The sequence below is a fragment of the Peromyscus leucopus genome, chromosome 1 (assembly GCF_004664715.2).
Source record: "Peromyscus leucopus breed LL Stock chromosome 1, UCI_PerLeu_2.1, whole genome shotgun sequence".
Taxonomy (NCBI): Eukaryota; Metazoa; Chordata; class Mammalia; order Rodentia; family Cricetidae; genus Peromyscus; species Peromyscus leucopus.
Window position 1 is genome coordinate 26374132 of NC_051063.1, and position 144179 is coordinate 26518310.

General features: G+C 42.4%; 2 protein-coding genes across 3 annotated transcripts in view; both read left to right on the top strand.

The window, feature by feature from the left end:
- Nucleotides 1–15776: 15776 nt before the first annotated feature.
- On the top strand, nt 15777–88029 carry Cacul1 (CDK2 associated cullin domain 1). 2 transcript variants are annotated; one of them, XM_028881014.2, is made up of 9 exons: nt 15790–16589; nt 36336–36462; nt 37800–37902; nt 67654–67749; nt 69632–69734; nt 75126–75215; nt 79318–79456; nt 83575–83618; nt 83972–88029. In XM_028881014.2, the coding sequence occupies exons 1-9, from the start codon at nt 16229–16231 to the stop codon at nt 84010–84012; spliced, it is 1104 nt and encodes a 367-aa protein (XP_028736847.1). In that variant the 5' UTR covers nt 15790–16228; the 3' UTR covers nt 84013–88029. The 2 variants fall into 2 exon arrangements, with proteins under 2 accessions (XP_028736848.1, XP_028736847.1); XM_028881015.2 differs by lacking the exon at nt 75126–75215 and having other exon boundaries at nt 15777–16589.
- A 51940-nt stretch (nt 88030–139969) lies between these two features.
- Nucleotides 139970–144179, top strand: part of Prlhr (prolactin releasing hormone receptor) — a 4771-nt gene continuing 561 nt past the window's right edge. The window contains exon 1 of the mRNA XM_037205674.1: nt 139970–144179. This exon is cut by the window's right edge and continues 561 nt beyond it. Within this exon, the coding sequence (XP_037061569.1) occupies nt 140153–141265 (1113 nt within the window). The 5' untranslated portion in view covers nt 139970–140152 and the 3' untranslated portion in view covers nt 141266–144179.

Below are 144179 nucleotides of genomic sequence, written 5' to 3' on the forward strand. Positions count from 1 at the left end.
ACTGACTGCTCTTCCAGAGGACCAGGGTTCAATTCTCAGCACCCACATGGCAGCTCACAACTGTCTGTAACTTCAGTTCCAGGGGCTCTAACATCTTCACATAGGCATACACATAGGCAAAACACCAACGAACATAAAATAATTTTTTAAAGAAACAAGAAAGCAGTTATACTTTTCCAGTCCTTTAATATTCTAGTTGACACCCATGGGTGACTGAGAATCCTCTTATCTACCCACCAAAGAAAGCTATGAATGTATGCCTACACATCTGCATACACATCTACACGCAAAATAAATAATAATATCACTCTCTTTCTCCACATAAAAGCACCAAGGGCCAGGGAGGACATAGGAAGGAGTGGTCTGTCATGGACCACTTCCTAAGTGGCCCCCAGTTTTAACCATGACAGTTAAACACGTCATTTGTTCTTGCTTGCTGGTTCAATGCCCCTCCTAGAGGACTTTGGCCTTAGTCTTGTGATTTGCTGTGACCAATGAAATAAAACTATTATGCAAGCAGAGGCTTGGAGGGTACTTAGGCATTGGAGACCACCTTACTGTGGAACCTCTTGACATCTGGTGTCAGACAACACAGCTCCTTGGAGGTTGAGAGCCTTGTGGCAAGATAACTGCATATATCTATACTGGGGCCTGGGGCTTATCTATGAGGCCATCCTCCACCACCAGCTGTAAACAGCATCACCCAGTCCACAACAACTACCCAGATCACACAAAGAGTCAGGAGAAAGTAGAAGCATGTGTTGCTCCAAGTCACTATATTTGGGGTGCTTTGCTTTGCTTACTCAGAAAAACTGAGGCATACAGGTCTAGCCTGAGATCTTCAGCCCAGGTTGAATGCTGTGAGGCTCACACAATGCATGGTTTGCAAATATGAGGATCTTCAATATTGCTTCCAACTTTTTTTCCTATGCATCCTCAGAGACTAGCTGACAGATGTATCCAACCTATTGCCCACAGGCCGCCACATGAGGCTGAAGACAACTATGAATTCAGTTCAAGCAAAATCATAAACATATTTAAAATACTATGTGGTTTTTTTTTGTGTGTACATGATTTTTTTTTGTGGGGTGGGGGCAGTCATCTCAAGAATGATCTATGTAGGTGATATATTGTCATGCTAAAAGGTTGGACATGTCTGGATGTTTATTCTATCACATAGTGAAGGCTTAAAAATATTTTTGAGGTAGTGAATGAAGATGAGTCCCAGAAGACATACATTAAATATTTTTAAGTGCATTGCATGAATTATTTTACTTAATCTTTGTCTCACATATGCAGTAAGTTCTTTTTCATGTCCATTTTAAAATAGGGCATTTAAGGCTTAGAGAATGCAATATAAGTTGCTTTCCCAAGATCAGACCACTAGAACAGCCAAATAGGGATGAAATCTCTCCCATCCACCTGGTTTCAAGCAGCTTTAGAAGTATTGCGCATATTACCAGAGATTCCAGCCCATCCATCATTCCACATGGAATGTGCTTTTATCTGTCGAAGCTAGAAATAGCATGCTCATCCTCTCTCTCTGTTGCTTAAGCTGTCCTTAGTCACCAGGTCCTTAGGGCACACAGTGAAGGTTGACACCTGATCACTTTGCCCTGGAACCAGGTTGCTTATGATGGTGACAGCTGTGTGCATGGTGGGTCTACAATGGGGTCACTGACAGAGGTCATCAGGAGTAAAAGACACCCAGCCAGGATCTGGCTGCTTCCAAAGCCAGTAGCTGGGAGAGGAGCCAGGGTGCTGTTCCAGCTTGGGCTTAGAACTAATTGATGCCAGATGCAATCCCTGGGACCCAGGTGGTGCCCATTATGTGAAAAACTAAAACCAGCTTCAGTGGGGGGTCTATGCCAGGCAGGAATGGCCAATCACTATGCTGGAACAGTCTATGTAAAGCCCTCTGTCTGCCAATCTTACTTTCCACCAGGCTTGGAAGGACAGAAACAGCACAGATTGGAGAGCTAGGTAGTCTGTGCACAAGCTACATGCTGGGCTACTGGGCTTTGGTAATGGTAACCTCCAGTCCTTGCTGACTGCTTCCAGAAGACTCTCTGGTAACTGGTGGTTCCCAGATTCCTTTCTGCTGTCTGCTTCAGCATGCTCTGTCCCTTGATCTATCTTGTCTACACTTGTAACTCAGGACCTCACACATGCGAGGAACTCTGTCCTGGAGCTACATACCCAGGTCCTGTTTATGTGCTTTCTTCACCATCTCTCCCCACTAACCTTGAGTTCCACGAAAGTAAAAGTTTTACTTGTCTTTTTCTCCATCCTATCTTCAACAACGTGTCACAAAGATAGTAGCTGTGAAGTGAAAAATTTCTTGGATTGGGCTGGAGAGATGGCTTAGAGGTTAAGAGCACTCACTGCTCTTGTAGAGGACCTGAGTTTGGGCCCCTCGGTGCTGGGTACCTCACAGTAACTCCAGATCCAGGAGCTACAATGTCTTCTGTCCTCTTGTACATTTGTACTCATGAGCACCCACACCCAACACACACTCTTAAAATATTTTAAAAATTGCTAGAGGACCTGGATTTGTAATTACAGTACTTGGGAGGTTGAAGCAGGAGAATCATCAATTCTAAGCCAGCTTGGCCAACATAGGAAGACCCTATCACAGAAATAAGAAAAAAAACAGTTTAGTATTTTGGGAGACAGGATCTCTGGCATTGCCTAGGCCTGCTGAAAAATTATGATCCTCATGTTTCTGACTCCTAAGTTCTGGGATTTCAGGTATGCACTCCCACATCAGGCAAGGTCAGTTCTTGAAGATAGGCATTGTTATTGTTATTGTTATTACTATTATTTGTGTGTGTGTGTGTGTGTGTGTGTGTGTGTGTGTGTGTGTGTGTGTAATACATGGGTACAGGGAACTGAACTCTGGTCCTTTGGAAGAAAAGCAAGCACTCCTAACCACTGAGCTATCTTTCCAATCCCTCTTTTCACTATTTCAATGAAACAGGATAATGAAGTTAGAAACATTGGTGACTTGCTCAAGTTCAAAGAGATAGCAAGTCTAACATATTCTTACCAATTCAATTGACTTGAAACCTGTGAAGACCATTCTTCAAGGGTTAATTAAGCTGGTGCCCCAGGTGGGTAAGAGGGAGATCATGCCTTATGCACAAACCCTTTTAAAGAAAAACAATAAGGTCCCAAACACCATTTCCTCTCCAGACAACTTTTCAATCTAATAATCTAAGAAATTATTTTTCCAAGGAAGAGAGGCTTCAGACTCAGAATTAGACTCTCATGGTTAGATTTGGCAATAAGAAGCAGAAAACCTGAGAAGTCATGTGAATGAGACAGAGATCAGCAGTCAAGGATTATAAAGGCAACTAATTCCCTCTTTGTCAGGAATTGGGATTCCTACTCCTTGATCTGGCACTCAGTCTAGATGACAGTCTAAGCTGCTGCACTTCCAGCCATCACATTTACCTTCTTGCCATCAGAAAGAGGGAAGTCTTCACCACTTTAGGGAGCACTTCCTATAAATTAAATGCAATGACTCAGTTTCTTCTCCTTCTACTTGAAGGCTTAATGAAAAAAAGGGAAAAAAAGGAAGCAATGATTTTGTTCCATTCCTGTGTTTGAAGCCACTTATGACATATATGGCTCACTGCCCATGACAGAGCCTCTGAGCTGGCAGCTTTGATGAGAAGATCAAGGAAGGCTTCATTTAAGGACAAGCTATAAAGTGAGACTTACCTGTGACCTGGGTCTTGGGCTGATGAGGACAGAAAGTTATTCTATGTGTGCCTCATTGGAGAGGGGGAGTTTATTTCCCTCCCCAAGGTGTGTGTATAAGCTGCTGTACCTTGGATTGCATTGAGGCCCAGTAAAGAGGGAATGTTGGTAAAGAATTACTGGTAGGAATTATTGGGGTGCTGCCAAGGTGAGGGCAAGGGACTGTCACTGCAGGCTGATCAGATAGGGCTCAGGCCCTGGATGCGCCAATCTCTTGTTGCCCCATTAAGCAGGGGGAATAGGGCTGGCAAAAAGCTTAGGGAGCAGGTTCTATGATGCTCCATTAAGCTGGCAAGACCCGAAGCCCAGTCGTATGAGCCCTCTGTGCATTCAAGTGCATGGAAGGAACAGCTGCCTTCAGGGGAAAAGCCCACTAGCTCTGGACAGCTGTGGATATAACTCAGGTTCCACCTGCTAGCTGGTGAAGCTCTGGGAGGGTGGTAGAATGGAACCAGGGTGCTCAAAAGAGGGGTGGAAGAAGGGACCATGCCCTATGGGTCCATGCAAATGTGTGTCTGCATCTGATAAACCACCAGCATCTGGAAGGCATGATAAGCAGCCCTCCCCACACACATAGGGAACACACAGCCACACTAAGATACCCTACCCCCAAGATGCTGGAGGAATGGGGGATGCTCCCCAAGGTAGACCATGCCCCTTCATGTCTTCTCAGAGAGGAGGAAGGAGATCCCCAAGGTATGGTTAGGTAAGTCCTCACCAGACATACCCCCACCACAAGAACTAAGGCCCCCTTGCCCAGGTCTCTACCCTTGTCAGAGAAAGGCTACAGAATAAACAAGTCAGGGCTGGCAGTGCAAAAAGCTGTCAGTGACCACAATGGGACACCAGAGACAGCTACTTGTTCAAGGAGGGGACATGGAGCAAGGTTTGCACCTGAAAGGAGTCCCTGTGTCTGTCTAAGGAAAACCTCCACAGGATGAGGCTGGTGCTTTTTCCCCGTTGTCCTGGGCAGGTGGCCCTGCAGGGTTGGTGGGGTGTCCCTGAAGAGGAGTCATTTGATTTCCTGGAATTTAGATTTTGAAGTGTGGTGATAGGGAAAGAGACTTTTCCTTAAAAAAAAAATGATAAAAGTCTAAGAACTACTGAGAGCTCACACTGAGTCTCAATTTCCTACACACACACACACACACACACACACACACACACACACACACACACACACACATGATGCTGATGTCACCAGTGCGCCATTTTACTCATTTTATAGTAAGCATAGGCTCAGAGATGTAAAATAACTTTCTTGAAGGCAGAAGGTACCACATAGTGGATCCAGGTCCTTCATCTGTCCTGGAGTGATTTAGATACCTAGGAGGTAGTTTAGGCACACATTCCAAAGGAAGCCAGCCACACAGGGCAATGAGTTCCAGGTGATGAGTAGGTGTGGACCATACTCAATAGGAGAGGAAGGCAGATAATATCTGCATATTCTAGTTGATGGTCTGGACCATTCAGAGTGGTTAGCAAGCTCAGCAGGAAGAAACTCATAGAAGACAGCAGTTAGACATAGTGTGGGATAGAAGCCTAGGAGGAAACAGAGGGCAGAGACCACATAGACCTGCCTGAATGATAGTTGGTAGCTTTGAGTCCCTGTGGCTGGACATCAGGATCCTTACCAAGGGTCAGAGACAAGGAAATGGAGCTGGGCCCCAGGTTTGCCTAGAAATAAATACTGAATATACAGCAAACTGGAGGTTTCAATGTCAGCCTATTTAAAGATGTCAGCTCAATGAAAACTTAGGTGGTTGGGGATGTGGTACAGTAGGTAGAATGCTTACCTAGTGTGCATGAAGTCCTGGGTTTGATTATAAACACTGCACAAACTGGGCATGGTGGTTTATGCACACAATCCCAGCACTTGAGAAGTGGAGGCAGGTGGATCAGCACTCAAGGACAGCCTGGGCTACATGAGACCCTGCCTGGAAAGGAAGGAAGGAAGGAAGGAAGGAAGGGAAGAAGGAAGGAAGGAAAGAAGGAAAGAAGGAAAGAAGGAAAGAAGGGAAACAAAGAACTTTGCCATATATCTGATAGCTTTTAGGAGTCTCAGATGCATATTGTATTCTGTCTCCAAAGTTCACTGGTCTCAGCAGTCTTCTGGTCAAGTGTGTTTCATTTGGTTTGGTTATTTCTGCTTACTGAAACCCACAAATCCTTCCTGGATGAGAAGTGATGGACATTGGAGATGTGCAAGAGAAGAACTATACTGAACTCTACCAGGAAACTGGGCATTCAGAGTGAGAACTTCAGCAGTGCATTAGTTGACAGAGTTGCTACGATAGATAAAGCTTGGACTTCCATGGCCTCAGCTGCTTGTTTATGCCCCAATGAGTGGCTATTCCTGCTGTGGATATCTGTATGCTGTGAATGTGTTGCTCTGATTGGTTAATAAATAAAGTGCTGATTGGCCAGTAGCCAGGAAGGAATCATAGGTGGGACAAAGAAGAGAATTCTGGGAACAGGAGGGCTGAGTCAGGAGACACTGCCAGCCGCTGCCACGAGAAGCAAGATGTGAAGGCAGAACTGAGAAAAGGTACCAAGCCATGTGGCTAAACATAAATAAAAATTAAAGGTTAATTTTAGTGTAAGAGCTAGTCAGTAATAAGCTGGAGCAAATGACCATATAGTTCATAAATAATATAAGCCTCTGTGTGTTTACTTGGGCCCCAGTGGCTGCGGGACTGGTGGGTGAGAGAGATTTGTCTTGACTACCGGCAGGCTGGGACACAGGAAAACTTTAGCTATATATTCCCGGTTGGTTAGGCTTCACTCATAGACTGGATCTTGTGGCTCTTCCCTTTTGTGAATCCTTGGAATCTTCGGCAGTCAGTCTAAAGTGGACTGCTCTTATGGTAGTGTTCTCAACCTTCCTAATGCTTTGACCCTTTAAAACAGTTCCTCATGTTGTGGTTGTAAGTAAATTGATTGCAACTCAGTGGGCTTGGTCCCAGGTTTCAGCACCAAAAATGTAAGTAAATTGGTTGCAACAACTCTGCGGAAAGGTGTCCTGACTACCTGGGGAGTCAGGCAACACCTCGAGCTGCTTAGAACAACAGCTCTGCCCTGAAGGTGTCCCAGACACCTGGAGCTGTTTAGCCCAGCTCTGATGGCTGGAAATGCAAGGAGGCAGTTCAGCCCTGGAGGGCTAGGTATACTGGACACCTTGAGCTGCTCAGAAAAACAGCTCTGCCCTGAAGGTGTCCCAGACACCTGGAGCTGTTTAGCATAGCTCTAACAGCTGGAACCACAAAGAAGCAGCCCAAGGATGGAAAAGAAATTTTTCTGACTTCTCGGGAAAGTCTGGCCTGGAACTGCTTCAGCAGGGAAGGGTATCCTGACTATTAGGGAAAGTCAGGGTATACCTGGTATGATGGGGAATGGTCTCCCCACAGGATATTGCAATCTTGCTCCTCTCCTGGAGATCCGCTACAGCTGAGCTTTGCTCAGCCCCCACTTAAGGGGGCTTCCTAGCAGAGTTCTGCTTCTTCACACTCCCTCTCCGGCCTAAGATGTTGCTTCTTTTGCTTCACTCTGCAAAACGGAAAAAACTCTGCAGAAATGTAGCAATCTCCTCTGGCTCGAGAAAAGTGTTACTTTTTCATCTCTCTCTTGCTCTGTTCTCTGAGGGATGCCTCAGAAAAGATCTTCTGTTCAGCTCTTCCTTGCTTTGCTCTTTCAGCTCTCCCTTGTTTTGTCCACTGAGGGAATCTCAGCAAGGATCTTCTCTATGCACTCTTTTGAGAAAGAGATTTATTTGGGAAGGAGGAGTCCAGGAGAGTAGCTACCTCTTCTAGGGTAGAGAGAACAGCCTTTTTTTTCTAACTGACCAGGCAGGATGGTTTACACAGGAAGTCTTAGGGTGGAGTCAACCAGGGGTTAACTTGGGGCCCAGGGTTCTACTGTCCTGCTCTGTTATTGGTTGGTTTCACAAGTTAGTTGGCTAGGGACAGAGATGGCTCTGATCTGACTGAGCCAAACTATGTTTCTTTCTGCTCTGATCTGAGCCATCTTTCTCTAGTTCTGGGCTCCAGGGTCAGGGTGGGTTTCTTTAGTCAGCTCCTTTTCCCTACATTGGAGATCCCCAACCAGAAAATATTTTAGTTGCTACTTCATAACTGTGATTTTGCTACAGTTATGAATCTTAATTATCTTTTCTAATGGTCTCAGGCAAACCCCGTGAAAGCACCTTGTTTGACCCCAAAGGGGTTGTGACCCACAGGCTGAGAGCTGCTGTCTTATGGGGAAGCATTCTTGCCCAGGTGTAACAAAGATCTCTGCCACTCACAAGAAGAAGTCACTGAACTTCACTAAAATGCAAGCAGCTGATGTTTCTGGAAGCAACATACCTTGTCTGCAGACAGTTAAAACAGGCCAGATGTCATTCACTCCTGTAAACTCAACATGGCTTGATGAAAGTGTTCTAAAACTTGGGTAGGGAGCAACTGAGTGACACTGTGAATGAACTACATACTATAGGACAGGGTACCTTACAATAAATGTTGTGTTATGTATAGTCATCTATATTTTAAAAAACACAAGGGGGCTGAGAAATGTAATTCCTGGCTAGGAAGCTGCTGTGTGCTTCCTGATGCAAACACCATACTCTAGAAGGGGCACATGCGTCTTTGGTGAGTAGTCAATGTTTGTGTTTACATTTATGCTATTTCCTCATGTTTGAACATATATGTTCATTATTCGTGCCCTGTGCATATGCACACAAGTTCTGTCTTGAAACAGAGGGGGAGGGGGAAGGGAAGGTAATACAAGAAAAGAAAATACATGGATTACCGATAATGAATCTATTCATTAAGGGGTTATATGGGGTATCAACTCACTGATACGGGATATGGCAATTTCAGTGGCAGAGTCCCTGGAAGGCTGAAAACCAGTCTCATGCTGTTTCATGCTGCCTGGCCTGGTCTTCACCATCCAAGAGCTTGTGAGAGAAGGGGACTGTGTACATGCTCCTCAGTCCTCAAGTCTTAAGCTAGCCAAGAGGTCATAACCTAGGGGCTGGTACCCCAAGGTCATAGGTGGAATGAATACCCACTACAGGAAGGCAGAAGGGAAAAGGAAAGGGAGGAGAGGGAGAGAGGAGATGAGATGAGAGGAGTCGGGGGAGAACAGGTGTGTGCAGCTACACATGTATGTTGAGGCCCAAGGTTGATATTAGTTGTCCTCTTCAGTCTCTACCTTAATGTTGAGGCCAGGTCTCTTCCTGAACCTGGAGCTCACTGACTAGCTAGGTTGGCTGGCCAGTAAGCCCTGGAGAGCCTCCTATCTTCCTGGCACTTGGATTACAGGTGAATGGCACTGTGCCCAGGTTTTCTGTGGGACTTAAGGATCAGTTTCAGGTCCACAACCTTCTGAGCAAGCACTTCACCACCTCCCCATCTTCCTCTCTCCCTCTTGAAGTGAATGGGCAGTGCACTCCAGGCTGAGAGTGTGGCTTCTTTTTTAATGATGTAAACAAACTTCCAGGTAAAGTTCGATACACAGAGGTTTAGCAGTATACAGAGGCACTGGCCTGGATAGCTGAGATTTTGCTTGGCAGGTATGGAGTAGATGACTGGGAAACCTTCTTTAGAACCACCTCTGATTCTGAGAAGGGCTCTTAGGTCCACTGCACCTTATACCTCTGACATCACTCTAGGAGATTTCTTCTTGCTAAGCATCTCTGGAGTCACATACAAAGTGAGTTTGGGAGAGTTTGCCCTAGTCAGAGGTACACAGAATTCATAAACTGGCTTTCTGCCTGTGCAGGTCCCCTCACCCACCCAAGTTGTTTAATGCTTGAACAGTCAAAATCTTTGCTACTTTGAGCTCATCAATTTCCTGGCAATAAGATGCCCTAAAAAATGTCATAGGCTAGGCCAGGCATGGTGGTACATGCCTTTAATCCCAGCACTCAGGAAGAATTGGCACGCAAGCTCTAAGTTTGAGGTCATCCAGGACAACAGTGAGACCCTATGTAAAAAAATAAAAAAGCGCAGGCTTCTTACTAGACACAAAACAATATTTACTGCATAATTTTAGTTATGTGATATTCATGAATAGGCTGAAAGGGGTTTGGGAGGTGCTTAGGCACTACAGTGCTTATTGAATAAGTATGAAGACCTGAGATTTCCAAAACCCACATGAAATATCTAGGTGTTATGACATGCTCTGAGATGAGGACAAATAGATCTCTGGAGTTGGCTGGCCACTACTCTAGCTGAATGGGCAACTTCCAGGCCAGGGAAGAACCCCATGTCAGAAAACAACATGGATAAAGCATCCTAAGGAATAATATCTGAGGTTGACCTTTGGCCTCAGCACACAGGTGCACCTACAAGTACACACACACACACACACACACACACACACACACACACACACACACACCTGCACGTGTGCACCTCCATGAACATGTAAACACACATATGAACAGACAAAACTAAGTGATGATGATCCTTTGTGTAATGCCATATGCTGTCTCCAAAAGAGTCTCTTTGATTTGGAATCTGATAGATGAGAAGACAGAGAGAATCAGAGGGGCTAGGGCACTTGCTTCAAGTCACACAGCTATTCACAGCAGAGACAGGACTCAAACCCAGGACTCCCACTTTGCAGGCCAGGCACCTCTCACCCCCTACTCCAGGAGGAAGCAGTAGGAAAAACTAGATAGCAAATGCAGCTTCTCCTTTCTGTGATTTTAACTAGCATATATGAAATATACTGCCAGTCTAATTTAATTATGATTAGGTAACCAGAAGGCTGATTATGCTATAAATTTAGATTAAGGGGCTGTTGTTTTCAATTAGGCTTGATAGGAAACTGCTCTGACAGTTTTCCTGGCCTCTGAGAATGTTCCACATTTCATTTTGTCTACAGGTCTGGGATGTTCTTGGGCACCCTCAGTCTGGTCCAGATTTGGACCTGGCATGTATCCTGTTGGTGGCAAAGGCTTTCTTAGTAATGAGGACCCAATTGGAATTGGCTCAGACCCTAAGGGGGCTTAAATCTCATGTAGTAAGATGCCGAGAGATATGTCAGTTTCAGGGTTGGCTGGCCCACTTTTGAAACATCTGTGACTCAAACACATTCCATCTTTTTGTGCAGCAAACTTACTAAGTGCTGGTTTCCAATCTCAGGCTTGACCCTATTATGTTGTTTGATGGTTGGTCCTGGCCCAAGATTTTCTCTCAAAGGGGAACATTCCTGCCTTATATCTCTTCATATGTATTGTTGGCTTCCACAGACCTCTCTAGACTCTGGTCAAAATTGCAGCACCAGCTTGTTCTTGAGTCAACCCTTAGTGATATATTCAACCTTGAGTTCATCTTGGAGATCATAGTTTCCTGAGGTCTATGGCAGATGGTAGGGACTAAAAGTTGAAAGGTAGAAAGTTACTAGTATTGAGTGTGGTGGTGGTGCATGCTCTTTAATCCTGGCACTTGGTAGGCAGGGACAAGTGGATCTCTGTGAGTTCTAGGCCAGCATGGTCTATATAGTGAATTCCAAAACAGCCAGAGCTACATAGTGAGAGAAAAACATTAGTGTAAATGTATCCAGTTTTCCATTTTCTATTTATTTTTCTAAAGCAATGAGGAGTTGGAAAGATCTTTCTGGAAAGATCACTCAGCAGTTAAAGCATGTAGCTCTTGCAGAGAATTAGAGTTTTAATCCCACCTCCCACATCAGGTAGCTCACAACTGTCTAACTCCAGCTTCAGGGAATCTGACACTCTCTTCTGAACTCTGCAGGCACCAGCACACACGGCACATAACACACACACACACACACACACACACACACACACACACACACATGCTGGTATACCCTCATATACATAAATAAAAATCAAATTAAAAGAACAAGGAGAGAAAACATGGAATTTTCATCTATATGTACTAGTGACAGTAGTATATGACAGGGATGCTTCCAATGCTGAGCTGCATGCTGGCAGGGACAGTATTGCACCAAAGTTGGAAATGTCTGGGGTTAGAGTACAGGAGGCTATTTTAAGTAGTATATGTGAAGGCACTGACTGAAATAAATAGAAACTGGGGTTCATTTGTATGGGCCTCCTCTTCCATATGACAAGATAGAAACAACTCCTCCCAGATCATCAGCATGTCTATAAAAGGAACCCTGACCTCCACCTAGTGTTAATCCCTGGGGAGTGTTGGAGCCAAGTTTACAAAGCATTTTGGTCCAAACACCTGGGATGCTGATGAGAATTGCCTGAACTGACTGGCCATGAAAAGTCAGGTGTCTTGTGCTCATTGGTGCCAATCATGGACACTGTAGCACCTGCTGTGCTGGCTGATGGTAGAAAACCAGTCTTGCATTTCAATTCCATCAGATCTAGCAGGCCACAGCCGAGCTGCATTTAGTCTGGGTACCCTCTTCCACTGAAATGCCACTGGGAATAGGCACGCTGTATCACTCCAGTATTTCATCACCAGAATTTCAGTGACCCTGAAAACATTTCTCATCTCCAAACTTTCCTGTAATCCTCTGATGCAAGTTTTCATTCTTTTTCTCTTGCATGCTCCTTCCCTTTCATTATGACTTCTAGAACTATTGCTCCATAGTCAGCCTACTTTATTTTTTAAAAAATATTTTATGTGTATGGGTGTGGTGATATTGTGTTCCCCAAAATATTGTGCACCCTAATAAACTTATCTGGGGTCAGAGAACAGAACAGCCACTAGATATAGAGGCCAGAAAATGGTGGCACACACATCTTTAATCCTAGCATTCCAGAGGCAGAGATCCATCTGGATCTCTGTGAGTTCAAGGCCACACTGGAAACAGCCAGGTGTGGTAACAAGAGCCTTTAATCCCAGGAAGTGATAGTAGAAAGCAGAAAGGTACAAAAGGCATGAAAACCAGGAACTAGGCTGGTTAAGCTTTTAGGCTTTTGAGCAGCAGTTCAGCTGAGATCCATTCAGATGAGGACACAGAGGCTTCCAATTCGAGGATACAGGATCAGCTGAGAAGTTGGCAAGACCTTTTAAGATTTGTGCTACATATGGGTGTTATGCCTGCATGTATAGTTGAGCACTATGTATGTGCAATTCCCACAGAGTCTAGAAGAGAGTGTCAGATCCTCTGGAACCAGAGCCACAGATGTGAGCTGCCATGTAGGTGCTCTGTGAGAGTAACAAGTGCTCTTAGTTGATGATACATCTCCCCAGTCCTCCCACCCATTATTATGGATTTTTTGTTGTTGTTGTTCAATTACTTTTCCCAGGTCCCTTGTCTTACCTTGAATTTAACAATCCTTTGAGTATTGCCTCCCTTGTTACCTCCTGAAGGCATACTGTATTCTCCCAAAAAGGAAGGTCTGATGATGGCGTCCTTGCTGCCATTCCATTCTTTCTGTTTCTTTCCTAAAGCGTAAACTACAGGGGTGTTCCACCCTGCCTCCTCAGAGTGATGTCACCTGATTTTGCAGTCATACCCTCTCCCTAGCTCTTCAAAATGTCCATCTCCTGGTCTTGAGGTCATGGCCCCCTTCTCATTTTTTTCCTGGATCACCATTGTCTCTACACAAGCTCTTGAAGGAAGCTCCAGCACTCAATGCATAGCCCCTCTCTTTCTCTGGTCTCTTCCCAGGCCCATTGCTAATAACTGCACAACAATTACCATGGAGGCTCATCCGTGTGGCTGAATATTTGGGTGTTAAACATTCAGTCAACAAACTGTTAAATAATACAGGTCTCATTTTCCTCCCTTGATAAATACTTTTATGACAAAATAAAAATAGGTGTAAAATATATGGTAAGATATTATTACTGGCTGTAACTTAAGGAGCACATCTGATGTTTTTGATAGGCCAGGTAAGTAAGTCAAAGAGTCATACATAATGTATTTATGTCAAGAGTTAATTTTCTTGCCATAAGTGAATTACTAATTATTTTGAAATCAAGACTTTCACTAACTGATGTTTAGAGTAAGGACAAATTAGGCCTCTATCTGGGGAGACTGGTTCTTTGGATGATTTTCACTAATTCCAAAATAGAGAAACTATATTTTTCTGACATCAGAGCAAATGGAATTTTGAATTCAGTTGTTAAAGCAATGCTTAGATCAGAAATGTACCATGTATTTAACATAAATTTCCTTTTTTGAAAGCAATACAAACATTTTAAATTTATCCTAATTTATAGTTTTTAAATGGTTTTATTTGTTAATCATTAAGGCTTTAAACATTTTTCTGTCTATAAAAATAGTGTTTTATGGGGTTCCCTATAAATGTCATGGCAGGCAGGGAAATGAACCACGAAGAGGTGAGATTGAAAACTAGGTTCAGCCTGACTTAGTAGGTCTGAATCAAACTTATAGAGTCCGATGCCAGGTAGTTTATTGCCAGTATATTTAAATTATTTAAAGTAGAATTTGGAAAAAACATTTCCAGGCATCAATCATTCCAATTTCAGATGCACAATAAAGTTTAAGGCATGATTACATAGAAACTCCTTTGCAAAGTACATGTGGCCAAGAAGATGGGTTCTTTAGCTCAAGGCCTAAAATCTGGTTGTGGCATAGAGATCAGTAGGCCATAAAGTACATGTGACATCCCCCCTAAGGATGGGTTCTATTAATTGGGAGCTAAAGATAAAGGTCTAGGGAGGGAAACTCTGGGATAATCACTCTGGGGGATTTGAGTAAAGTCAGGCTCTACAGATAGCAAAAGGTCACTAGGTTGTTAACAACATCCACTCCCAGTTTTCTGGGTGAAATGCAGGTATTTTATTTCCTTCATTGAGGAGGCATCCCTGTGTGTTTAACATTCCTGGTTTTCCTAGTTCTCAGTGGGCACAAGGACCTTTGTCCCCTCAACAGTGGATATTTTAAATTGGTGTTCTCTCTAAGTATATAAACTTACAAATATATTTTACAGCTATATTTTTACTGTTTTAATAAAACTCACATCTTAGTAGGAAACAGAAACAAACAGAAAAACCAAACAAAGAGGTTAACTTCTGGGACTATGGAAGAGTATAGTAATTATTAATCTGGGCCCATCGTTGGGTCAGTGTTCCTATAATTGTTGTATCTGTCTCTAAATATTGAACAAACCAGCAGTGGTTTTAAGTTAATAACTACTAATGCATAATATACCTTAAAGTATAATTTAACAATGGCTCACAAAGTTCTAAGTAAGAGTCAACCAGTTATCACAGGCCCATTCGATTTTCCTTTAACGTTTCTTACCCATGACCACCTATAGATCCTATGATTTCTTTGGTCCAGCCTGTTTCTAGGTTTTTCCATAATGATGTTTAACCAATGAAAGCATTTTATATATTGAGTATCTTAACAAAATATACATGAAGAGTTCAGTATTTACTAGTGTGCTGGGAAAAACTCCTTGAGCAGGGCCTTACTAGAAAAGTTTATCACGATTGTACCGATCTCATCAGTTCTAAAAGTTTTATGACTTTCGGATCCATGAGTTGATCAAAAGAATAATGCAATGGGGACTCACTCGTTATTGTTCAGTTAATGGTTTCTAACCGCACTGGGATCAGAGAATGTGGTTGCTATGATGTCAGTCCTCAGACATGCAGAGATACTTGCTTCGGGACACAGCATATTTATCTTTCGTAAATGTTTCACATATTCTTGGAAGGAATGTGTATTGTGCAATTCTTGAAGCAATATTCCGTACTTCTCAGTTTTGGGTCCCAAGGGCTAGGACAGGCACATACCAGCAGTTCATCCCATTTAGTCTGCACCCTGGGCCTGCTGCGACCCTCTTTTCTGTCCCCAAGCAAAGGCTGAGGCTGTGAGGCCAAGGCCTGGGTGGCAAAAAGCAAGTGTCGGTGGTAGTGGGGGAACTCCACTACGGAAAGGTTAGCCAGCACAGGGTATGGTACATAACCGCTGCGGCCCGCCGTTTTCACGCATTCCCGGGCACACCCAGATTCCCAGATGTTCCGGCAACAAGTTAGAGAATGCGCGTGCGTAGACCAGTCCTTTATCACGTAATGCCGGACATGGGCGGGGCGGTGAATGCTGGTCTAGACACCTGGCCTAAGCAGAGCCCGGGGGTGGGGAGTGGCAGCTGGATCCTGTCGTGCGTGGAGGTGACTCATAATCCCGCCCCTTTTCGTCCAGCTCTTTCTGGGCCGGTCCTCGCACCACGTGCCTTCCTGGCCGCTCCCCCAGGGCCCTTTCCAGACGCCTGTTGAAGCTGCTGTAAAATGTCGTGAGGACGTCGCCGCTTTGCGGCTGCTGTTCAGAACCAGATCCCGGGAGTGCCCACCGCAGTCAGCGGTTCCTCCAGCGGAGTCCTCCCGAGGGAGGGCGAAAGCACTCGGGCGCGCCACTGGCCTCTCCGCCGCGCCCGCGAGGGCTCTGGGCGATGTGAACTCGAGGCGACTGCTGTGCTCCTGGGCCCGGGGGCTGAGGTGGGCGGCAGGTGCCTGGGAGGCCGCCGGGGGCCGGCAGGATGGAGGAGAGCATGGAGGAAGAGGAGATGCTCACCTACGAGGCAATGATGGACGACCAGAACCACAACAACTGGGAGGCCGCTGCAGACAACTTCCGGCAGCCTCCGCCGCCGCCCTCGTCGTCCATCCCGGATCCTGGCCGAGAACCCCCGGGGGGCCAGCTGCTGGCTGTGCCCTCGGGCTCCGTGGACAGGAAGGGCCCTAAGGAGGGGCTCCCGATGGGGCCTCCGCCCTTGCCAGAGCCCAGCGGGGTGATCATGATGTTGAAGAGCTGCGACGCGGCCGCCGCGGTGGCCAAAGCGGCCCCCGCCCCCACCCCGAGCTCCACCATCAACATCAACACCTCCACTTCCAAGTTCCGTGAGTCTGGCCTTTTCCCCATAGCCTCGGCTGCTTCTCCACATCAGCTCGCCGAATCCCCCCGCCCTGGGCGTGCTCCACTTCCTTTGTTCCAGGCCTCGGTCTCTCTCTTCCCTCTTACCCTTTTACCCTCGCTCAGTGTGTGCAGCCCGTGTCTGGCCGACCAGCCCAGGCTGCTCTTTACCTGCGCACTATGCTTCAGACAGGGTCTTTATTATGCCTGATCATCTCTCAACATTAGTAAGCCCTTTTCTCATGCGTCCTCTTTAAAGTTTCACCTTACAAGGCGAGGGGGGGAAATCAAGGCAGTCTTGAATTTCCTTAGCAATAGGTCTTTTTTTGCAGCCAGAGAGCAAAGAAATTTGACAACTTGTCTTCTTGTGTACTTAGCCGCTGTACTTTAAGCAAATCAGGAATCTGAACGTTGGCCTACATCAACACTTTTCTCTGCTTTGTACATTTTGCATCCTGTCACAGAATTCTGAGTTCTTTATGCAGTGGGAACTGCTACAACTATTTTGAAGTTGATGTATAAAATCACTTTTCAGAGAAGCAATTCAAGCAGCCATATGCAGGGCCCTGCCCCATGTTGAACTTTTTAGCGATCTTCCTTAACATTCACTTGCGGGCTGAAGGCAAAAAGTAGTTCAAAAATGTCAGGTGATGTGCTTCCATAGCTAGGAAAAGAATGGGGTAGTGGTTTTTAGGCCCGGGAGGTGGTGTGGTAAAAGGAACATGATCACTAGCGGTGGCCAGGTCCTTGTTAACTGCAAATTTAAAATGACATCTGGTAATGCAACTGGAGATTTTATTTCTAGTTACCAATTTTATTAAGCTATAACAGTAATTGCCCACCTAATTGTGAAGAGAAAATTATTTGTCCTGGTACAGATGTGTAGTCACAACCTTAGAAAAAAATTTTATGGGAATAGCACACAACCTTACATGCCTTCAAGATACTGCTTTAGGCAAAGACTTTTGTGTGGGTGTGGATAGGAAGGTTTGTGACTATCGTTTATTTGATATAGTTTGTATGTTGAAAGTTATGTTGTGAAAATGGACCTTACAGTGCCAGTGTGATCTACCTTAAACAGTGAAGGAAGTTTGGATTAATGTTTAAGTAAACTTTCTTTGATTCATTAGGAAGTGAGCATAAAGAGTAGAAGTCATCAGTCAAACTAAGAGCAAAAGGATTTGCCAAACCAAAAGATTATCCCTAGAAAAAATGAATAAGTTTGGGGTGTTAGGAATGCGGCTGGATTGATAGAGTGCTAGCCTAGTGTGCAGGAAGCCCTGAGTTTGATCCTAGTACCTTATAAAACCTGACATAGTGACTCACAACTGTAATCCCAGCATTCTGGAGGTAGAAACATGAGAACCGAGAATTTCATTTTCCTCAGCTTTATATCCTGTTGAAGGCCAGCTTGTGAAACATGAGATCTTGTTGTAAAACAAAGCGAAAAGGTTAGTAAGCTATGCAGACCTGTTAAAGATTGCTCCAGGAGAAAAACTGCAAATGAAAATAAAAATAGAACATTAGATTTTAAAAAGCTACTATATGGTAATAAATTTGAAAAGGTAGTTGAAATACATGATTGTCAGGAACTAGTAACTCAAAACAGTTATCAGTAGAAAGCTTGGACTAAGCTTAGACTTGTAGTAGTAATGATGAGGACTTTCTTTTTCAAATCTCTTGGTCCAGATACTCATGCATACAAACTGTCAGATTTAAATAACCCTTCCTTTTTATAAACTCCGGAACATAGGGCATAAAAGCAAGACAAAGCCAAAATTTCAAGACCATTTTATGGGGTTAGTGAAATCTTGACTCTAAAACTAGATAAGGTTATATATAGGCATATTACACCTATTAGTTCAAGTAGTCTGTGAGGTTGGATCATCTTAGCTAGCCATCTCAAAATTGTCCTGAGTAGTTTGTAGTCCAAAGCTGATCTTTGGGTGATGTTTGTCAGCTTAGTGGTATTATCATTGTCTTTTACACCTATTAGCGTAGAAATGAAAATCCTGTATACTATTAGCTCATCAGATTTAACCATGTCAAAAGAATCATGATTCAACAGTTTGTCCTATTTTTTTTTCAATATTGATATATTAGTGTAATTTATCTCAATAGATTGGAAAAGCATGATTTAATGATTTTTTAGAAAATGCTAATCAGCCAGCACCAGTTTATGATGAAAACTTAGTAAGGCAAAGAGTGCAGGATAACTATATAAAAGTCATCACCAAAGACCTGTAGCTAATAGTAGTAATAATGGAGAAATTTTCAGTATATTCACTATAAGATGGTAACCAGCCATAGATGCTCCCTATTTCTGTAGTGCTATATTGTATACCCTAATAAACATGCCTAGGGATCAGAGGACAGAGCCAGCCACAAGATTAGATATAGAGGCCAGACAGTGGTGGCACACACCTTTAATCCTATTACTCGGGAGGCAGAGATCTGACTGGATCTCTGTGAGTTCAAGGCCACACTGGAAAAGAGCCAGGCAGTGGTGGCACACACCTTCAACCCCAGTACTAGGGAACACAGCACTTTTAATCCTAGGAAGTGACATGGCTGGGTGGAGAAAGGCATATAAAGTGGAAAAAGGTATATAAGGCGTGAGGAAACAGGAACTAAGACAGTTCAATTGAGTTGTCTAGATAAGGTTGGCTGTGGCTTGCTCTGCTTCTCTGATCTTTTAGCTTTCACCCCAATATCTGGCTCTGGGTTTTTTTTTTAGTAAAAGATCATCTAAGATTTGAACAACAATTTCTATTACTGTTTAACATGTTAAGAAAAATCCTGGTTGCTGGCTTGATGGTGGTGGCTCACATCTTTAATCCCCCTGAGGGGGGACAGATCTTTATGAGTTCCAGGTCAGCCAAGGTGATATAGTGTGAGGCCCTGTCTCAAAAAACAAAACAAAAGAAGCTCTTTAGAATTTGGCAATAATATCATTTATCGAACCAATGAAATCACGAAAGAAACTCAGTGTAGATGGATTGTGAGGTTTAAGACCAGCCTGGGAGTTAATATTTATACTAGTAGCAATAAATCAAAAATGGATACCTATTAATAGTAGCAAAATTATGGTGTCTATAGGTAAAATAATGCAAGAACACACAAGTCTTTTAAGAAGAGACAGTAAAACTTTACTAAGGAACTAAGGAGGACTCTAGTAAGTGGTTCAAGTTTCCACGTTCTTGAGTCAAATTATTATAAGAATGCCTTTTCTCCATTTTAATCTAGAAATTCAGTTTAAATACCACCAACATTATGTTTGGATTGTTTGACAAACTCAGTAACCTAAACTAAATTTATGTGTTAGTGCCTGTTGCTGCAGTACTTCTAGACAGTGCTGGCTGGTCTCCAGCAGCTCCATATTGTCAGTTGTAAAGTTTATCCTGACAGAGGTGGGCAGTATTAGGTTTTGCTGTGTCTTTTATTTGCACGTGCCTTTGGCTTTTTCAGGTGGTTTCTGGTCTTTCTTGCAGTTGTGTGAGACTGTTTAGATCTGCTACTCATTTTTTGGGTTGTTTTGTGAACTTTGAGTGCATGTTTTGTCAGATAACAGGCATTCTGAATGTTCTCTCCCCTGACTTGTCTTTTTCTTAGTGTTTTCTGAAGAGTGGTTTTTAGTTTTGATGTTAACTGATTTTTATCAGTTTTTTCTTTTTTCTTTTTGTATCCTGAGAATATTTGTGTTATCCAGAGTCAGGAAGAATTTCTCCCAGAAGTTTTGTGGGCTTAGCTTCTAATCCGTGGTCTGAATTATGAGTTGATATATGTGTATAGTATGAGATTGACATTCTCTTTTCCCCATATACGTGTCCAGTTGTGTCAGCAATATTTGTTGAAAAACTACTCTTGCTATTTTGGCAGTTTTGTAAGAAAGTAACAGACTGTGTATGTATAGATTTCAGTTCTGTGCATTAATCCTTTTATATGGTATATCATTTTTGAGATTGCTGTGTCATGGACTGTGGATGTTTTACCATGATGGGATGCCTGTCTTTACCCCTGGTAGTGTCTGGTATATGAGATGTTCACGTTCATTGTATGCTGTGCCGTTTCTAGTTCATTTGTTTGTAACGTAAAAGTGCATTTCTTGTGTACAACATGTGGTTGGATCTTGCTTTTTTAAAAATTTATTTGTGGCAACTTCTGTCTACCCTTCCTTTCTTTTTTTTTCTTTTGCTTCCCTCCCCTCCTATCTCCTTCCCCTCCCCTTGCTCCCCCCTCCCCCTTCTATTTCCTTCCTTTCCTTTCTTTCCTTCTTTTTTTTTGAGACAGTTTTTCTTTGTTCCCCTGGCTGTCCTAGAACTCATAGACCTTGAACTCAGAGATCTGCCTTCCTCTGCCTTTGAGATGAAAGTCATGGGCCCTTAGCCTCTAAGCCCTGTTGAAAGCTCTTCACATTTACTATAAGGCTGAAGTCCATTGTCTATTTTAGTTATCTATCTATCTATCTATCTATCTATCTCTATATCAAAATCCTTTTTTTTTTTTAAAGGCCTTGACTGGCATTAAATTTAACCCTAGCTGTGTAGCTGAGAATGACCTTGAATTACTGATACTCCAGTCCCAGAAAGGAGTGTATCTTAAGTGTTTTGATGGGTGATGTCATTCTGTATGCTGTGAATATGTGTTGCTCTGATTGGTTGATAAATATCTGTGTGCTGTGAATGTATTGCTCTGATACATTTGGTTGGCAAATAAAATGCTGATTGGCCAATGGTGAGGCAGCTTAGAGGCAGGCAGGAAATCCAAACAGATAGACAGGAAGAGAAAGGAGAGGCAAAGAGATGCCATTGAGCCACTCAAGAAGCAACATGTAACGGGATGCAGGTAAAGCCACAGAACATATGGCGATACATAGATTAATAGTTATGGGCTAATTTAAGCTATAAGAGCTAGCTAGCGAAAAGCTTGAGCCATGACCATGCAGTTATAATTAATATAAGTCTCTGTGTGTTTACTTGGGGGATGTGAGTGGGAGAGATTTGTCCTGACCACCAGCAGGCCAGGACACAGGAAATCTTCTGACTATATGTTCCAGCTCCTGGAATTCCCCAGTCTGTTTTATGTCTTTGTGCTTATCTATTCTAGAATTATAAGATAAAATTTGTTTTTTTAAATAATCAAAAATTAGTGTGGTTTGAATAAAAATGGCTCCTATAGGCTCATATATTTGAATGTTTAGTCATTAGGAAGTAGCACTTTGAGGTTTAGGATTAGGAGGTGTGTCCTTGTTAGAGTAGATGTGGCCTTGTTAGAATTAGTGTGTCAGCGGCAAAAGCCTATGTCCAGTCTCTGTCTCTGCCAGTGGATTAGAATGTAGGTCTCACCTGTAGCTTAAGTTTTCCTGCCTTGCCCACAGTCAGGACAAATCTCTCTCACCCGCCAGTCCCACAACCACTCAGACCCAACCAAGTAAACACAGAGGCTTATATTGCTTCAAACTGTATGGCCGTGGCAGGCTTCTTGCTAACTGTTCTTATAGCTTAAATTAGTCTATTTCTATAAATCTATACCTTGCCACGTGGCTCGTGGCTTACCGGCATTTTCACATGCTGCTTGTCCTGGTGGCAGCTGGCAGTGACTCCTTCTGCCTTCCTGTTCTTTTATTTCTCCTCTCTCTTAGTCCTGCCTATACTTCCTGCCTAGCCACGGCCAATCAGGTTTTATTTATTGACCAATCAGAGCAACATATTTGCTATACAGCCCATCCCCCAGCACAGCCAAGTACAGACCATCTCAGACACCTGCACTCCTCAGGCCTGTGGTCCTAATCATCCTCTATGTGGACCTGCTGGGTAAAGCCACGAGGAACCCGAGAACGGGCTCCCACAGGACATACAGAACATCCCACAGCACTCACCTAATTCTCCAGTGCCATGCCTGCAGCCATGCTCTCCACTATGGTGATAATGGACTAAGCCTCGGAAACTGTAAACAAGCCCTCAGTTAAATGCTTTCCTTTCTAAGAGTTGCTTTGATCAGGGAGTCACTTTACAGCAGTAGAACAATGAATAAGACAACTGGGAAAGAAATCTTTTTATATTATCCTTTGTGTTTCTGTTCTTCAGTTCTGGGCTTCCATAAAAATTTTTGTTTTTGGATATGTTTTTCAAGACAGGGTTTTTCTGTGTAGCCCTGGACATCCTGGTACTTGCTTTGTAGATCAGGCTGGCCTCAAACTCAGAGTTTCTCCTGTATCTGCCTCCCGAGTGCTGGGATTAACTACTGACTGGCTTGTTAAAGTTTTTTTAAATGTGGTTCTGTTGACTTGGACTTAGTCAGCTTTTGTCTGTAGAAGTCTTTATTTTCTAAGAATATTTTTTATTGGATATAGAATTCTATATGCACAACTTCCCCAATTATAATTTTAAAAGATGTCTTTCCATTTTCTATTGACCTTCATTGTTTCTTTAAAAGCAATTTTTATTCTTTGAAAATTTCATACATGCATACAATGTATTTTGATCATATTCACCTCCTACTCCTTCCTCCTAACTACTTCCAGATTCACTTCCGTATCTCCACCTCCTACCAACTTAATGTGTACCTTTTTTCATAACCCATCTGTACTGTGCTACTCTAAGCATAGTGTCACCACCCATAGGAGAGCATTATCAGCCTACTAGAGTTCACACCCTCAAAGAAAACTGACTTTTTCAATAGCTTCTACTAAGGGTGTGGGGGTCATGAGCACCCTCCCTCCAGTAAGTAGTCTGTGTTTTTTTCTTGAATGTCTGAATAGTCTTTGTTCCTCTCTTTGTGATACTTCCCTTTTTTTTCTGGCTACTTTTAATTTTTTTTAATCTATCATCCATCCACCTATCCACCCACCTATCCACCCACCCATTCACTCATCCATTCTCTATCCTAACAGGGTCTCTTTTGGCCCACCCTGTCTTTATACTCATTTTGTAACTGAGGATGACCTTGAACATCTCATGCCCCTGCCTCCACCCTGGGAGGGCTGGAGTTGTGCCCAGTTTATGCCAGCTGATTATCCAGTCCAGGGCTTTTTGAAGCACTCTGCAAACTAAACCACCACATTCCTAGCTTTGCTTTATCATTTTTAAGCATCAGCAATTTGACTATGATGTTTCTTGAGGGCTAGTTTTTCTAAAAGTGTTTGTTCTTGTTGGTTTTTCTGAGCTTCCTGGATTTAGAGTTTGTCAGATTATCTCCCCCACCCCCAGTTCCATTTGGCAGATTGCTTCTGTCATAAGTACTGAAGCACTGTTAACTTCCTTTTTTTTTTTTTGATTGCTCTTCGAACAAAGATAGTTCTCTAAAAACTGTGTGTGTGTTCTAGAGGATATTGATTTGACTTTATGGAGTTATTTCTCTCCTATCTTCATGTGGGTTCTGGAGACTGAATTTAGGGTGTCAGGCTTGCAGGGTAAGGTTGTTTATTTGCTGAGCTATCTTGTCAGCCCACAAAGAGTTTTTATTGCCGTGTATTCATGCTCACTGATCTTTTCATTTTTATTGTCTAATCTGCTTATACAGATTCACTTGGGAATTCTGACTGTAGTGTGGGCTGACATCAAGTCCAGATGTTGTTAATTGAGCAAATCCTAGGTGGTATGGTAATAGAATCTTCAGTAAGCTTACCTCTAAGGACTTTTATCTGTAGTTAGCTTTCTTAGTGTTTGGTGCCCTCAGGATCCATTCCCAGTGCGTTTTCAGGTTTCTGCCAGTGTCAGGTGTTAAAGTTCTCTAGTTTTTATGGAATGTTACCCACCTCTTTTTTATTATTCTTGGTACTTGCTCTTTCTGTGAAGTCTGATTCTAGCTAGAGGCCTGGAGCTATCATGGGCTCAGATTGATCAGCTTTCAACATGCTGGCTTCATTCTGGGGCTCAGGGTTCTGTTAAATCACAGGTATTGTACTTAGTTTCCTTAATAGGTGTGTTTAGACTTTGGATTAAATTCATAAGGTAATTCCATAATATTAAAGACTTTCTGTCTATAAACTTTTTTGTGTGTCAACCTAGTGCCTCTAATTGTTGAGAGATCCTTTGATGGGTTTTGCAAAGGTCTTACATGCTTTGAGCCAAAATGAACCAGACATTCTCCTTAAGCCTACTTGCTATGGGATGGGCCTTCTGTACACTGTGAATATGTATTGCTCTCATTGTTTGATAATAAAACTGTTTTGGCCTATGGCAAAGCAGGATAAGGTTAGGCAGAACAATCAAACTAAGAACTTAGAGGAAGAGGGGAGAGTTGAGAGAGACACAAGGAGCCACCCAAGAAGCAAGATGCCAGAGACCAGTAAGCCACAGCAGAACATGTGGCAATATATAGATGAATAGAAGTGGGTTAGTTTAAATGTAAGATCTAGTTAATATAAGCCTGAGCCATCAGCCAAGGATTTATAATTAATATAAACTTCTTTTATAAGTATGTTTATTTGGGACTGGATGGTTGGGACAAAAAGGCTCTCCCTCTTCTGATCAGATTTCATAGTCTTTTTAGTTCGCATTTCCATAACTGCCTCAGCAGCCCACTAGATTGTTTTCTGTAGAAATTTTTTCACATATCCACATGTGCTGCTAGAGCTTTTTTCAAAATGATGGCAAGTCATGATTGCTGTAAAACTCAATTGTGAGAGAAAACCAAAACTAGTTGTGAGCCTTTGAGCCAGTTTCCTATAGGTAGTGCTATTCATTTACCAGTCACAGTTCAGTGCAAGAACTGTGGTATCCAGAGAAGGAGAGGATTGAGGACAGGAACTTAGGTGCTTTATAAATATTGGCAAGTTGGAAGGATGGAAGTCAGTGACCATTCCAGAGAGTGGACTGCTGCCCTTGTCACCGTTTACATCAACTCTGCAACTCTACCTGTCTCATCCTGAGGCCCTGGAGTTTGACTGCCACAAACTCTCAAGCTAGTGTTTATAGAAAGATCAGTAGTACTGCAAAGCCCTAAGTGTTGATTTGATCTTCCAGATTGCTCTAAAGTGTGTTCCTTTGGCAGAATCTAATTTGGAAAGTGCAATTTTTTTAACTTCCCATTTAAAATTAGCTTTCTATGAAAATAACCTCCAAATCTTAGGGGCTTACATAATAACAAAGGGTTTTTGTTGTTTTGTTATGTTTTTCTTTCTTTTTCTTGCTCATGTTATATTTAATAATTTTTCTGTGTAACATAGTAATAGGTTTCTTCGCCAGTGTAGTAAGCCAGATCAAGCTGAACTGAAAAAGCAAAAGAACAGGTTTATTTGATCAAAGCAACTCCTAGGTGAGCCCTCCAGCCCCAGAGATTGAAGCCAGAGAGGTCATGAGGCCTAACTACCTATAGGTGAGGGGTGATGTCATGTCTTCCACAAGCTGGGTTTGTGTCCGAGTATGGTAAAAAACTGACCACTTTAGGTGGGGTCTTGGGCTACTGGCAACTTAGGGAGAGGAGCTGCCACAGCTGCCAAGAATGTGGAAATGGGCTTTTTGGCGCCTTTCTTTGTTGGAGATTCTCTGAGAGGGCGTGGTTTGGAGAGAGAGGAATGGGGCTTTCCAGATCAAGCAGGAATGAGCTGGAGGTTCCAGCCTGCCATGGTCCATGGAATAATACAGCAGATGACAATTAATAATTCAAATGTCAACCCACCAGACGAATAATTCTCTGATGGAGGAACCTTGTTTCAAGCAAGGCTTACGAGGCCATGGACTCTGAATATTGTTTGCTTCTGTCTGTAATTTCACATGTTTAAAAACTGCTGTGGAATCTCCCTACCAGCTGTACTGCAGTGTTTCTATATCATGGTTACATCTCAGTCTTAATGGGCATTTATTCTGTGGACTGCCAAAAAGATGACTCCTCATTAAACTGTATTGCCCATCTAATATTAATATTGTTAGCTTACACAGGGTTTGATGAATAAATAAATATACAAAGAAATACTGCACAAGTCAGGAATTACAAATCCCTGAGAACTGTTTTATATCAGAGCTCAGGCTGACATAGGAAAACAGTTGAGTCCAGACTGGCTAAATTCCTTTAATCTTTATGCTGAGAATTACAGTTACAGGTTTTTTGTACATCATTAAGTGACACAAAGCTTCTAAAGAGCTTTAGATTAGACCAGGTGTGTAGCACAAATCTTAAAAGGTCTTATTAATAAAAACAAACCCAGAGCCAGATTTTGGGGTAAACACTGAAAGATCAGAGAGCCAGAACAAGCCACAGCTAACCTCACCTGGTCAACTCCTCAGCTAATCCTGTTTCCTCAGACTGAAAGCCTCTGAATCCTCATCCGAATGGATCTCAGCTGAACTGCTGCTAAAAAGCCTAAAAATTTAAAAACCTCTAGTTCCTGGTCCTCATGTCTTATATACCTTTCTGTTTCCTACCATCACTTCCTGGGATTAAAGGCATGTGTCTTTCCCAAGCAAGACAAGGGATCTCAAGTGCTGGGATTAAAGATGTGTGTTACCTTGTCTGGCTGTTTCCAGTGTGGCTTTGAACTCATAGAGGTCCGGATGGATCTCTGCCTCCAGAATGCTAGGATTAAAGGTGTGTGTGTGCGCCACCATTTTCTGGCCTCTATCTAGTGGCTGTTCTGTTCTCTGACCCCCAGATAAGTTTATTGGGGTGTACAATATGTCAAAAAAGGGGGAAATGTGGTGATATTTTATTTGTGCTTTAAATAAAGCTTGCCTGGAGATCAGGGGAAAAGGCCAGCTATTTTAAGTAAACAAAGTCAGGTAACACACATCCTTAATCCGATCACTTAGCAGGCAGGGTCTCTATGTGTTCAAGGCCATACTAAGGGAACAGAGCCAAGCATCGTGACACACCAGCCATAGAGGCCTGGAGGTCTGTACAGACAGGCAGTGACAAGGAAGTGAGAAGTGAGAAGAGGCAATGAGAGGGCAGAAAAGCAAGGCACATAAAGGCATGGGTAAATAGGAAGTAAGATGCATTTAGAAGCTGCAGAGTTGGTGAGGTAAGGTTGGCTGGTGGCTTTTCCTATATCCCTGATCTCTAAGGCTTTCACCCCTATATTTGGCTCTGTGTTTTTTATTTAATAAGACCATTTAGAAATTTGTCTACACAGGTGCCTTGCTATCACATGGTCACACAGCTGAGCTGCCTGGCTAGGTTGTAAATACAAAGACAGGCCAATTATTACTAGCTAGCAAATGATTTAGTCCTTGCACCCATTCCTGACCTCAGTTTGTAAAAATATATTCTGACTAGTCAAGGCTACAGAAAATAATTTAACTCCAGCCCCTAATGAGGGCTACAGTTGTCCTTGGGTAATCAGAAATTATACACAGGATAGGAAAGTATATTTCAAGACTTAAAAATATTTTTATTGTCACTGTGCTGTTGGAGAATGCCCTAGTGAGCGCATATTAAGAAAATTAAGGCAAACCTGAGTTCCTACCAAAGCATTTATGACACAGCTCTCTTTCGGTAAACATTTCTAGAAAGCCTGACATTTCTCTTAATCACAAAATGTTAGATAATGTAATGACTGATTTATTTGCAGCTGTAGTTGTACTTTACAGCCAATTAAGTTGAGATTTATTACTTGTATGTATTGGGATAGCTCTGTTTGTTATCGTCTACTGAAATGTGACCTTAAAATGTAACTGTATATTCAATGTGAAAGAGGCTATTGAATACACACACACACATACACACATACACACACACACACACACACACACACACACACACACACATACACACACATATATTATTTGATCTGTAAGATCAAACAAAAGCAGGAGCCAACATGAGAAAAGAGAGCAACATGAGAGAATAGAGAGAATTACCATCAACATATGTGTTCTTTTCCTACCCCTTAGATAGAAACCATTTAGTTTTGTGACTCTGGGCATTCTCTTTCAGCCCTGGTGCAGTCTGGGACTAGTTTCCCAGAACAATATTAATGGCTGAGATTGGCTGTGGTGGTCCTTCATATGTGATCTTATTGAGAAGAGCTTATTTTAGATCCTATTTTGTTTTGTAGAGACAAAGAGAGAACAGAAAAACTAGATAGTTTAAAAAAAATTTTTTTTTGTTTAGATTAGCATATCCTTTTTTTTTTTTTCTGGTTTTTCGAGACAGGGTTTCTCTGTGTAGTGTAGCGCCCACACTACTACCCATTCACCATGTCCGAGCGAGGGGCTGAGGATTAAAACAGAGATAAGACAGCGTGTCATTTGTCTCAGTAGAATGCCCTTTATTGGAGGGAAGAGGCCTTAAATACAGGCTTACAGCACAGTGGAAGAACCTGGGAGGGCAAAAGTTCGCTACAGATGTTTTACATTCTAGCATTACACCAATATGCAGAATACGCAAACAAGGAACCTCTAGTAAGCTGTTTAGGAGGAATGAAACTGGCAGGATATTAGCATAGGGAGGTCAGCAATCAAGGCAACAGCTACCCAAGGAACGGGGGTCAGGGCCCAACAGATTCCCCCCTTACTAAAAAGAAAAGTGAGCTTCTGTCTTAGGTTGCATGGGACGTCAGCACATCACCTTACCCTTCATCGAGACACCTGCCCAGGCCACTGAGGCTCCCTGTCTTAGGTTGGTGGGTGCCCCCCAGGTATTACCCGTCATTGAATACTCATTATCATACAAACTCAACCATGTGTGAGCTGTAGGGTTAACTGCTGCCATAGATCTAGAAGTGGTGCTGGGCTTGCAATCTGTGCATTCGACACAGGAAAGACCAACAGAAGTCCTAATCCACCCATAGCCAGTAGCTAAGGGCAATTGAGCCATTCCCTTCCTTAATGAGCCTTGCTGCAAATTGGAGTCCTTGTAAGATGGTATCCCAAAAGTAAGTGGAACTCGAGTTTTATTAATTCTATAACTTTTTAAAGCCAATCGAAATGCATATTATTGCTGAATTAAATTTATCATACCCAATAGAATGAAGGAGTAATTAACTGTGGTAGCTACTTTTGCTGCCAGGGTCTCCACTGTACTAGCTGTAGTAACCAATTGTGAAAAAACAATCCCAGAAACAGTATCAGTGGTGGCCACTACCACTGTAGTAGCAACAACAGCTGCAGTGAAGTCAAATTCTCTTCTGGAGTGTGTGAGCACCATCTGTGTCTACTGCCATGGTCCACTGGCATGGACACAACTCCAGGAACACGAACCACCAAGGCCCATTTTTCTTGATCCCAGCACGAGTTAAGCTTACAGCTCAGCAAAAGAACAATTAAGAACCACAAAGAAAAACAGAGACAGCACACGAAGAGCAGAACTAATGGTCTCATAATGGTTACATTTCAGGCTCACAGATTTTAAGGTGTCTTCAAAGGGGGCTAGATGAATTTCAGGAGGCGATAAATGTTGCACAGAGCCATTCCTGAAAAGGTAAGTACAACACCAGCTCGAAGAGGATTGCGAAAATGAAAAGGCTTAGCTGGCATGGTACTGTTAACAAATGGAGGTCAGTGACCATACTACCAAATGTCAGGGTTACCCTTTAATCTCCAAGGTGCCTGGGTGACACATTCTCAAACATTCTTTAAAAAGCATTTACCATTCATTACCTTCTGAAGAATCCAATCGCATGGCTGCAGTTCCTAGGGTTATGTTAATGCTTGTCAAGGTCGGCTGTATTGGGCTCTCAATCCCCACTGGCATCAGAAGGGGAGAGTTTTTTACAAAGGCCCAATAGGTCTCTGCCATGTTGGGATTTGTCAGCAGCCACAGGGTGCACACAGCGCTTGGGAACCCAAAGAGGAACCTCATTTTCCTGCAGAAAGACACAAACAGACCCCTGGGTCCACACTAGCACCGGATTGAGTGCCAGTAGAAAGATCCTTCCATCGCACCAGAGGTTGATTTGCAACAGGGACCCTCCAGTGCTTATCTGCAGTGGATATTCCAGCAGAATCCACCAATAAAAAATTTAAGATATATAAAACAAGGGAAAGAATAGAATGTGGAGAGGAAAGATGAGCCCTCTAGCTCCCCCCTTTTTACTTTAGCAAAGTATGTTTTTAAGGTACGATGGCAGCGTTTTTACTGTAGCCTGTCCTTGAGGATTATAGGGAATACCAGTCTTATTAATAATAGAAAAAATTTGGCAGAATTTTGAAAACCCTGTACCATTATCAGTCTTTATAATTTTGGCACTCCCATATAAGCAAAAGCATGAAGACAATGATTCTTTACATCCTTAACCTTCTCACCTGAATGGGCAGAGGCAAAATTAGAGAGGAATATGTATCGATAGATACATGGACATATTGTAATTTTCCAAAGGAAGGCATGTGTGTGATGTCCATTTGCCACACATGATTATGTAAAAGTCCTCCGGGATTAACTCCCAAATGAGGAACAGGTAAAAATTCAACACAAATAGGACATGATTTAACTATCTGGATGGCTTGTTCCCGGGTTATACCTGTATGATGACGGAGAGATCCAGCATTAAGATGATAACGTTGATGCAACTGAGTAGCTTTTTCAAAGGTGGAACAAATTAATGTGACAGCCATACGATTAATGGCATCAACCCTCTGATTACCTTTACTCTGTACTGCCCATCCTGTTTCCTCTCCATCTGCCTGGTTACTCCGCCTTCTTCCCAGAGACCTCTCTGTCCCCGGAAGTCCGGCCTAACCTCTTCCTGCCTAACTATTGTCTAGCTCTTTATTAAACCAACCACAGTGACACACCTTCACACAATGTACATATATCCCACAACATTTCCCCCTTTTGTCTAAATAAAAAGGAAAGGTTTTTAACTCTAATACAGTAAAATTATATACAATAAGAAAAACTATCAAGTAAGAATTACATTTACAATGTCCAGTCCATTTGTATTTGACAAATTCAGAGAAAATAGTCTATTATTTATCCTATATTGGTGAGTCCAAATTTTTGTACCTGATTTACTTTTTATCATAACTGAGGAAAACTGTAATTATAACTATTTAATCTTCAACCCCATCAGAGACCCGAGAAGGATACAATATTACCTGAGGAAACAGAAGTGCAGAGCAAGCAAATTCCAAAACTAAGAAACGACAGAGACATCTGACTGTCTGGACAGTCACCCCAGGGTTCCTCTGTAACATTGGGGCATCTAACTTTGGACCTAAAATATCTGACGGACTTTTCTGTGAAGCTGGAATTTTGAAGGACTCTCCTACCTTGTCTAGGCAAAGTTTGGCAGTTGCCTTCTTTTGTGTCCTACTTGTTCAGTTTGGACAGCATACTGTCAGCAGTTGAGGCAAGGGCAGTTTCTTGCCCAAATGGCTAGCTTTGCCACAACAAAAACAAACTCCATATGGAGGTTCTTCAATGCCCATCATCCTTTTTTTTTAAATAAATTGGTGCTGCCAGGAGCAGATGTATCTCACTGTCATGAATAGTCTAGGGTATCCTAGTCATTAGTTATAGTTAATTTAAAAAGCTGTGTTTTAAATGCAGTTTAGCTTGCTAAGCTTGGCTTATTTTAAAATTGTCATTACCAAGTCAGAGAGTCAATACTATTTAAGGTAGCTTTCTTGGTGGGGAATAGGGGTAACAAGTAGAACTTTGGTGAGTTTGCATGAAAGCACTTTTGCCTCCTTTTTAAATATTGTTTTTGATATATTTCTACATTTAATTGATCACAGTGCAAGATGACAGACCACTTACTAGCAACCCAGAGAAGAAAATAGGTATGACTTTCCCTGGCTACACTGAGCTGTATGTGATGTGGGCCCATGGTTCTCAAACTTAGGCAATCTGGAGGGTCATTGGTGAAGGGAGTGTTGAACAGATTCTAGGGTCTCTTCCAACTCCAGTGTTCTGATCAGGTCTAGGGTGGTAGACTGGCTGCTTTTGTGTGTCAACTTGGCACAAGCTAAAATCAGAGAGGAGGGAGCCTTAGGTGAGGAAATGCCTACATCAGAGGCATGTTTTCAATTAGTGATTAGTGTTGGAGGGCCCAGCCCATAGTGGGTGATGTCATCCTTGGGCTGGTGGTCCTAGGTTCTATATATAAGAAAGAAGGCTAAGCAAGCCAGTAAACAGCAACCCTCCTTGACCTCAGCATCAGCTCCTGCCTCCAGGATCCTGCCCTATTTGAGTTCCTGCCCTGACTTCCTTCAGTAGTGAATAGCAATGTGGAAGTGTAGGCCAAATAAATTCTTTCCTCCCCAACTTGCTTTTTGGTCATGGCATTTCATCATAGCAATGGAAACCCTAATAAGACAGGTGGAGTCTGACAGTTCCTATGACAAACTGCCTTTCCAATGATGCTCCCTCTGTCATCAGGCTTCGAGAACCACTGTTGAAGTGTAATGATCAGTCTTTGCAGTAGCTAGACCAGCCTGGCGAAAGCACAAGAAGTAAATGCAAAAGGATTGTGGAGTAGGACCACCTTGATTTGCAGCAGCCCATGTGAAATGGAATTCCAAACAGCAAATAGTGTGCCTTGGATTGTTTCTCCAGCAAGCACTTACTTTGTTAGTCCACTTCACAGACTTTGACTACCCATCAGCAGTTCAGAGTTGGGGCACTAGCTTTTAATTTCTTCTCTATGGTGCTTGTGTCAAAACACCACCTTCCCATCCCTGCACTCCGGCAGGGTTTCTCTGTAGTCCTGGCTGTCCTGGAATTTGCTCTGTAGACCAGGTTGGCCTTCAACTCAGATTTGCCTACTTCTGCCTCTGGAGTGCTAGGATGAAAGGCATGTGCCATCACTCCTGGCTTGTGCCAAGTTTTAAAAAGTTAATTTGGTTGATGAAAGTGCCTGCCATGAATGACATATTTCTAATAGTTTCCTAGTTTTTGACAACTGTATAGTATCTCCCAAGTCCTGGGTTCCTCCTATTCATGTTTTAGACTTAGTTTCCTTTTGTTGCAGTAATGGTCAGTTTAACTACTTTTGCAGTAGGAGTCAGGCTGTGTGAGTTTGCTATCTTTTCCATATATATTTTGAGGCTTTGTGGCAGTTGTTTTGAAAAAATCACACAAATTTTATTTTGAATTGGAATGTCTTTTTGTGAACTCACATCTTCTAGTTTACTTACTTTTTCTTTTTTCTTTTTATTGAGACAAGATTTTTCATCATACATTCCAGGCTGGCTTTGCACTTACTGTGCAATTCAGACAATCCTCCTTCCTCAGCCTTCCAAGTGCTAAGATTGCAGGTATGCACCACTATGCCAGGCTATATAAGAAACACTTTTTTTTTAAAATCAAAAGTTAAGGCATTGTACTTGGGGCCTCATACATGCTAGGTGAGTTGTCAGCCACTGAGCTTAAATTTTCTAAATAGAGATATTAAGTCTTTAGGATAGTTGTCATCCCCCCCCCCCAGTTTTGAGGAGGGTCTAATGCATGCTAGGCAAGTGCTCTACAATATATTGTTGACTCTGTGATTCATTTGTTAATTAGACTTGTCACATTTCCATTTCATCTTTACCTCTGTAGCCTACAGCTTTGTTGATTCATTGTATGGTGTACAATTCTTTTGGTTCTGATACACATAGAGTGGTATATTGTTATTTCAGTTCCATACAAAGCATTTCAATGCCCGAAAGATCTCTCTGTTAGCTTTATAAATAAGCTCTTTCCTTATTAGTAACTCCCTGGCAATTATTGACATGTTTTCATCCTTATAGTTTTGCCTATGTTACTTTTATATACATGGTACTCTTACAAATATGGAGACTTTTGGATATGGCTTCTTACATTAAGTACTGCTTCCCACACCCAATGATGTTGATAACTGGACTCAGGGCTTCTCATATACTAGACAAGTATTCTACTGAGTTACATCCCCAAAATGTACTTAAGATTATGCTATACTGAAACTGAATGTGTTGGCATACAGCTATAGTTCCAGCACCTGGGAGGCAGGGGCAGGAAAATGAGCAGTTGAAGGTCATTCATGGCTGCATAGAGAGTTTGCGGGCTACATGAGACCCTGTCTCAACAAAACAAAACAAAAAAACTATCATTTTGTCTTATGAGTCAATAAGTCATTCTTTAAGTGCCCTTTAGTATACATTTTATAGCACTAAAAGTGAATTGATTTAGAGACAATTGAATAAAATGATAGCAGTGATGTGTGTGTGTGTGTGTGTGTGTGTGTGTGTGTGTGTGTGTGTATCTCCTTAATGGCTAAAGTTAGATGTTAGTAATGTAATAGTAAGGCTTTCCCTGACCTGGCCTCTCAGTCTGGAATTAGCCATGCATTCTGGAGGAATTAGCCATGCATTCTGGAAGAAGCCACTTAACCTTGCTTCCCAGTTTTTGGTAAAATGAGCAGTAAGATACTTGATCTGGAAGTTATTACCTCTTATCTTCCTGGGTATCTAGGGATCCTTGGGTAGTTCTTTTTTTATTTTTCTTCTCTTCTTCTTTTTATTAAGAGATTTTCTATTTGTTTTATTATCAACCACAGATTCTTCTGTCCTCCCTTCTCCCACCCCCCAGCCTCTCCCCAACCCACCCCCATTCCCACCTCCTCCAAGGCAAGGTCTCCCCTGGGGAGTCAGCAGAGCCTGGTACATTCAGTTGAGGCAGGTTCAATCCCCTCGTCGCTGCACCAAGACTGAGCAAAGTATCTCAGCCTAAGCACTAGGTTCCAAAAAGCCGGCTCATGCACTGAGGACAGGTCCTGGTCTCACTGCCTGGAGGCCCCCTAAACAGTTCAAGCTAAACAACTGTCTCACTTATCCAGAGGGTCTAGTCCAGTTCCATGGGGGTTCCTCAGCTATTGGATCACAGTTCATGTATTTCTACTAGTTCGGCTATTTGTCTCTGTACTTTTCCCAATCATGGTCTCCATATCTCTTGCTCATATGATCCCTCCTCTCTCTCGTCATTTGGGCTCCTGGAGCTCAGCCTGGGGCTTGGCTGTGGATCTCTGCATCTGCTTCCATCAGTCACTGGTAGCTCTTTTTAACATTAGTATCCTATTATAAAACACCTGTTATCCCTGGACTTAGGAACAGCTTGCTAAGGCTTTGAAAGAATCCATGATGAGGGTTTGAGTCTGTCCATTGAAATGAAGTGAGCCTTTAGTGCAAGGTTTCTAGGTCATTCTCTTTTTTGCCTTGGGCTTGTTAAGTTCCAGGTATGTCTGAGTGGTACTGTGATACCATAAATCTCAGTACATTTTGTGGGAGCCTCTTTTGGGACTACAGTGTTATTTAAATCTCTGGCCCTGTAGTCCAGTCATTAGGTAGATTTTCCACCCCCCAGGGATGTCTATAAAGATTAATTATGGAAGGCCACAGTTCTTGGAACCTTCTTGTAGTTCATTGATGGCTCATTATATCACATAATTGTGACAATCTGTATTTGAGGGTCAGGGTATATTTGAGAATGCTTCACTGATCATAGAAACTGACAGCAAATTGAGAAAGTAGCCAATGGCTGCTTAACATCCTGACTGTGTGTGTATGTGTGTGCTTATGCTCTCTCTCTTCTGCTCATTCTCTCTCCCCTATTTCCTCTCTCTTCCTTTCTTCTCTTTCCCCCCTCACTTCCCCCCTCTTCTTTTTTTGAGACAGTGTCACTGAGCTGTCTCAGTTCATTATGTGGATCAGGCTGTCTTAGAACTCAGAGATACCTGCCTGCCTCCGCCTCCACCTCTTAACTTTCTCTCTCTCTTTTAAAATTGGAATGGGATGGGTAAGTTATAAAAGGATAGATTTTTTTAAATGAGTATACACTTGCTATGCTTTGTATTTCCATGTTGCATATAGTAATGTTTACTTTACTTTTATTTGTAGTAATGAATGTTATAACAATTGAAGATTATAAGAGCACATACTGGCCAAAATTAGATGGTGCCATAGATCAACTTTTAACCCAGAGTCCTGGTGATTATATACCTATATCCTACGAACAGATTTACAGGTAAGTCACCATTTAATTTGTTCAAGTTTGAATGGGATTTGATTGCTGACAACATGAATGTGATATATAAAGTATGTAAGATGAAGTTGGATGTATATATTCTCCACCTAGTGGATTGGAAGTTTGGTTCAGAAGTGGTTTTCAAATCAAGATAGAGTATATACCACACTATTAACTTCCACCTCTGCTTGCTTGCTTGCCTGTCATATACAATGAAGAACCTCCCAGGCCAGTAAGAAAAACTAGTGGAGTATTTGCTGTAAAAATACATGGTTTTTAGGAGACCCTAAAAATACATCCTGTTGATGCTTGCCGATGTGCAGTTCTAACTCTCTTCAGCATTTTGTTACCTCTCGGTAAATGGAAGCAGTAGATTAGGAACTGGGGTGGGAAATGAGATCAGCACAGTGACAGGAAGAAGTGACAGCTATGTTGTTCCTCATGACTGGTGTGCAAGGAGGATGTATTGTAGCACGAATTTTAAAGAGACTTATTAATAAAAACAAACCTGGAGCTGGGTATTGGGGTGAATGCTGAATGATCAGAGAAGTAGAACAAGCCACAGCTAACCTCACCTCGACAACTCAGCCGATTGATCCTGTTTCCTCAAACTGGAAGCCTCTGAGTCCTCATCCAGAATGAATCTCAGCTGAACTGTGCTACTCAAAAGCCTGAAAGCTTAACTAGACTAGTTCCTGGTCCTCACGCCTTATATACCTTTCTGCCATCACTTCCTGGGATTAAAGGCTCACTTCCTGGGATTAAAGGCGTAAGTCACCATGCCTGACTGTTTCCAGTGTGGCATTAAACTCACAGAGATCCAGATGGATCTCTGCCTCCAGGATGCTAGGATTAAAGGTGTGTGCTACCACTGCCTAACCTCTATGTTTAATATTGTGACTGTTCTGTTCTCTGACCCCAGATAAGTTTATTAGAGTGCACAATATTTTGGGGAACACAATACCACCACAATGTATTGCAAACACCTTTGTGAGTTAGAAACTTTCTCTTTTCTGGTTATCACTCTCTTCCTTATTTTGACAAGTATTTTTTAAAAAAAGAGAGAAGCTGACTTATAAGGGGTTACCACATTCAGATGATAGATCCTCATTTTGGATTATTTTATGCTTATTTAATGTGTACTGTCCAGGTCATTTGAAGTTAGTTTGCATTGCTTCCCATCAGAACACTGACTGGGGAGGGTAGATTTTTCTTCCAGTTTCTGGTTGATCACCTATTGTAGGTTGGTGAGTTTTATTTTGAAAGTGTGCTTTAACATGGAATTGTGGGGAATACTTCTTCATTGACTTGGTTTTTGTGCCTGTTTCTTCTTGCAGTTGTGTATATAAGTGTGTATGCCAGCAGCACTCGGAACAGATGTACAGTGATCTGATTAAAAAGATAACCAGTCACTTAGAGCGAGTCTCCAAGGAGCTGCAGGTAAGGAGCTGAGTGCATCAGTGTTTGCTGCTTTGAGTGTTTGTGGTGGGGTGGAACTAGGCTGTCATGAACAGTTGGGACCTTGTTAATTTGATTTACCACACAAGTATATACTTTTTAGTTGGATAACTGACTAAATGATCTAATCTTTAGAATAAATTGCTTGTAAATTTGACATAAATTATGGAACTTTTTATTTGGAATATATTTCAGCTCATAACTGATATTACAACGTTAGCATTTCTTTTATTTAAAACCATGTTCTCTGTTAACTTTACTATCTGGTGAAATTAAAAAAAAAAAAGTAGGTCCAATATATTTTAACTTCTTTTTTGAATTTGTGTTAGCGTTCAAGAGTGAGTGGTTTGCCTCCTAGTTTCTAACACTTGTAGTATGAACAACTGAAACTATTTGCAAACCCTTGCAGAAGATCTTAATATCTGGGAAACAGCAGAAAACCCTCCGTGGGGTGCCTGACCTCAGACAATAGCTTCATGCTAGAGCCAGGTCTACACTTGGATTCTGGTGTAGAACCTAGAAACTCACTCAAGTTTGGTGACCAAGGTTCACTCCAGGGTGAGGAACAGCTCCAACAGTAGGCTTTGTGTGTGAATTGTTTCTCACTCACCTTGTAGTTTTTTTACATTTTATCTTGTGTGTGTATGGGGCGCGATGTGCACATGTACCACGGGGTGCCCTTGCTGTACAGTTGGTTTTCTCTGTAGATGTAATTCTGAATGGTTTTATTAAGTAAGAAACACAGAGCCAAATGCAGAGTTAAAAGCCCAAGAGGTCAGAGCAGCAGCCAAGAGCTAAGACCAAAACTGCCTTCTTACCCCTCGCTGTCATCCTTCCCCTCAGAAAGAGACCTACTTCCTGCGTGTCTGTCTTTTTATTGACTTTCTGTTCTGCCTTCTCATTGGTTGTAAACCCAACCACATGACCTCCTCATCACTGCCTGTCTGTACAGACATCCAGGTCTCTATGGTTGGTATTGAGATTAAAGGCATGTGTCTCCAAGCTGGCTGTGTCCTTGAACACACAGACTCTGCCTGCCATGTGATCAGGATTAAGGACATGTGCTACCACTGCCAGACTTCTGCTAAATGACTTGCTTTAGCTCTGACCCCCAGGCAACTTCATTTATTAATATACAAATAAAATCACATTTCAGCACAAATAAAATATCACCATATTTCTCCTTTCACTGTGTACATCCCAGGGCAGACTTAGTTCATTACAGCCGGTGTCAGGCGTCTTCTCATCTACCTCATTGGCCCAAGGTTGTTTATTTTTTTCCCCTTCTTTTTTCTCATTTATTGACAGAGCTACATTTTATAAAATATACAACTTTGCCTATTATTTTCATCTTTTTGTAACTAAATACACCATAATTGATAACAGATATATTTACTGCCTGGGTATCTTGTGTCAGTTGTACAACCCCAAGACTGTATATTATGCCTTAAATAGTTTGCTTTTAATTCTGGACTCACCTTTCTCCCCAAACTCTCCTAAAGGCAGCTTGCTGCTCTGGTCTGTTTGTCCTGTGTCCTTTTGATTGATACTGATTAATCTTTAGGTAGCTTTTAAACTAATAACACTTGGATGAACAATCAGTCTGGTCGGTAATGTCATCTTGTTGTTCTTAAAGATACCAGGTTAGACTCCCAAATTTAGTCGTATCTGTGTCAGCTTATGTTTCCTCATCCAGCTAATACAACATTTTACAAAACTAAATTTTAACTTCCTATTAGAAAAGACTTATTAAAGATTAAAACAATATAAAGGTGTTGTGCTCTTCTTTTTAGTATTTAAAAAACTCTTAGTAAATGTCAAGGTATATTTGATGTAAAATCAGGGGATTTATTTTTTGTAGCTAGAGTTTTCCCCAGTCCTGCTTGGCCCATAGTCAGGACAAATCTCTCACCTGCCAGGCCCGCAGCTGCTCAAACCCAACCAAGTAAACACATAGAGACTTATATTTCTTATAAACTGTATGGCTGTGGCAGGCTTCTTGCTAACTGTTCTTATATCTTAAATCAACCCATTTCTATTAATCTATAAGTTGCCACATGGCTCATGGCTTACTAGTATCTTAACATCTTTTCATGGCGGTGGCTGGCAGGGTCTCTCCTCCTCAGCCTTCCTGTTCCCAGAATTCTCTTTTCTGCTTGTCCCGCCTATACTTCCTGCCTGGCTATTGGCCAATCAGTGTTTTATTTATTAACCAATCAGAGCAACATATTTAACATACAGAACATCCCACAGCAATTTTTAGAGGCCATATACATCCCAATGAATCTGAAAAATATTATTTTCTTTAAATTTTTTTCCCTTGATGTTCTGGGAATTATATAATCAGGGTCTTGTGCATGCTAAGCATGTGCCCCCCCACTGAGCTGTTCTTGGCTTTTTTGAGACAATTTCACCTGGGCTTCACCTAACAAACACCTGCTGAATTACAATTGTGCCAGACCACCAGTGATTCTTCTGCCTTAGCTTCCTTCGGTGCTGGGATTATGGGCGCACCCCACCCTGCCAATGTTTAATTGACTTTTTTTTGGAAGATGGTAACCAGTTTTAAATAGCTAGTTAAAGTAGGTAACAAAATGGGGACAGAGTGGGAGGACAGGGAGGGAGATACCATGATAGATGAGGACATAATGGGAATAGGAAGAGGCAGGTTGCTGGGGAGGCTCTCAGGAATCCACAAGAATGACTCCACCTTTGTCTGCTGGCAGTGGTCCAGAGGGTGCCTGGACTGGTCTACTCTGGTGACCAGTCTAGTGAATAACCTAGCTGTCATCATAGAGCCTTTGTCCAGTGACTGATGGAGGCAGATGCAGAGATCCACGGCCAGGCACCAGGCTGAGTTCCGGGAATCCAATTGATGAGAGAGAGGAGGGATTCTGCAGGCAAGGGACGTCAAGATCATGATGGGAGGATGTGCAGAGATGACTGGCCACACTAGTGGAAGCCCATGAACTGTGGAGTGGTGTCTGTGGAGCCCCCATGGGACTGGACTAGGCCCTCTGGATACGGAAGACGGTTGTTTGGCTTGAACTGTTTTGAAGGCACCCAGGGGATCTGTCCCTGGTGCATGGGCAGGCTTCAGGGAATCTGGTGCCTATGGTGTAACGCCTTGCACAGCCTTGGTACAGTGGGAAAGGGCTTGGACTTGCCTAGGCTCAGTGTGCCGGGATCTGCTGACTCCCCATGGGAGACCTTGATTTGGGGGATATGGGGATGTGGGGTGGCTTGGGAGAGAGAGCTGGGGGGTGGGAGTAGGGAGGAGAGGGGATCTGTGGGTGGTTTGTGGAGTGAGTAGAAAATTTCTTAATAAAGAAAAATGAAAAAAAAATGGGGACCTCAGACCCTGGTCACAGCTTTGTGAGTTATTAGTTGTAGGCCTTTTTATTAAACATGTTAAAATCATCTTGTCAGCTTGTTCAACATTAAGGTGAAGTAGCTTTATTGAAATATCTGTGGTCCCTTTACACTAAGTTGTAAGATACCCTTTTTCTTTTGCTTCCTGCCTTGCAAAACCTCCTTTCTCAGTATTATATTCATTTCTGTTCACCTATAGAGAGCCTTCCTGGAATTCTTGTCTAACCCTCAAAACAATACAGAACAGAATAGAACAAAACAGAATAAACAGTTGGCATTTGTTTATGACTCCTAGTAACAAGCCTGTTAGGACTGTGGTTGTGTTACTGTCTTTGTATTCATGTCCAACTACTTCTCTGGCTCATGGGAAGCAAGGACTCTGTCCTGTTTCTCTTTTTAGCCTTAATATCTGGCACAACCATAACTCAGAAAACACTTGTTGAGTGGATGCTTGTCAGCCGAGTTTGACTTGTACCAGTAGTAAAAGTATCATGACTAGTCTTTTGATAACTGATCTTCATGTTCTCTAGATGGTTAGGTAGTTTTCATGGAGACCAGAAGACTATGACAAGTCTTACAGGGCAGGGCATTATATTTGGGTGGAGCATGTTATTTGTAACCTGGCTTTTAAAATTCTTGAGCCAGAGTAGTATTGTGGGATGAGTTGCATTTGGCAGATAAGCAGAGATTGAGCATTGCAGGTGACAGATCAATGGGTTGGACCCACAGGGCATCAGCCTCTGTCAGGGGCATCTTAAAATAGCTATGGTTTGACTTATTTATCCATATTTAAAGGCACATTCTGTTGGAGACACTCAAAAGTGCCATGTGAAGTAGCATTCTGTATTTATTTTTGGTATTGACCTAAAAGCTAGAGAATATTGTTTTCAGATCTTAATAAATTAGTCTGTCAAACCTAAATATTTTTGTAGGGTAGCACAATCTAACTTAGTGTTTTAAAACACTTACTCTACACTCCCACATATACCTTTCATCTTGGGATAGTGTCTTTTCTACCCCTTCGATAACTTAAAAAGTTGCTTGTTGTTGAATTGGTAAAACAAATAGCTAAACCCACTTAGTATTCTTCTCATTTGTTCCTTCACTTGATGCTTGTCTATATTCTATTTGAGATTGTTGGTACAGTTTATCCTGCCTACTTTTCTTTCTTTCTCTGTCTCTCTCTCTGTCTCTCTGTCTCTCTGTCTCTCTCTCTCTCTCTCTCTCTCTCTCTCTCTCTTAAATCCCTCTTCCTATGATTTCTGACCACTTTAAATGCCATAAGGAAATTCAGATTTAAAATTTTTTTTTCTGTATCTCCAGAGTATTTGAGTTTTTAGTTTTTTTGATTCTCAAATTAATGGAACTAATTATATACAGAAAATTGTTTTACCAATTTAGCAAATACTCTGCTTAGTTTTTGTTTTTGTTGTTTGTTTCTGAGACAGGATCTTAGTATGTAGCCACGACTGATTTGGAACTTGCTAGCCTCAGAGAAATCTACCTACTTCTGACTCTCCAGTGCTGGAATTAAAGGCGTGCACTACCATTCCTGTCCTAGCTGCTTAGTTTTGCAAAGTTCTGTTTAAATTTATAGAAATCACTATACTTGGGCTGAGGTCCTGGAGCAGGACTTTGAACATGGCTTGCTGAGTTCAAATTACTTCTGATAGATACGTCACATTCATGGCTAAGGTGGAATGCCTCGATCCAACTCACCTCTCTGGCTTGAGATCTCACATTCATATTTGGGTCCTCTTGCTCTTTTCTTTTGCTTTCAGGTTCGATCAGTTAGTAGGCTCTCATACTAATTCCTGCTGATACCTGCTCCAATGCAGTATTCTTTTGTTTGCCTTTACAGGCTCTTCATCCAGTTGAATAATGTCTTAAGAATCCCTAAATTTGTGACCATATATTCTGTGGTGTGCATACATGCATGTGTATGTGTTTGTATTTGAGACAGCACCTTACTGTGTAATCTCAGCTGGTCTCAAACTTACAGAAATCTACCTGTCTCTGGTTGCCAGTTCTGGGATCAGAGCTGTGCACCACCATGCATACCTAGCTTGTGGCCATATATTCTTGTTCAGAAACTTAAAGACTCCACCACCTGTTTCAAGTAATTATAGTTAAATTCTTAGTCATTATTAAAAACAAAACAAAAACCCTAAAACAAAAAAAAAGCTGAATTGGTTTATTAGTTGCAAGCATTTCTGTTGGGAAATTTGATGTAGCTAGCACTTTCTGTCCCAAGTATGCAAGATATTCTGTTAGGTACAGTGGGAATGTCCCTGATAAGAAGATGTGATTTGGTTCACTCCTGCTGAACAGTTTTCAAAAACAAGACCAGAACTCAACAGAAAACTAAGGAATTAGAGGGCAAATATCTGAGATGAGGAAACTTAGGAGAGAGGAGCTTGACATTTGAACCATCTGCCTGCTAGGGCCACCTACCTATTCTGGAAGGGAGGAGACCACTGTATTCCAAAACATGTGCGTGGACTCTTCTGTTGAGCGGCATCCTCAGCTTTGGACTGTGGAATTTAATAGAACTCTGATAGACTTGAGGGGAAGATATAAAATTGACCATCAAAGTTCATCAAACTGAAGGAATAGATCCCAGTAACCGTAAGAATGACAAACTGTAGACTGACTTCTTCATGCTTAGATTATAATGGTCTAGACTTGCTGGCACCTTTAGTCATGAGAAGCAAAAGTAGATTCTCTCTGGAGAAAATAATTCTTCCTTAGGCATGAATTGTTAATAATTTTCATAATCATTGTCTGGCATTCAATCAGAAATAACAAGAGTTGTAGAGTTAGATAATTGTAAAGTCTTAAGAAATATCAGATAAGAATTGATAATTCATCACCAGTAGTCTTTTTAAAGAAATATTATAGAGCATTCTTTTGATAGAAATATGTCTCAATATAATGGTTTTTTGCATTATCTCGTTATATTTTATTTTGTCATATTTATTTGTTACCTCTTAGAAGCCTGCTCTTTTCTAATGAGAGACAGAAAAGGAGTGGATCCAGAGGGGCGGGAAGGTGGGAAGGAACTGGGAGGAGTAGAGGATGGGGAAATTGTAATCAGGATATATTGTATGAGAAAAGAATCTATTTTCAATAAAAGGAAAACAGAGAAAAAAGTATTTTTATGATAGAAGGATGTTTATAGGTAAAAATTTGGTAATTCATATTGGTGTGAAGAACAGTAACAAAACAGGTAAATTTATGTAAATTATGTTTTTTTTTTTACATTAATTTACTTGTGTGTGTATATGTATGTGACATAAAGAGCTGTCTGGAGAGAGGGAAGGGGAGGGGAGACTCTTATGCACATGTAGAAGTCAGAATAGTTTGCAGGAGTTGATTAACTTCACCATGTCAGTCCTAGGGATCAAACTAAGGTCTTCAGGCTTGGCAGCAATTACCCTTACCCATTGAGCTGTCTCATTAGCTCAAATGATGCTAATTTCTTAGAGGGTATAAAAGATACATATAACCAGAACTCATGACAATAATATATAAGGGTTTGGAAGCAAATTGATTTAAGATGTTCTAAGGACCTTGTATTATTTGGAAAGTAGCAAAGTACTCATTTATTTTAGACTAAAGTAAGGCAAAGATACAAACTGTAAACTTGGGGTAACCTCTAAAGGGGACTAAATATAACATGATAATAGAGGGAGAAAATATAGTAATTCAAAAATAATCAAGCCAAGAGAGGGAGGAAAAGGACACAAAGAACAGATGAGGCATAGACTAGTAATAACTTAAACTTCAGTCTGTCTATCATTGTATGAAATGCTAAAAGCTAAGTGCTGCATAAGAAAAAGCAGTAACCAGAGGCATGGAATCCTGCAGCTCTACCAAATGTTGCTGCCAAGAGGTACAGCTGAAAAATATGGATAAGAATACAGAAAAATTAAAAGTAAATGTTGGAAATGTTAGACAAGGCTGGGGAGATGGCTCAATGGAGAGTTTCCAGTCCCCAGAGCCCATTCATAAGCCAGACACATAACACCAGTGCTTCTCTAGGGACATGGTGGAAGACAGGAAAATCTTTGGAGGCTCATGGGCCAGGTAGTCTGGTATGCATCAGAAACGATGATGATGGGAGCTGGAAGAGATGGCTCAGTAGTTAAGAGCACTGACTGTTTGTCTAGAGGATCCAGGTTCAGTTCCCAGCACTCACATGGCAGCTCATAATTTTCTGCAACTCCAGTTACAGGGGACCTGGCACCCTCACCTAATGTAAAATACCAATACACATAAAATAAAAATAAAATCGTTAAAAAATGATGACAATAACAGCAAAAAGAGGCTCTATCACAAACAAGACAGAAGGTGGAGGTGTTTGTTTTAAGAAAATATGGTTTAGAGTAAAATTTAAAATGCTAGGTTAGAAGACAGTGAAGTTTTTGAAAAATCAAAAGCCTTAGCATTTATCTCAAACAACAGATGAGACCTAAAGAAAGCATTAAAACACGATGCCAGCTTGTTAGACCACTGCATTGTTTATAGCCACCCAGATAACCATGGTTCAGAGCAGAAGGAACATGCTGCTTAAAATCAAAAGCCGACCAATCCCAGCCTGGTTAGGGCAGTGAAGAAGATGGTCGCACCAATGAAGGTTTGTCATAGAGGGGACCAGAGGACTTGATGGGCAGAGGCTGCTCTGTGAGCTTGCCCAGGTCTTAAGGAGTAGTCCTGTGAAGAAAATAGGGAAGGGTGTTCCAGTGTGGTTGGCAGGGGAAAGGTAGACTAGATTCAGATGGTGGAAGCCCTTGAATGCCAGGAATTGTGTATTAGAGGATCAGTGTCATAAGATGGATTGGGGTGGGAAGGATGGGATATGAGGAAGTGCTGACTGTGGTGACCTGACAGGTCATCTGTAATTCCAGAATCTAAAAAATAAAAACCTCTGAAAAAGGATGTCTTTTCATAAATTTGGTATCCAAACTCATGCATTAAAACTTTATCTAGGGGCTAGAGAGATGGCTCAGTGGTTAAGGGCACTTGTTGCTCTTGCAGAGGACCAGGGTTCCATTTTCAACACCCACATGATGGCTTACGATCATCTGTAACTCCAGTTCCAGGGATTTGGATGCTTTATTCTGACAGCTTTGAACATTAGGCTTGCATGTGGCACATATGCATACATGCAGGCAAAACACTCATACACATAAAAACCAGACAAAACTTGATCTAAACTTGTGTGAACAATTTACTGGGACTCTTCTTAACTTTTCTCCTAGAAAAAGCAGTGTGTGTTCTCAGGCCCTACGGGGTCTTTAAATAATACATGATTATGTACTACAATGCCTTCTAAATTTGCCAAGCTCTGAGTAAACTAAGGTATACACTTGGCCCTGGGAGTCTTGACGAAACTATGGACCAGTTGGAAATAAAAGGGAGAAAAACTGGCCTGGTCTCATAGTTCCAGACTATCTAGGGGTACATAGAGTAACTTTGGTGCTTAGAAATGATACGGCTGCAGAACCCAGAGATCATTTCTGTTTAAAGAAAATGTTAGGTGCTCATTAGAGGTGGGTAAATAGAAAGTCAATGTTTTAGAATGTTTGACTTTACAAATATTTAATGTATATATGCTAGGCCTTGCTAGTACCTAGAAACTAGGGTTACAGAAAAATTACAGTATGGCTTTATTTTTTAGCTCCTTTTAAGGAAAAGTTGTAATGATCATTTTAATATTCTGAAATGTGAAGAGTGACAGGGTAGGAAGATAAACTGAGTTCCAAGTCCTGGCTAATTTTCTCTGCTGTGAAATTTCTCAAATTTATTTCTCACTTCCCATCTCATTAATTTAAACCTCCTTGGATGCTTGACTAGACAATAAGAAAAGATATCTTGTATCTTGGCTTTATACTTTCCCCTAGTCTGTTTTAATTTTCAGACTTCTTATGCTACCTTTTTTTTAGCCCTTTGACTCCATTTCCCTCAAGAGCAAGGCCATAGCCTTTGATGAGGAGTTCAAGGCTCCTTGAATGCTGAATGCTCCCTGAGAATTGCACAGCAGTTTCTAATATCTACTTGTTAACACATACCTTACCATTAATTTTAGGACATGTTAGTTCCGACTGAAAGGACTCTGTTGTGGAATATTTAACTATGTCAAGATGTGTTACATTTGTTTATGCTGCAGAATATTACTTTAACTGTGTAAAGGTGTGTTACGTTTGTTTATGCTGCCTTTGTTAATGATGTAAAGATGTGTTACATTTGTTTATGTTGCATTTGTTTTAATTATGTAAAGATGTATTGCTGTTTCACCTTGCCTGCCTGGTCTAATAAAAAGCTGAACGGGCCAGTAGCTAGGCAGAAGAGGGATAGGCTGGGCGGTGGGCAGAGAGAATAAGTAGGAGCAGAAATCTAGGCAAAAGGAGAGAGAAGGAGAAGAGAACAAGGAAGAAAGAGAGGGACTGGCCTTTCGCCAGACATGGAGACAGCAGGAAAGTATACAGAAAGATATATAGGAAGGGGGTGGGGGGGGCAAGGTAAAAAGCCCTGAGGCAAAACGTAAAGAGAAACAGATTAAAATAAGAGTTAAGCTAAGGCCAAGCACTCAAAACTAATAATAAGTCTCAGTGTCATGATTTGGGAACTGGTTGGTGGCCCAAAAGAAAAAGCCTGCTACAGGAATCTATTAGTCTTTTTATTTATTTTTATTCATTTTATATACCAACCACAGTTCCCACCTCCCTCAACCCACCCCAATCCACTCCTTAGTGGGTAAGGCCTCCCTCCCCTGGGGAGTCAACAATGCTTGGCATGTTCAGTTGAGGCAGGACCAAGTGCCTCCTCCGGCTCCCTGCCCCCCCCCTCCCCCAATCAAGGCTGAGCAAGAGACAGACGACCTGAACTTGTGGAAGCACATGGACACTAGATTGACAGCTAGGGAGCCTGCATGGGACCAAACTAGGACCTCTGCATATGGGCAACAGTTTCGTTGCCTGGTCTGTTTGTGTTACCCTTGGCAGTGGGACCAGGATCTATTCCTGGTGCATGAGCTGGCTTTTTGAATCTATTACTCTTTAGCAGTCACTCCCCTTTGCTCTTGGCAGCCACTGAACTTGTTCTAGATTTTGCCTGTTTTGGATACTTCAGACAAATACATCACACAGTATGTAGTCTTCTGGTTCTGGTAGTACAATGTTTTCAAGGCTTAGTGATACTTGATTAGTACCCCATTCCTTTTTATGCCCAAATGATATTCCATTGTAAAGACGATGACTGTTTGCTTAAGCTTTATTGTAGGTAACTGGAATTCCCCCCACCTTGCTTTCAATAATACATTTGAAATTAACAGCATTTAAGATGAATTGTTCTGTTGTACTCCAATCTGGGTAATGTAATTTAATTTAATGACTATAACATTCTTTATTTTTAAAGCTGTCTTAAATGGTGATTCCACATTTGATGTGTGTGTGTGTGTGTGTGTGTGTGTGTGTGTGTGTGTGTGTGTGATGCAGAATCTACTGAAACAGCTGTGAAGCACTTTTCCCCCAAGCAATTTTGTTGATAAATTTGATGTACTTGGTTGAATTTCAAGTATATCTCCACTTTAACCACCTGAGCATTGTGGCTTTTGATGTAGTTCATAGTCACTGACCATTAACAGTTGCTCATTTTCAGTCATTTGGAGCTTGTGCTTTGTATTACCTACTGAGCTGTTTAAGCAGAGACTGTTTCCAGGGAAAGACAATAACGAAGTGGGGGGAACAGCGCAGATAATGCTGCATTCAGGTCCTGACAAGGAGCAACCAAAAACAGAGCGGGGGAGGGGATAGTAAAAGTTTTCATTTTTAAATCTCCAGACAGAACTTTAAATTTATTTCTTTATATTTTGTGTGCATTGGTGTTTTGCCTGTATGTATGTCTGTATGAGGGTGTTAGATCTTAGGAGTTACAGTTGTGAGCTGCCATGTGGGTGCTGGGAACTGAACTGGGATCCTCTGGAAGAGCAGTCAGTGCTCTTAACTGCTGAGCCATATCTCCAGCCCCCTCTAAACAGCACTTTATAGAAGTGTTTATCAGCTGTTTAATTAAAAAGAAGTTGACTGGGTACACTTAATATAATATAATAAAACTAGTAATTTTGGTACCTTTTAAGATAAATATATCTTGGTTTCTAGTTACTATAATTGACAAACCAATCAGTAATGAAATTAGTTGAAACTAAGCCATAATTAGTTATAACTTTATTCAGGCTGTACAAACACTGACTTATATAAGTCTTCTTACTCAACTGCCAGTAAAGGGCCAGCCATGTCTTGGTGTTAAGATCTCAGCAGGTGTTGTATTGCTATTTGCTTTTTGCCCAGTGGGTGGCAGTACAATCCAACTGATTGCTTACAGCTGCCTTAGCAAAAAAAAAAGACTTAATTTTTAATTCTGTTGAAGTACAAAGTGTGTCTTAAAAAAAAAAAAAAAAAACAACAAAGACCCTCTTTACTTCCAGTATACTGTTTTTTCCTTACTAGACTGAAGATTTTAGGTAATATAATTATTGGGCTGGAGAAATAGTTTGGTGATTAAGAGTACTTGTAGCTCTCAAGCAGGACTGGAATATGGTTCTGCCACCTACATTGGGCAGCTCACAACAGCCTGTAACTCCAGCTCCAAGAGGTCCTGATGCATTCTTCTAGACTCCATGGGTATCTATGCACATGTGGTCATAGGCAAACACACACCCCTCTACTTACCTTAAAACAAAATTGCCTGGTACCCTTTCTTCCTAGATCTCAAACAAATATATATCATTACCAATTATTGAATCATTCACTTGTGAATACTGAAGGCTTTTCTGAGTAAGTTATCTGGAAGTCTTTTTTTTTTTTTTTTTTAAGATTTATTTATTTATGTAAGTGCTCTGTCTTCTGTACATCTTCATGAGAGAAGAGGGCATCAGATCCCATTGTAGATGGTTCTGAGCCACCATGTGGTTGCTGGGAATTGAACTCAGGACCTCTGGAAGAGCAACCAGTGCTCTTAACCACTGAGCCATCGCTCTAGCCCCTGTTTTTAAATCTAAACTAGAACTTAAGCAGTTGCAATCACAAGTTATTTTTATAAGAGAATTTGCCAGTGAGATACTGACTCTCAGCCATATCGACAAGTGCTCATTCAGACAGTAGTTTTAATGTTTACCATCAGCCTTTGATAGTAGAGACTTAGCCTTAACCTGTAATATCATAGGCCTAGTGTGGTCTTTCCCAGACAAATTCAGAAGTGACTTTCTGTAAGTTGCTATACAGCTGAGATTCTTGAGGCATCTGCTTTTTTCAGTTGAGGCAGATCCTGAACTTGGAACTTAGACAGCAGATACCTGCATTTACTTATTATCAGAATGTGTAGAGTACATTTACAAATTGAATTTCTTTTACTTAGTTTAAGATTTATTATTTTTTTAAGTTATGTGTATATGTTACATGTTTGTGGAATTATGTGCATATGTGTGCTGATACCCTCAGAGGCCAGAAGGTCAGATTTCCTGGAGCTGAGTCATACAGCTCTGAGCTCAACAGTATGGGTGCTGGGAACCAAAGTTTGGGTCTTCTGCAAGAAGAGCATATGCCGCTTATTTCCGAGCCATCTCTTTAGTTCCCACAGATCACAGATTGTATTTTTGTTTAATGTTTGTTTTGAGGTAGCTATGTAATTGTTTCAAAAGATAAAAATTTTCTTTTAAAAAATAAATACTTCATGGTTCAGCAGTTCATAATGCTTGCTGTTCTTCCATAGGACCTAGGTTTGAATTGTAGCACCCACATGGTAGTCCACAACTTTCTGTAATTGCAGTTCTAGGGGTCATGCATAGTACACAGACATACATGCAGGCAAAATACCCATATACATAAAATAAATAATACTTGAGAGCTGGGTGGTGGTGGCGCATGCCTTTAATCCCAGCACTCAGGAGGCAGAAGCAGGCGGATCTCTGTAAGTTCAAGGCCAGCCTGATCTGCAGAGTGAGATCTAGGACAGGCACCAAAACTACACAGAGAAACCCTGTCTCAAAAACCCACCCCCAAAAACAACAACAAAAAACCAAAAACTTGGGACTAAAGTAATGTTTGCTAAGTATTAGGAGACAGAGGCTCACAGGTAACTATCCCACTCTCAGACTCCAGGGGAGAGCAGGTGTGAGTTGCAGGATGGAAACTATGAGGAATTCTATGCTGTTGGTCACAGTGGCCAGTAATGATTCACTGTACCTTCATTTGTTCTCTAACTTGAATCCAGGGCTATCACTATTAAAGAGGAAGAAGTCTGTATGTTCATTGTTTCCTGTGTGGAGTTTGTCAGTCTTAAGAATTTAGTTCAACTAGTGTGCTTGCTAGTTTTCTGTCATCTTGACACAAGCTAGAGTCATGTGAAAATAGGGAACTTCAATTGAGAAGATGCTTCCATAAGATCTGGTTGTAGGACATTTTCTTGGCGGAGGGCCAAGCCTGTGGTGCCATCCCTGGGCCGGTGGTCCTGGGTTCTATAAGAAAGCAGGCTGAGCAAGCCATGGGAAGCAAGCAAATAAGCAGCACTCATCCATGGCCTCTGCATCAGCTCCTGCCTCTAGGTTCCTGCCCTGTTTGAATTCCTGCCCTGACTTCCCTCAATGATGGACTGTTAACCTGGAAGTTTAAGTGAAATAAAGCCTTTCTTCCCCAAGTTGTTTTTAATCATGGTGTTTCATCACGGCAATGATAGCTTTAACTAAGATACCTGGTTAGACATGGCAGGTTTACGAGGAGGAAATCTTGGATATCTGATACTCAAAAACATGAATATTGGGCTAGAGAGAGAGAGAGAGAGCACTGTGGTTAAGAGCGCTCATTGCTCGTTTTGAAGGCCTAGTTTCAGGTTCCAATACCCACATGACTGCTCACAAACATCTGTAACTCAAATTCTGAGGGATTCTCTTCTGGCCTCTACTGCTATCTTCAGATAAAATGCTCAAATATGTTTAACAAAAGATAAAACAAGTCCAGGGTGCTGCTGTCTTAGTCACTGTTCTATTGTGATGAGACACCATGACCAAAGCAACTCTTAGAAAAGGAAGCATTTGATTGGGAACTGGCTTACAGTTTCAGAGGCTTAGTTCATTATCATCATGGCAGGAAACATGGTTGCAGGCAGATGTGATCTGGAGAAATAGCTGAGAGCTACATCATGATTTGCAAGTAGAGAGAAGTGTTGGGCTTGGTGTGGGTTTTTTTTTGTAAAACCTCAAAGCCTACCCCTGAGGACACACTTTCTCCAACAAGACCACACCTCCTAATCCTTCTAATCCTTCTCAAATAGTGCTACTCCTTGGTAACTAAGCATTCAAATATATGAGCCTTTAGGGACCATTCTTATTTAAACCACAATAGCTACTATGAAGATAAAAACATAAAAGAGATGTGGAAAGCAGCATTCTTTGCAGTCGTCTTCTTGAGGACATAAACCTTGTTCATAAACCTGTCTTCCATCTTTTAGACTATAGGTATGAGTAAATATGATATTCTGAATAAATAGATAAATAGTACATTCAGACATTTCATTTACAAGAATAGAAGTTCTTCAGTGTACATACCTGTTGAGTACTTCTGGGGGCTCTGAAACTTGTTGAAGGGTTCTACAAAATCAAGGCTGGTTTTCTACTTTGTATTATTTCCTCTTGTAATTGTTAACATTTGCAGTGATGAGGTAAGCAGTGGTGGGTAAAATTGCTAGAGCTTTTTTCACTTGTATATGTGTGAATTAGAAAACAAAACAACTCATCCAGTCTTAGGAATATTTTACATGGTAGGGTATGATTGACATATGCTTGTAATCCTACCACTGGGGAGGCTTAGGAGGAGGATCACTGCATGTTTCTCAGTCCAGCAAGTTTACGGCCAGCCTGGCCTATGTAACAAGATCCAGTCTTCAAAAAGAGTATCTGAGAACTGTAAGAATTTTTCATTTTATTGAAGTTTGACTTTGAGGTAATTTAAAAAAAATCTGTATTCAAAGGTACATGCCTTAAGAACTTCTGTTCTTATAAGAAGTCTGAAGAATTATCTATCTACTTATTCAGACCCCATACTAATAGTCTAAAAATTGGAAGACAGATTTATGAACAACATTTATGTCCTCAAGAAAGGGACTGCAAAGAATGCTGCTTTCCACATCTCCTTTGTGTTTTTATTTTTATAGTAGCTATGGTGGTTTAAATAAGAATGGCTCCTACAGTCTCATATATTTGAATGCTTAGTTATACACCCAAGTATGGTCTGAGTGTTGAGAAAACTACCCTTTCCTATAGAACACCATGTTTACTTGAAGAATGAATGGGATGAAGAACAGACTAATCATTCAGATTTAGGTACTTGAAATGTGTCAGCAGTTAGAAGATTATGTAACTGATTGTTTTCCAGTGGCCAATGTGCTGTGGTAACAAATAAGTAAATTAAAGACTCCCAAGTAGAAGATAAACCAGAGCTCCATGTAATATTTAATGCACCCATTGGTAGTTTCAGGAGTCTTAATTCACACTGCAACAAATTTTTAAGAAACAATCATTTGTTAAGCTTCTGAGAAAGTATTTGTTGTGTCTTGAAGAGGCTACTGAGGGCAGGTGGTGTGACAGCAGCACACGCATTTAACTCCAGCACTTGGGAGGCAGGGGCAGGTGGATCTCTGAGTTTGAGGCCAGCTTCGTCTACAGAGCAAGTTCCAAGACAGCCAGCGCTGCACAGAAACTCTGTCTCAAAAAACTAAACAACAAAAAACCAGAGAGAGAGGGGGGGGAGAGGAGAGAGAAAAAAGGCTATTCAGATATCTTTCTCCCTCCCCCATTTACAAATTTCTGAGGTTAAATTTTCTTTCTTTACTTCAAAAAACATAACAATTGATTATTGAAGCAGATGGCAAGAATTAAGTTGTAAGAGACTTGTTAAAATGTCAAAATAGCCGGGCAGTGGTGGCGCACGCCTTTAATCCCAGCACTCGGGAGGCAGAGCCAGGTGGATCTCTGTGAGTTCGAGGCCAGCCTGGGCTACCAAGTGAGTTCCAGGAAAGGCGCAAAGCTACACAGAGAAACCCTGTCTCGAAAAACCAAAAAAAAAAAAAAAAATTATCAAAAATGAAAATGTCGGGCTCAGTGGTTAAAAGCACTGACTGCTCTTCTGGAGGTCCTGAGTTCAATTCCCAGCAACCACATGGTGGCTCACAACCATCTGTAATAAGATCTGATGCCCTCTTCTGGCCTGCAAGGACACATGCAGGCAGAATACTGTATACATAATTGTGGTTGATATATTGTGCACCCCAATAAACTTATCTGGGGTCAGAGAACAGAACAGCCACTATATTAAACATAGATGTTAGGCAGTGGTAGCACACGCCTTTAATCCTAGCATTCTGGAGGCAGAGATCCATCTGGATCTCTGTGAGTTTAAAGCCACACTGGAAACAGCCAGGCATAGAGATCCACGCCTTTAATCCCAGGGAGTGATGGCAGAAAGCAGAAAGGTATATAAGGCGTGAGGACCAGGAACTAGAGTTGGTTAAGCTTTTAGCTTTTAGCAGCAGTTCAGCTGAGATCCATTTGGATGAGGACTCAGAGACTTTCAGTTTGAGGAAACAGGATCAGCTGAGGAGTTGGCGAGGTGAGGTTAGCTGTGGCTTGTTCTGCTTCTCTGATCTTCCAGCGTTCATCCCAATATCTGGCTCCAGGTTTGTTTTTATTAATAAGACCTTTTAAGATTTGTGCTAAAACGTAATAAGTCTTTTTAAAAGTCTCCATCTATGTTGATTTTAAGTATTGCAAAGCATATATTTATATATTTTGGTTTGGTGTATGACAAAGAAGGTCCATCCTGGAGTAAAAATGCTATCAGCTGCTTATGATATGAAGCAGTTGTGTGGTTTCAGGAACACTGAGCCTTTGCACTTCACAGTGATGCACACTGAAGTGACAGTGATTTGGCTGCAGCAAAAGAGACTAGACTCATGGCAGAGTAGCAGCTTGTAGATTCTTGATAGCAGCAAATATGTAAGACGTGTACGATGGTGTACTTTTGAAGACCTTAGTGATGAGGAGACAATAAAGCATAGCTGCCTTTATTTTGAATTGAATGGTGATGCCTGTGATGACCTACCTATGCTCTTGGACTTTTGTGTTACACAAAGCTGGAGTTCTTTTGGCCCTTGTCCTTTTTAACTTGCCACCTAATTGCTGAGCTACAAGGTAGCTTGCTTTCTAGGAAAGCAGTTTCTTCTCCTAAAACTCTCTAAGTCTCATTATTCTTGGTGAACTCCTAGCTTCCTTCAAAATGGCTCCTTTCCCCTCATTTGCTGTACAAACATCCTACTTCATCTCTTCTTCCTCTTGACACACCATAGAATTCACATCCCTTGGCTTTATATGTGTCTTGAAAACTGAGGGGCTTGTTCTCTGGACCCTCATCTGTGGAGCCATTCACCTCCACCCCAGTCTGCATTATCTGAAGCTCATTGTGCCATGGTGTGGTCTGTTCCTGTACATCCTCCATGTTTGCACAAAATGGATGCTTCCTGCTGTGTTTCAACGTTTCAGTGATTTTCTTTTCCCACTTTGGCAGTACCCAAAGGGTACTAGTAAGCGCAGAACATTTTATTTCTCGACTTTGCCTTATCATACTTTCTCAGTCAGTAAATGGCAAATGTAGCTTGAGTTTTTCTGCCTTTCTCACAGAGAAATATTAGAAGATATTATTCTAATGAGTGGTCACCAGCCATCCATATTATAGAAGAACAGGGCACAATAACTGATGATCTTCCAAAGACACCAATAGCTCTACCTTTAAAATGGTTAACAGACAAGCCTGTATGGGTCCACCAATGGCCTTTAACAACAGAGAAACTCCAGGCTTTAGAAGAGCTGGTAGAAGAACAGTTAAATGCTCAGCATATTGAAAAATCAAGTAGCCCCTGGAATTCTCCTGTCTTTGTTGTTAAAAAGAAATCTGGTAAATGGAGAATGGTGACAGACCTTAGAGCAATTAACAAAGTAATTCAGCCAATGGGCTCTCATTCGGGAGGCTGGGACACCGCAGGCGGAAGGGTGAGATTTTGGCTCTGAGCTCTGACCTCTCGGCTTTCTCTTTCGCATTGTTTCTGTGTTTCTTATTTGGTGGGACGGTTGGTTACATCTATAGGCAAATGTCCATTTGTCCCAGCCTTGAGCTTGGCAGTAGAGTTATAGTAGAGTAGTAAGTGTTGGGAACTAGTTTGCCTATCTAAACACCATTGCTGACCAAGTCACTCATCTTACAATGTCTAATTTGGTTTTAGGAATTATATATGCTTTGGTGAATGGTAGTATCATGTTTACTAAATCCACCTTGCTGTCTGGGTTCTTCATGGTTAAGAGTTGGAGTGTTCCTTGAGGGTACCCTGTTGGTAAAGTCCAGTTTTATTTGTTTTTGGACCATACATTCTTATTGTGTTACCCAGGCTGTTCTCAAACTCCTGGGCTCAAGGGATTCAGCCTCCTTGGGAGTACAGGTGTTCTTCACTGTACCTTCTTAAATCCAGATAGAAAAAAATATTTGATGAAACCCACAAATAAAGGCTTTTTGGAGCCTTTAGGATTAAAGATTTATCATTGATTATTTTCATGTGTACTTATGCACCCACATGAGTTTATGTGTACCATGTGTGCAGGAACCTGTGTGGTCAAGAAGACAGAATCAGGTCTATTGTAAAATGCCCTGTGTGTACTGGAAACTGAAGCTGGGTTCCCTGCAAGAGCAGTAAGTGTTCCGAACTGCCAAACCATGTCTCCAGCTCCATGTTCAGTTATTTTTAATAGTGCAAATGGTTCTAGAGACCAAAATGTTTTAGACTCAATAGAATAAAACCTACTCCCAAGATAGTTATAAAAAGTACACGTTGGTATTAGTATAACTTAACATTTGTGTAAAGAGCTATTAGACTCCTGTTTCTACAAGCAATATATGTTGAAAGGATAGAAAAGAATTAAGTGGCAGGTGTTTCATGGAGGAAGAAGTAAAAATAAAACTCTGAACCCATTTGAACTGGTTGAGGGTGTGGCTGTGGTAGAGCACCTTTGTCTGGCACTGGGTGAGGCTCTTGGTTCAGCCCAAGCACTTGCACCACTTTCCCTAAATATTGGAAGAAGTTTATGACAGCCATTATTTTTCCCACAGCTTGCTTTTTCTTGTTTGATGTGAGGGATTTTTTTTTTTTCAATTAATGTCCAAGCCAGATACTATCATTTTGGAATAGTAAAACTCAAACTAGGCAGCATTTTCCCCAATGGGGACCAGAGTAATACAGAATGTAGGTTTTTAAAGAGGAACAGTTTGATTAGTATTTTCAAAATGACATTCATTTTTAGGTTCCTGGAAAAGATGGAGTTTGTTTTCTCAGACTGTCATACATTATAGTCTTGTCATTTCAAAGGTTTTGAGTGAGTGCTGCATGAAATGTAGAAGTAAAAAAGCTAAGTGTTCTGACATTTGATTCAGCACAAAAAGTACTTTTTAATACTCCTAACCTTTGAGGCTTGGGGACTTTGTAAAGAAATAAAGAGCTCAATTTTATTTATTCTCGCTGCTGTTAAATGTGCCTTTTGATCAGTGTTCATGTTTTTAACTCTTAGACGAAGTGTCCTTTTATGAAAAGGAAAAATATTTTAATATAACAGCTTTTCAGATTTTTTTCTTCTATATGTGTAAAATTTACTTCTTTGAATGCTGAATATCATTTCCTGAGTTCTTTGAAGCTGCTTTGAGGAAGATGATGCATGCCAGTCTGTTCATTTCCAGTGGTTAGGTTCACCTGTAATGCGGAACCATTTCCCCCAAGTTCTCTGGTTGACAAAGATTGCTTTTTAAAATATGACTGGATTTTTCTAAGTGTTAGGCACATGGTTGCTGTTTACTCCTACTCATATAGATGTGAGTTTGTTTTGTCTGATTCTTGACACATTCTTAGAAATAGTGTAGGGTGGGTATTGCTCCTCAGTATGGAAACAAATTCAAAGGGATGAATTAATTACTCAGTATCATAAAGCCTTATTAATACTGAAATAGAAATTTAGATTCAAACAGTGCTAGGTTAGATTCATACATAAATTTTAGATTTCAAAAGACTCTGTCTTTGAAAAATATATGTCTCTGTCTCCTGTATTCCAGGCATTCTGGTCAGATTGGAGAGGAACAGGTGGGGCACAGGTCTTACCTCAGGGGCCTGCAGTTAGTGGCAGGGATGAGTGGGGGCAGTGAGTGAGTTGCCTGCTGAAGGGCCATGGAACTCAGACATTTTGAGAAAGCTACATATCTTCAAGGAATAAAGCAAGTCTGGTGAGGGGTAGGAAAAGAGATGTTTGGGCAGACAAAAGAACACTGATACTACTTGGTATTGGCTAGTTTATACAGAGGATGTAGGATGCAGAAGCAGAAAAGTAGACAATGTGCCCTAAATTAAGAAGTCAGAATTAAGAATAAAAAGTGGGGATTTGAGAGTACTAAGAAGGGAGTTTCAGTACAAAATATCTCAGAGTCACCAGGATCTGATTGAGTCTTAGTGCATATTAAACTTAGCTTGGGATCACAGTCAAATAGTTAAGTGTTTCTGAGCTGTTTACCTCCTATGTATGATGAAGAAAACCTTTATTCCACAGGCAGTTAGGAGGACTAGGAAAAGAAATGGAAAGAGAACACTAACCTGTAAATACTCTGTAATGAAAGATGAAGTAGAGACAGTTCCCCAAATATATTCTGAGCTTCTAGGTAGAAGTGAAAACATTATGAGGTATTTTACAAATTACAAATTTTAAAAATTAAAAACATTTGAGAGTATTAGAACATTGAACATTTCTCAAATAGCTAATACATGACTTCTGTAATTTCACTTTAAAAATATTCTTAATTTTTTTTATGTGTATCTCTGTGTGTGTATGGGTGAGTGGCTGCCTGAAGAGACCAGAAGAGGTCTGGGATCCTTGGTGTTGGAATTACCAGTGGCTGTGAGCTGCCTGGTATAGGGGTTTGGGGAATCAAACTTAGGTCCTTTGGGAGAGCAGCAAGCACTCTTAACTACTGAGCCATTTCTCTAGCCCCTAATTTTTGTTGGACTTGTTACTTAGGAGTCTTAGTGTGGCAGAACTTGAAAGCAAGATATTGTCTTTAAGGTCTGGTTGTCAGGTGAAATTTCCAAAGGACAGGCCTTATGTGGGATGTGTTTTGTTTTTGTATTTTATACATTCCCATTCCTCAACACCCTGACCCAGGAATTAATATTTGGTTGAACATGTGTATCTTAACATTTGCTAATATTTTAATCTTTTAAATTACCCTTTCATTTAAGCTTTTTAATATTAAAATTAACATAAAGAATAAAATAAAATAGTACATGGATATATTTTTTTGTAAAACATAACCTCTTAACTTACAGTACCACAGCAAGATGCCATAGACTGGGAAACATTTCTTACAGTAGTTTGGAAGCTGAGAAGTTCAAGATCAAGTTCTGGGTTAGGGGTTCCTGTTGAGGACTCTTGCTGACTTGTAGGTAGAAGCATTTTCACCAAAGCCTTTCCTCTGTGCCACATTTTGATAGCTAAGGTTTGGGAGTAAGCCCTTTGGTGTCCCTTTAAGGGCACATAGTCTTGTAGGATGAGGGCCATGCTCTTATGACCTCATGGAATCTTGTTTCCTTATTTTAGATCCAGCTACACTGGGAGATCAGACATGTTCAGTCAACATACCGTAAATTTCTAGAGGTTTCCTTAGTTACTTTTGTGACTTAGTATTTTGTAGCAGTGGTGAAGTTAGGTGTGCATTATACTGTACTTCAGTCTAGACCTGCAGGTATATGTGAGTAATTTGAGTCCTTACCTCTCATGTTGATAGATTGTTAGCTAAAGAAACCAAGCTAATATTATAAAAAGTAGCCGCTCCAATAGTGTCTTTTAAAAAAGATTGGTTTATTTTATGTGTATAAGTGTTTTACTTGAGTGTATGTTTGTGTATCTTGTATGTACAGTGCTTGTGGAAGCCAGAAGATGATGTTGGATTCCCCAGAACTAGAGGTACAGATGGTTGTAAGCCGCCATGTGGGTGCTGGGAACTGAACCTGGGTCCTTTTGCAAGAGCAGCAAGCATAATTAACTGCTGGGCTTCTCTTCAGCCCCTCTGGTAGTATCTTGAGCCTGTTCTATATGCTTGAATTCCTTACCCCCCGCCCCAATTCAGGGCCCAATGTAGTTTGATTCCTATAGGGAGCGTCTTCCCTAATTCAATGGTGATTTATTAAAATCTTTTTTTTTGATATATATTTTTTATTTTACAATATCATTCAGTTCTACATATCAGCCATAGGTTCCCCTATTCTCCCCCCTCCCACATCCTCCCCTTACCCCCAGCCCACCCTCCATTCCCACCTCCTCCAGGACAAGTCCTCCCCCAAGGACTGTGATCAACTTGGTAGACTCAGTCCAGGGAGGTCCAGTCCCTTCCTCCCAGACTAAGCCAAGTGTCCCTGCATAAGTTCCAGGTTTCAGACAGCCAACTCATGGAATGAGCACAGGACTTGGTCCCACTGCCTAGATGCCTCCCAAACTGATCAAGCCAATCAACTGTCTCACCTATTCAGAGGGCCTGATCCAGCTGGAGCCCCTCAGCCTTTGGTTCATAGTTCATGTGTTTCCATTCATTTGGCTATTTTTTTTCAATAATTGAGTAAAACTGAAATTTATTATATGCCACAGTTGTCCTAGGGACCTCCGTGCTATATATATATAGCCTCCATGGTTCTATGGGTTGTGGTCTGATTGTTCTTATTTTATATCTAGAATCCACCAATGAGTGAGTACATACCATAACTGTCTTTCTGGGTTTGGGTTACCTCACTCAGGATGATTTTTTCTAGTTCCATCCATTTGCCTGCAAATTTCATGCTTTCATTGTTTTTCTCTGCTGAGTAGTACTCCATTGTGTATATGTACCACATTTTTTCCATCCATTCTTCCGTTGATGGGCATCTAGGTTGTTTCCAGGTTCTGGCTATTACAAATAGTGCTGCTATGAACATAGCTGAGCATGTATCTTTATGGTATGAATCAGCATTCTTTGGGTAGATGCCCAAGAGTGGGATGGCTGGGTCTTGAGGTAGTTCGATTCCTAATTTTCTGAGAAACCGCCATACTGATTTCCACAGTGGTTGTACAAGTTTACATTCCCACCAACAGTGGAGGAGTGTTCCCTTTGCTCCACATCCTCTCCAACATTGGTTGTCATTGGTGTTTTTGATCGTAGCCATTCTAACAGGTGTAAGGTGGTATCTCAGAGTCGTTTTGATTTGCATTTCTCTGATGATTAAGGATGTTGAGCATTTCTTTAAATGTCTTTCAGCCATTTGTAGTTCTTGTTTTGTGAATTCTCTGTTTAGCTCTTTAGCCCATTTTTTAATTGGACTGTTCAGTACTTTGATGTCTAGTTTCTTGAGTTCTTTATATATTGTGGAGATCAATCCTCTGTCAGATGTGGGGTTGGTGAAGATCTTTTCCCAATCTGTTGGCTCTCTTTTTGTCTTACTGACTGTGTCTTTTGCCCTGCAAAAGCTTCTCAGTTTTGAGAGGTCCCATTTATTAATGGTTGTGCTCAGGGTCTGTGCTGTCGGTGTTTTATTTAGGAAATGGTCTCCGGTGCCAATGCGTTCAAGAGTGCTTCCTATTTTCTTTTCTATTAAGTTTAGTGTAACTGGATTTATGTTTAGGTCTTTGATCCACTTGGACTTGAGTTTTGTGCATGGTGACAGATATGGATCTATTTGTAATCTTTTACATATTGACATCCAGTTATGCCAGCACCATTTGTTGAAGATACTTTCTTTGTTCCATTGTATAGTTTTGGCTCCTTTGTCAAAAACCAGGTGTTCATATGTGCATGGATTAATGTCAGGGTCTTCAATTCGATTCCATTGGTCCGTATGTCGGTTTTTATACCAGTACCAAGCTGTTTTTATTACTATAGCTCTATAGTAGAGTTTGAGGTCCGGGATGGTGATGCCTCCAAGGGTTGCTTTATCGTATAGGATTCTTTTAGCTATCCTGGGTCTTTTGTTTTTCCATATAAAGTTGAGTATTTTTCTTTCCAAGTCTGTGAAGAATTGTGTTGGAATTTTGATGGGGATTGCATTGAATCTGTAGATTGCTTTTGGTAAGATTGCCATTTTTACTATGTTAATCCTACCTATCCATGAGCATGGGAGATCCTTCCATTTTTTGATATCTTCTTCAATTTCTTTTCTTTAGAGATTTAAAGTTCTTATCAAAAAGGTCTTTCACTTGTTTAGTTAGTGTTATCCCAAGGTATTTTATATTATTTGTGGCTATTGTAAAGGGTGATGTTTCTCTGACTTCTTTCTCAGCCCTTTTATCATTTGTGTATAGGAGGGCTACTGATTTTTTTTGAGTTGATCTTGTATCCTGCCACTTTACTGAAGGAGTTTATCAGCTGTAGAAGTTCCCTGGTAGAGTTTTTGGGGTCACTTATGTATACTATCATATCATCTGCAAATAGTGAAAGTTTGACTTCTTCCTTGCCAATTTGTATCTCTTTGATCTCCTTTTGTTGTCTTATTGCTCTAGCTAGAACTTCTAGTACTATATTGAATACATATGGGGAGAGTGGACAGCCTTGTCTTGTTCCTGAATTTAGTGGTATCGCTTTGAGTTTCTCTCCGTTTAATTTGATGTTTGCTGTTGGCTTGCTATAAATTGCTTTTATTATGTTTAGAAATGTTCCTTGTATTCCTATTCTTTCTAAGACCTTTATCATGAAGGGGTGTTGGGTTTTGTCAAAGGCTTTTTCAGCATCTAGGGAGATGATCATGTGGTTTTTTTCTTTCAGTTTGTTTATATGGTGTATTACATTGACTGATTTCCGTATGTTGAACCATCCTTGCATCCCTGGGATGAATCCTACTTGGTCGTGATGGATGATTGTTTTGATGTATTCTTGGATTTGGTTTGCCAATATTTTGTTGAGTATTTTTGCATCAATGTTCATGAGGGAGATTGGTCTGTAGTTCTCTTTCTTTGTTGCATCTTTGTGTGGTTTGAGTATCAGGGTAATTGTAGCCTCATAAAAAGAGTTTGGTAGTGTTCCTTCTGTTTCTATTGTGTGGAACACTTTGAAGAGGATTGGTATTAGTTCTTCTTTGAAAGTCTGGTAGAATTCTGCACTGAAACCATCTGGTCCTGGGCTTTTTTTAGTTGGGAGACTTTTGATGACTGTTTCTATTTCTTTAGGGGTTATTGGTCTATTTAAATGGTTTATCTGGTCTTAATTTAATTTTGGTATTTGGTATTTATCCAGAAAATTGTCCATTTCTTCCTGGTTTTCCATTTTTGTGGAGTACAGGTTTTTGAAGTATGATCTGATGATTCTCTGGATTTCCTCATTGTCTGTTGTTATGTCTCCCTTTTCATTTCTGATTTTGTGAATTTGGGTGCTCTCTCTTTGCCTTTTGGTTAATTTGGCTAGTGGTTTGTCTATCTTGTTGATTTTTTCAAAGAACCAACTCTTTGTTTCATTGATTTTTTGTATTGTTCTCTTGTTTTCTATTTTGTTGATTTCAGCCCTCAATTTGATTATTTCCTGGCGTCTATTTCTCCTGGGTGAGTTTGTTTCTTTTTGTTCTAGAGCTTTCAGTTGTGCTGTTAATTCATTGGTATGGGATTGCTCCATCTTCTTTATGTGTGCATTTAGAGCTATGAATTTTCCTCTTAGCACTGCTTTCATAGTGTCCCATAAGTTTGGGTATGTTGTACTTTCATTTTCATTGAATTCTAGGAACTCTTTAATTTCCGTCTTTATTTCTTCCTTGACCCATTGATGTTTCAGGTGGGCATTATTCAGTTTCCATGAGTTTGTGGGTTTTCTATAATTTTTGTTGTTATTGAGTTCTAACTTTAAGGCATGGTGGTCTGATAAGATACAGGAGGTTATTCCAATTTTTTTGTATCTGTTGAGATTTGTTTTGTGTCCAAGCATGTGGTCAATTTTTGAGAAGGTTCCATGGGGTGCTGAGAAGAAGGTATATTCTTTTGTGTTAGGATGGAATATTCTGTAGATATCTATTAGGTCCATTTGAGTCATAACATCTGTTAGGTCCTTTATTTCTTTGTTAAGTTTCAGTCTGGTAGATCTATCTTTTGGTGAGAGTGGTGTGTTAAAATCTCCCACTACTAATGTGTGGGGTTTGATGTGCGTTTTAAACTTTAGTAGTGTTTCTTTTATGAATGTGGGTGCTTTTGTATTTGGAGCATAAATGTTTAGAATCGAGACTTCATCTTGGTGGATTTTTCCCGTGATGAATATGTAATGTCCATCCTGGTCTCTTTTGATTGATTTTAGTTTGAAGTCTATTTTATTAGATATTAGGATAGCTACACCAGCTTGTTTCTTAGGTCCATTTGCTTGGAAAACCTTTTCCCAGCCCTTTACTCGGAGGTAGTGTCTTTCTTTGGAGTTAAGGTGTGTTTCTTGTATGCAGCATATGGATGGGTCCTGTTTTTTTATCCATTCTGTTAGCCTGTGTCTTTTTATAGGTGAGCTGAGACCATTGATATTGATGGATATTAGTGACCAGTGATTGTTAATTCCTGTTATTTTTTTGGTTGTGTTGTCCTTCTGTGGTGTATGTTGGTGTAGGATTATCTATTGCTTGATTTTTCATGGATGTGTTTAGCTTCTTTGGGTTGAATTTTCCCTTCTAGTGCTTTCTGTAGGGCTGGGTTTGTGGACAGGTATTGATTAAATCTGGTTTTATCCTGGAATATTTTGTTTACTCCGCCTATGGTGATTGAGAGTTTTGCTGGGTATAATAGTCTGGGTTGGCATCCGTGGTCTCTTAGTGTCTGCATGAGGTTTGTCCATGATCTTCTAGCTTTCATAGTCTCTATTGAGTAGTCTGGTGTTATTCTGATGGGTTTGCCTTTATATGTTACTTGGTCCTTTTCCTTTGCAGCTCTTAATATTTTTTCTTTATTCTGTGTGTCTAGTGTTTTGATTATTATGTGGCGAGGGGACTTTTTTTTTGGATCCAGCCTATTCGGTGTTCTGTAAGCTTCTTGTATCTTCATAGGTATTTCTTTCTTTAGGTTAGGAAAGTTTTCTTCTATGATTTTGTTGAATATATTTTCTGTGCCTTTGAGTTGGTATTCTTCTCCTTCTTCTATCCCTATTATTCTTAGGTTTGGTCTTTTCATGGTGTCCCAAATTTCCTGGACGTTTTGTGTTAGGACTTTTTTGTCTTTAGTGTTTTCTTTGACTGACGAATCTATTTTCTCTATCATGTCTTCAGCGTCAGAGATTCTCTGTTCCATCTCTTGCAATCGGTTGGTTATGCTTGTTTCTGTAGTTCCTGTTCGTTTAGTCAGGATTTCTATTTCCAGTATTCCCTCAGCATGTGTTTTCTTTATTGTCTCAAATTCATTTTTCAGATCTTGGAATGTTTCTTTCATCTGTTTAATTGCTTTTTCTTGGCTTGATTTGATTTCTTCCCATTTTTTGTTCGTTTTTTCTTCCATTTCTTTAAGGGAGTTTTTTATTTCCTCTTTAATGGAGTTTTTCATTTCCTCTTTAAGGGAAGATTTTATTTCCTCTTTAAGGGAGTTTTTTATTTCCTCTTTAAGGAAAGTTTTTATTCCTCTTTAAGGTAGTTTTTCAATTCCTCTTTAAGGAAAGTTTTTATTTCCTCATTGAGGGAATGTTTTATTTCTTCTTTAAGGGCCTCTATCATCTTCTTAATGTCATTTTTATGGTTGATTTCTTCTGTTTCTTCTGTCATGGTATGTTTAGGTCTTGCAGGTGTAGAATCACTAGGTTCTGATGTTGCCATGTAGGTCTTTATGTTGTTGCCTGTATTTTTGCACTGGCGTCTACTCATCTCTTCCTCTGTGAGGTGCAGGTGGTGTCTGTGTCTGAGAGTGCCTCTCTTGTTCTAATTTTTAGTCTTGGTTTAGTAGTGGTTCTTGGTTAAATTGGTGCTATTGGGCTATTTCTTCAGGGGCAGCTGATTTTGATCGGTGAATTATATACTTATGATTCTGGTGATCTGGTTTGGTGTCTGGGTAGCGCCTTCTTCTGTGTTCCCAGGTCACGTTTTGTTCATTTGTCAACTCCTCAGCTGATCTTGTTTCTTCAGACTTTAAACTGTAGGCATCTGAATCCTCTCCCAGATGGGTTTCAGCTGAGCAGGGTAGTCTCACCAACACCTCCAAGTTGTTGGGTTTCACAGGATCAGCAGCTGGGCCCTGGGTTGTTCTCAGACGGAGTGTTCAGATTCGTTCTGGTTCTGACCCACGGAGATAGCTTCTTCCCCAGATGTTGGGGTTAGGGGCGTCCCTGTTCCAAGCTGCGTCTGCTTGTCTCCGTCCCTGGGCCTGTCTACCTCTGCGGTCCGCCGGGCCTGTATGTCCCTGTCAGCTGCCGCTGGGTCTGTCTGCCTCTGGGGGCCGCCACCGGGCCTGAATGTCTCTGCCGGCTGCAGCCAGGACTGAATGTCCCTGTCGGCCGCTGCTGCCCGGCCCGTTTACCTCAGCGGCCGCCGCCGCTGGGCCCGTCTACCTCCACGGGCCGCCGCCACAGGCCTACCTGCGTCTGCTTGTCTTTACCGCCGGGCCTGTCTACCTCTGTGGGCCGCCGCTGGGCCTGAATGTCTCTGCCGGCTGCCGCCTGGCCTGAATGTCCCTGTCGGCTGCCGCCGCTGGGCCCGTCTACCTCCGTGGGCCGCTGCCGCAGGCCTACCTGTGTCTGCTTGTCTCTGCCGCTGGGTCTGTCTACCTCTGTGGGCCGCTGCTGGGGCTGAATGTCTCTTCCGGCTGCCACTGGGCCTGAATATCCCTGTCGGCTGCTGCCGCTGGGCACATCTACCTCAGCGGGCTGCTGCTGGGCCTGTTGACCTCCGCGGGCCGCCGCCGCAGGCCTACCTGCGTCTGCTTGTCTCTGCCGCCGGGCCTGTCTACCTCTGTGGGCTGCTGCTGGGCCTGAATGTCTCTGCCGGCTGCCGCCGGGCCTGAATGTCCCTGTCGGCTGCCGCCGCTGGGCCCATCTCTATTAAAATCTTAATATGTTAAAGTTATACAGTTTTTAAAGGTGACTAAACTGATTTGGAACAAAGAAACCTTAACTGACTTTAAAGTATTTTAAAGACACACACACACACACACACACCACCCCACCCTCTTACTGGGAATTTGGATTCTTTCTAAGTTGGTTTGTATCGCAGGAGGTTGAAGAAGGACTTTCACCTGGTTTCTCAGAGTGTTTATGTTGATATTCTTTCTTAAAGGCCAGCCCTCCAGACCTCTATATTGAAAGATTTAATATAGCTCTGGGACAGTATATGGGAGCATTGCAGAGCATCGTGCCTCTTTTCATATATATGGTAAGTTAGAGCTCTGTTTACCTTTCCCAAACCATGTGGGCTTAATTGTGTTCTGGTTTTCTTTTACTATATTTTTAAATTTCCATTTCATTCCTGAGTCAGATTAAAGATGGGTGTGTCTAATCACTACCTTATTCTTTACAGCACATCTAAATGGAATAAGCCTAAAAGTGAAGGCGAGAGAGACGAAATCATGCCCAATTTTGAGAATGAAGAAAGGCATTTCTTCCCTTCCTCATAGTTTTCTTTATTAAATTTGTTCTTTCACATTTCATACTATATATAGTATATATAGTTTACTTTCTCCTCCAACCCTTTCTTATCTCCAGATAAGGGGGGTGCTGCACCCTCATCCCCATATTCCCACAGGTCCCATTTTCACATTCTTGCTGAAAGAAGACCTTTAAATCCTTTCAGGAAGGAGAATATTAGTTGATGTTAGAATGAAAAACCTTTGTTCAGCAAAATACCAAAACCAAAAATAGGTGGAGAAGTTTGTAGGAAATTTACAAAACACAAGACACAGGTTTGTCTTCGCTAACTAGTTTTCATAGATTACGTAGGAAAGGGTCAGCAATACTGTTTTTTGACAAAAAGGTATTGAATTGGATAGTTCACAGAAAATACATAGCATAAAAAAGGAAAATTATATCCAATATCATTGTTAAATACAAGTTAAAATTACTTTTTAAAAAGTTCTTGGAAGTACTCATTTCTGATGAAGCTGTAGAGAAAACTGGTCTATAATTTAGATATAAATTGGTAAAATTAGAGTGAATTGGTAAAATTGCCTTGGAAGACTCAAAATGTTATTTCTAGAATTTCTCAAACTCATGTAGAGCTAGAATACAGGATCAGCTTTGATTGCACACCTATTGGCATGGTTGTAGTTTTTAACTAACCATGTACATCTTGTTTTTATGGTTTATGTTTGATTGTTTTTTTTTTGTTTTTTTTTTTTTGAGGCAAGGTTTCTCTGTGTAACCACTCTGGCTATCCCTGGAACTTGCTTTGTAGACCAGGCTGGCCTCCAGCTCATGGAGATCCACCTCCGTCTGCCTGGGATTAAAGGCCTGCACCACCACTGCCTGACTTATATAGCCTTTTTTTACAGAAGGGAAAACACTGTTCAGAACCAAGAGAGTGAGTGAGTGGTTTGTTTTCTATTCTTTGGCATTGAGCTAGCATTTAAACATGAACAAATGTAATGTTTTTAGATTTGTGTTTGTTTTTTTCCTAGTTAGGCTGATTTTGGTTTCAAGAAAGAGAGAACTTGATTCAAAGTGACTCAGGTAAATAAGGAAGCAGACCTTGAGTCCTTGAGAGTAGGCAGTTCCCAGGGTGTTCTAATCAAGGTTTCTGTTTTGTCTCTTGCTGTACACCATACAACTCATCTTATTTTGGATATAAATGAAACAACTTTCCCTTCAAGGACTGCTTGCTCTTAGCCTGATTAGGGTATCTGCCTCTAAACAGAGATAGTATCTGGAATTTGGTGCACTGACCATTGCTGAAGGGCATGTTTACAGGGACTCTTCCTGGTAGCTTCCACTGCTTGCCTTCAGCCTGGATGTTGAGGAGTGCCTTCCCGAATTTCAGCATTGCCTTTTGATGCTTCTAATGAATGCTTAAAGGACATGGCACACAGTGTGGCTCCATATTGCTGTGATTGTTTGGATCTTCCAGCCTTTTAACCTCATGCCAAAAAGACCTGTGACTAGGAATGGCTGGGTTTTGCTGTTTGCTGGGTATTTTTATTTTATTGTTTTTTTAAATCCATACATTTATACATTATTTCCTAAAACAACACTTAGTTCTCCCACTCATGGAAATGATTACTTTCCATTGTTGATATATAAAAACTTATTTTTTTTTTTTTCAGAATAAGTTTTACATAGAAACTAAGCTTAACAGAGACTTAAAAGATGATCTTATAAAGCTGTTTACGGAACACGTTGCAGAAAAGCACATTTACAGCCTAATGCGTAAGTATTTTTACTTCTTATGGGGTGAGACAGCACTAGCCATGGTCTCCTTTTTCCTTCCTCCCTCCCTTCTCCATCTCAGTGTTACTCTTTCCTTTCATCTGAGAACATTGTCTACTAAACTCCAATATTGACATCTGTAGGACCAGAGAGCAGGAAGTTGTAAAGCCTACCTCAGTCTGGAGAGAGATACCTGGGGATTGAAACTGTGGTTTATGGATCATCCACTGTTGTTAGATACTTAGGCGGGTCATGTATTGGACTGTGTCTTGTGCCTGGTTGTGTTGCCATTTCTTCACTGAGCAGAAATATGATTAGCAGGGTCACATGTAACTGCAGTATCATTTACTCTCAAAGGAGCACTGGGTGTCTGAAGGCCAGCACAGATTCTATCTGGTTTCTACTATTAGTCTAGTATGGCTGTTGTTCCCCATGTTAGCAAGCAGCTAGCCTCCTGTGGATTAGCATTTGTAAAATATTACCATGGCTGTACAGATAGCTAATTATAATACAAGTGCCAAGCTCAGTCAGGTTTTTCCCCATCCCCGGCTCACAATAGGTGGCATTGTTTCCTCTTCATCTAAAGGAGTGCATTCCAGGTATACCATCACTTGTTACTCAGCACCTTCAAAAAAGCTGTTTTGATCAGTATTTAGTAATTGGTACTAATGTAGATTGTAGTTTTTCCCCCCAGTCTTTTAGTTGTAATTAGTTGCTGCCATACAAAAGTTTTACTGAAATTTACAAAGTAATTGTTTTAAGCTTGACCACAAACTCTTTTTGTCACTTTTGATTTTAAAATAAGAGAAGAGATTTATATACTGGACCAGTTTACTTTTGCAAGTCACAGTTTTCACACAGTTAGTATAGATTTGGTTGACATCATTTTGCTCCCAGAAGATCCAGAAACTTGGACTTATAAACATGCATTGTTTTTAAGACTGGACAGATAACTTATAAGAATTTTTGTACGTTAACCCTGAGGTATTCCACTTGTTTTGGTTTTGAGAGAGGGTCTTGCTTAGCCCATATTGGCTTAGAACTTTAAGCAATCCTCTTGCCTGAGCCTTCCAACTTGTGGGATTACAGAGGTGTATTGCTGCACCAGCTTCTGGCCATTGGTTTTAGCCTTGGATACTGACATTCTTTTTAACTTTTTAAAGCACATTTTCTTCTTTGTTAAAATTTTATAAAGAAATGCTATGTCTGAGAGAAATATGTATTTTCTTTCTAAATTCGTCTTTATACTTGCTAATAATTTGGAAGTTAACTTTATTGGCCATATGGAAAGAATATTGAAGAGAATATTGCACTTAGATTGGATGTGAGTGCTTTCTAGTCTGGGGTTTTCATGAAATTGACACTTAAAGGATACATCCTTTTTCCAGAAAATAGAAAAAGCCCTTAAATTTTGTAAGTTGGATAAAACTAAACACATTAGATATTTATTGAGCAGTTAGTAGGTATTGTACATATGATAGAAGACACAAAGTGGCTGATGGACACATTGGTTTGGGTCCCAGGACAAGGGAGCTCTATAAATGTTTTAACAGTTGTAAAGATGATTATTTAAAGGATTTTTGAACAGGAACACACACAGTTTACATGTAGTAGGACCTGTTCTAGATATTTTACAAGTATTATTTGAATATCTTGACACAATAGGTAGGTGGTTATTACCATAGAAATTGAGGCAGAGAGATAAAAATGAAGTCAAAACAACAGTGATTCAGAGTTGGTATGTTGACTCTAGTGGCTATAATACAAGTATACTTAGTGTCTAATTTTCTAAAAATGTGAATGTTAGTTTCCTTCCTTTGGCCTTTAACACACTTGGATGTGCTACTATTCCATTCACTGTTGTTTGGAAACATAGTGGCTTCAACCAGCAGTATCTTTTAATTTTCTGTGTAATCTGGAAAGGACTTGGTAAGGCATTTTATCTGCCTTGCTCCACACTGGCTGATGTGGCCCAACTAGGGCTTTCTGTTGTTGACTAACATGACTGCTAAGTTAGTGTGGTTTTTAATGTCTTAGGTTTTTCTCCAACAGTGAATGTTCCAAGATTCAGAAAATAGAAACTTGGAAACTATGTCTAAAGTCCTGGTCTCAGAATAAATTTTCTGCATTCTGCTGGGTGAGCAATCACAGAGCCTAAACTTCTGGGGTGAGGGGGATGATCATGGACCCCCATCTCTCAGTGGGAAGTATTTCAAACGAGTGTGTGAGATTCCATGTCTTAAACTAGTAAGGCAAGAGAAAATAAAATCCTGTGTGCTAAAAACAAATTGGTACTCGATGTCTTCATGTTCATGAATTAGTATTTGTGACTAAGAAACAGTGAGTGTTGTTATTGTAGGTGAAGCTAGTTTCCCATCAGCACTGTGTATGGTCTTTGCATACATGTGTCCTTAGAAAATAAAGCGACATGGTTTTGACTGGTAACAAAATTGCTTTTCTCAGAAATTTGTTTTCACTTTGAATTAAACTGAATGTAGAACTAGGAGGATTTACATTAATTAAAGTATTTGCATGGTACTGTACTGAGCAGATGCAGATGTAGTAATCAGGTTGGACATTTCCAGAGAAAGTATAATGTGTTGACTTTTGCAGTTAAAGGTAGTTTACTTTGCAGATAGTTTCAAATATTTGTACTTAAATTTCCTTAGGAATCTATATTTTACTTTTAGACCCTTGTAGTTTGACACTTTTTAAATTCATGTAGTTTTAGTTTTCATTTCTAGAACAAATTAATAAAAGAATCCCCTGGACTCTGAAGGCAGTAAGATGGCTGAATAGGTCAGGTTGCTTTCTGTTAAGCCTGACCATCTTAGTCCGTGGATTAGGAGAGTGGAAAGAGAAGTGGTTCTCACAAGTTGTCTTCTGACCTTCAGATATGCACTGTGGCATTCATGCATGTATGTGCACTATACACTATAAATAAATGTAATGAAAATGTAAAAGAAAATCCTGTGTAAGATCTTAGCACCAAGAAACATTTGAAACATCAGAGGAGTTCAGGACCCAGCAAGATACTTAAGAGTTTAATGTCTATGCCTAGGCTTAACCCCCCTTTGATTGACATACTTCTGTGAGTAGAAGGATTGTTGAAGTACGCTGTTTTTTGATACATGGCTTTCAGAAGAAACCAATTACTAAGAACAACACTTTACTAGCACCAGTCCATGTAAAACAAGTGAGTCTGTGGAGTATGTTTGGTGAAGGAAGAGCGATTACAGGGTTCAGAGGGAATAGAAGTTTCCCAACCATATGAAATGCTCATCCAGTTAAAGCAAACAAAGATGGCAAAGGCCAGAACTTGCTGGGTGCAGTAAACACCCCATCCCCTTGCATCCTTAGCAAGTCCCAGTTCTTTAGAGAAAAAAAATCTGGAAAATCCTTTAAACTTACTTTGTCTGAAGAGTGTAGATGGAGAAGAGAGGATGTTAGCAAATTATTAAAATACTTTATCAGCTCTTGATAACCCTTTATTGTTTGGAGGTTTTGTTTTGTTTGCTTTATTGAGATGGAGTCTCTTATAGCCCAAGCTGGCTTGAAACTCTTAAAGATGACCTTGAACTTCTGATTCCTCTGCTTTCACCTTCCATGCCTGGTTTAGGTTATGTTGGGGGTCAAACCCAGAACTTTGTACACGGTAGGCAAACACTAACAAACTGAACTACATCCCTAGCCTGTAGTAATATTTATTCTTGAATATAATTATTTATAGTTAGTTCACCCCAAATTATTTATACACATTTCATGTGCTATGTATGTCTTTTTAAAATTTGCCATTTCTTCATAGCTGTCAGGTTGGCATAGAAATTATGGTAGGGACTGTTGACAGAGTCATTACTTAGCCACATATTGAGTATGTGATTAAGTATGAAGGCCTCAGGAATTGGTCAAAAACTAGGAACATAGATTGGTAAAAAGAGCACTTATATTTGGGGTACATGCTGAGTACCTAAGGCTTTCAGAACACAACATTTAGAATTTCAGTTTTTAAACATTAGATTTTAAAGTACCATGATTTTATGACAGTTCACATTTGTTATCCTTAACGTTTGTCATTCAAAATTGAAACTACATGTGGATGATGAGAAGAAGATAGGAAGAATAAAGAAAGCACCTCTGATGATCTTTATTAGTAAATTCCATAGCAAGTCACATCCTGTGTCTAAAGTTACCAAATCCTTGAAGTAAGGAAGTATTTCCATTTTCAAAATGACATGGATAAAGGAAAATAGTTAACTATAAACCTGGCTTATATAAAATCCCACCATTTAGTTTTCTCTTTCTTCTCCCCCCCCCCCTTTTTTTTTTGTTTTGGATAGTAAATATTTCTATAGTGGGTATTTTTGTTCGTTTGTTTTAATCTTTGAGAGACAAATTTAAAATGAACTGTTTCAGGGTAGTAGCACTTGCTCTGCCCATAAACATGGGATTAGTATCTGTTAATGATATAATAGAAGTGTTATTGAAGTAATTACTTGTTTTAAAAATAGAGAAAATGTAGATAATATAAAAGAAAGCTGACTCTGTTCAGAGTCAGAAGTCAAGGTTACTCTCAAAGTTGCTGAAGTAGAGAAGGTGAGTTGTGATCATCTCTAGCATTGCATAGGAAGATTTTTTTACAAGAAGATGGAGCTATGGCTTTGATACAGTTAATAAAATTACTGTTGGTTGAGTATCCCTAATCTGAAAATCCAAAATGCTCTAAAATCTCTAATTTACTTTGTGTTTGATGGGGAGGGAGTTTCACTATGTTGTTCTGGCTGGCCTCTAACTTAGAGAGATCTGCCTGCCTCTACCTTCTGAGGGCCAGGGTTAAAGGCGTGTGCCACCATTCCTAGCTGAAATCTGTAGCTTTTTTTTTTTTTTTTTTTAACATAACAGAAATTCGAGTGTTTCAGATTTTTGCATTAGGGATGTTCAGCCAATAAAATCCAAGACAACTTCTGATCCAAGCACTTTAGATGAGGGTGGTTTGAAGAAAGAAGGTCCTGTGTCATCCTCACCCCACACCATGAGTGCCCCAGTGCTGTTGCTTCTGGAAGGCCTTACTCCTCTGACTCCTCTGCACTGCTTTGCTTATTAGTACTGCAGCAGATCAGTGCAGATTCCTGCTTTATAGAGTGCTGTGCTGAAGGCTTTTGTAATCTTGTGTGTATAAGCTCTTGACCTGTCTTGTGCTGCTCTTTTCTTGTGGTGTTTACCTTTTCAGACTTAGAAATACTAATAGAGAGACATTTTTGCTGTTAGCAAGTGTTACATGCTTTTTTCTTTCTTTTTTTATTTTTATTTTTTGTTTCTTTATTTTTTTATTTTTTTCATTTTCTTTTTCCTTTTTTTTTTCTTTTTTTTACCTGTTTTTTCTTCTTATTCCAGCTTTACTTTTAGAAGCCCAGTCAACACCATTTCAGGTCACACCTTCAACTATGGCAAATATTGTGAAAGGCCTGTACACTCTCAGACCAGGTAAACACCTGTCATTTCTGTTGGGATTGGGCCTGTGTTTTTATTTATTGCAGCCTTATACAAAAGGACAGTGGTTCTTTATATGCTTCGTAAGGCCAAATGACATTTGGGTTTACTGTAGTAAAAATCCCAGAACTTAAATCTGTGTGAAATGTTGGTTTAGAACTCACTTGGAACTCATTTTCTACCAGTGAAAAGCGGCTGCTTTGGTTTTTGTAGAGAGAAATCCAGAAAATAATTTGCTGATGCATTTCCTATGTGTGCTGGCACTTAAAAGTGTCATCATCTGTGAACTGAGGCAGGAGGATAGTGAGTCTAAAGCCAGCCTGAAAGCCGCATAGGTAGACTGTGTTGCAAAACAAAGCAAGAAAATGAATCTCGTGTTTGGTGTTAGTTTTGTCTTTGTTGTTATGGAGGTTCTCCTTTATTTCACCCTGTCAGATGTGTAGGAGTACACATTCAAATTACACCTTCTAGTTCATTAATAACTTGGCAAGGGATCTAGAACAGTGATAAAGTTGTGTCATGAGGATTTGAGGGAAGACACATAAACAATACCTATATTCACAAGCAAGGCCTGTAAATGACTGTAGTGTGTCTACTTCATAGTAAAAGCATGGTTAGATGCAAAGCAATCCAAAGAGCCTTTGTAGGGCCTCAAGCTTGCCACTGAGTTATCTAGCCATTTACAACATGCCTATAGGAGAAGCTTGTAGAAATCTCAGGGTAAAACATTATCCTACAATCAGTAAACACAAAAAATGCTTTTTCTTTTTTTTTTGGTTTTTTCGAGACAGGGTTTCTCTGTGTAGCTTTGCGCCTTTCCTGGAGCTCGCTTTGGAGACCAGGCTGGCCTCGAACTCACAGAGATCCGCCTGGCTCTGCCTCCCGAGTGCTGGGATTAAAGGCGTGCGCCACCACCGCCCGGCTGCTTTTTTTTTTTTTTTTTTTGAAAGAAATTACTGTTTTGTGAAATTTTGTTACCTGAAGATTTAAAGAAATAAAATGTGAATGGAAAATTTAACCTGGGAGCTAGAGAGATGGCTCAGTGGTTAAAAGCACTGGCTGCTCTTCCAGAGGTCCTGAGTTCAATTCCCAGCAACCACATGGTGACTCACAACCACTCAACAGAGCACTCATATACATAAAATAAATAAATCTTTAAAAAAAAAAGAATTTAATCTGATACCAATAACAAACATTTTAAACTGTAGTTACTCATCATTTGAATTTAATGATTATTATAACAAATTAATAACAGATAGTTAATTTAAAAGACACTTCAAAATTTGGCTTGCTAAATTAAGAACCAAGTGAAACTGGTATCAAGGAAGCAGATTCAAGAAATTATTATTATTTTGAGGCAGGGTTTCCCTGTATGCCTGGCTGTCATTGAACTCACAGAGATCTGCCTGCCTCTGCCTCCTAAGTATTGGGACTAAAGGCATGAGCCACCACTGCCCGGCAAGAAATTATTCTTTCTCAGGCTATTATAAAATGATCAGTGACTTGTAGAGTGTTCATGTTTATTAACTACCTTTGGCTTTGGCCTTGAGTTCTATTCTTTGTAATTTTTAACAGAAATCATTTGTATAAAGTAACTACTTTTATAAAGTTACAAAAATATTTTATTACATTTTCTAGTAAGCTATTTTTCTAGTTTTTCTGATATTTGAATTTCATTTCCCTATAGTGTTGAGATGCCTCATGGATTTTTTTTTTGTACACTAGATTATGAATGTTTTTTTTTTTTATGTTGGAAGTCTTCCCAGTGTAGTATGACAAATTCTGCCTCCTAAGTAGGCAGGTTTATCAGCCATGGATGGCCTTTCACACATGCAGCAAAATTATAGAATAAAGCTGATCACTATGGGTAGAAAAAAAATTGTAGATGCCTGTTTATCTAAATGCTGTTTTATGCAGGTTGAGCTCTTGTAATAGGATTTATACTCCTTGTGAGGAGAATTCTGTATTTGAGAATTGTCCTTTTCAAAAGGTGAATTTTATCTCTGACTAACCTTTTGCTGCCCTAGGTGTTTTCAGAGACGCTATTAAACATGTTTTGACATTTCCATGTCTTGCCAGTGCCCATTATGTTCCTAGTCTAGTAAAATTCTAGTCACCTGACAGATTAAGGTTGGAATATCACAAAAGCTGAATTTTAAACATAGAAGCTGCTTCTTCTGCCACAGGTGTCCTCAATAATGTTAGTCTTTGTGTGCTACATTTCAATCATCTTTGTGGCTAGAGTTTTCCTGCCTGGCCCACAGTCAGGACAAATCTCTATCACCCGCCAGTCCCACAGATGCTCAGACCCAACCAAGTAAACACAGAGACTTATATTGTTTAAACTGTTTGGCTAATGGCTCAGGTTTCTAGCTATCTAGTTCTTACATCTTAGATTAACCCATTTCCATAAATCTATACCTTGCCACGTGTCTCGTGACTTACCGGCATCTTCACATGCTGCTTGTCATGGCGGCGGCTGGCAGTGTCTCCTCCCGCCTTCCTGTTCTCTCATTTCTCCTCTCTGTTAGTCCTGCCTATACTTTCTGCCTGGCCACTGGCCAATCAGTGTTTTATTTATTGACTAATCAGAGCATTTGACATACAGACCATCCCACAGCACATCTTGGTAGGTTTTCAGCCTTAGATTCATGCCCTTAACCACTGCCAATTTGGAGGACTTGGCATTGATGTTAAATTTCCATCGAGTTTTTAGAAACTCACTTTAGAAGCAGATGTAGCAACCTTACTCTGCCTCTTTTTGTCTAATATATACACTTTTGTTTCATTATCTTTATTTTAATGACTACTTGAAGTTATACCACCTGATGAAAGGATTTGGCTTCTGGAGCCTCAGATTGATTTGCTAGTCATTCTCCAGAACACTCTAATGACTCTTTTTAAAGCTACATGCTGGAGGGGCACACCACTGACAGCATTTGGCTGGCCTGCATGTTCCCAGCTCTTGCCTGTTTCCTCTAATTTAGCTCTTCTCTAAAGTGGGCTTACTGGTTTTACAGAGCATTGGCATTTTCGTGGTGGGTTTTTTTTTTTTTTTTTTTTTTAGTATAAACAGCTAGAATATTTATAACAGGGACATTTTGAAAGCTCTAACCTGAAACACTTGGAAAAGGCTGAATAGTGTGCTTATGGAAGTCTTATTCAGGAAGGCCAGATGCCATCTCTGAATGGAGGACCAGTATGCTTGTGTGTTTTACCTTGAATAATTAATTTAATATTAACAAGCCTATGTAATGTTGCAGATCTTTTCTTCAAATAATCCATTCCTGTGTTTGTTTGTTTGAGACATGATTTCTCTGTGTAACAATCCTGGCTGTCTTGGAACTCGCTTTGTAGACCAGGCTGGCCTTGAACTCACAGAGATCCACCTGCCTCTGCCTCCTGAGTGCTGGGATCAAAGGTGTGCACCACCACCCAGCCCATTCCTGTCTTTACTCATCTCTGGACCTGATTGGTACAAATACTCTGATAAACGTTGGTTATGTCTGGTAGAAATATATTCCTATGACCTCTCCTTGCCCTTTTATTTTCTATAGATTATTCTTTTGGTCTTTCTCTTGATAACCGTGTAATTCTCTTTTACTGTTGTGTTTCCCTCCCACACGGAGCTGGAATTTAACAGGGATCAAAATAGATTTTTATTTCCAAAGCACTGACTGGTTTTCTGCCTCCCTGCCCATGTTTGGATTGTTTCCTTTGCAGTGCTGTGTTCTGGGACTGGTGTGTTGTTTGAGTTAATGGCTCCTAGAGCTGGTATTGCCATTACGCTGCTTCTCTCCACTTCCTCTTCCACGTGGAATTGCCTAGTAATCTCATTTGTGTTTTCCCACATCTCTATAATTTTTTTAGAAGATCTATTCAAAGGTTATAGATTTTTATTCAATTTTCTTGAATCAATAATGTAAAAATGTCCATTTTCTTTATACTTTTTAGAAAGAAAATATTTTTGTGTGTTCACCAAAATAGGGCCAGACTAAGTTTTTTTTAAAATTTGGTTTAATATATATTCTTGTTGTTTAAATAAACTTGCTTTTTCATTTGTTATTATTAACGAATCATATGTTTCCCCTCACAGAATGGGTTCAGATGGCTCCAACTTTGTTTTCTAAGTTTATTCCAAACATTCTGCCTCCAGCTGTGGAATCTGAACTTTCTGAATACGCTGCTCAAGATCAGAAGCTTCAAAGAGAACTTATACAGAACGGTTTTACCAGGCAAGTTAGCTTTTCCTTTAGTGACAATATAGCCCATTTCCCTAGGCTTCTAGCTTGGCTAGAGAGAGTGCTGAGAATCAATATCTGAGAGCTGGGGCTGTGGACTCCTTGTCTGGACATTTCCAACTGGGTGCTGAGCTGGTGGAAGCTGTTCATTTCTGTGTGCATTTTGAAGAATGGACAGTTAGGTGGGACAAGGCCTTCCAGCTTGGAGTCTCTAACATTAATCCTGAACACCACCATGAAAAAATTATTGTTTTGTTTTCTCTAAATCTAAATGTTCTTTAAAAGTAGAAAATGTCCAGATTTTCCCTTCCCTTGCCTTTGATGTATATGTTTATTTTTCTGAAATGTTTACAGTTCTGTTGTTGTTGTTTTACTCCTTTGGGGAGGCCCTGCCACCCAGCTCCCAAATAAAACACACATGGAGGCTTATTCTTAATTATGAATGCCCAACCTTAGGTTGGCTTGTTGCTAGCCAGCTTTACTTAACTTGTCCCATCTATCTTTGTCCTTGGGACTTTTACCTTTCTCTATTTCTGTACACCTTTCATTATTTCTTACTCCCTGGCTTGCTATGTAGCTGGGTGACTGGCCCCTGATGTTTTCTTCCTTTTCTGGCTCTATCTTTTCTCCTCCTAGATTTCTCCTCCTATTAATTCTCTCCGCTTACCAGTCCCAACTAGCCTTTCTCCTGCCTCTCTATTGGCCATTCAGCTCGTTTTTTAGACCATCAGGTGTTTTAGACAGGCACAGTAACACAGCTTCACAGAGTTAAACAAATGCAACATAAACTTTAGACATTAGTTTATTAATTCCCACCTTTAAAATTTTGCCTTTTGAAAACCTGCTCTTGTGTCTGTCACTGAGCTGTTGAAAGTTCATCCAGAGGTGTCTCTTAGCCCTAGCTTGGGCACTGAAACAAGTGAACAGGGTATGGAGCTGCTGGGTATATGGCTCTTATGTCAGACTTAGGTTGAGATGAGATGAGTAGCTGACTCTGGAAGCACCATCATACAGTATTTCTTTTGCTTTGAAGGAACTATTGTAGTATTGTGCTGCCAAGGCCAAGGGCATCAGGGAATTTGTGTAAATTAGAATTTTTATTACTTATAATGGGGTTCTTTAAAACAGTTTCTGGCTGAGTTTTAAACGTTAGGTTGTATTCCAAGAGGTAGTAAAATTGAAGTGTCTTGTAGCACAAACTTAATCTAGCCACTTTTTTAGTTAACACTGTGTATTACACATTTACTATGAGGATTAAACTCTGCCTTCTAAAGGATTCTGACAGGTACTTTGAACAGAGTAGGCCCTGCCAAAGCAGATATCCTATGACCCATTTTTAGGCTTATTTAATCACCTATCAGAAAGGACTGCCATGCTTAGCTAACTCTGTAGAAGGCCTGTCTCTGCTTGTGTCATGGGCATTCTGTATAATACCCTGTCACACTAATGTTCTCTTTAGTCATCTAGCTAGGATTGTTTTAGAGAAAAATAACATTCACTGATATGGAAGAGAAGAAAAACTCAAAATATACAGGCTATCATATAACTCTTTTACTGCCTATTTGGGCATGAGCAGTAATTTGTGAGTTTTATTTTACCAAGTTTGTGGTTCTTTATTGGTATTACAAGCTCTTCATTTTGTGTCAAAGTCTTTTAAATGTTTTTACGTAATCTGCAAATGTATTCAGATCTATTCTCTGCAGTAGATCTATAGATGCATGGAAGTACAAGGAAGACTTATTTCAAAACTCGAATAGACATAGGAAAGCTCAACTCATCATGATCTTTTTCTCTTATGGGTAATTGTATTGATTGGATAGGTTGGTGTCTGCTGTCAGAAATTACCTTGTGGAGATTAAGCTTATTGGGGAATAGAAAACACGAACCTTGGGCTGGAGTGTACAATTCAGGCCAGCCTAGAGTCCCAACCAAACATTTTGCAAGGGCAAATAAGATGTTCCCTCTGAGAAGAAGTGACCTTGGTTTCTGGAATACAGTAGAACTTTGTAAAGATACTGGTGTTTTTAGCTGAGAGAGTGGCCCCTGAATTTGAGATTTTTCATTTCATAGCAGAGCACAGTGTACAGCTGCAGACTTCACGAATCAGTATTGTCTTTTGCATCTACAACAGCTACTTTCTTCATGCCTGCTGTTTTCACATCTGCATTTTACCCCTGTTACTTGTACGGGTCTTCTGTTTCTATCTAACCAGTGAGGAAGTAGGAATGGATGCATTGTTTAGAAGTAGAGGTTCCAGATATAAAGTTTTGTATCTTCAGTTTTAATCAACATTATAACCACATAAGTCGCTTTGCTGGCTTTGGTAGGGCATAAAGTTGGATATCTTTTTAGGCTGCTCAGGACTGTTCCTGGGGAATTCAGTGGAATTTTTTTCTAGATGCTCACTGTAAAAAATCATATACCTCTCAGTCATGTATTATGGCCTCTCTGCCAACCATCAAGGATCTTAGCTTAGCAAGAGATGTCTGTCTTGTTTAGAAGCAAGTGAGAAAAAGAATAAACTTGGAATATCTGGAAAATTATTCAAAATCTTACAATATTTCAAAATTAGCATTGGTTTAGTAATCAGATATTGTTTTATTGTTTGGTTAATTTAAATGTGGGATGCTCAGATCAGCATTTTAGTAATTATCTGAGATTGTGAATTATTAACCAATTTGTCAATTCAACAGATACATTTCCAGTGTCTCTTATGTGCTAGGCACTGAGGCACCAGGGTGGACAAGACAGGCAGAGTCCTCACTTTTGTGGTACTTATGCTCTACTGTTGGCAAACAAATAATAAACTTGTAAAAGTATGTACAATTTCAAGTAAAAAAAAAAAAAAGCACTGTGAAGAGTATTAGAGAGTAAATTAGAGTTGGGGTGGTAATCAGTGACATACATGGTGTTGGCCTTCACGGGGATGTGATTCCCTTGGGAAGAGAGCGGCAAACAGAAAAAGATAATCACCCCAAAAGTGAGTGGAGGTGATAAGGGCTGAAAAATGAGGTGGGAGAGAGAGTCCAGAGCTATGACACTGGCTGAAATGAATTGGAATTGATTTTGAACTGTAATGAAAAGTTATGAAGACTTTTAATCAGAGGTGTGAACTAATTTTATTTATACCATATATAAGCTCACTCTGGCTCTTTGTCAAGAATAATATAAGGTTTGGGGATGGAGCTGAACAGACATTATGTTCTGGGTATGGAAAATTTTCAGTGTGTTTTTAATGATGAGAATGCTGAACCTACAGATCTCAGACAGAAATCAGAGCTGCCTGTAAATCTCAGAGCCACAGACTGATATGCATCTTAGAAAAGAGAGAAGAATGTATATGGAGAAGAAAAGGTGGCCTGTGACATTGTTAAGCAGAGCCAACAAAGGACACCAACAGTGGGTGGGAGGTCAGAAGAAGCTAAGAACAAAAGTATTTCAGAAAGAGGGGATGATTGTACCCTTGGCTGAGTGGCAAGTAAGTGGAGCCATTATTGCTCATTGGTTAAGCATTGGAGTTTGGGTCAGTGTCTGAAGCCAGGAAGCCAGAGAGTGATTCATGGGAGGCATGGCCTATTCACAACCACTCTTAACTGGAGTACAGAACGTGACTGCCTCTAGGCCTGTGAGGTTACTCTGGGCACTATATATGAAGATTTGTGCTCTCCACCCACAAGTACCTCAGTTTCTGACTTCCAAAGGCTTTGAGAGTCTCAGTTGGGGCATGAGGGGAAGATTTTTAACTCCCCTCTTTTTGATATTTAAAGTTTGGCTAGTACGTGCAGAATATTGGAGATAATATTAGCAGAATCCATGGTTGTTGTCAAAGACATATTTTAGTTTGTACCTTTGTAGTACTCAGTGTAAACCATCTTTATAGATGATCCTTCATTTAATAACTTTCTATATTTAACAGGCTACATATATCCTTGAGGTAAGAATACTCGAGGTAAATGACTCAGCTGATGTTTAATGTCTGTTTAAACAGTCTGTTGGGTTAGAAACTGAAGCATTTGCTGTTTCTGCTATCACGTCAATTTATTTCTGCTGGTTTGTGTGTAAAGAAACCAGTCAGTTTTGTTGACTTCTTTGAACTCTTTTCTTATCCCTAGAGGTGACCAGTCCCGGAAAAGAGCTGGGGATGAGTTGGCTTATAGTAAGTGATAATGCTTTTCCTGTTTTGATGAATTTTTGATATGGGCCAGCTTCTGAGGATGAGTATGGAGACCATGTTTGTAGGGGTGGTGGTCTAGATGACACAGCATGGCTTGTGAAGTTGGGATCATTCTGGCCTTGGGCTCAGGCAGGTGCCAAGAGACCACAAAATTCTTTGGGATAATGCTTCAAGATCAGTTCGTGGTAATATTGGCTCCTTTTCAGTTCTCTCAGACTGTTATTTTTCAAAGTTTTTAACACACCAAGAGATGAGAATCAGGAGAGAAATAGCTTTATGTGAACAGAGTGCTCTCTGTCTCTCATGGTTTTTCTTTGACCTTTTTTTTCCCCCAGACAGTCCGTCTGCTTGTGCAAGTTCCCGGGGATATAGATAGTGACTGCTGAAGTACTTTCTCTCGGAGAGAAGACACTGGAGCTGCAGAAACTGTCCAGGCACAGTGGGGCCTGCACCACTCAGGAGCTGTGTCAAAAGGCTGTTCTCAGAGAGGATGCCACACTTCTTTCTTTGATTTTCAGTTTTCAAAAACAAGAACTAACAAAAACAATTGCTGCTAGACTTGGGGGTGATTTTGAAATGGGACAATCTTTTAATGAGTTTATCTACAGAGCAAGTGTCTTGGAGAGCGGCCATTGCTAAGTGAAGCCCAACATGCAAATCAGCTTCCTCCAAAAAACAAGAACGATAGAATCTTATTATTTTTTAAGCACTTGTCTTGTTCATTTGTGGACTTGGCACATGGTGTCTCATGTCAAGATATCTTTGCTTTAAAACCAAGCAGATGTTACGATACAGTGTTCACCCAGGCCCCAAACAATCTGTTTTAAGTTCAGAATTGGTCTGTGTTTAGCATTAGTCTTATGGAGAAAAATGTTAATAATTGCTTTCACTATAACTTTCCCCATCAGTTCACGTTTTTAACTCTGTGCCTTGAGCTTTGTGCACTTTGCAACTATGTGACTATGTCATCAAACTCACAATGCTTCCTGGAGAAGTTGATAGCCCAAACTGGCCTACCAAGGCCTCTGGTGTGGCTTTGTAGCAGGACCTGATTGAGAAAATGGACAGAGGTCAGAATTCACCCTTCTGTTCCAGTTCTCATGGGGACCAACTCTTACTGAGTGGTTTCCTTTCTGCCGTCACCTCACCTGATCTTACCAGCCTCTGGTGTGGGTGGAGTCCTGGTCTGTGATACTGTAGAGATTGCCCAGCTGTGGGAGCTGTTACCTGGATCCCTCTAGGGAGCAATAGTAGTTAAAGCCAAAAATGGTAAATAGTTCTTGGTCCATCTCATTTTGATGGGTGCATTTTAGTATTTGTAAAAGGTCGACTCTGCCCTGCATCTTGTCAACATCATGTTTGATATTTGAGGACAGCAGGGGAGAGTGTGCACTGGTGTTTGAAGGCTTCCTTCAGCTGTGACACAGCTGTGTTGTCTGTTTCACACACCAGCAGTGCTCTTTAGATCTTCACAAACGTCTGAAGCTTTCTCTAGCTGTTTTTCAATGGTAAACAAAAGCAGGCATGGTGAAGGAAAAATATTTTTCTTCTCAGTTTTGCTTGACTGTGAAGTGGCTTCGTGCTACCAGGCTTTAGCCGACGGTGATTCTGACCCTTCAGAGAATGCCTCCCCAGGCTACTACTTCGAAACAGTGGGCAGAAGAGTTAGAAATGGTGCACTGGGGGCAAGAATGTTGCCCAGTAGCAGTCCTGGGTTTGTAAATGATGGTCTAGGGGAGGAATAGTAAGAGCTGACAGCTTGGCTCCTTCGGGTACTTCTCTGCAGTCGGTAGTTTGTGGGGACTTTAATTGGCTTCATTTATTTGGGTCACCCTGAGTAAAGACAGACAGGTAGGTGTACAGCATTTTCTGCTCTAATGTCAAGGGAAATTTTCATTTTATCAAGAAGCCCAAAGTTTACTTTTCTGGGAATGCTTGCCACAAGGTTGTAAATATAATGTGGAACTCTAGCAGGACCTGATTGAGAAAATGGACAGAGGTCAGAATTCACCTTCTACATGGCTTTAATATTTTTGACAGTAAAGTTGGAACATTTCTTGAGACATAAGTAAGTAGCTCAGTGTCTTAATTTCTATCCTCCCACCTCCACTGGAAGAGAGTACTCTCTTTTTTTTCTCCAATAGAACTTTCTCTATAAAAATATCATATTACATAAATTGGCATTAAAGTGTGTGCTTTTGTGTTATTAAATTAATGGAGATATAATCATACACATTCTGTGTTAGCACAAAGTAGAGGAAAGCCTGTAAAATTGAGTCAGAGCTGGATACAACTGTACTGATACTGCAAGGCATGGTTTGTAAAACATACTCAAGGTGAAATTGGCCTTGCTTATTAATTGAAATCTTGACAGAATTCGTAGTCCTCAACTATGAGGAAGTAAAATCTCTCTCCCACTTTATATTTCCAGAAAATACTTTTCATTTGTCTTGTGTTCTTGCCAGTGAGATGTGCAGTTTTTCTACCCTTACTGAGGACTACTTTCTTAATCAGATCCTCAATGGCCAAATGATGCAGATTGGTTAGCCAGTCAGTGTAATGCAGTTAATGCTTTAAAAGAAAGCCACAAAGTGTGCGTTACTGAAACTTCTGGAAAAGTCTTTTTTTCTGGTTCACTTTCTCTCCCTTTTGCTAGGATGAAGTTGTTTTGAGTGTCGGTGAGAGTGCAGAGGAAAGGTGCCCTTGGTCACGACACTGCATATATGTCTCTAATGCTCAGATCTGCGTAGCCCCCCCCCCCCCCCCCGTTTGCTCTCTGTCAGGTTGCAAATTTGCACACATGAATGATTCCTCAGGAACAGTTTGCACACTCCTCACTTCAGTGTACTCTGTATAGACCAAACAGCATCAACGGTTATCAGCACGAGAGGCTTCATACACTTACTAGCAAAGACCATGGTGAGCTTGCAAACAAAACTGGTTTTTGCAGGTAATGGAAAGAGGAGCATTTAATGTTTAAACAACCTCCCTGTAAATAGAGTAAATAACCTTCCAGATTTTGCTGTCTTATTGAGGCTGTTTGTTTTGTTTTTTCTCCTGTTTCTTCTCTCTCACAGTGGTTAATTATTCCCACAGTTAGTATGCAGAAGGAATTTCCCTTGAGCTAAGATTCAATTGTTTATTAAGCAGCCACATTAAACTAAGCATTATTCTATGAATGTATATTCATAGAGTATACTAAGCTGAGATAATAAGAAACAACTAAAAAGCAAAACAAAAACCCTGCATTAGCTATCCAGCTGTTAGAGTGTTTAGAGTTTTTGTTTGTTTGTTTTTATGGTGTATCCCTTGAGCTTTTAGCTTGGAATATTATATTTGCTTTTATCCATGTGTAGGTCTTTTAAGGGGATGTTAAAATTCAAGGTTGGAATGTGACACCATTAACTGACACCTGAAGCAAATATAGAGAGCCTTTTCTGTTATGATGAGTGCTTTCAGTAATAGTGTGCAAAATGAGGTTCATTTTGACCAGAGGTTGTAGCGGTCCATAGAGAAATGGCTCTTGTGCTTTAATTACCACATAGAAATTTGCCTTGGTTTCTGACCCCCAGAACTTTGGGAAGGAGGTACTTGTTCTTTCCCAAAGGAAATGCCTCCTCTCTGGTCCCCCTGCTGCTTAACTGCAGTCACTGTCTCCTCCTTCCTGCACTAGCTGAGACCTTAACTTGAACCTCTTTCCAGAGCCAGTGGCTTGGGTCTGCCACCTCACTCACTGCAGGACCTGTTATTTTACAGATCTGTGCTGTGCTGTGAAGAACTTGGTTTTAGGTTTGATTCACTGTTAGAAGAGTGCTGATGGATTACACCTCTGGGAAAGTCATCAGCATGGCTCTGGGGTTAAAAGTTGAGTGGTTTGGAAAATAGTTTGTATTGGTTTTTATGTGTCTTTTAAATATTGTGACTGTACTAAATGCAGTAAGACTGAATGTTCTCCTAGGGTGTGTTTGGTTGAATGATTGGCAGTGCCCCTGGCTCTTCTTAGTCTTATTTGTCAATGTTACAGCCGTGCAATTGTAGAGAAATTATTTAATGTCAAGTCCTGAGGAACTGTGGCTCAAACAAATGCTTATTCAAAATTTGGAGATCACATGCAGGCTTTTGCCACCCACCAGCACAGCAGAGCGAATGAAGCATTGCTGTCCAGTCTCCCGACCACTTGTCATAAGGCATGGCAAATCTGGTACTGTCCTTTGCCACTCACTCATTCACAGAACAAGACTAAAGTGCTTACTGAGCTGGGGCACAAAGCTGCTGGCGTGGGCTCTCCTTATACACATTTGATGGATTTTGAATCACTCTTCTGTATTAGGTGTATATTCTTACTAAAACATTGTGGTCAATGGAAAATAAATCTTGTACAGATGTCCTTAAACTTGTTTTGTTATAAATTTTGTGTAGATGTCCTGGCTCTGATACCTGGTTCACTGTTGTAACATGGATGTTCAGTTCCACTTACAGGGTACTCGGTGACATGGGAGCCACAACTCAGACACAGTTAGCCTTAACCTTTAGATCAGTGACTACAAAACTGTTTATATGTGCTTTAGGCATTACAATGTATGTGTGTAGACATGAACTGTGGATGTATATGGTGTTTATGTAAGCATGTACTGTAGATGTACAGTGTATGAATGTGTACTGTAGGTAGTGTGTGTATGCATACTGTAGGTAATATATGTGCACACATGTACTGTGGGTGTATAAAGTATGTATGTATGAACATGCTGTAGGTGTAGTATGTGCACGTGTGCTTTAGATGTACGTGGTCTGTGTATAAATGTACTGTAGGCATATATAATGGGCATGATTTCCTTGGTGGAGGAGCCCAGAAGCTTATAAGAATTTGATAATAAGAACATTTTGACTGTTGTAAACATGCCATTTCCTTTTGGATTAATATATGAATTTATACAAAGCCATTCCAAAGACCAAAAGTCTTGTTTTTAATATAATTTAAAACCTCATATGGAAGTGTAAACAGATGAAAATAGGAAAATGCCCATTGAAAGAAGAAAAAATAGAAGGAACTTGCTATACCAAAAAGATGCATCATATTTTTCAAAAGTGCAATTAAATTTAAAACAGTTACAATGGTGTAAACATAGACGTGGTGATGGGAAATGGGTAAAAATAGGAATTGAAGGCATATATTAACACTGACTTTTTAAGAGTTATTCTGGCTATGAGGAGTTATTCATTGAAAACTGCTAGAGAAAATTAAATTGATTGCTGTCATACCATTCATCAAAGAAAGCCCAGATGGGCTAAAAATTAAATTTAAAAGCACAGCACAAAAAAGACAATATGAATCCCCACTCCTAGGAATGGAGAATTTTCTTTTAAGGACATAATCATGAGACACAAATGCTGTATACATGCTGTCACCTGCCTTTGTGCTCCATGAAGTGTTTAGTGTGTGCACTTATGGATACATTTTTAACAAAACTTATGTGTATATGTGCACCTGCATGAGTTTATATGTACCATGTGCATAGAGTGCATGCAAAGGCCAGGAGAGAACCCCTAATGTAGAACTAGAACAGTTCTCAACCTATGGGTCACGACCCTTTCACAGGGGTTGCATATCAAATATCCTACATATCTCTCAGACAATTATGATTTATAACTAGGAAAATTGCAGTTATGAAGTAGCAACAAAAATAATTTTATGGTTGGGGTCACCACAACATGAGGATTAAAGGATTGAAGCATTAGGAAGGTTGAAAACCACTAAGCTAGAGTTACAATTTTGAATTGTCTGATGTCTGTGTGCTAGGAACCAAACCCAGGTCCTCTGCAAAAGGAGTACACACTCAACATTGAGCCATCTATCCACCCCCAAATTGTTTAAATTTAAACATGTACTCATATATTGCTACACATAAGACACACACACAAAAAAAGGGAGAGAATATTTTGAACTATTGTGGGTGGTATTTGTGTCTTTTAAGACTATTCTTTATTTTAAAAATGGAATTTTGTTGTTTTTATTTTGATTTTTTGGCTTTTTGAGATGGGGTTTCTCTGGCCCTTGACAGTCCTAGAACTCACTCTGTAGACCAGGCTGACTTTGAACTCAGAGATCCATCTGCCTCTGCTTCCCTAGTGCTGGAATTAAAGGGATGTGCTAAAAATGGTTTTTAAGTGAGAGCCATGCGATTCAAAAATGATTTGGGACTGAGGAGATCACCCAGTGTAGCTGGAGAGCTTTCTCTCTGGGTTCCGCCAAGCCCCGGCAGTCCGACAGCTCTGTGTGTTTATTTTATAAGTGGGCTCTGGGACTGGCGGGACTTGGTGGGAGCTGGAGAGAAACTCTCCAGCTACAGCCCAGTAGAGTTTGCTATGCGTGTGTGAAGGCCGAAGTCTGAAGGACCTATGTAAGCTATCTGTGGTAGCATTCCTACAGCAACATGGGAGGTAGAGACAGAATCATCCCTGGAAGCTTGATGACCAGTTAGCCTGGCATTACAGTGGTAAACAGAGACCATGTCCCAAAAATACAAGCTGAAAGACGAGGAGCCACACCCAGCATTGTCCCCTGATGACTTTGAACTGTTGCATATGTACACAGGATGTACATTTGGATGCATAAACTATTTTATAAACTTTGATTTAGAGTTACTATTGCTATGTTGAAACACCAATCAGAAGCAAGTTGGTGGTGTGTAGCAGTTTCCTCCAAAATTAAAACATTCCATCCTGCAGGGAAGCTCTTTAAACAAAAAGGTAAAAACTCAAAGTAGCTTCAGAAAGTCCCTAAAACTGGCCAGATTCCCTAGGTCCCCCCGCCCCCCCTTGCCAGAGTAAAGAATAAAAGCTAAGGGTTCCCCCTCAGAGGAAAGGACTAAGCTGTAAAGAAGATTTAAACAAGCCAAACTACAAAACAGCTGGGGGGTGGAGGTGGGGTGGGTGCAAAGAAGACTGACCAGACCAGCTGTCTGGAAGAGAGGTTTAGGCCAGAGTCACTTGGAAAGGACAGTCAGTCTCCAGCCTGTTGAGCCTGCCTGCAGGCTGTGCAGTGTGCTCCAGGTTTCCCAGCATTGTGAGCTGTTACCCATGCTGGAGTGGGCCTTGGTGTTGCAGCTGGCTGTCATCCTATTTCTGTAAGTAACTCCAGTAAAACTCACTGATTCACCAAGTTGGACTTTGGTGGTATCTGTACATTGGTCTTGAAGGACACTAGCACATGACTCTGGCAGGCCTTGCCCTTCTCTCCCATTCCCTTTGCCTTGCCCCAAACTGCTAGATTGCATTCCTAAAGCTAGCCACCAAGGTCTCTTCCCTTATTTGGCCACTTCCTCCTGAGGCTGATTAACAAGGTCCAGCTATCAAAGTATTTAAATCCATCAGTCAGAAGCCCCTTTGGGCTCACCTAATTAGCATGCCCAATTAAACACCTCATCCTAACACTGGGTTTCCCCTTTTTCCATTTATAAACTGCCATTTGACAATGGGCCATGCCTGTCTCCTCTCTCTCCAGAGGCAGTCCTTTGTTCCCCTCCAGGACAAACACCCCGCCTCCTCTCTCTTGTTCCTTCCCCTTCTCCTTTGTCCTCTATCTCCTGTCTTGTCTCTTATTTCCTGCCCTCTGTCCCTCTAGGGCAAATAAATCTCTTTTGTGCTGAGAACTTACTCTCAGAAGTCCTGAGCAGATACTAATCTCTTACAGGTCTGTCGTGGGATCCCTTGTGTGGGGTAAGTAGATATGTGTATTGTGTCATATTTTTTTTCACACAACTGGGGAGGAAAGGGTTTATGGCTTATACTTCTAAATTCTAGTCAATTATTGAAGGAAGTCAGAGCAGGAACTCAGGCAGGACAGGAACCTGGAGGCAGGAGCTGATGCAGAGGCCATGAATGGGTGCTGCTTACTGGCTTTTTCCTCGTGGCTTTCTTAGTCTGCTTCCTTATAGAACTAGGTGTGGTGATATATTGTGTACCCTAATAAACTTTGCCTGAAGATCAGAGAAGGAGAGCAAGCCATAGCTACCACCTCTTACCTCACCCCCCTTCAGCCTGAAAGAGCCTCAGCCGATAGGCCTCTAGCCGAATGAGCTTCCTTAGCCGAAAAGGCTTTAGTTCCTGTCTCCTCATGCCTTATATACCTTTCTCTGCCCACCCATATAATTTCCTGTCTCAACTTTACTAGTACTGGGATTAAAGGCATGTAACTCCCAAGTATTGAGATTAAAGGTGTGTGTCACCACTGCTTAGCTCTGTTTTCTCTCCTAGACTGAGTCAATTTCATATAGTCCAGGGTGGCTTTGAACTCAGAGATCAGATGGATCTCTGTCTCCCGAGTACTAGGGCTGAATGTGTATGCCATCACTGCCTGGCCTCTGTTTAATCCAGTGGCTTATTCTGTTCTCTGATCTTTAGGCAAGGTTTATTAGGGTACACAATATGTCACCACACCCAGGACCACTAGCCCAGGGATGGCACCACCCAAAATAGTCTGGGTCCTCTCCCATCAATCACTAAGAGGATACCCTAGAGGGTTTCTTGCAACCTGATCTTATGGAGTCATTTTGTCAACTGAAGTACCCATCTTTCAAGTGATTCTGGCCTGTGTCAAGTTGACACAAAACTAGCCAGCACACTTCATTATTTCAAAACTTGTAAACAAAAACATCATACTAAAAAAAATGAGACACAAACATTTAAAAAGTTATTTTTGAAGGGTTTTTGTTTTTCATGTAATGCTGAGAACCACTGAACTACACCTTGAGCCCTTAAAAATGTTTTATTTCTGGAACTACTTCTTTTGGTCTTTATGCAAAGATCTCAATGTTTTGGTTCTAAGGTAAGTTTAAGGCTTGATTTTAGAGGCTACTTAGTGGCTTGTTTTATGCCTGAAAAAACTATCCCATTGATACCTTTGGATGTAAAATAGCTATGCTTTCTAGAAGAAATGTTCAGTTCCAACTGCCTGGTTTGTTGAGGTGTTTCTCAAATATTTGATAATACATTTTCAGCTTTTTTGGTGTTAGTAATCTGATCTTGCTGAGTATATAGGAACAGTCTTTACTACTGTTGACAATAGCTTAAAAAACCAACAGAGAAACTTATTCTGGGGTTTTATTTCCTAGCTTTAAGAGTACATTTTTTTATGGGTGGATATTTTTGGCTACATATTGTGCTGGTTGGTTTTTGTCAACTTGACAGAAACCCAGACATATCTCGGAAGAGGGAATTTTAATTGAGAAAATGTCTCTATAAAATCAGGTTTGTAGGCCAGTCTGTAGGGTCTTAATGATGGGGGTGGGATGGCCTAGCTCACTGGGTGTGGTGCCACCTCTGGACAGGTGCTGCTGGTGTGTTTAAGAAACTAGGCTGAGCAAACCACGAGAAGCAATGCAGAAGGCATCATTCTGGCATGGCCTCTGCTTCAGTTCCTGCCTCCAGTTCCCTGCCTAGAGTTCCAACTGTGACTTCCTTTGATGATGGACTATGATGTGGAAGTGCAAGCCAAATAAACCCTTCCCTTCCTAAGTTGCTTTTGATCATGTGTTTGCGACAGCAATAAAATCTCTAAGACATAAATCTAATAATCCCAAAGTATCCGTAACAAGAATTTCTTTCGATTGGGTCACAACTCTTTCTTTTCCTTTTTGTATCTCATTTTTCTAGAAGAATCAGGTGTGAGGACTGCAGAGGTGGCTCAGTGGTTAAGAACATTTGCTTTTGTTGCATATGATCCAAGTTGGGTTCCCAGAGCCCACAGGATGCTTACAACTGACTATAAATTCAGTTCTAGGGGAATCCAATGCCTTCTTCTGGTCTCTGAGTGTACCAGCTTGCAAGTATGCATTCATGCAGGCAAAATACCCATAAAAATAAACCTAAAAAAAAAAAAAAAAAAAAAAAAAAAAACCAAAAAAACTGTTACCTATTCACTCTGAAAATTCCTTCTAGATGGCATATTATTATAAATGCTTCTCATCATGGGATAAGGCTTACAAAATCATCAAACATTCATTCTTTTATTTTTAAGCAGAAAGTTAGAATGTGTTTTATGTTTGACTGTTTTATATGTATGTATTGGTTTTATTTATGTGTATGGGTATTTTGTATGCCTGTATTCTTTGAACAACATGTGTACCTGGTGCCTGAGGAGGCCAGGAGAGGGTGTTAGATCCTCTAGGACTGGAGTTACAAGTAGTTGTGAGCCACTGTGAGGGTGCTGGGAATGAAACTCACATTCCCTGGAAGAGTAGCAATTGCTCTTAACAGATTAGCCATCTCTTCAGCCTCAGTTTGACAGTATTTTGAATAACTAGCAAATTTTTCTTATTATGTTTTTAAATTGTTGTCAGCATGCTTTATGGAAGTTGATAAAGTATATGTATCAAACTAACACAGCGACTGTGATATTCAGGAAGGGATTAGTGAAACCCTGGCCTGGCACTGTGAGGCTGTCACTGGTCTTTTGAAGGCTCCTTGAGTACTCCTGTGTGCTATCTAATCCTTGACATGGGGACTGAGACTTGCCATGTATTGGTAAAGTCCCTTTTCTCTTAGAAACAATCATAACTCCTGGTTTCTCCTTGTGCCTCAGTGGAACATCTTATTCACTGTGCAGACCATCCACTTAAAAGAAAAGAACCAAGAGAGCAAAGACCTAGAGAGCACATGAATGAAGAAGCTGCGGGGAGAGAAGTAACGCTCAGAAGTAAACCTCAGGAGAGGTTTAGGGTAGGGGTGGGGATGGGGGTGGTGAGAAGTGCTGAGAGTCAGGACTCTGTAACAGGTACTTGCAATGCTGAAATAGCATGGTGGCCAGATCCACTTTGATATGTTAAATAAATATCTCAGTCGTTTGTCCTGGGTTTCTTTGGAACCTGACAGCCCTAACAGTGGGCTGCTATTGGTTTTGTGCCAGGCTAGCCTTGCCCTGGTAGTTCATGATTGTCAACTTGATTGGATTGAGGAATGCCTAGGGAGATTGGTAAAACAAATAGGTTGAGAGCTTAGTGGTAGTAAATCACACATCTGGGTGTTTCTGAAGGTGCCATCAGAGAGGATTAAATAAGGGATACAGTATCCTTGAATGTGGGCTGCACCATCCCATAGGCTAGGGTTGCAGAGGAATAAAAAAGTAAAAGGCGAAAGCCCAGAGTACCAGCATTCTCTCTGCCTTCAGCCCTCTGAGACGTTAGTAGCTCTCCTCACAATGATGGACTGACACCTGTGAAAACATGAACAAAAATCAATCTTCCTGGAGTTATTTTCTTGGGATTTGTGGTGATGGTTTGTGTATGATCTAACAAAGCTTGCCTGAAGACCAGAGGGCAAAGCTAGCCACTAGTTAGCCATAGAGGCCAGGCAGTGGTAGCACACACCTTTAATCCCAGCACTTGGGATCTCATGCCTTTGCTCCCAGTACTTGGGAGGCACACAAACCCTTAATCCCAGCACTAGGGAGGTTGAGACAGGAAGTGATATGGCTGCGGGGAGAAAGGAATATAAAGCAGGAGGAGAAAGAAGCTCACCCCTTTCGGCTAAGAAGTTGGTGAGGTGAGAAGTAGCTGTGGCTTGTTCCTTTGTGTCTGATCTTTCAGCGTTTACCCCTATATCTGGCTCTGGTTTTTATTAAGACCAATTAGGATTCAAGCTACAGATATCTGTCCCAAAGACAGAACATCTAACATTCCTTGTTATCTGGGTCCACATTGTTCCTTTGGCTGCTGCAGTAGTCAGCTGTTACATCAGTGAGCTGAACAAGAGGCTTCTGACTCTAGGATGTCAGTTTAAGAGCAGCAAAACATCTCAGAGACTTGGTTCTTGTATCTGTCAGTGAGGAGTGTCTGAGGGCAGGGCAACACAGGAACGTATTAAAACTAATAACCAAGAAGGAGAATGTGCCATTTGTTCTGAGGTAGTTTGAGCTGTAACATGCCACAGCATGAGTCTCTCTCTTATACACAATCCCTCCCTCCCCCCCTCTTGTGGGGGAGGGGCACATGGAGTTGAGAGGACAATTTCTTACACTATGTGGGGTCCTGGGATGGGACAAGTGCCTTTATCTGCTCAGCCAACTGGTCAGCCTGAGTTCAGTTGTGTTTTATTCTCAGTGTTACCTCATTGCCTTTAACAATACATTTTGATTGTCAATCAGGGATTAGGGAGTGGAGTTGACCTTAGTTTAACTTTAGCCATCATGTCCTTACATCCAATCAGGGGAAGCATGGGAAAGGGACCTTTTGAGTCACTGCTGGGGGAATTCCCTGAGCACTTTCTTTAGCTTCAGCACAGATTGCTCTTGGGTTTTTCAATGGTGATTTTGTGACAGTTATTCTCCTACAGACTTGGCAGTTCCCAAGCCAAGGAAAAGGATGAGAATTCAGATTAGTCCCTGGTGGTAGTGAGGAGAATTGTTTCCAGCCTTCAAGTATAGCCTGGGGAAAATGAAAAGCACCAGCCCTGTCTGCTAATACAGGGAAGGACATCAAAAGCTTGGAAGCAGATGTGTATGTACTTGCTCCTAAAAGGGCCCAGCTTGCCAGATGCACAGGGTCTAGGAAAGAAACAGAAAAGGTGAGGCAGATACTGTGGAGACTGTTGATTGTAAATGCATTTCAAGGGATCAGACTGCTAGGCACACCAGGCCTTGATCAGCTGGGCAAGCCATTTCATGCCAGGTTGTCGTTCTGGATGAGCCCTTATGGGCAGGAGACAGGACTCCTGTAGAGGAAATGAGGTAGTGGTGAAGCTGGAGCCTGAACCTGGATCACAACTTTTGGGAGATCCCACACTGCAGTAGGTGAATGCCAGACTTAGACCTAGATATCTTTGAGGTCCGGTAGCTTCTGGGCCAGTAAGTTGTGTCCCTGTATAGGTCACCTCACCTTGCTGAACCTTAGTATCTTCTTTAAAACCGGCAACCCAGTACCTTCCCTGTCTCCTGGTTTCTCAGCCCAAGGGCTCATTCACTCTTGTTTACCAAATGCTAGTGATGTCCCTTGCATGGTAGAGCCATTTATCCACTGTGTCAGAGAGCTTAACACTCTGTTCCATAACATAGCTGTGAAGTGATCTGACCAAGTTGTGTCCCAGCAGCTGGTCTTAATGGTCATACTGACCAACCAGCGTTGGCATAGTGTAGCTGGAATCTTAAAAGTTCTTATTAATAAAATCAAACTTGAGCCAGGTATTGGGGTGAACGCTGGAAGTTCAGATAGAACAGGCCATAACCACCTTACCTCGCCAGATCCTCAGCTGGTCTTGTTTCCTCAGACTGGAAGCCTCTAAGTCCTCATCCAGAATGGGTCTCAGCTGAACTGCTGCTAGAAGCCTAAAAGCTTAATCAGCCAAATGCTTCTAGTTCTTATATACCTTTCTGCTATCTGCCATCACTCCCTGGGATTAAAGGCTCACTTCTTGGGATTAAAGGCTTGAGTCACCATGTCTGGCTGTTTCCAATGTGGCCTTGAACTCAGAGATCCAGAGGGATTTCTGCCTCTGGAATGCTAGGATTAAAGGTGTGAGTGTCACCATTTTCTAGCCTTTGTATCTAGTGGCTGTTCTGTCTCTGGCCCTAGATAAGTATATTAGGGTGCACAATATTTTGGGGAACACAATACCACCACAGCATAGGGCTTCAAGGTATAACCATGATACCACTAGACAGAGCAGAAGGTCTGGAAGTACCCACATCCTCTCTTGTATCCACAAAGCAGGCTATGCTCCATGGCAGCCTAACTACCTTTATGGCATAGATGCTCAGGCTGCGAACAAAGCCTCTTCTTAATAAACAGCAGTGGCCAAATCCTCCATGTATGGGCTATCTCTAGATTGTAACAGAGCTCCAGGTTACTGCTCTAACCAAGTGCCCTAGCCATCTGAAAGTACAAAGCCAGACTTTGTGGGTACATGGAGGGAGAGGCATTCCACAGGTCTGTCCAGAGCACAGTTTCAGTGAGGCCAGAGACTACTAAGTTCCAGTACCTACCTTGTCAATAGGATCAGAAAATAGCACACCCTGGAAAGGCTGGTCACGGATTGCTGAGCAGAGGGCAGGAAGTACAGGCCAAGGGTGGGCATTAGTACATGGAGGGCCAACCCTAGAGTCAGGTTCACACTGGGATTCTGGCCCCACCATTAGTTCACCAGGTAAGTCATCAAGCCTTTCTGACCACCCATGTCTCTGTGCTTTAATAAAAGAAATTAGCTACGGTAGAGGACACCAACATTGGGGTGTAGTTGGCCTCCCCCTGCCCTTCATGTCATTTAATTGGCAGTACTTGTGTTTGACATAGTTGTGGGGGTATGATAGGTGAAGGGGACCTGCCTCCCGCAACCAGCAGGTAGACATGTGATTCTAACCAGTTAGGCTTCTCTCGGAGCTGCAGCTGTTTAGGGGCTGAAGTCTGTCAATAGCAGGAGCCAGCCCTTGCCAGGAGTGGACACTGCTGGACTCCTGCTGTGAAGATCCTGGCGTTGTCTGGTACTGGCACTCCTAAAAGCTACAGTTCAGCCTTGTCCTTAGGGACTGCCATTCTTCCTTAGTACCCATGTCTTTCCTACTTCACTCACCTTGAAAGATGAGTCTGTTTTTGTCGCTTGTAGGCTCTGTATCCTGAGACTCTTAGAAAAGCGTCTGGGGGCTTCTGCTTCCCACATAGCTCATTCCCCATAAGTGGGGTCTTTGTTACCCATATCAGAGCAGTTCTGATTAGGGTGAGCAAGTGAATAAATGCATCTAAAGATGGCTACTTGACAATCTCATTGTAGACAAAGGGGACACTTTCCAGGCTGCTCCCTGTCTTGGCCCTCTGTGTGTTGTAACAACAAAATTCCTGAGGTCGAGTATATCATAAAGAACAGATTTAGTTAGCTCAAAAGTTATATAGAGAGAATTTGAAGATTACTTGCAGGGCTTCTTGCAAGGTTTCTCTTAAGGGAGCCTTGGCATTGACTCATGGTAGAAAAATGGAAATAGAAATGATCCTGGGCAAAAGACCACCTGCTGGGTGGTCTCATTTATGGGAAAGTGTTTCCCATAAATGAGATCCATCAATTAACAGAAGTTATCTCTCTTAATGGCTTCATAGTTCCTTATAAAGACCCCACCGTCCTGCTCTGCTGTTCTAAGGAATGGAGCTTCTCTATGAGTTGGTGAGGAAAGAATGCAGTGCCCAGAGATTGAGTCCCTAAGAGCCCCTGATCTTTGATCACTCACCAGCAAAGAACCCCAAGAGTCTTCTCACAGCCCCTGCCAATTCTGGATGAGTGAACGCCGATGCACAGTGTGGACATGTCTGGAAGCCTTGGTCCACACTGTTTAATGAACTGTCAAACACCTCTAGCTGCATGTTGCTTCTGTCTGACCATTGTAAATTGCTTTTGCCCTGCTTCCTGACAAGGTGAAAAATGCATTTCCCAACTCCAGGCAGCAGCAACAGTATACTGGCAGCCACCACAGCAGGTGCTCACAGGACTGGCCTGCAGCCTTGGATAGGGTCCACCGTGCAGGGTGTCCCTGGCTTTCAGAAGACTGTCCATCTTCTGCAGGGTGGGAGCCAGGCCAAGGGGGTAGAGAATGGGCAGATGACTGGCCCCAATCAGATTCTTTCCCTGCACAGTAGGCTTTAATGACGGGCCAGAGGTGGCCCATCCACCACCAGCCACATAATACAGGGAGGAGCCGCTGTGGTCTCAGTATGTTCTGAGCAGGGTATAGTTCTCTATAAAGGCTGTTAATGAGAGCTCGATGATAAGCCCTGTGCCCTGTCCTTCTCTCACAGTGTGCCACATGTCCCCACATGGTGCTGTGTGCTAAAAGCTGCTTTTCTTCCCCTCCATTCTCCATACCTATGCATAATGCACAGTGGTGTCTGCATCCCTAGAGGGCTCTGACGACTTCCCTTTATTCCTCCCATGAGATGAGTGAGGACATAACAATTGGATCACTTTCCTGGTACTGAGCACAGGATGCTAAGGGGAGCTGGGCAAACCAGAGCACAGTCTCTGAGCTCTGCTCCTACAGCTGTGTGACCCCATTCTCAATCTCCACTGCACAGGGGACACACCCTGCCCAGAACTGGCAGAAAATGATCATAACTACAATCAAGAAGGCTTTTTTCTTTAGAAGAAAGCAGTTTCCTGTAAGTGCTAAAAAAACAAATTACTGTGCTGTCTAGCCATAGCCCATTATTCACATAGCTTTTTTACTTTCTTTTGGAAAGTTAAAGTTAGAGTCTTATTTTCTTTTAACTCAATGAATGTTTACTGAGCATCTTCTGTGTACTGGATTAGGCAATTGTCATGGTAATCAAAAGCACCTACATCTTACGATAGTTCTACCAAGGCCTATCCTTGGGTATGGGCGATGGCTTCTAGTTATTGAGTGTTTCATCTTTGGGGCTGAGGAAACACCTCTTATGATCAGGAGTCTTGTGGGGGAACTGATAGCATTTGAAACAAAAATAAATAAATAAACCCATCATGACTGATATACTGTGCACCCCAATAAACTTATCTGGGGTCAGAGAACAGAACAGCCACTATATTAAACATAGAGGTTAGGCAGTAGTAGCACATGCCTTTAATCCTAGCATTCAGGAGGCAGAGATCTATTTGGCTCTTTGTGAATTCAAGGCCACACTGGCAACAGAGTCAGGTGTGGTGGCACACACCTTTAATCCCAGCACTTGAGATCTCATGTCTTTGCTTGATAAGGACACATGCCTTTAATCCCAGGAAATAATATGGCAGGACACAGGTATATAAGGCATGAGGAAACAGGAACTTGTGTAGACAAATTTTTAATGGTCTTATTAAAAAAAAAAAAAAAAAAACAGAGCCAGATATAAGGGTGAAAGCCTGAGAGAGGTCAGGGAAATAGGGAAAGCCACAGCTAACCTTACCTCACCATTCCTTTCCCTGAAGATCCTGCTGAAAGACTGCAGTGACCCAGCTGCACTGCCACCCAAGTTTTCTTTACAGGCTTCTAGGATCATCTTACTGCAAGAGTCCAGAGGCTCCCACAAATTGAGGTCTGGCCTGCCCAGCTGCTCCAGCCAGTGACAGCTGTGTTTCCTAGAGCTGGGTCCCAAGTCTTACTGCTTGGCTGAGACCCCAGCCACCTAGCTGCTCTGTTTCCTCACTGGCCAAAGAAGAGAGAGCACTTGAGCTCCTGTATGCAGAGCTGTCACTAAGAGGGTTTGTCAACCATGTGGCTTCCTTGCCCACTACACATGGCTGAGGTTCTGGTTCTGTACGTGTGTAGTAGCCCCAACACCTACTACTCAGCTCCACACTCCAGATGGCTCAGTTGTGCATAACAAGCCTACCTCTTGGAGACAAAGATGCTGGATCAAGTCTCAGGTTCCAGTTTCCATACTAATTGAAGACTCTTCTTTTTTCAAGACAAGGTCTCATGTGGCGCAGACTGCCTTGATTTCTTGACCCCACTGTCACCACCTCCCAGGTACTGAGATCACAGGTGTGTGACACCACAGCCTGCTTGAAGACTAATTCTTAAGTCATCTTTTATTTTTTCTCATTTCAGGGCTAAAATTAGACTCCCAATTTCGGTGACCTTTTTATTCAATTCTGACACTGTACGCTGAGCTCCCTTTACGAAGGAAGACTTGGGGCAGGGGTGAGAGGGACACAGAATGCCAGATCCACATGATGGAGTCCCTGGTGGTAGCTGGAAGAGGTGGAGTGCTCTGGTAGGTCTAGCAGACAGGGCATGAAGGGCCCTACTGGAGTGCATGCTGCCTCTCTCCTTAGCCTTGTTGCTGGGACCTCAAGAGGGGCCTTCCCAGGCCCCCCTCCTTCCACCAGGCCTGGGGCATATATGCAGCTCAGGTGAGAACATCCCAGTGGCTGCTGACCTAGCTGGGATACAGGGTTACCCAACAAGCTGGCTGTGAGAGTGGGACTTCGTGGTGGAGTGCCCCTTCCCAAGTGCCCTCTGCAATCAGGGGCTTACATCAATGGACATAAATAGGATGCTTAACTTCCTAAATAGATAGATTTGAGTGGTTACTCTGGCAACCAGACATGGGCCCATTCTTTGCTGGTGGAGGAGACTGGTAGGATTTCTGTTCCTGCCCATGGATTTTGCCATCAGTAAACCTAGGGATATGGTGAGGAGGACTGTCACTTACTGGGTGCTACTGGCTCCTGCAGGCTCTGAGAGAAAATAAATCAGATGCTGAGTGGATACTCAGGCAATGACTGGGCATCCCCACCCACTAAGCTCCAAGCCAGTGGTAGACTATGAGGGTGCCGCTTATCCTGAGGGCCCTGTATTGGAGACTTGAGAAGGCTAGTCTCATGCAGGGAGGTCTTGGGGCTGTGATATAGAAGAGCTTACTGCAGGGAGGCAGGAGACCTTGTGGATGCAGGAACTTGTCTGGAAAGTCTCACCTTGAACTCCCCCCCAACATACTGAGTCTGGGGTGCCCTGTTGAGGTTCCCCAGAGGGAAGGAGAGCAGGAGCTGGAGAGGGTGACATTGTCTTGTCACAAGGCTGGACCCCAGGAGACACAGAGGGAGGCCTCTGGCCATTAGGGCACAAAAACCACCTCACTGGTGGCCTAGAGTCCTCTCTGCAGAAGCAGTGCCGGCCTGGCAGCACTATTAGTGATTTCTGCTGGTGTCAAGGGTGGGCTGAATGGTACCCTGTCTCTAGAGATGGGAGGAACCATTGATCCCTTCTTCGTTTTGTTACTGTAACAGCCCTGGGCACTGTGTGAAACCCTTTCCACTAACACAATCTCTGTCCATCCTCCCAGCAGTTCCATGAGGCCCAGAGGTTATGTTGAAGTCCAGTGTCACACAACCAGCAGGCGTGAACGCTAACTCTGTGCTCTAGTTCTGACCTGCACACCAATTAATTCAGTTGTTCAGGCAGCAATTTTTTATTGTCAAATTTGTGTTATCAACTGCCCTGACAACCCTTGGGGGTCCTGATATCTCTGAGCCCAGACTGAGGGCTCCAGCCTTCATCCTACCTTATTTCTCCCGTCTTGGTCCCCTGATAGGCTGGCAGCATCTGTAGCATGTGGAGAATAACAGATGCATGTTTTTCCAAAGCCCGGGTGTCATGTGTAGACAGACAAAGTTGAAGGGGAAAACTCATTTCTAGTCTCTATTACCCTGTGAACAAAGCTCCAGCCATTGTCAAGAAAGCCAGGAGAGCCAACCAGAGTAGAGCCACATGCTCATGCCCATGGAGGGATAACTTTGAGCCAGACATCACCTTGTTTTAGGTCCTTCTTTGGTCTCATATGCACAGATGAGGCTAGACTGGCTAGTCAGTGAGACCCAGGGATCTGCCTGTCTTCAGCTCCCTAGACCTGGCCTGCAGCCATTCGATTCTAATTGTGGAATGGGGCAACTGGAAAGCCCAGAAGTGCCAGGAGTCATCAGTACAGAAGGCTATGGGGTGCACTGTCCAACAGTAGTTTGTGTGCAGATGAGAATGTTGTTCTAAAACTGCAGTGTCCAATGTGGCCCTTGGGGCCCTGTGTATAAAGCCAATGAAACAGAGGAGCTGGGTTTATGTTTATTTAATGCAAAGAACACCAACAACTAACAGTTACGTGGTGGCTACCCTTGCTAGATCCAACCCCATCCCTGGTCATGCTGAGTTCAAGGTCAGGTCACTTCCATGGCTGTACAAAGAACAGCAGGAGGGCAACTGGGGCTTCAGCCAGGGTTTAAATTTGAACTCCATTAGCTGTGTGGCCTTTGGCAAGTGACTCTGCTTCTCTGATTAGTTTTCATATATATAAAGTGGGACTATTACTAGCATTTGTTCTAGAGGTTTGCTTTGAGAATTAAAAAATGATTTGGTAAAGTGCTTTTGATCCCTGGAAGGAGAGAGGCTCACAGACACACTTCCCAAACTAGTGATTGTTATAGTTCAGTGCATTAGCACCAGGGCCTTGTGCTCCAGTATTCTTTCCTTACTTGCTCCACACTACAGTTCAAGGATACAACTACTGTCCTTAGCTTTATCTGGCAGAGAGGGACTTCAGTACACAGAGATCAACCACTTGCCATTGGTCACACAGCAGGAAGGGACAGGACTACTTGAAGAAGTAGTCCTCCAATCAAATGAGAAATGAAATTCTTGTGTCCCTCCCCAGACATGCTGAACTGAGAATTCAGCATACAGTCGGCCACCCACCCTAATAAAGGCCCCAGGTGGTCTGATGAGAGTGGAGCTAGCAGTGTTGCTGGACAGATTCCCAGGACCTCCTCTTTGAGCCTCAAGGGACCTGGACTCTAGGCTGCAACACTGTCCCCTGTTCCTACTTCCCAGTCCTGGAGGCATCCCTGTTATCTGTGCTGTCTTGGAGACCGGAGCCTTCTTTCCAGATGTGCTCACCAACCAAGACAAGCCCTGTCTTAGTCATTGTTCTATTGCTGTGAATAGATGCCATGACAATGGCAACTCTTATAAAGGAAAGCATTTAATTGGGGCTGGTTTACATTTCAGAGGCTTAGTCCATTATTGTCATGGTGGGAAGCATGATGACACACAAAGGCAGACATGATGCTGGAGAGGTAGCTGAGAGTTCTACATCCAGATCCTCAGGTAGCAAGAACAGAGAGAGAGAGCCACTGGGCCTGGCTTGGGCATTTGAAACTCCAAAGCCCACCCCCAGTGACACACTTTCTCCAACAAGGCTATAACTATTCTAACAAGGCCACACTTCCTAGGGCCATTCCCTAAGCATTCAAATATATCAGTCTTTTGGAGTCATTCTTATTGAATCCACCACAAGCCCCAAGGCAAGTGGCCAATGAAGGCTGCCCTGGACTACACCTGGCTTGTTTCTGAAATTGCCAGATGCCAGGGAGTCATTTCTTTCCCATCTAGAAAGCAGTATGGACTAGGAAACCTCTCCCCAGCTGATGGCTGGTTATGACTGTCAGCCATGATGACAGAAATCACATGCTAGAGAGAGCATCTACCACAATTTGGAGTTCTAGGTCCTGGGGGAAGAGGGAGGAAAAGGGAAGGAGCTGATGGAGCCATGTGAGACCAGCTGGGGTAGGAGCTGCCAGATGTGCTCTAGGGCATTTAAAATACTCAAAGGCTGGGCACTAGCTCAGCTGGTAAAACACTTGTCAGCACAAGGACCTAAGTATGATTCCAAGAATCAACATAAAAATGCCAAGTGGGGCACATGCTTGTAATCCTAGCCCTTGGGAAGTGGAGACAGGTGGATCCCTGGGGCCCACTGGCCAGTCAGTCTAGACTAAGCAGTGAGTTCTAGTCCAGCAAGCTCTTTATCTCAAAAACAAACAAATCCAAGTTGTATTGCTGTGGGATGTCGTTCTGTATGCTGTGAATATGTGTTGCTCTGATTGGTTGATAAATAAAATGCTGATTGGCCAGTAGCCAGGCAAGAAGTATAGGTAGGGTGAGTAGAAGAGGAGAATTCTGGGAAGAGGACGGGCTGAGTCAGGAGTTGCCAGCTAGACATAGAGGAATAAGATGACAAGGCAGAACTGAGAAAAAGTACCAAGCCACATGGGTAAACATAGATAAGAATTATGAGTTAATTTAAATGTAAGAGCTAGTCAGTAATAAGCCTGAGCTAATGGCCAAGCAGTTATAATTAATATAAGCTTCTGAGTAATTATTTTATAAGTGGGCCATGGGACTGTGGGGGCCTGGCAGGACCAGAGAAATCTTCTAACTACAGTGTGTGGAGCTGAGGTTGACCTTTGGCACAGATACATCCACACTTTTGAGTGCACACATACACTAAAAAGTACCAAAGAAGTTTCCCTTATTTTGGCCAATGAAATTAGACCCTGGAGGTGGCACCTGTTGCTGATTGTCTTGTTAAAGCTAGTGGTGACCCTGGCTAAAACATTTCTCAAAATTGAGTGCTTTTTCAATTTCAAGAGCAGAAAGTGTCCTTTGGGGTTTCATTAAGATGCAGCCTCAGTGGGTCTGCATTCTGATCAAAATCATCCATCAATTTGCCAAATGACCCATGTGCCTGCATAACTAGATTTCCTGCTTTATTTGTTGAACACAGTGGTTAGTAGCTTATGAAAGAAAAGAAAGCCAATTACCCACATTCCACTCTACAAGTTTAGAGTTTATGCTAATTTTGTTTAAAATGTTTGCATGAAATTTACATGTGTGATATTTCATCTTCTCTGGGTTGGTTGATATTTGGTCCATTTTAGATTCCCATGGAGGATCTTTCAGATAACCCAGAGAGAAGGGGTAGCAAGATTGCACAGGCAGTTGGGCGATTCACCAGCAGTCTCAAAACCCCTCAAAATATCCAGGCTGTTTCCCCTGCTTACCTTTGAGGTGTCTGCTGCAATCATGATTGAAAACTGAATCTTTTAATCTAAATGCTGCACTTGACACTTGAGAAATGAATTTCAAGAAACTTGAGTGGTTTGGTTGAGGTTGCCCAGGCTGGTCCATCACCCTTGGGCCTACAGTGCCAGCTCATGGCAGAGTCAGGCCCATGGCTCAAAGCCTGTCAGACTCACCTTTGAGAGGAGGTCATTTGGCTGAGAAGGCAGAGCAGGCCAGAGTGAGTGTGGACTCAGCACTTGCTTTTCTCCCACAATTCTAGTGGCCCTGACTGTCTTCCTCTGAGGTTCTGCATCCTGTCTTCCTCCATAACCAGCGGAACTTTGGAAACTAGAGCATGAGGCCTCCACCTGCTGTGCCTTTGCCTGCTGGTTTCTATAGGGGATGAGCTTCCTGCTGTTATCAGATGATGGTGCTGGTCATCTGGCAGTTGTAGTGAATGAAGGGCTGGTATCAGTTATTCAATCCTCATCTGGAAACTGACCAGCTGTCCTGTAGGCTGGCTGTGCCTCTCTTGCTGGGAGGTGTAGAGAGGAGGGAAGAAGCCCTGAAGGGCCTACTCCAGTGCCTGGGTACTGACACAGACAGGGAAGACCTCAGCCATGTTCAGGAGCCACAGGAAGAGGAATTAACTTTACAGTCTTTGCTGAGCACCTGCAGGTCCTGGTGCCACTTGGGACCTAGAGGGTGGTAACCAACTCTGTGATCAGCATATTAGAAAGCCTGAGACAGGACACACCTTCAGAAGGTCACCTGGTCCACCCCCTGCCTTCAAAACATGGGTAAGTGTCATGGTTGCTGTATAGATGGGGCAGCAGAGCCTGAGGGGTGAGGAGGAGTTGGAGAGAGGCAGTTCTGAGCCTGGTGGTCTTTAGATTGGGTAGAGATTTTGGGGTCAAATAGTATCTCCAGGCTCTTCACTTTTCACACACCACCCCTGCACTAGGCCCTTGGCAGAAAACAGACAGGATACAGCAGATATATCAAGGATGAAAGAAAGTTAGAATGGAAATATCTTAGAATCATGTACTGTGGATTCTGGGGATGGAGCAGCTTCTGGGATGTGGGGTTTGTTTGGGTTATGCCAGATTCCTGAGTATGGCAGGGATAGGCATAGTCTCAGCCATTTTTGGAACCTTCACCTGGCTGCTGGCTTGAGGTCTTTTAGGGGTGCACTGAGACCCACAGTCGATAAGGGTATATGTTGCTGTGGTCCCTGTGATCATACAACCAGTGTGAGGAGGCCCTCTGTCCTGACGGACCCAGTCCAAAGCCAAACACAGGTGAGACTGGAGCAGCACATAAGGGGAAGTTCTTATACTCTCATCCTGTGGGTGCCCCTCTGCCACCCTGAGAACATCCATGCTACAGTGCATGGAGACACAGAGCTTCAGAGCGCCTCCCTTCACTCTGTCCTTCCTGTGGGTGCTTAGAGGATTAACATATTCCACACAGACACACTTGAGTTTTCAGTGAGGCTTAGCAGCAGAGTGTCTGCTGCTCATTTTCACTGTCTTTGGGAATGAAGAGGAATGGGGGCTTTCAGAGGCAGCTTTCAGCCCTTAGGAGAAAGAAAGTTGTTGACGGCTGAGGGCATGAGGTCCGGTCCACTCTGACCCTCACTCAGAATATGGCTTAGAGGAGGAAACATAGGCAGGAAGCTATTGATCACTTCCTCTCCACCTCCCAAGTGGTGGTGGTGGTGATGGAAGCCACCCACCCCATCCACATGACGAGTTGTAGGGACTCTGGCAGGGACCTTGGAGTGTTCATCAGGGTTGCTGGAGGTTTATTATTATTATTATTATTATTATTATTATTATTATTATTATTATTAAGGCTTTCAGACCCTCCAGAGGTTGTAGGGTTGATCTTGGCCTTTGAAAGCACTTAGCCTTAGGGAGCCTGCAGCTCAGCCATTAGCTCTGGTCTTTCTCTCACCTAATTGCAAGTGGGGATTTTCCATTTCTGAGAAGCTGGTGCTGGGAAGGAAGGTGGTAGCTGGAGCAGACTGTAAACAGCCAGTCTAGGTGGTGGTAGCAATGTTTTCTCCAACCTTTTGGAAAAACAGCTGAAAAGCAGGCCTGTGTCTGATTCAGTGCTATTATCTCTAATCATCACATCACTGAGGCCTGACCTCTACCAGAACAAGTTCCTATTGCAGTGGCTGGGGGCACTGGCTAAGGGGGAGAGCCTGGAATGCCTCAGACCCAGTCCCTCCAGAGCTGGAGAAGTTTCCCATGAGATAGAGTAGGCTTGGGAAGGAACCTGTCTCGGGGGTGTAGGGCCAGTAGGGTCCAAGAGTAGGTACCATTATTTTTCACCCAGAGTATCAGGACATGGACACTGTATCATGGGACTTCTGAGAATTGCTCTAAGGGATTTTTGGACTCAGAAGACATGTATTTGGACACACACTGTTAGTGAGAGTAAAGATAGAGAGGTACGACTCCACAATGTCAGGGCAGCAGTCCAAGGAGTTCCCTTAATATTTAGGAGCCCTTACTCAGGTAAATTTCCCACAAATATGAGGTCTTCCAATGGGGTCCTGGCCCTAATGAGTCTCTGTCCCTGGCCTTGGTTTACTCCCATGCTGTCCAGTGTGGGAAAATGGGAGCTTACTGCTGTGATGTTGAGAGAGCCTTGTCCAGGCCCACTAGCTCTACACATGCCCTAACGTACATTTTGCCCATCTCATCCTGGCTGTGGACAAGGCACATTCTGCTTTCGGTGTGTTTATTAAGGAGGCAGATGGGCTTATTCTCCTTACCTATTTTGTTGTATTTCTGTCTCATATTTCTCTGTACTAAAAATAAATAGCAATTACATAATGATATCCCCATATTATGTTATGTAACCAACCCAAACCTCTTCCATAGTGCAAAGATCTCCAGCCTCATTGTTTCATCCAGAAGCATCTTTCCCCTCTACAAAGAGAGGATTCTGGATGGCTCTTTTGTTCTGTGTTCTACGTGTAAAATTCCTGCCATTTGTCACCCTGGATTCTTGAGTGCAGTATTGTCTGTTGTAAAAGTCAGGCTGCTTTCCTCATGAGAAGGTGAGTTCTCAAGGTCCTCTAGGATGTTAGCACTGAGGTGCTTAACAGCTCCTGTTCTTCACAGCAGGGATGGAACCTGAACTGGGAACACTGTGATAATAGCACCTCTGGACAGACCTCTTCATAAGACAGTCTCTCAGACAACACCAATATATCCTATTGTGGGGTCACTCCAATTATTTTCCCAGCAAGGGCTGCAGATGAGGGGTGCACACACTTCAACAGGGACATAGCACATTCCTCATAAACCCACTCACAAAAAAGAATCCAGTGATGACATTAACATTTTAGCTCTGTGGTGGTCTCAATGTGGATGTCTTTCAGTTTCATTACAAGTAGTTATATTATTTCTCACATCACCGAAGTCTGCATAGCTACACTAAACAATACAGTATGACAAAACTCAGGATCTCATATACAGGAAGTTTGGCATAGACAACTAATATCTTGGTATGGACCAACATGCCAGGCTCACCATGATGCACCTCTGTTCAGACAGGTTTTACTCAAGATAGTTGATCTATTCCAGTTCAGTAGTTTTCCACTCATAGCCCTTCCCCTAGCCCCTTGGTCCACAAAAGCAGAAGGCTTTTGTTGGGAGTACCTCAGCAGACACCACCCACACCTCTTCTAGGCTCCCCTCCACCTGAGGGGAGCCAGACTCTTTCTCTCTGGGCTCCTTTACTTACACAACCATCATGAGTTAACAAAGGCTTGGGTGTTGCTTTCAGTCTGGTTCACAGCCCAAAATGACACTGTGAGCCAGACCAAGCACTTTATCCCAGGACCATCCATCCTTGTTTACCCAGAGCCCAGGGCTTTCTTAGGATTTTATGGAACAAAACTGACATAGATCTAGGCAGACAGGAGCAGTTGGCCATGACACTTCTCAGAGGGAAAGAAACCACCATGATTTGAATTCAGGAACTGTCAATCTTTGTGATTTTTTTCTCTGACCAATGGATTATTTAAAGTTGTGTTGTTGAGTTAAGGGGGCTGGAGAGATGGCTCAGTTGTTAAGAGTGCTTACTGCTTTTGCAGAAGACACGGGTTTAGTTCCCAGCACCTACATCAGGAAGCTCACAACTGCCTATAACTCCAGTTCCAGAGAATCTGATGCCCTCTAGGGCACTTGCATGCACATGGTGCACATAAACACATGTAGGCGCACGCGCGCGTGCACACACACACACACACACACACACACACATACACACACACACACACACACACACATTTTTAACCTTTGGGGAAAAATATCATTGGGTTTGGTATGCGACTCAGCAGGAAAGCACTTGCTCATGAGGCCCTAGGTTCAATCCCTAGCATGACAAAAATAAAAATAAATTTGTGTTGTTTGATTTCTAAATATTTAGTTTTCCAGATATTTTGTTTTTGCTTTCATTCACTTTTTGGTTATCATACAAAATAATGTTTAATATGACATGTGTATCATTGCTCTGTACCTGTGTTCACCCTATTACTCTCTCTTTTCTGTCTTCTCTCCTGTTGGTCCCTTCTTCCTCCAAGTAGTCCTCCATTATGTTTTCTTGTCATGTGTATGTTCTTATATGTGTATGTGAAGTCATATATACATTTGAAATACAGATCCTACCTATTATGAGATAATGTACTTTATAGGGAAATGTACCTAACAGGATTTGTAACCTTTTGAAATTTTGTTTTGTGGTCCAGCACAAAAACCTATCATAGTGAGTGTTCCATTTATATGGGGAAAAGACTGTGTGTTCTCAGCAGAGAGTTCTATAAATGTCAGCTAGGTCAAGATGGTTGATAGTGCTGCCCTGGCCTTCCACAGCCTTTGTCTATGAATCTCTCTGCTCCATCAGCTACTGAGAGGGGAGTAGGAACATCCCTGTAATGGCCATTGGTTTGTCCATTTCTCCTTTGATGCTGTTTTTTGCTTCCTATATTTTTAAAGCTCTGTTATAAAATACACATGTATTTACAAATATTACAGCTTCTGACGGAACACACACACACACACACACACACACACACACACACACACACACACTTTTCTACCCCCACCCCCTTCATGAAAGGTCTCTCTTCATCTCTGGCAGCGTTCCTTATTTTGAAGTTGAGTTAAATAATTCATAAGCTTTTTTATGACTCTAAAAGAGAAAAAGGAAAAGGAAGCACATTTGTTCTTGAAGCTACCTGATTCATTTATACTCAAAGGTATCTGCGTTTTCATTCCCTCTCATGGTGTGACAGATCTCAAGGTTTAGAGCATCATTAATGCAAAAACCAAGGCTCTGTCAGAACAGACCCTCCCAGATGTGATTCTAATGTGGTTGCCAGGGAAGCAGCTGTTTCCGTCTGCTGAGCTGGCCAGAAGAAGTGACAGTTTATCAGTTCTCAGATCCTGAATGGCAGTTCCTGGATGTATCACATTAATGAGGCAGGTGCTAATGGTACCCTTTGTAAGCCTCAAGAACACAAGTAACCTTCTTGGTAACACCCTCCTTCCTCCAGCTTGTCTGTCCTTCTATCTGCACAGGGATAGAGTGGGGTCTCAAGTTTCTTGAGCCTATAGAATCATATGATCAGTGTATCAAGATCCACTCTGATGCTCATACTTACGGGGTAGCCAAAGGGTCAAAGGCACCTGCGTTAGTTACTTTTCTCATGGTTGTGACCGCATACTTTCAGAAGCAACTTGAAAGTGTATTTAGTCACATGTTTGAGCATTTAATACATCACAGCAGAAATCATAGCGAAAGGACATCTCGATGTGGTTAATCACATCACACCCACAGCAGAGAGAGGTGAGGTGAATGCTGGTATCAGATGGACATCTTTTTATTCAGTCTAGGTCCCTAGCCCATGGGATGATGTGGCCCACTTTCAAAGTGGGTTTTCCCTCTTCAAGTAACTGCTTCTTGGAACACCCTCCTAGATACACTGACAGGTGTTTCCATGGTGATTCTAAATCCTATAAAGTTGACAATCAAGATTAACCATCACAGCACCCGTGGTTTTTAAGTTAGAAGATGGGGAAAATGGTATCCCCAAGTATGACTATGGACCATCTTATTTTACTGTTATACACATTCAGCACAAGGATAGAACCTACAAGATGTTCAGTACATACTTTTGTATGATTTGATGAATAATTTTAAGACATTGCTGTCAAAACATGTTCTCAGGAAAAAAGGAGGGATACACTGAGTGTTAAACACTCTCTTTCTTAGAGACTCTATTGGTCAAAGTTCCATTACAGATAACAGAACCACTCTAGCTAATGTATGCCAAATGAATGTTTCAGGGAGCATGTGGTATATATGAAATTCACACCTTATGCACATAGACCAGAAGTAATTTTATATAATATTTTGCACATGAAACAAAGTTTGTCTCTTGCAGTTGAAGGTTCTGGGAGGATCTTTTTACCCCTTGGAACGCCAGTCCCACAGCCACTCAGACCCAACCAAGTAAACACAGAGACTTATATTGCTTAAACTGTTTGGCCTAATGGCTCAGGCTTCTAGCTATCTAGTTCTTACATCTTAAATTAACCCATTTCTATAAATCTATACCTTGCCACGTGGCTCGTGGCTTACTGGCATCTTCACATGCTGTTTGTCATGGTGGTGGCTGGGAGTGTCTCCCTCACTCCGCCTTCCACTTCCCAGAATTCTCCTCTCTCCTTGTCCCGCCTACTTCCTGCCTGGCCACTGGCCAATCAGTGTTATTTATACAGAACGATATCCACAGCATCAAATTGCTAAGGACCTGTCTGCAAGTAATGGAGAAAGCTGGGAAGATGCAGCTTCCATGAGCCATAACCCGTATTGGGTGGGCTTTTCAGGAACTCAGAGCTGCCCATGAGTCATCCCTGTTCCTGTAAGTAACCCCAATAAAAACCAAATTGACTGGTAGAATTATTACTTTGATTTGTCCTTAGTGTTCCATCAAGGTAAGTAGACATTTGTGTTATTTCTCCCCAGGAAAAGTCACACTATAGTGTGCTTCCTGGCACATGATCGCTTGAGTGATCAAAGCAGAATGAGCCAATGCCACGTCAAAGAGCCTTATCTGTATTCCCAGTGTTCGTTTTTTTAATGTGTAGAAGAAAATAGACAATATATTCACAGCTATTAATTAGGTGGATGATAATATGATTTCCAGATCCTTTGTGTGGTTCTCTATGAAGTCTAACTTCTCACAAAATAGTTTTGTTTATTTCTTGAAAAAGAGAAGGTGGTTTCACGCATTTAATGTAACTTGATCAGCATTTGTTTCTGGCTGACACATTTGGATTTGCTGCATCTCAGGCTCCGGCACTGCACCCCCTGCTCTCCTGAGGTTTAGGCAAATTGATGAGACTTCAGGTGGCTCATCCCACATACGGAGATGCAATTTAAAACCACCATGGCTTCTGCTATCCTCTGGAGGAGGGCAGGTGGGCCAGCTCTGAGCTGTAGTAACTGAATTTTGGTCACGAGCAAGAGAGATGGCCCTGGGGTACAGAATCAAAAAAGATTCTCTCCAAGGGAGACTCGTCAGCTCACAGAGGGGCAAGAGAGCTGGAGAAATGGGGTCATCAGAGTACCTGGGACTTGGGAGAAATCCTAGATCTAAGGAACATCTCTCCAGTCTGGGCACCACTGTGGCCAATAGAACAAAGAGCCCTGGGCATCCTGAGGGTGTCCCCAGAATCACCCAGGTTGATTACATGCCCTTCCCAGCCTGACAGGGGCAGAACATCTTGATTTCTTCCTCTCTGAGAGTATACATAGTGAAAGAAGTTTCCCTAAAAGGAAGTCAAGGAATAGTCTCCTGAGAGGGCTCCATAGAGATGCTGAGAAGGATGTCCAACACACAGGATACTTATAATCACACCCATTTTACAGATGAGGGAAGTGAGTCACAGAGAAGGTTAAGTCATTTTGCCAGGACCACACATGTAAGAAAGAACTATAATTCTAGCTCTGATCTTTGAGTCCCAAGTTCATCCCATTCACCTCTCCAAAGTCCCCAAAGACAAATTCCTTGCCTGACATTCCCCGCAGTGTACTGGTCATCTGAAAGCTGCAGCTTCTCAGAATGTACGTGTTTTCTCAGTCCAGGTGGAAATTAAGGCCATGACCAAGCTCAGGATGTGCTGCTGTGCTTCAGGACGCTGCTGAAGGCATTGTCTTATTACAGGCTGGAGATATAATTCCTCAATTTGTGTGGCTGGAATACGTGCCTGTGAAGGGCAAATTAAGATGGCCCTGGTGAGACTAATCACATAATAAATGGCAGTTGCACTCCCAAGAGCCCAGCTTCATGGAGAAGTGGCCTTGCATGCTGCTAAGGAGCCCTGGATAGGCAAGCCTGTGCACACCTGCCTTTATGCCCATCCTTCCCCAAGAGGAAATGGGGAGGCTGAGTGTGGCAGGAAATTGGGTACCAAATGGGGTGCTTTGGCATAATGAAATGAGCTTGTTTGTCTCCTGAAGAGCCCAATTGATCACACTTGGAAGAAAATGTTTTAGATGAAGTCCCCTGGTAATCTTGTCGCTATGATAATGAATAATGCTTAGGCTGTGCAGCTAGCTGAGAACAAGCAGGAAGGAGGGCAGCAAGGGGCAACATTTGTAACATCTTTCATTTGAGAATTATCTTCTGCATGAGAAGGAGGCAGCCTAGAGCTGGCAGAAAATGCTTCAGGTGAAGAAATGGCACCAACTATGTATCAAAGGACAGTTTCCTACCAAATCACTCTGGGTTAAGTGTGTGTGTGTGTGTGTGTGTGTGTGTGTGTACATTGCAGAGAACCACAAAACATATTTATGTGCTTTAGTTATTATATAAGAAAAGCATGCCCAATGCCACATACACACTGGTTTGCAGGTGCCCAATCACATCCCTACCCACATCCATCATAAATAAATGCAATTTTAAAGAGAAATGCTAAGGAAGGAACAATTCCCAAGGGTGATCTTCTGCCTCCACTTTCCCATCTATACACATGCACTGGCACACACATGCACACACACATACAATCAGATAACAGCAACTCGCAGGGTAATTTTTACTCCTTTCTCAGCCATGTGGTGGGCTTCCTTAGCTGCCACTGACATCAAAATACTTACTGAAATATCTATGTACTTCCCTTCCTTAGGCTTTTCTCTAGTATTGAAACATTTCCTAAGTGCTGTGGGCCCATCACGCCTGCCCCTGCCAGAGATTCAAAGGTGGTTGGCAGGACAGTGCAGATTCACAACCCCCTCACAGTCAAGCCACAGCCCCCAGGTCTGCTGGTTTGGGGGCCTCCTGGTTACTGGTCTTCCCCACGCTGGTTTCTCACCCCCACCCAATTCTGCTTCTACCCACACAGTCCCAGGCCTGGTGTCTAGTTCATGTTTCCATTGCTGTGATAAATACATGACCAAAAGCAATATGGAGACCAAAGGATTTGTTTCATCTTACATTTCCAGGTAACAGTTCATCCCTGAGCAGGAGCTCAAGGCGGGAACCTGGAAGCAAGAACTGAAGCAGAGACCACACTGCTCATTGGCTTCCTCTCTGACTTGCTCTGTTTGCTTTCATATACAGCTCAGGACCACCTGCCCAGGAGAGGCACCACCAGGAGGGGGCTGGTACCTCCTACATTGTTGAAAATGCTCCACATACAGACCAGTCTGAGAGAGGCAATCCCTCAACTGAAGTCTTGTCTTTCCATAGTTTGTGTGACTAGTTTGTGTGAGGTTGACAAAAAGTAACTGGCACAGAGCCTAATGGCGTCACCAGTTTTCATGGGAAGTCCTCTCATGCTTTTCAGCATCTCTGAATATGTAGAGGTGGGACATTACCCCCATGTCAGCCTTCCTGTGTCTAGTTCCCGCACTATCCCTGGGAGCTCCAGGCCTGCCTAACCCTGAGCAGAGCAAGTTGGTGCTCTCCAGTTCCAACCAACCTGAAGACCCTTCAGGGATCCACCCACCTGGCTGTATCTGCCCTCCTGAGAACAGCTGTCATATAAAGCAGCAGAGAGTGGGAAAGACAAATCTACCCACCGTCCTGATTGAACTGTGTGCTCTCCTCCTCCAACACACGCTGGAGCCCTGATCCCCATGTAACTGGACCCAGAGATGGGGCCGTTCACGAGGTGTTACGATGTAAATGAGGACATGCTTGAATGCTGTGGACCCTTTAGGAGGTGGAGCTTCACTGAAGTAAGTGGGTCACTTTGGGTGAGGCTAGAAGTTTTACAGTGTGGCCCTCCGTCCTCTGCTCTCTGCTTTCTGGCTGTGGATACAATGTGAAAACCTCCTAGAGGTGGCTAGGGCTCCTATTGCCTTCCCCTCAAGCCTGTGAGCCAAAAAATAAATAAATAAACCTTCCTCCATGACAAGTTGCTTCTTGTCAGGTATTTGGTGACAGCATTGAGAAAAATAATACAGGAGGCCATTAAGGTTCAGTGATGCCACGAGATCATAAGGTTCTTCTGCGGTGCCCTAACCCCGCAGATGAGACTGGTGTATTTAATAAGAAGAAGAGACACCATGGTTCAGTCTGCATCAAAAGGAAAGACTACATGAGAATGAACTGAGAACATCCCTTCTACAAACTAGGAAGAGAGGTTTACCAGAAATCAGGCCTGGGGGCCCCTTGACCTTGGGACATCCAGCTGTTTGAGCCAACTAGCCTGGTATTCTGCCATAGCACTAAGACACAGTCTTAGACTGCCCTTTTTACTTAGCAGTAGGCAGATATTGTTGGTCCTTTCCTATACCAGCTTCCTTATCATTCCTAATGCTTCAACTTAACCATTCCTGATAGCAAGGCTTTCAGGTAAAAGCAAGATAAAAAGAAATAGAAATTACGATGATATGAGAAAGGAGCCCATCATCTTGAAATCTGGTGGAAGCCTCTCCTACCAGCTGAGAATCAAGAATTCCAACAACACAATGGACTGGCTGAGTATCCATTTAATCCTAGTATCAGGAGGCAGAGGCAGGCAGACCTCTGAGTTTAAAGCCAGCCTGGTCTACACACACAATTAATGTTTGTGTAAGGTCTTTCTCCCTTCCCAGCTGTGAACTTGGAATCTTTCAAGAATCTCAATAAGAACCTTGTTCGCAGTGAAAGGAAATGCCCTGCAGCTCTCCTGCAGCCCTGGTGGCTCCTGGGTTTGTTTCACCAGATTATAGTCCTATTCTAGGTGTCTCCGGAGCTCCTTTCGTTTATTGAAATAATCTCATTTATTGAAAAAGAAGAGAAAAACGTTTCTTAGCAAGTTGAGAGCTTGGTACTTGCATTAATGGCTAAACACTTAACTTTGACTCTTCTTTGAGAAGGCCATGATCTGGGCCTCAGTCAGTCACTTCCTCCTCTGGGTAGATTAGCGGGGCAGCAGGGTTTCAGGAAAAGTAATGTTAGGTGCCTGGACACTGTTAAACCTCTCCCTTAATCTGAGAACCCGCTCAGTCTATTCTCCCTGCAGGTGGTAACTTCCTTCACCAGATAGGAAGTAAGTTTGCTCGTTGCCCCAAAGCTCCATCTTTTTTTTTTTGTTTTATTTTGTTTTGTTTTGTTTTTCGAGACAGGGTTTCTCTGTGTAGCTTTGCGCCTTTCCTGGGACTCACTTGGTAGCCCAGGCTGGCCTCAAACTCACAGAGATCCGCCTGGCTCTGCCTCCCCAGTGCTGGGATTAAAGGCGTGTGCCACCACCGCCCAGCCTAAAGCTCCATCTTTCTTCTCAAGTTTGATCGTGCTCCCTCCCAATTTCAACTTGAAGAGTGTTAGGGGAGAACCCTAACCTTGCTTGGGTCCATTGACCACTTATAACTTAACCAAGGTCAAAGTCATTTTTGATACAGCCAGAGTGTGAGTTTTCTTATTAGCTAACTCTCACAGTGGGTTCACACTGGTCTGGTGGCCACCTAAATCTCACACCTTTCTACCTTTCCCATATAACTCAATAGATAGAGAACTGAATTTGCTAGATGTTCAATTGTTTACTGCGTTTTCTACAAAACTGAAATGATATAAAATAGGGTACTTTTTCTTTCAAGACAGGGCCTCACTGTGTAGCTCTGGTTGTTCTGAAACTCACTGTGTAGACCAACATGGTCACGAACTCACAGAGATCTGCTTGCCTCTGCCTCCCACATGCTGAGATTGAAGACATGAGTCATTATGCCTGACATAGCACTGTAATTTTGTGTGCTGAGTTTCCCTCTGTCTTAGTAGAATTAGCTTCAGGGATGTTCAATTCATCTTTGCCCTGGTGCCTTGTTACCAAAGCCAGCAGCTGAACAGTGGAGAATAAGGGAGGCCGAGAAAAGGAGCCTTGGAGGAAAGAAACAGAATGGAAATTATGCACAACTTCAAAGGAATATTCCATGAGAGTGTAGCCTTCAGATGATAAATTCACTAGATATAATTAATTCATTCAAAACATATTCCAGAAAATATATTCATATAATTGTATTTTATATAATAAATTCATAAAACTGTGCCTGGGTACAAGCAATTCTTTGGGCTAGATTTGTCTTATGAATAATATGTTAATAAAGAATATATTTGAGGGAATATTCATATTCAAGATAATCTTATTAATATTTCTCTGGGTCATTGAGTCCTTCCCTCCTCTGCCCCAAGTCTTACTAGCTGAGAGCCTATTGCGTCTTTATTCCCAGCAGCTTAAACACTTTCAGTGTCTAGATTTTTCATTAATTTGGATGTATTCTTGTCATCTACAGGTGGCTGATCATATCTTTCTTCCAGGCTGGGTCTTATATATGTATGTAAATAAGTGAGGGGAATGGGACAGTGGTCTTAAATTCACACTCTGCCCTATCAACCATTATTGTAGTGATTATCATACATGTTGCCTAAGCACATGTTAGTTTTCTTCATGACTATGCCTTTTGGTGAATGCATGCTAGACTTCCAGCCAGATAAAACTCTCACACCAAGCTGGGCAGTAGTAGCACACACCTTTAATTCCAGCACTCAGGAGGCAGAGGCAGGTAGATCTCTGTGAGTTCAAGGCCAGCCTGGGCTACAGAGCAAGTTCTAGAACAGCCAGGGCTACACAGAGAAACCTTGTCTCGAAAACCTAAAACAAACAAAAACAAAACCCTCATATATTTTCTTTTTATTTATTTAATTTTTTCCATTTTACATATCAACCACAGTTCCCCCTCCTAACCCTCCTCCCGCCTCCTCCCTCTCAAACCCCCCCATCCACTCCTCCAAAAGGGTAAGTCCTCCTATGGGGAGTCAACAAAACCTGGTACGTTTAGTTGAGGCAGAACCAAGCCCCTCCCCCACCTCGTGCATCAAGGCTGAGCAAGGCATCCCACCACAGGCAATGGGCTTCAGAAAGCCAACTCATGCGCCAGGGATAGATCCTGATCCCACTGCCAGGGGCCCCTCAAACAGGCCAAGCTACACAACTGTCTCCCACATACAAAGGGCCTAGTTTGGTCCCATGCAGGCTCCACAACTGTTGTTGGTCTAGAGTTTGTAAATTCTCACAAGCTTGGTTTAGTTGTCTCTATAGATTTCCCCATCATGATCTTGACTCCCCTTGCTCATATAATCCTTCCCCCCTCTTCGAATGGACTCTGGAGCTCAGCCTGGTGCTTGGCTTTGGATCTCTGCATCGGCTTCCATCAGTTACTGGATGAAGGCTCTATGATGACAGTTAGGGCATTCACCAATCTGATTATAGGGGAAGGCCAGTTCAGGCACCCTCTCTACTACTGCTAGCAGTCTTAGCTGGGGTCATCCTTGTGGATTCCTGAGAATTTCCCTAGCAACAGATTTCTCCCTAACCCCATAAAGGCTCCCTCTATCAAGATATCTCTTTCATTGCTCTCCCACTCTGTCCCTCCCCCAACTCTGCCATTCTGTTCCCTCATGTTCTCATCCCCCATCCCCTCCCCTCTACTACCCCCCCCCCCAGTTTAACCAGGAGATGTCTTTATTTCCCCTTCCCAGGGCAATCCATGCATCCCTCTTAGGGTTCTCCTTGTTACCTAGCTTCTCTGGAGCTGTGGGTTATAGTATGCTTATCCTTTGCTTTATATCTATCCCCTTACTAGTATCCCCTTACTAGTGAGTATATACCATGTTTGTCTTTTTGAGTCTGGGTTGCCTCACTCAGGATGATACTTTCTAGTTCTATCCATTTGCCTACAAATTTTATAATACCATTTTTTTACCATATTTTCTTTATCCATTCTTCGGTTGAGGGGCATCTAGGTTGTTTCCAGGTTTTGGCTATTATGAATAATGCTGCTATGAACATAATTGAGCAAGTGTCCTTGTGGTATGATTGAGTATCCCTTGGGTATATGCCCAAGAGTGGTATCATTGGGTCTTGAAGTAGATTAATTCCCAAATTTCTGAGAAGTCACCATACTGATTTCTAAAGTGGTTATATAAGTTTTCACTCCCACCAGCCATGGAGGAGTGTTCCCCTTACTTCACATCCTCTTTAACATAAGCTGTCCTCAGTGTTTTTGATCTTAGCCATTTTGACAGGTATAAGATAAAACTGTCATATCTTGTTGACATAATTTTTCACTAGCCTGGGGAGAAGATTCTCTGCCTATGATTTGGGACTCTTGAAAAATAAAAGTGCAATTCCTTTCTAGTATTTTAAGCTCCTGTCTTTGAATGGAGAGTATGCTGTCTGTTTTCTGTTTCCATAATAAAATACTCAAGGCTGAATAATTTATAAAGAAAACTGGCTTATTTGGCTCAGGTTCTGGAAGCTGAAAGTCCAAACAGATGGCACTAGTCCTTTGTGGCAGATGTCACTGTGGTGGGAGTCCAAGGGAGCCAGGGATATCATGTGATGAGATGGATGCCAGAGAGGGGAAGGGCAAGTGCACATTTGTAGTCTGCCCTCTCCTGGGAACTTGCTAGCCTCATAGTGGCCTATCCACCTCCCTTTAGGCTCAGCTTCTTGAAGGTACCACTCTGCCTCCCAACATCACCACAATGATTTCCAAATGTATCTTTGAGCTGGCTATGATGGTACATACTGCAATCCCAAAACTCTCAGAGGTAGAAAGACGGAAAGATCAGGAGACCAGTCTGAGATACATAGAGCGCTTGAGCCTAGCCAGGTCTGTAGGAAACCTTATCTCAGAAACCACCTACCTACCCATGCACATGCATGCATGCATGCACACACATAGCTTAGAGGAACCCACACTCCCACTGAATCAGGAAGCAACAACTTCAGATGCCATACTTTGGCAATATTCTAATACTTGTAGCATGTGATTGGTACTAGATTTATACAAATCCCAGTGATGACCCTTCCCCCAACATCCATTGTGACAGCTTGAGTCTGCATGTGAGCACAGCACTTGTTTGAGTGCCTGGTTTGTTAATCATGTTATGGCTTCAACAGCGTTCTCAGTGGCACATTATGTGACTTAATTAGATTTTTATTTTGCCACAGCAGGGGAAAGCATATTACATTTCCAGCCAGTGTTTCACTTGAACTCAAAGAATCCTCATTGAAGGAGAGAACTGGAGCACTCATTCATTAATCTCTCAACCTGTTTAACACATCTGACTTTTGTTGCTCAGGGCATCTGTCAAAATCTAGCCTTTAAATCCTGATTTAATCTCTGGATTCATGACACAGCTTTTTACCTCTTGAGACTTTTAATTCTTGATTGTATGACAAAAGCTTCAGGAAATGGAAAAATCACCTATTTCATATTTTTAAAAAGGCCCATTGATGGAAGAAGGAATTGTGCATGAGTTGAATTAGATGGTTGTGGCAGATCCACTGGGCAGCAGCTGCTAGGGAACCAAGAGATGCAAGATGCTTCAGAGCCCTCAGTGCTTCAGACCTGGTTTCAGCAGATGGGTTGGAAAGACGGGCAGAATACTAGAAACCTTTCAGCCTCTTTCCCTTTGCACTGCTGTCATTTTGCCATTAAAATATGGATAACAACTTCATATTTACTGTGAAACCTACTCAGTTCCAACTGCTATTCTAAGTCCTTTGACTGTCCAGTCTTATTGGGGAGGTATAAAAATTACTATTGAGATAGGGAAATTGTCCTAGTCACTGTTTCATTTCTGTGAAGAGACACCATGACCAAAGCAGCTCCTATAAAAGAAAACATTTAATTGGGGGCGTGTTTACAGTTTCAGAGGTTTCATTTATTGTCATCACGATGGGGAGTGTGGCAGCATGTATGACCCTGGAGCAGTAGTTAAATGTTACACCCTGATGCACAGGCAGCTCGAGAGACACTGGACCTGGCATGAACTTTTGAAATCTCAAAGCCCACCCCTAGTGGCATACTTGCTCCAAAAGGCCACAACCTCCTAATTCTTCTAATCCCTTCAAATAGTTCCACTCTCTGGTGACAAAGCATTCAAATTTATAAACCTATGGGGGCCATTCTTATTCAAACTACCACAAAAATGGAGGCCAACCAGAGGTTAAGGAATAGCACCAGGCATCTGGTAAGTGGAGTGGTCTGTATTTAAAGCCCAGCACTCACTATATCATGCACATGCTTATCTCCCAACCATGAAACATGGGAACAATACACCCTGTCACACACCACTATTTATTTAGCTATGCTGGTGCAGAAATACAATGTTGATGTCCTAGATGTCAGGGTGAGGGATGGCTTGTATAGTGTCTTCCAGAAACCAACCTCTTGGTGCATCTGTAGAACGGGCATGGCAATCTCACACTGCCCAGGGCAGCTACAAGGTAGGGAACCAGGTAATAACTATTGGGAAGTATAAAGATAAAAGGCTTATGATGGCTGCCAAGACTCACTGTGCACCATTTACATATAGGACCTGGACCACACAGAACCCTTTTTACCTTGTATTTCCCTTAAACTCATTGGAGTGATAAAATGAGGTCTGTTAGGAAGTCTGTGTTGTAGATGGAGAAACAAGCCCATAAAGGTCTCTAGCATCACTCAGCCAGGAAGATTAGAGTATCTGTCCCAGGTGTTCAACCCCTGGCATGGTACTCCCAGCAGATAGCCACACAAAGTGGTTTTGTGATGCCTCTGCTGCTATCTGTGTGAAGGCTTCTCATCCAGCACCTCAAGGGTCCTCCCTCTCCCACAAGAACTTCCTCACACCTATCTTTTCACAACTGGCAGTTGTTCTTGAGCTTGCATCCTCTCAGTCACCTTCTCTGATCCACCCTATGTGCTTCTTTTGGAACACCCAACCTGTGGCTCATAGGCTACACCTACTCCAGGGTACCTAATAATGTGGCCCAACACAAGATTGTAAACATACTTAAAACACTGAGATGTTTCCAGCAATTTTTGTGAGTAACTTGATTGTGTGATTCTTTAAAATTTTTTTTTAATTTAAAAACTTCATCATGGGGGAGGGGGACAAGTGTCACAGAGCACGGGTAGAGGTCACAGGACAACTTTGTGGAGTCAGTTCTTTCTTTTTGTTTTTATGGGGGCCCTGAAGATTGAACCCAGATTGCCAGGCTTGTGCAACAAGTTCTTTTAGCTTGATGAGCTATCTGTAGGGATGGGCTGGGAGTTTCTTGAATGTGAACTTTGTAGATGACATTTTGTTACAACATCAAAAGGTTGGATGAATGCTAACTTTCACTCTCAGTTGCTTGGGAATAAAATGACCATGAAGACCTTTTCCTGATATTTCTACTTTCAGTTTCTGCTCTGAGTTTTTCATTTTTTCCTAAATATTTATTTTTTTAAGAAAGTGTGTGTGTGTGTACACATATATAGGTGTGTGTGCACATGCCCATGCACCTGTCTAAGTATATGTGCACAGATGTGTGCAGAAGTCCATGGAAGTCAAAAGAGGGTGTTGGATCCCCTGGAACTGCAGTTACAGGAGACTGTGAGCTACCACGTGGATGTCTGGATTTTAACTAAACATTGTGGGTGCTGGGAACTGAGGTCCTTTGCAAAAGCAGTAAGCACTCTTAACTACTGAGCCATCTCCAGTCTGTTCCTCTAGCTTTGATTCTGGAGCTCTCCAAAGGGTTGGATGTGTGGGACCTGTGATACACTGAATGAGGGAATGCTGCTGCTGATCACATGACCATGGCTGACCTCGGCACAGAGTCACAGGATCACAAAGCAGGAAATACACTGATGGAATCCATCAGAGCATCTGATACATTAATGCTGCTAGAACATTTGAGAGTCTTCTGATAGGACAGAGAGCGACACTGAACACAGGGGACTAGAAAGCCCATTGGTCAGGCACAGTTCCTGTTTCAGCCAAAATCAGAGAGACCAGCATTTGAGTCAGACCCCTTCACAACCAGTGGTCACTGCTTCTGCTGGAAGCTTGTTTTAAGTAGAAAAGGAAGGAGAACAGGTGTGAGAACCAGTTCTTTTCCCTGTAAAACTGATGCTCTGCCTCCAAGGAATTAAAGGGAGGGGCAAAGTAGGATTCTGCAGCAGACAGGATACCGCCTCCATCCTCCTGCACGGGAACTTTATTTTTGGTGACTTTCTGCTGGCTAGAAAGAAACCTGTCACCTATGAGGAGCTGCTGCTCACAGCCACAGCTCCTTCTCTGGCTGTGACTTAACTGGCACTTACAGAATACTATGGGGAAATGGGCGGGTAAACTACCAGCTCAGGCTGGTCTCTTGAGGGCAATTAAGTCAAACAAATGAAACCCAAGAGAGGGCTGAAGCACAGGTGCAGATTGGAGCTGGGTCGTGGGACAAGAGAGACTACAGACAGGAATTTCTGGGAAGCAAGAGAGGTCCTTGTGGACGTGAAGTGGAAAGAATTCTCCATATTTCTCTTGGTTTTTATAAGATACACAGTAATTTAAGGTTTTTGAAAGTGTTTTTTGAAGATCTCACACATGAGTACTATATTACATCATTTCTGCCCCTTCCTCTCTCCCTCTAGCTCCTCCCATGCTCCCTATTCCCTCTCAAATTCATGACCTCTTCTTAATTATTACTGACACATAACACACCCCATAAAACAAAGCAAAAATAAAAACAAAATGAAACACAAAAGCCTACTGAATTCATTTAGTGTTGCTCATACCTAGATGTAGGGCTGACCACTTGTGACTAGAAAACTTATCAGGGAGTTGTCCCTGAAGAAAACCGATTCTCAGCAACCATTGATCGACTGTACTTCTTCATCTAGAGGTGAGACCTTGTGAAATTTCTCCCATCCATATTGAACAGTACTTTAAAAGATGAAAATGACTGAGGATGAGTAGTTGTTTTTTTCTCTCTTTAGGGGCCTGCCACCCAGCTCCCAAATGAATACACAGAGACTTACTCTTACTTATGAATGTCCAGCCTTAGCTTGGCTTGTTTCTAGCCAGCTTTTCTAACTTTAATTATCCCATTTCTCTTAAACTACATTTTGCCTCTGGACTTTTTACCTTTCTTTATTCTATATATTTTTCTTTCCTTTCCTGGCTTTATTCTATATATTTTCTTTATATATGTATATTTTCTTTATATATCTTCTTTATTCTATATATTTTCTTTATTTCTTCTTTATCCTATATATTTTTCTTTTCCTTTCCTGTCTGTGTGGCTGAGTGGCTGGCCCCTGGTATTCTCTTCTCCTTCTCCTTTTCTAATTCCTCACTCGTTTCCTTAGATTTCTCCTCCTATTTATTCTCCATGCCTGGGAGCCCCAACTATCCCTCTCTTGTCTAGCTATAGGTCATTCAGCTCTTTATTAGACCAATCATGTGTTTTAGACAGGCAAAGTAACACAGCTTTGCAGAGTTAAACAAATGTAACATAAAAGAATGCAACATATATTTGCATCATTAAACACATATTCCACAGCATAAATGAATGCAACACATCTTAAACTAATATTTCACAACAATAATACCCTCAGCTTACGGGGGTGAGCATGGCTGAGACATGGCATTGAGTTGGGGCTGGTAGCTCTTCTTTTCCATTATTGTGTGTTCATAGGCACCAGTGAAGTCATAAGATATGGGAGGCCATATAAAACTTGTTAACTTTCTTAGGTGATTGTTGTGTCCAAAGAACATCCTTCACACAGATGGATAGTTCCTCTGTAAAGAACAATCTTTAATCTCTAATACCCATGCTTGTCTTTCTCCATGGGCTCTTAGGAAACACCTGGGTGCTGTGGATAGATTTCACTGTGGCCAGTGCACCAGGCATCCGGGCTGGTCACATGGAGGCTGTGTTCTGGTGGCACTAGCATTAGCAGGAATGGCACTTCTTTTCAACGTCTTCCAGCTGAAAGGATTTGGGCTCTTTATGACACATGGAGTTCTAACCTGGAATGACTGGGTCACTGAAGACAGTGTGTACTCTTACCCAGGTATATCTGGGTGCCAGGCCCAGAATTCTTTATGTCTGGTCCTTCTTTCCTCGATATTAGATGGTCAGTACACTGTGAAGGCACAGGTTCTGTCCACACCTGGGAGGGAGGGAGCAAGCATTTGCTCCCTGCGGACCTCCCTCCAGAGATCTCTGCTCTCTTCCTAGATGCTGCCCATCTGTCCTTCCCCTCCCATGCCATCATCTTATCTCCCATCTAGGTCAACTCTCCCTCTCTCCCTTCCTTCTTTCGTTTCCTCTTCACATTTAGTGAAGAATTCTTTTTTTTGGGGGGGGGGTCTTCTTAAAATGCAGGTGGATTATAAATAATAAATCATTTTCCCACCATACAAAAAACTCAGAGAAAAGCAAGGAAAAGGTGAAGCAGACTGGGGGGACAGTGTGGGTGCATGAGAGCAGAGGTGAGACAGTCTGAGGGCATAAGGACAAGAGGTGCCTAGATGTCACATGCAGTGGCCACAGAGGAGGTTAGAACACTCAGCACCAAGAGGAAGGACAATGAGTCAAAGGCTTCTAGCTGTCTCCAGGGGTCACTGATTCCTCTGTAAGAAATGGAATTGGAGCTTGGTGTCTGGCTGCATCCCCAAGCTTCACTTGTAGCAAGGGACAGTGATGTGGCTGTCAATCTCTTTCTCTCCCTCCCTCTCTCCCTCCCTCCTCCCCTCACTCTCTCCTTCCCTTTCTCCCTTTTCATTTCTCCCTCCCTCCTTCCCACCCTATGGTGATATTTTAATTGTACTGAAATGTGATTTTATTTGTATGTTAATAAATAAAGTTGCCTGGGGGTCAGAGCTAATAGCAAGCCATAGCAGAAACTGGGCGGTGGTGGTGCACACCTTTAATCCCAGCTCTTGGGAGGCAGAGCTAGGCGGATCTCTGTGTGTTCAAGGATACAGCCAGCATGGAGACACACGCCTTTAATCTCAATACCAACCATAGAAGACCTGGAGGTCTGTACAGACAGGCAGTGACAAGGAGATCATGTGGTTGGGTTTACAACCAATGAGAAGGCAGAATAGAAGTCTATAAAAAAGACAGACAGGAAGTAGGTCTCTTGCTGAAGAGGACAACAGCAGCAGCGAAGGGTAAGGTTTTTAGCTCTGATTTTCTTTCTTTTTTCTTTTGTTATTTTATTTCCTAACTGTAAGATCAGCTCTGTAGCCCAGCTATATTTGAGGGGTATAAGGACAACATGAACCCTAGAGTTGCAGCAAGAGCACACAGATTCCAGAAGTTGTGAGGAAGTGGAGTGGAGGGACCAGTCCTGAGCTACAGGAATGCTCGTCTGGTGGTTAGGATGTAGCTAGTCAGGTCTGTTAGATGTTTGCTACAGGCAGCAATGACCTTTTTGCCAGCCTTGCTACTCGTGGATCCAAAATGTCATGGCTTTCACAGTGTTCAAATCTGTCACCTTCCCAAAGGCCACAGATCTGCCATGCAGAGACAGTCTTGGTAGGGAGCTATTTGTGTTTGGTATAGTATTTGCTATGGACAAGATGCTAGCATCTGGATGCCTCAGGATGAGTTTCTCATGACCAAATTCCTCCTATCTGAAGTTATAGCCAGTATCATTATGAAGGGCAATGTCATCACCCTGTTGCATGAATTCTGAGTAATTCTGTGACTGTAGGAACACTTAAACCAGATACCTTCTCTCTGGAGCTCAGCATGAAAGTGCCCTAGTGTTTCTGGAACTCTGTCTTGCAGACAGCCCCCAAAACACACATCCCAGTGATTCACCATGGAAAGTGGCATGGCAGGACACCATGGGCTTGACTAGGGTTTGTGGCTCTGGGTGATAGCTGCATATAAAAGCTCACAGGGGGAAGGATGTTGTTTAAGGGATACTTGTATGTTTGCTCTGATACGGGGTGAAGGATGCAGTTCTGAGCATCCAGCTGGGAACAAGGTAAAGAAGTCTCTAGCATAGATTATCTCCAACAGGAATGCTGTGGCCAGTTCTCTGAGGTCTTGTTAGATTGCAGGTCTTAATTCAGGATCCTGAATTGACTGGGTTCTGAGCCTTTCTTTAAGTCTTCTTCTGTTAGCTCTAAGGTGCTTCTGCAGCTATTTCATGGACTATCCTTTGAGAAAGGAGTCCCTGAAACATGCAAGCCCATGTTCAGTAGGCCAGTTAACAGTGAAGGGTGCAGAGATGGTTCCGTGGGTAAGAACGCTTGTTGCTAAGCCTGACCACCTGGGTTTGATCACTGAGAACCACATGGTGAAAGGAGAGCACTGGCTTCCCCAAGTTGTCTTCTGACTTCTACACATGCACTTTGTCTCAAATATGCGCGTGCACACACACACACACACACACACACACACATAAATAAATGTAATAAATAAATAAAAAGAAGATGGGCTGAGACTCTAGCTCAGTCAGTAGAGTGCTTACTCAGTATGCATGAAGTCCTGTGTTTGATCTCCAATACCACATATACTGCTGCTGCACACCTGTGATCCCAGCACTTAGGAGATAGAGGCCGGAGGATCAGAAGTTCAAGGTCATCCTTCAATACATATTGAGTTTGAGACCAACCTAGGCTACCTGAGACCCTGTTTCAAAATAAACTACTAAACAAATGAATGAATGAATGGGTAAAATAGAAGCAAGCTCTTGAGTATGGCCTGCTCAGGATTGTCAGACATTACAAACTAGCTTTGTGACTGTTTCCTAGGAAACTGTCGTTGCCTTGCACCCTGCGTGTTTTCTTTTTGTTAATAAAGATACTTGCATAAGAAATATCTCAGCAAACCCTGTAGCGGTGTTTATCCTTGTCGATTTGATGTAAAAAGAAAACTACCGAATTCATTGATTATGTTTATGAATTGTAGGATATAAAAGGAAAGTAGTTAGGAAAGGAACAGCAGTCACAAAACAATTATTCTAATCTTGCATGCAGAAGCCCCATGGGAAGTAGCACAGCTTCGCTGGTAGAAAGCACCTGTGGAGTACAAGTGAGCAATGGTTTTGATTAAATCTGTTGAGTCATAGAATCGAACAAAACAGTGCTTGCTAAACTATGAAGACTGCCAGAGATCACGCAGGCTGACTTTCCTCTCAGTGTCTGAAGCAAGAGAGTGGAAACCTTGATAGGGTAGATGCAGACTGAATGGTTTCTCTCTGGGTGAGTCCCAGGGCCTGGGTTGTTTCTTAAATATCAAGGAAGAGCAGGCCAGTGGAGAGAAAAATCTTAAGTACAACTGAACAGGATGCCCAAGTGGGCCGGGAGCTGGTAGGCTGGTATAGTCCTTGCTCTGAAAGCATGAGGACCTGAGGTAGAGCCCTAGAATTTTATGTAAAAATCCAGGTTTTGTAGGGGTATATTTGTAATTTCAGTTCTGGGAATCATTGACTAGCCAGCCTAGCCTATTTGGTGAAATCTGGTGTGGGTTATTTACCGGAGAAGACGTCTCAGGCATGGGTTTATGCCAATAAAAAATCTTTATTAGACAGCAGGAAACTACATTGGGTATTTGGGATCCCAATGTAGCACTGAGCCTTTCTCGTGATGAGCTTTTAAGCACAAAACACATGTTCTGCGTTGACATACTTTAGTTAACAAGAACAGTTAGTCAGAAGCAGAACTACAGAGGCCAAAAAGCAAGGTTAGTGCATTTAGAGACTTCCTTTGCTTTTGGTTTGGCAGGTGGTGCTGTCTACATGCTGAGTTTTACAGCCTAGATGGTACTTTGATCATGGAGTCAGTTGTTCTAAGGTCTCAGGGCCTGCGAAATTCTGGGGCCCAGTTACAAACTCTAGGCCAATGAGGTGCTGTCTGGAACAAAATGAAGCAACAATAATAAAACCTCAAACCCAAGGTGGATGCCACTTAAGGTATGACAACTGGCCTACACACAGACACACACACACACACACACACACACACACACACACACACGATGTCCAGGCATACCGGAGGGAAAGGTGGAATTGCAAACAAGAGCTATCATTTCATGTATCATGAAAACAACTAGAGCAACCCAGGAGCATCTCAGGACCATAGTGTCTGAGCCCTGGACCATCAGAGCTGGTAGAGGTATCAAGGACACATGTAAGATTCACTGGCCAATCACCTAGAAGACCATTCCAGAGATGTAACCATTATAACTATGAACCAGGTACGACAAGGTCTTCTCATACTAGAAATGGCACCAGAATGAACTTATTTGTCTGAGTAATTATGCATGGGTAGGCAAAATGAGATGTGACTCATGGTAAGATCAAGCAGAGATTCCCAAGTTGGGGGAGGGGGCTCATCCTGGGTGACCTGAGTGGGCACAGTTACCATGGAGATCCACATCTGTCTGTCCTCAAACTTTCTGTATCTCTCCTCTCCATAGTTTGCTTCCACAAGGATTTAGCTGGAGATCCCTGGCTGGGCCTAAATGATCCAGGGGTCCAGTGAACTACATTTTGGCCCGAGATACTGAATTAGCCATGGATCTGGGGGGTTACATGAAGCCTCAGTTGTACATGTCTATCCTCTGAGGCACACTGCCATCATCTTCATAACTTTAGCAGTGCCTGTTTAAAAAAGATCATCATAGCTGGGCTTGTTGCTGACATTCTCTCACAGAAAAATGGACAAAGAGAGTTGTGGGACTCTCACCTGAGTAAACAGCCATTCCTTCCATCCAGTTGTATAAAATTTAGTTTTAATTTTACATGGCCTGGGGGCTCAAGGAGGGGATAGAGTATATAAGCTGAGGGAAGAGTAGGGTAAGGGGAAGAGCTAGTATCCATGCTGGATTCAGACCTCCCAGTGTGGCTGCTTTACACTCACCTAAAGAAAAGAGGTCAGTAACTTCTCACCCACACCCTGTAAGTAATTCTAATAAATGCCTTGTTTCTCCAGGGTGAGTTTTAGTGGATGTGAACTTCAGTTTGTCATTAGGACCTTGTGAAGAGGGGCATAGGTGGTGTTTAATCTCCTGAAGGAGAAAATTCTCCCAACACTCTCCCATGGGCATTTGAACGTTAAAGGAGATTAAAATAGAGGTCCCTCTACAGATCCCCAAACCAAGTGGCAAGCAGTACACATATAACATGTGCAGTGTACCCAGGTCCCGATGGGAGAAATGACATTCATCCTTGGAGATTTCACCCTTTTCAGGAGCCTCATGAGGCCCTGATTGGCTCTGTGCTAGGTACAAAAATGGCAAATTTTGGTGCCTGTGGAAGCTCTGTGAAAATGTAGGTACTCAACAGATGAAAAGAGAAGATACAGGGAAGAATGTGGGGTTCAGCATCCCCAGATAATGCTGCCTAGTTGTTCCCCCACTTTTCCCAACCATTAAAGACACTAAAGGCACATAGAATGTGCTCCTGTGATTCCCTGAACAGAATGAAGGTCATGTGATGCTAGCAAGGGCGTTTTGGAACCTTTGCTAGTTATTCTTATCATTGCTCTGACAAAATTCTTGACAAAACAAGGAAGGAGGGGCTTATTTCTGCTCATACTCTGAGAGTCTAGTTCATCACGGCGGCAAAGATAGAAGCCTTCCCCCCCACCCCCCACCTGCACACATTCAGGAGCTCACACATGGTTAATTTTAGTTTTCAACTGGGCCCTTATGTGTACCCAGCCATCAGCAGTAGGAACAGCATGTTTCTACCTTGGTTTATTAGGAGTAGACAATACATATGGACCCCCAATTATGTAAATAAACATGGAGATCAAAACAAAACACTTGAAGGCCATTTAGATTGCATTCTTCTCCAACAGCACGGGCTTGCCAATTTGCTTTCCCATTTCATTCCAACCCTCCTGTATCAGCAGTCAGAAATGGCTTTTATGGATGGTAAAACCCATCTGGTATCTACATTATGTCATTTGGTTGTGAAGAGTGATTTGTAGACACATTCAGATGGAGACCTTGACCTAGAGAAGACCCCATTTAGCTTTCCATTAATATATCTCCCCCCAGAACAGTTATGAGCCCAACAAACATTTCACTAAGCCTGCCTCACTTCATTATCTAGACACAGTCAACTTCATTCAGGTGTTACATCTGGGGTAAAAAGACTCTTCCTATTTGTTTCTTTTATTTTCTTCCTTTTTTTCCTTTTTTGTTTTTGTAACTTCATCAGACATGTGTACACACAGACACATACACATGTTCATGTGCACTTGCCCACCATTCTGGGACAGCAATGTGGCAGGTTGACTGTCCTGGGGAATGCATCTTCCCAGTGCTTTGTCTTGTTAAGGGGGTCTTTGTCACTAGGGAAACAGCCTGGCTTTCATACTTAAAGAGATTATGAAGCAATATCTCAAGAAAGAGAAAATAACCAGAAACTATTGGGTTTTGTTGTTTTGTTTTGCTGATGTAGGCCATGGAATGTCTTCAACAGAGTCAGTTCTGAGGCTTGTTACAAATTCGAATGACTGGGACACAAGAGGGACTCAGTTAGCTACCAAAGGTGCAGCCTGGAAAACTGACTGATGACAAGCGGAGTGGGTTATTCTGACTTGCTCAGGTGTGAGAATAAACTACTGCAGCCTGGCAGGAAATGGAGAGTCCATGGGGTCCTGGATGCTGGCCAGAGCTGGAGAACACAAGCCACCAACAACTGCCAACCCCAGCCAGCCTTCCCACTTGCAGAGTTCAGAAGTGACTCTAGTTCCTTTCCCCACAACCAAACACTGTGCAGTAGAAAGAAGGGCAACACTCAATGCTTTTTGTCTACCCCAACTTTTCCCTTTCAAATGATTTTAATGACATACCAGGAAACAAACATATTCTTTTGTTTAATTAAACACAGGTAAGGGGCCAGCGAGATGGCTCAGTGGCTAAAAATACTTACCTAATCCTCAGTTCTATCCCTGGAACCACAAAAAGAAAGGAGAGAATGACTTTTATGAGTTCTTCTCTAACCTCTACACATGCACCATGGTGTCACACACACACACACACACACACACACACACACACACACACACACACACCTCTCAATGAATAGATATATAAATGTGCTTTTTTAAAGCCTGAAGTCCCCTTCACTTTCATTTTCAGCCCCAATTGATCACTGTGATGTAACTGTTTCCTCCGAGTTGAGCATGACCGTGGTTATCTTGAAGCACAGCAGCTGAGATGACCAACAAGAGTTTCTCATGAGATCCGGCCTATCATGATTTCCTTGTGGAGGAGGAAGGTGGCTCATAGAGCCTCACTGGGCCTTTCCCTTCCATGAGATTGAACTCATCACTGTAGAGGAGGTAAGTGACTGACTGGAGGTCCCTCCTGGTGGTGCCTGAGCTCCATATGTAGCCTTCATAAACTTACTGGTTTGTTGATCCTTTCTTCCTCTTCCCTTTCTCCAGATGTCCCCCTTGAAATAACAGTCCCTCAGATATTATACTTTTGCAGGATGTATACATTTCTATATGTATAAGTGAACTGTATTAATTATTTTTCTGTTGCTGTGATAAAACACCATGACCAAAAGCAACTTATGAAAGAAGGAGTTTAATTTGGCTTGTGGTCCTAGATAGAGTACATAATAGTGGGGAAGCATTGCAGCCATGGAGCAGGAAACATAGCCATGGAGGTGGGAGAAGGAAGCTGAGAACTCATATCTTGAACCACTAGCATGAAGCAGAGCAAACTGGAGTGGCATGAAGCTTTTAATCTCAAAGCCCACCCCCAGTGATGCACTTCCTCCAGTGAGGCCATACCTACTACCCGCTCCCCGCTCCTCCAGCACCACCAACTGGGAGCCACATATTAAAGTATGTGAGCCTGTAGGGGACATTCTCATTCAATCCACTCCATGAACCTAAAGAGCAGGTGTAGTGCTGGTGGATACTTGGTGGCTAGGGGCATTTTGCTATGACGTGCTCATTAACATGGACAGGTCCAGATGCCTTCTTAGGGAGGACTGTTGCCAAGACAGTCAGCAAGGAAAAATAGGGCTATGATGGCTAGTATTGATTATCAAATTGATAAGTTTCTGGGTATGTCTGTGAGGGAGTTTCTAGATGGAGTTAATTGAGGTGGGAAGAACCACTCTAAGCATAGGTACCACAATTCCATGGCTTGGGGTGCCCTGCCTGCGGACTGGATCTTCAGGGATAGTGTGAAGTCCAGCAGCATAGAAGGCTGCTTGTAACTGGAGAATACAGATAGGCCATAGTTAATTGGAAAACACTTTAGAGCTCCCAGCAATTCAGCTTGCCCAGACTGTTGTAGATTATTACTATTACTATTATTATTATTATTATTATTATTATTATTATTGGTTTTTTGAGACAGGGTTTCTCTGTGTAGTTTTGGTGCCTGTCCTGGATCTCGCTCTGTAGACCAGACTGGCCTTGAACTCACAGAGATCCACCTGGCTCTGCCTCCTGAGTGCTGGGATTAAAGGCATGCGCCACCACCACCTGGTGTAGAATATTATTTTAAGATGTGTTACATTTGTTTATCCTGTGGAACATTTGTTTTAATGATGCAAAGTTTTTGCTGCATTTGTTTAACTCTGTGAAGCTGTGTTACTTTGCCTGTCTAAAATACCTGATTGGTCTAATAAAGGGCTGAATGGCCAATAGCAAGACAGGAGAAAGGATAAGTGGGGCTGGCAGGCAGAAAGAATAAATAGAAGGAGAAATCTGGGAGGAGAAGAGGAAGAAAGAACAAGAAAACAAGGAGAGGAGAAAAGGGGCTAGCCACCCAGCCAGCCATGGAGTAAGAGTGAAAGTAAGATTACAGAAGTAAGAAAAGAAAAAGCCCGGAGGCAAAAGGTAGACAGGGATAATTTAAGAAAAACTGGCAGGAAACAAACAAAGCTAAGGCCAGGCATTTATAATTAAGAATAAGCCTCCATATGTGATTTATTTGGGAGCTGAGTGGTGGACCCCTCAAAGAGTAAAAACAACCAACAACACAGGCTGCACTCCAAAACTGGGTAATCACATCAATCAACAGTCCAATATCTCCCACCACCGCCATCAGCATTACTTGTCAGCTCCTGAGGAGACTATAGAAGACATGCATTTCAAAACTGAATGAAATGGTCAGGAAAGAAAATGGGGCGGTGCCATCTAACAGCTCAGCATGTTGTTCTGCTTAGGGCGGGCAAGGCAATGGGAGATGGTTGGAAGAACATCTCCAGGAAGAAAGACATTGACCAAGTGGTGAAAGCAGGAAACACAGCTTCTTGATGCAAAGCACTGGCTGAAGAACATTTCAGTGGTTCTGAAGGCACAAAGAGCACCCCCCTCTCATTTATTTCATGCCATATGAGCATGTAAGCTGCTCATGAGAATTCATTATGGGCCCATGTGTGTTACTTACCACATATAAACATGGGAAGATTGACATACCTATGCAAGATATATAAGGCTGATGCAGCTGGGTAAAGAGCTCATGCATGCTTTAAAATATGTTGTACATTTAAATAAATATGATCTATGACAGAGAACACAGCTCTAACATACGAAAGCTAGTGACTTCCCAGTGATAATTAACCTCTCCATTGCAATGCACGTGATGGTGGCATTTATCACAGTTCATATATCCCAGCAATTTTTGTAGACTTCTCTCTCACTCACCAGACTGCAGAATTTTAGATGATAATGTCTATAAAAGTTATTTTGCTTCTGATTATTTTACAACATCTGGCCTTGGGCTTTGTGTGCCTGGGAAATAATGATTACATGAAGCAGACTGAAAACCAGCAAATTCTTGTCAGCACAAAGTCAATGTCATACTAAGAGCCCATATTATACATTGAAGGTATACTTGATTTGAGTGTTTTCTACTCTGGGGCTGTGCTAGGGATGGTCATCCCTGTCCCTTGAGATTGCCTAGATAGAGTCTACCCAGACTACAGCCCAAGTAGTGACTCATGAGAACAAGAAATGGCTGCTTTTGCCTGTTCTCTGAACTCGACGTCAACGTGGGGGTGGATGGGGACTTTCTTAGATTAAGTTTTCTTTCTGGAAAAGCTGGCACCACTCATTCCTTCAGAGTTCAGGACATAGTCAAGAACTTAAGAGTTTGCCTAAGCAGTCAAAAGTCTGGGATTCAATACAGACTACAGCTTGACACGAGGCAGCCTTAGAAGACACTTCAGAGTTCTCTCTGGGTGAGAGAACAGCAGGCCCTTTGAGTCTAGCTTTTGACTTGATAGGACAAGAAAAATCTAGACAGAAGAGAGAAGTTATAGTTAGCCCCATTCAGAGCCATCTAAATTGAACACATGGACTTTTTATGAGTTTTTACAGTTCCTACACTGCCCACCACAGGCTGTTATCTGGCCAAGTCAGTTAGCTCTTCTCTGTTGCAGAGCCTTCTAGGGCCAGTAAGGGGTTTAACCAATGAGCCAAGGGAATACCTTAGAACACACAAAGGACAGGCCTGGCACTCTTATCTAGGAGAGCTATCTGCCCTGTGACTGCCTGCCTTAGACAAGATTTAGATAGTGCTTTCTTTCTGTAATATTTCCTGTGTATTTGGGACAACTACAGCACATAAGCACACACTTAGCTGCACAGCATGAGGGCCTGAGTTTGGATCTACAGCACCCGTGTAAAAAACAAGGCATGGTGGCACATGTTTATAACCCCAGCTCTGGGAGTAGGAAAAGCAGAGACAAATGAATCTTGAGTGCTCACTGGTCAACCCATCTAGGTGAAGTGGAGAGCCCAAAGTTCAATAAGAGACCTTGTCTCAAAAAGTTAAGATGGAGAGTGATAGAGGGTGACATCCTATTCTAACCTCTGGACTCCACACACATATGTGAGCGCGCGCACGCGCGTGCGCGCGCGCACGCGCGCGCGCACACACACACACACACACACACACACACACACACATCCAAATACCTTGAACCAAGTTTTCTGAACCCTTATTCTCATCTTGGTTTCTGTTGTCTTTGTCTTCTATTTTCTTGCATCATGCCATCGGCTGTCATTGTGTAGGGCAGCCTTTCATTACTGTAGTGGAGTGCCTGAGATAACCAAGTTATAAAGAGTAAAGGTTTATTTTGACTCATGGTTTCAGTCCATGATTACTTGGCTGTGTTGTTTGGGGACAAATGGCAAGGCAGTTCACCACAGCAGGTAATGTATGTTGGAACAAGCTGTCCATCCCATTGTTTCCAGGAAGCTGAGAGGCTGGGGGAGGAAGAGACTAGGTTTCCATAATCCTCTTTGACAAGCACATCCCAAGTGACCCAGCTTTCTCCTACTAAACCTCACCTCCCCATTGCTCCATAGGCTGGAGACCCACCTTTTAATGCACAGGCCTTTGGGGGACACTAATTCAAACCATAACAATCATTATTAGCAAATATTCCCTGAAGTTCGTATGGCCAAGAGTCTGTCTTCTTCATGAGATAGAAGGGGTGCTTAGGGCGAAGCATAAATATCTGTTGAACTTCATGATGATGATGAGGTTGCATTTACAACTGGGTTTTCTGGAGCTTTCCTCAATGAAACAGTTTTCTATAGCTCTTTCTATAGCTCCATTTGAATCTGCTGTATTTTCAGTCTGGGCATGTTCACCTGTTATTCACTCATGGCCAGTAAAATACAGCAGTTGGTTGGGGGCTGAGAAGGTGGCTTGGTTGCTACCTCCTCATGAGCATGAGGACCTATGTTCAATCCTTAGTACTCCTTTAAAAAGTCTAGCATGGTGGTGTACACTTGTATTCTCAGTGCTGAGGAGATGGAGACAGTCAGGTCCTTTGAGTATCATTGATCAGTGAGCCTAAGCTATTCAGTGACCCCTAGATCCCTGGGAGAGTACTGATATCAAAACAACAAAATAACACCAGCTTTTGAAGAATGATACCAGAGCTACACACACACACACACACACACACACACACACACACACACACACACTCGAACAGGTTTTCCATGGAATAAAGCAGATCTGGATAGAAATTCCATCCCTGCTGCTTATTGGCTTTGCCAGTATTGGCAGTTACCTACAACCTTTACCAGATTTTTTTTGGCAAGAGGTAAATTTTCTTCTCTGGAAAGCCCCCAGTACACATGTGAACCATTAGTGCTGAGAGTTTCATATTGGTTTCTGCTGCATGGATTATGGCTCAGGGAGCGTAGGCACAGGTGGAAACAGGAACATAAACAGGTAGCTTTTGTGTTATAGCTGGCGTTTCTTCTTGTGTGAGTGACTCACTGGAATTTCAAGGATGGAATAATCTGGGATATCTGAAGCCCCAGAGGCCAAAGCTGGGCTTACCAGAGAGGACACCAGACCATGGAACTCAGTCTCTTCCTGAAGCCCTGGCATACAATAACTCTGGACAATGTGGTTACAACGCCCCTTTCCTGACAGACCTGTCACCGTGCAGCTTAATTTATTTCAGTGACAACCTAATGCTACTAAAGATTTTTATGAAACTTAAGCTTTTCAAATGTCATTTTTGTTATTCTAGCTAAGCCGAGAGAGGGAGGCCTGAGGGTTTTTATTTAAGGAGGAAAAGGAAAGACAGCAGGTCAGGAACTCAGTAATTCTCTGCTAGGACAGCTGGTGCCTTGCAGTTGCTGTAGCTGAGAAAGAAGCGAACAAGAAGTGGCGGGATTCAGATCTTGGGGTGAATCTGTGAACTACAAACTGGCCTGATGGCTGCGTTTTCTGTGCTAGGGTGATAAAGATGGCGTGGTCCCTGGTGGTGCTGATCCACACTGGAGCCAAAATCGTCAACCCTTCAACCTCCACCCTGCACTTCTCTGAGCCGGCAGCCCAGGGAGCAAGCCTCAGACCCACAGAGCTGCAGTAATTTCGACTGTCGCGCGCGCGCAGTACCCACTCACTACTCTGCATGTCCCCGGGGAGCTGCCCGTGGTGCTGAATTTTCCCCTTTGTCTGAGGGGACCTGGGGCCACAGCGCGTTCAAAAGGCTCAAACAGTCCGCTGCAGGGCCACAGCCCTAAGATCCCTGACCAGTGCCAGGCTCAGCGTAGCAAAGCCATACTAGATTCCCTATCCCACTCTAGCGACTCTGTCAAATGCAGTTGGAGGTCTGCAGGATCTGGAGCTGGCCTGTCCGGTCTTCCTGTTACTCCCTAGTGAATCTAGATTTCTCTATCCTCCACATTCTCTCCGGCCCTTTGCCTCTTGAAACTGCATCTGGTGGTCCCCACAACTTGGCTCTTCCCACACCTCCTCTGCCCTCCCTTGGGACACGCCCCTCTGGAACAGCTTCTCGGGGACACTGCACACTTCCGCAGTGGAGATCACCCCTGGAGCTCGGGGCCCAGGTTCCTGGCCCCGCCCCCTTTCTGGCTCCATCCTTACTACACACGCTGCCCCCTTTCTCTAAGCACAGAGTTGGACAGCATGCTCCACCCCCATCTTCCATAGAAGGGAGAGCTGGAGTGGGGGGAGAGGTGGAGAGGAGGAGCTCCCAGACCCTTCAAAAGCTGCTGGCCCACTAGGAACTCCTGGATTCGCTAGTCGAAGAGAGCAACCTGAGTGAGTGGCCATCTGGGCTGAGAACCCCGAGGGATAGCAGGCAGTCTGCGCCTGCCTCTGAGAGCCCTTTCCCGCCAGCCAAGCCTCCTAGCAGGTAGGACCAGCTCTCAGGTTTGCCTTCCTGGACCGCGAGAGCTATCCACGAATAGGAGCTGTTTAAAGCTCCTGTGCTAGGTTTATTTTATAGAGCCGGAAGGACAGCATTTATTGCGTTTGATATTCTGGGACTAGTTATGCCAAAGAGAGGAGTTGGGTGATGGGGGGAGGGTATATGAGGGGTGAATGAAAGATGGAAAGTGACAACTTTGATTACCTTTGGACAGGTGGCCATGACCTCACTGCCCCCTGGAACCTCTGGGGACCCTGATTTGTTTTCTGGGCTGTCCCCGGCCGGTTCCACTCCAGCCAACCAGAGCGCAGAGACCTCTGAGGGCAACGGGTCCGCCATGGTTCCCCGCGCTGCAGCAGTCACGCCCTTCCAGAGCCTGCAGTTGGTGCACCAGCTGAAGGGGCTGATCGTGATGCTGTACAGCATTGTGGTGGTCGTGGGGCTGGTGGGCAATTGCCTGCTTGTGCTGGTGATCGCGCGCGTGCGCAAGCTGCACAACGTGACCAACTTCCTCATCGGCAACCTGGCTTTGTCCGACGTGCTCATGTGCGCCGCCTGTGTGCCGCTCACGCTGGCCTATGCCTTTGAGCCTCGCGGCTGGGTGTTCGGTGGAGGCCTGTGCCACCTGGTTTTCTTCCTGCAGCCGGTCACTGTCTACGTATCGGTGTTCACACTCACCACAATTGCCTTGGACCGCTACGTCGTTTTGGTGCACCCGCTACGTCGGCGCATCTCACTGAGGCTCAGCGCCTACGCGGTGCTGGGCATCTGGGCGCTATCCGCGGTGCTGGCGCTGCCGGCTGCGGTGCACACCTACCATGTAGAGCTTAAGCCCCACGACGTACGCCTCTGCGAGGAGTTCTGGGGCTCGCAGGAGCGACAGCGGCAGCTCTATGCCTGGGGGCTGCTGTTGGGCACCTATTTGCTCCCCCTGCTGGCCATTCTCCTGTCCTACGTCCGAGTGTCGGTGAAGCTGCGGAACCGTGTGGTTCCTGGAAGCGTGACCCAGAGCCAAGCGGACTGGGACCGAGCGCGTCGCCGCCGCACCTTCTGCCTGCTGGTGGTGGTGGTGGTGGTGTTCGCCGTCTGCTGGCTACCGCTGCACATCTTCAACCTGCTTCGGGACCTGGACCCGCATGCCATCGACCCCTATGCTTTCGGGCTGGTGCAGCTTCTCTGTCACTGGCTCGCCATGAGCTCCGCCTGCTACAACCCTTTCATCTATGCCTGGCTGCACGACAGCTTCCGAGAGGAGCTGCGCAAAATGCTGCTCTCCTGGCCTCGAAAGATTGTGCCCCATGGTCAGAGCATGACGGTCAGCGTGGTCATCTGATGTCACCCTGCCAGACCTGAGCTGGGGAGCTTCATTTCATGTCCCTTAGTCCCACATGAGACCTAATTCCCAGCACCAGAGTTAAGCCAACACAGTGAGAAATTCCCACCCAGTCCTCTTGTTTAGCTGTCTGTCTGGGTTTTGTGTTTCTGTAAAATGTTAGGTGGGCTTTGGGGTAGAAGAGCTTGGGGAGAGAGAAGCAGATTGATCAGTTCTTCCTCTGACCCCTGAAAGCAAAACACAGCTCTTTCTCTGGGTCCAGAAAAATAATTCAGAAGCAAGTTTTTCTTTTTTTCCTTCACACTTACACTGTGGGTGAGATTTAAATGTAGTGCTGGGGTTAGTGAAGATTTTCAGCTTATCTTTTTAAAAGACCCCAGCTGAGATATAATGACTCATTGTTTTATGAGCCTGAGCCTTGGAGTCTCTATTATTTCAGATAAATATGTATCCCAAATCAATATCTAGGATTTCAACATTTCCTGAATAAGACCTTTACGCTCCAAAAAGATTTTCATTTTAAAACCATTTGAATTTATAGTACAAATCCAGTTTCAAGTACTTTTCAGGAGGTGTTGCTTTTGTCTCCTTCTAACTCCTCAGCTACTATTGAAAGGATGAAGTAAGCAGGTCAGCTGGTAGAGAGCTTGCCTATCCCCGAGTTCAGCTGCTGCAAAACAGGGTATGACAGTGTATGCCTGCCTGCAAGCCCAGAACTCAGGAGATGGAGGAAGATGGGTCAGGAGTTCATGGTTATCCTGGACTACATAGTGAATTTGAAGCCAGCCTGGGTTACATGAGAGGAATTAGTCACTGAAGAGATAGGCAAAAGTGGAAAGATGTGATTCCCCTAAGGACATGTGTACCTGTCCATGAGGATAGACTGTGTGTGTGTGTGTGTGTGTGTGTGTGTGTGTGTGTGTGTGTGTGTGTGTAGTGTTTACCACAAGACAGAAGCTCAAATGTTTGGCTTTGTGAATGTTCAGTGTAAGCTGTGTGGCACAGCATTCTCCTGCAGCCTCTAATTGCTGAATTTCAACAGATCAACAGCTGCCGTCTGACTGCTCAGCACCTGCTCCCTGGAGACTCTTGCAACATATCAGCCCAGAAGCCAAGGGCTGGAAAAAGATTACTTAAGGAAATCACAGAAAAATAAACTTCTACCCACAAGATGCGTAGTTCAAATGCTGATCCCTTTTAGGGTTGTGGGAACAGATGAAAATTGTTGGGCATGAACCTGGGCTGGTGATCAGCGCATTAACCTCCCAAGAGTTCTGTTAAAGAGGAATGTGTCTGGGACAAGGGCCTCAATAACGATGCTGAAATGGTCACAGGGGGCGAGAGAAGGAGCTTTTGGAAAGGATACGTAGATTCCTGCTATTAACCCAGGCCCTATGAAATGTATGGTAGGAATTAGCGTCTGTAGGAAATCTGCGAGGTTCTAGTGCTTCCCCAGCAAGGTTTCCTCTTCTCTTCTATTACTTTTGGAAAGAGACTAGCTCATTTATCAGAGTGCTGCACAAGAGGAGGTGTGCTATTAAAATGACAAGGGTTAAATGACTAGGCTCACACCTACAGCAAGAATATTTGCTACTGGGCTAGGCAGTTCTAGAAGTCTTCAGTAGCTCCTGGGTTACATTCCATAGAGTGGGCAAATGATGTTAGGAGCAAAGTTGAAGCAGGTTAAGATGGGAGATGGTAAGTACCTCTGGCAGTAACACCTAACTAACTTTGAGCTTCATCTAGAGACTAGAGCTTGGAGAACCTATATGATACAGCTCACCTCCACACGTAATATTACAAACAACGATTGTATTTGTTAGGCATTCCAGAGATGGGCTTTTGTGCTTCCTGTTGAGGCTCAAAGCCAGAGCATGCTTTTGATGGGCACTTATGGAGAGAACAGGAAATGGGGGGAGAAGTGGGATTAGCTAGGGAGAGGTGTAGTTGATTCTGTTCATTTTGTTGACATTGCTGGTTTTCAGCCATGGCTGCTCTTAGAATCTCCCAGGGATTTTAGAAATCCAGACCAAACTAAACAAAATACACTGATGCTTAATTCCTGTCAACACCCCTCTCCCCGAAATCTGATTGACTCAAGATGGGGCCTGAGAGTCTGCATTTTTCAAAAACACTTCTGGAGGCTTTAATGTGCAGCCTAAGCACAGTACCTTAAGGATGGCCATTTTCCAGTGCTGCTCAGAAATGCTTTTGTGAGTCTTCATTTGTACCTACTGAAACTGTTAAGAATCTGGACTTGAATTTGACAGTGAGTTACACACCACAGTTGAGGAATATTCTGTCAGTCTTCAACAATGCCTCATCTGTCCATTTTAGAGGACAATCCTCATGATTAGAATATTTGGGCATTCATTCAGCAGTTTCTTCAATCAGTTTCTATGTAGTTGAACTGCATTATAAAGTTACCCATCATGAACTATTCTAAGACTTCGTTGTCAAGGTGATAAAAAAATTAAAATGTTCCCTGATTAGTTTAAGGCCACACCAACTGTGGGAAGAAATATTGCCACCAGTTTGTCATGCAGTGACTTAAGTTAAAAATTTAAACATTTATATAGGTTTTCTGGGGAACCTAAAGAGGGTGGTGAATTAGGCTGTGCTTATAAGTATCTGCAAATTGTGAAATTGGCAGCTGAACAACAACAAATTAATTGTTACCCGATGTGACATCTATTTAGAAGTAGTTTGCCAAACTGACTTGCAAAAACATCTCTCAGAGATGGCTTTCAGGGAAATCTGCATAGGCTTATGTGTAGAAATTGAATTTCATAACTCGTTTTTGGTTAGTATCAAGTGCCTAAGACGAGTAAGCAGGTCTGCTCCTGCAGGAAGTGAGTCAAGAACAAAGCTGGGAACTGAGCCAGTTTGGAACTCGGCAGCAGCCTTCCTTCCC

Excerpts from the sequence above, each read along its gene's own strand:
- Cacul1 (XM_028881014.2), top strand. The coding sequence starts at position 16,229 with ATGGAGGAGAGCATGGAGGAAGAGGAGATGCTCACCTACGAGGCAATG. Across the intron at positions 36,463-37,799 it reads TCCTACGAACAGATTTACAG|TTGTGTATATAAGTGTGTAT; the intron begins GTAAGTCACCAT and ends TTCTTCTTGCAG. Across the intron at positions 83,619-83,971 it reads TGGGGATGAGTTGGCTTATA|ACAGTCCGTCTGCTTGTGCA; the intron begins GTAAGTGATAAT and ends TTTTTCCCCCAG.